This window comes from Camelus ferus, chromosome 20 (assembly GCF_009834535.1).
Source record: "Camelus ferus isolate YT-003-E chromosome 20, BCGSAC_Cfer_1.0, whole genome shotgun sequence".
Classification (NCBI taxonomy): Eukaryota; Metazoa; Chordata; class Mammalia; order Artiodactyla; family Camelidae; genus Camelus; species Camelus ferus.
The window spans coordinates 32,122,631-32,232,228 of record NC_045715.1 but is presented as its reverse complement, the minus strand read 5'-3'; the positions used below and the strand labels follow the sequence as shown (position 1 = coordinate 32,232,228).

General features: G+C 43.3%; 1 protein-coding gene across 1 annotated transcript; it reads left to right on the top strand.

Moving 5' to 3' along the window:
- The first annotated feature begins 48,784 nt into the window (after positions 1–48,784).
- On the top strand, positions 48,785–108,964 carry TNFRSF21 (TNF receptor superfamily member 21). Its single transcript, XM_032463212.1, has 6 exons — positions 48,785–49,306; positions 69,322–69,970; positions 71,515–72,012; positions 86,868–87,133; positions 105,540–105,768; positions 107,512–108,964. Exons 1-6 carry the CDS (start codon positions 49,220–49,222, stop codon positions 107,739–107,741), a joined length of 1,959 nt encoding a protein of 652 aa, XP_032319103.1. The 5' UTR covers positions 48,785–49,219; the 3' UTR covers positions 107,742–108,964.
- The last annotated feature ends 634 nt before the right edge of the window (positions 108,965–109,598 follow it).

The following is a 109,598-nucleotide window of genomic DNA, read 5'->3' as shown; positions in this document are numbered from 1 at the left end:
ATTTATGTATAGTACCTTCATTGTTTCTTTGATTTGTTTGGGTTTTTTTTTTTTTTTCTTTTTGGTGGGGGGAGGTAAGTAGGTTTATTTATTAGATGGAGGTATTGGGGATTGAACCCAGGACCTTGTCCATGCTAAGCATGGGCTCTACCACTGAACTATACCCTCCTGGCCATTGTTGCTTATAACAACCCAGTATGATAAGTGTCCTTATTCCCATTTTACATATGGATAAACTGAGTCTTAGAGTGGTTAAATTACCTGCCAATTTGCAAACAGTAGTCTGGACTCTGAACCCTCGACCAGAGCACACAACTGGAGCATTACATTGCTCTGCACATTCAGCTATCCTGTCTTCGTTATTTTGCTGGAACTCGTCGGTGTGGATAGCATTATGCAAATATATAAGCTTTGTTCCACAACCATCGAAAGTGAAATTTATCTCTGATAGTCTCACACCCATACTAAGGAACAATGGCTCATTCAGAGTTGCACAGAAATAAATCACCAAGTAGACTAGTTTCCCCGAATGGCTGACTTTTGGCGTAGAGCTTGCTGAAGGGAGGCTGAATAACTTAACAGGAGTTTGTTTGAAAAGCAAGAAGAGGGGGAAGGGTGTAGCTCAGTGGTAGCACACATGAGGTCCTGGATTCAATCCCCAGTACCTCCATTAAAATAAGTAAATAAAACTAGTCACCTCCCTCCCACCCAGAAACAAAACAGGAAGAGGAAATTATTTGTACATTGTGGATTACATTTAGTCTTTCTTTTCCTTTTAAGTTTCGGGGGGGAGACTCATGTAACTGGGCTGCAGGGAAGATGAGACCAGGAAGCTACGGGCATCCTTACCCACCGCTTGCCTTTAGGACAATAGACGCACAGGGATAATGAAACAGTCCTGTGTTCCCAGTCCAACCGAGGTAGAGAAGAAAGAAAGCTAAGCAGAGGCTTCAGATTGCTTCCTTTCTCTCTCTCCCGTGCAAGCAACTGGATTTCTCTATCCAGAGTAACGTACCCCACTTTTTAGTCCCTTTAATTGTCTTCATTTTATTCATCTCAAGCCGTCTTTCTTATTTATTTGCCGATTGTCTGTCTTTTCCCTACAGCATGCATTTTTCTCAGGGATAATAACACAGGGTAAACATTGGCTCTTGGGGGGCCAAAAAAATCTTAATCTTCCTGTGGATAAGGCTCAGGCATTCACTGTACATAAACAGATACACAGTATATCTGTAGTATTAAAATTTCATAATGGAGCCAGTTAGGAAAAAATGTCAAATAATTTCCTCAGGTGGGGGTCCATGGTGAAAAAGAGTAGAGAAAGACTGTTTTAGGGGGTGAGCTTCAGAAGGGCAGGAACGGCAGAATCCCTGTGGATTGCAGCCGCAGTGTCTAGAAATGTCTTGCACAGAGAAAGGGCGTAATAAATATTCTGAAGCATCAACCCTTCATTTGCCTTGTTAACAACAGGTCACACCCCACATGGTGCCATTCTTTTAAAGGAGGGGGAAGGGGAGTGGGGGATAAGGAATTAAGTAGAGGATTTTTTTTTTTTCTGAAGGAAGCGAGGCAGGTGGGGCAAGAGTACATATATCAATTATCAAGGTGTCAATGCAGAGGTGAAGTTACTGCCCCATGTTTTCAGAAAGCTACTCTGTCACAATTAGCTAATGTTGACTTTTCAATATTTAATTTAAAAACAAGCACACAGCGTTTGAATCAGAACTTGACTGTTTTCTCACGCTTTGCCCGATGTCCTTGCTAGGTATTATTTCTTCCACATGAGCTCAGACTTGAATCTGATGAGCTCAAAGCTGGAACTGCCAAGCAGAGCTGGCGAGTGGGTGTGCATGTGGGGATGGGAGGTCCAGAGGCTCCCAGCCGTCATCTCCCAGTATCCATCCTTGGCCAGGCAGACGCCACGCCCTGCCTCCTAACAGACTAATATTGGGCTCCTTTTAGGTCAGAGTCGGGACAGCTGAAGATAACTGAGACAGTGAGCATTTCTTGTGATCTCTTTCTATTTCCCCAATCCAAGTTCTTCTTCCCACAGCTTCCTCTCATGCAGTAAAAGTCACAACCCCAAAGAGCTCTGCAGAAACAGAAGAAACGCCACCATCATGATCTGGTGTGGATTTCTTCTTAGTCCTGTGCTTTAAATGCCCGAGGTCATATGGAGAAACTTTTGAGACCAGGCTTCAAGAACATTCCGTTCTTTAGTGTTGGTCCTGTACACCTCGGTCTCCTGTTCTATACACCCCCAATGGCATGAGATTCCATGTGTTGACTTAGCAGATAGAAACACTCTTTACAACGTAACCTACCTAGATGGAGTTTCTACATATTGATTAGAAAAGCTTTTAAGAAAAGCAATACCAGTAACGAATAGGAAATATATCTCTTTAGGAAAGGTACAATTATTTTATTCTGAAAAGAGGTAACTGAAGAATGCTTTGACAAACACAGACAAGGCATGAAAATATGTCCCCATAGCTCTTCATTCATTTGAGAATAATCTAAATGTTCACAGAAATGATTACCCAAGGATAAATGGTCTGGGAGCATAGAAAAATGGGTTGCATTGGACAAGAACAGATTTCGACTTTGTAAAGTCGGTAGAATTCAGAACACAGGAGGATGTTAGCCTTTGGGACAGGTCCACCCTCCTCTGAGACGTTTGGAGAAGGAGAAGATGATGGGAAAAGGGAAATAGAAGGATGGAAAGTTAGCCAGTTTCCATGGTGGGTGTCTCTTGATCTCTCCCAAAAGGAACCTCAGTAGTGCTCATATTTGAAATGATTTCCCCAGGATAGGTGAATGATACCTATTCCATTCTGGGCTCCTATTCCATTCTGTCATCCATCATGCGTTTTGTGAAATCAGTTGAGCCCTTGAAAGAGTGATGGTCAGAGTTGACAGGTTACTTCCGGGCAATGGAGATCTTAGCCATACTTGCCCTGTATCAGCTGTCCTCCCACATGAGGGTGACAGAGGTCATCACCTTTAAGTGAGAACAGAGAGGAGGAACTGAGAGCTCCGAGTTGGGTAAGAATCTGAAACAGCCCAGTGCAGGAAGTCTATCTGGGAGTTCACATGCCCTGAAAAAGTGTTACTGGCTTTCAGTAATCAATGATGGAGGACAGTTATATAGAAATTTTTTTTTTAAATCTAGAGAATTCAAACAATCAGAGTGTATATTTTGAAGAAAGAGCGAAATTTTGAAAGTACAGGAGAGGCTCTCTTGACAAACCTCCATTTCACCAAGTTTCCAGATGAGCCAGCCCTCTCCACTCTCCCTGGCAGATGTCCATGGCATGCTGTCATGAAAATTACTCATGGCTTGTTCACGACTTTCTAGCTCTCTTCTGTTCCCATCAGTTGATTCTTTTCTTTCTTTCTTTCTTTTTTTTAATGACAACCCAATTTTTATTTCATTTTATTTTTTGTGGGCGGAGGCAATTAGGTTTACTTATTTATTTAATGGAGGTACTGGGGATTGAACCCAGGACTTCACACATGCTAGGCAAGCACTCTACCACTGAGCCACACCCTCCCCGCTACTCCCATCAGTTGAATGGTCTGTCCTAAGTGCACTTGCTATTGTAATTATACCTTTGTTTTCCTTTTAAAAATGATCATATATTAAAATTCACTCTTTTGATGTACAGTTGTACAGATTTTGACTTATTTTATGGGATGTAAGACATTGTATAGATTTGTTTTCCTCAACCAGGCAATTCTACTCACCCTTCTAAACTGAATTACCTATTAATTCTTTGCTTACTGTCTCCTATCTCAGAGCCATCACACATAATGCTCCTCTGCCCCAGAACTCTCATCCTCCCCTCACCTAACCGTGTCCCTCCCTCCCCTTAAAACTCACTCTGTTCTTTCTAGCCCAAATCAGTCTCAATTACTACAATAACCCCACACAGCCAACAGTTTAGATGCAACAAAAGTATTTATTTCTCTTTTTTTCTATGAGGTTAAAAGTTGCCCAGGAAGGATATATATAAATTAAATAGATATATATAAATATATATATATATCTTAAATAGATATATATATTATATTTCCCCATTCTCCTCCTTTTGGAAACTGTAGCTAATTTTTCCCTCGGTAAACATTAATAGGCTGACTCATGCTGGGACACAATTCTTGCCTTTTCATTTAACAAGAAATAGAAACAGCCAGCCAGATCTAAATAAAGAAAGGAGAATGATCATCTGAGCATCGTATTTCCGAATAAAAACATAATATTTAACATTGGACTTGGAACCTTACTGTAAATTTGGACTGCAACCCTGATTTTTAGAAACCCCCCAAAAGGCATTTAACTTCTGGGTCTGGGTGCTGGTTTTATTTTATAAGATACGAGCTATTCCATGATTGTTTAATGTATGTACAAGGCATCTTTGGCCTATGTAAGAAGATTTGGGCATGGGAAACGAGAAGCTTTTCTGAAAGGGAGAAATCTCATTAGGGGCAAATGTGTAAGACAATTTTCTAAAGATAGATCCCATCTCTGTGGCTATAAGGTCTTACAACACTACAGAAAGTAAAAATCAACGTTCATGAGCTCAAAATGATCTTAGGTCATGGAGCCCAGCTTCCTAATGTAACAGATGGGGAAATTCAACAGAAGAGTGTTGCTTCCCCTTGCATGAGGAGATTGGGGGAGATTTTGGGTAGTTCATAAGCAGTTCTCAAAAAGAGTTTATAGGTAGTGCAGGAAATCTCTCTTTGACATTGTCTTTGGCACGTGCTGGAGAAAGCGTCACTGCTGAAACTGAGCTACACGTTGTGAGGACTTCCAGCGGTGAGAACTTTGCACAGAACACAAGATGGACAGGCTTACATCAGATTCAGATCCTCCTTGCAGTCAGCTCCAGTGTGGTTTAATAGCAATAACAGGACAAAGGGTTTCCATCAGGCTGCCCCTGTGTAGACATGCAAAGAAAACCAACCTTGTGTGCAGAGCTCATTAGTCCCAGCTGTCAAATGCAAAGACATGCTGTGTTATTGACAGAGAATGCTGTTGAAATTCTGGAGGGAAAAAGTCATCAGTGAAGAACAGTAATGACCCTTGAATGGAGAGTTTGGTTTTATTTTGGGTGATGGTTACTTTGATTAGAAGGAAGAAAATACACCCCAGTCCTGGTTCTGTTATTGATTGTCTGTATAATTTCATTGATCTCTTCCACCTCTCCCCACCCCTACTCCACACACACTTTTTTTTTCCTTCAGATACCTCTTAGGACTCAGATAGCAATGCTGAATGAAGAGTAATAACCAATAAAAATAGTTGCTAGGTGTATATATATATATATATATTTACACTGACAGGCAATAAACTTAATGGAGGAAGCAATTTAAAAATATGATAGGTATGCAAATATTTTGCTTTCAATATACTTTTTACTCGATATGTTATTTGGATCCCTCATATTAACATTGTGATGCATTTTATTCCTTGAGTGCAAGTTAAGTTACGCTATGGGGAGGTAGTCCAGAAATGGAATGGTAGAGCCATGACCTCAACAAGAGCCAAATGGCTCTGGAAAGTTCAGGGTAGGTTTGTACACATAAATAATGGAGTGGCATCAGCTATCAGTGCCAGCTATCGGAATTTCAGTTCCTTTTTAAGAAACATATCTTACATTTTGCAATACAGCTGGACAGGTTGCAGAAGACTCTAAGTTAGAGCTTAGCAAAACCTTTCTCATGATAGAAAGGACAGACTACAGAAGCAGGAACCTTTCTGTAAAGCTTCCTGGTGGTTCACAATTCTTAGCAAATATGTCTGATTCTTCCCGCAGAGAAAGGTTTATTTCCAGGAGGGCAAGCCCAAGGGCCAATGCAGTGAAACCCCTGTGTGGTTCAAGATAATTTCCCGAGGTTGAGATAAACGGGGTGGGTGTGAACATACTTACACTGTATTCCATTCCAGGGAAATGACTCAGAATTCAGAAGGTTAGCGCTTCACTTACCCACAGCTATTTTCTGGGCCATTCCAAATACTTGAATCCTGAGGCTATGATTAATTGAGCATCCGATACAATACTGGGAAGCCATACTGCTTCCTAACTGCCCACCAGCTATAGGGCTGGTGGAGGTGAGGAAGGAGAGGGTCACAAATCGGGCCTGTTTGCTTTTTAAGAGGCTGGAGGATAACACACAAAACACAGAGGAGAAAGAGGAGGGCTGGAGGCAAGAGGATGCTCTTTGTTTTCTCAGCATGTCGATAAAATATTTGCCAAGATCAAAAGCAGGAGATACTGGAGTTGAACTCTGCTGTAGGAAGCTTAGAGCCAAAATCAGCTAACAAAATACAAAGTTTTGACATCATTACTAAACGCACGTAGTAAGTACTGTATCTAATAAGTATGTGTTGGCTTATTGTTGCCTTTTTTGTTTGGTTTTCTTGCCTTTCATCCATTTGTTATTGATTTGGGACATAAGATCGCCAAGGGAAGCTTATTATGGTTTAAAAATATGATAACTAGTTGAACAATCGTTTGGGTTATTTCTTGGGAAAAGCGAGGAAAGAAAGCCAAAGTTATCCAGTTATGGAAAAATCAGAAACAAATTAAATTTGCTTTTTAATTGCTCCTCCTTTTTTTCCTCTTGCCTGTAGTTCTGGGAAAGCAGAGTCAACGTGATCTAATTGTAAATGATGGGGATTTGATATGCGGGTTAATGATTATCCACAGGGAAGGAGTGTTTGCCAGGCTTATTCAGACCCAAGGCATTTCTGGACAAGAAGCCATAAAAGCCAAAGCCAAGGAGCCTGATAACTGGGGGAAATTCCTCTTCCTTAATTGGATGCAAAGCATAATAGTACTTAATGTAGGAAAGACATTTAAAAAGTGAATTGTCTCTAGGTACCTTCCCTTGTGTATTTCCTTTGCAGGAAACATGACTGTTTTTAGATCTTAGGAGAGAAAAGCCAGTGTGGTGATAGTTCTGATTAAACTAGAGATTTGTGGTTCTGGAATGTTAACTCCTACTTATTATTATTATTCTTTAATATTATCTCCCTCCTAGTGACTCAGTGTAATACTGATTTTTCATAAGTTACCTTCAGGCTTAAGAAAACACATTTCAGCATTTCCTATTAAAGCTGAAAGACAGAGTTAGCTAAGCTCTTTTTGTTTCCTTCTTCTTCTTTAGGATTTAAAAAATCAAACTGATTTTCTAAAGCTCCTTCCTCAAAGTTCTGAAAATTTCAATATGTTTTATAGGTTTTTCACAAAACCTAGGAATGATTTGAGGCTTAAAAGTAAAATGCCTTGAGGTTTATTGCTAATGAGACCTCAGAGCAAGACGTTGGTCTGCATTATTTAAAAAATCTTTTCTTCCCCCTGTTTTGATTACATTTTTTGAATACTATTTTGCTGTTTGACATAGTAAAGACATTTAGGTAGTTGAAAATAATTTTGTCGGTAGCCAGCAGTAGTTTGTGTTTGGGATGGAGTTGGATGAGTTTTTGTGTGTAAAGGAATGAAACAGGTTCTGTCTACAGGTGCTTATGTTTTAATTGATCTCAAGCTATTGTTAAGTCTGTTTTAACCAGAAATGAATGTCATCTAATCTGTGGCTTCTTCATATCCTTTACGAAGGATATCCTTATCTCTTAAATATTATAGTCAGTTTGCCCCTCCAAAGTCAGGAAAGAGATACTCAAGTTAAAACCCTTCATCTGTGTACCAGTCAGACCTCATTTTTCAGATCCCACAGATTTCAAAATTATTGTTCTTTACCTGCCATTGAATTAGCTCTTTTATAATGGAATGGCAGGGAGGGCATAGCTCAGTGGTAGAGTGTGTGCTTAGCATGCACAAAGTCCTGGGTTCAATCCCCAGTACCTCTATTAAATAAATAAGTAAACATAATTACCCCCCACCACCAAAAGAAACAAACAAGCAAAACAAAATTAACCTGGTTTCTAAAATAAAATATAAATTAAAAAAAAATAATGGCATGAATAATTGACCACAAATTCAAAATGTAAATAAGAATTTAGGAGGACTATTAAAGATAATAAACTATTCCCCCTTGTCTTTAGCAAAACAATTCATATTAATTCATAATAATGAAGGCTTTATTTTAAAAATTAATTTATTTACCACATTATTTACCAAAGGAGTGAAGTTGGACCCTTACCTTACACCATAAACAAAAATTAAGTCAAGATGAATCAAAGACCTAAACATAAGACCTAAAACTATAAAATTTTTGGAAGAAAACATAGAAAAACTTCCTGGCATTAGATTTGATGATGATTTATTGGATGCACCATTAGAGGCAGAGGCAATGAAAGAAAAATAGATTTAAATTAGACCTCATAAAAATTAAAAGTTTCTGTGGCTCAAAGGGGATTATCAAGAGGGTGAAAAGGCAACCCAGAGATTGCGAGCGAGTATTTACAAATCACATGTCTGCTAAGAGGTTAATATCCAAAATACATGAAGAACTCACTCCTGGACACTCGGTTACAAATATACAGAATACCTGATTTAAAAATGAGCAAAGGGATGGAATTGACATTTCTTTAAAGACGATATACAAATGGACAAGAAGCATGTGAAAAAAATGCTCAAAATCACTAATCATTAGAGAAGTGCAAGTCAAACCCACAATGAGATACCACCTCATGTCCATTAGGATAGCCATTACTTAAAAAAAAAAAAACCCAAAAAACAGAAAATAACACATTTTGACAAGGAAGTGGGAACACTGGAGCCCTGTGCCCAGCTGGTAGGAATGTGAAATGATGCAATCATTGCGGAAAACAGTAAGTTGGTTCCTCAAAAAGGTGGAAATGAAAGTCCATCGATGGATGAATGAGTAAACAAAATGTGGTCTTATACCTACACTGAAAACTCATTCAGCTTTAAAAAAAGGGATGAAATTCTGATACTTGCTACAACATGGATGAGCCCTGAAGACGTTCTGCTAAGTGAAATAAGCGAAATACAGAAGAACACAAACTGTGTGATTTCACTTCGATGAGGTACATAGGATAATCAAATTTATAGAGAAGAGAGTAGAATAGTGGTAACCAGGGACGGCGGCGGAGCTGGGAGGCAGCAGGGAGCTGTCAATGGGAAGAGAGTTTCCATTTGGGATGCTGAAAAAGTTCTGGAGATGGATAGTGGTGATGGTTTCACACTAGGGTAACGCCACTGATCTGGACGCTTTAAAATGCTTGAAGTTGTACATTTTGTGTTATGTATATTTTACCACAATAAAACAAATCCATTTATGGATTTGGTCTTAATTTGGATTTCCCTAAAAAACGGACCCCATGGGACAAGGACTTAAGAGGAAGTGGTTTATGTGGGACCCCAAGAAGTATTGGTGAGTAGGGAAGAGAGGGAGGCGAGGAAGAGAAGGTGACCAAGACGGTCTGAGTCATCAAGCCAGTTACTGCGGGGAACGACTGAGACTTAATCCAGCTGGGAACTCTGGGAGCCAGTAGAGCATAGACCTCAGAGCTGACTCCCTGGGGATGAGGGGCAGGGGTATTGTTCCATCCGTCCTCATTGGTCAGTGGCTTCAGGGCTGCCACCCAGATGTCCAAGTCCTCCGAGCCAGGTGCAGCAGAGTGGACTCCAGAGTCCAGAGGAAGTCCGTGGGCACAGGGACCCGATGTCGGCAGCTGGACACGGTAAAGGCTGAGGCTGCTGACACCATCTGCCCCAATATATGTAAATAAGACTTTTTTTTTTTTACTAATTCAAACTGGATGGCATTAATTAAAATTGAAAGAGCTTTCTTGATTAGGCAAATCCTACAGAGCTCCTGTATGGGAAGCATATATATTAGGTGCCACATCACCCCCTCCCTGTGACTGTCTGCCTTTAAACCATCTCCTCTGCCGTGTCCCCAGCTTCTGTTCAAGTCTTCACTTCCCAGTCTGCTCCTCATCCTCTGCTCTGGTAAGAAAAAGCACACAACAGCCTTCTTTTCTGAAGATGGGAAACTTGGACAAAAAAAGAAATGTTTTCTTTAATTATACCCAATATCTTGTAATAATCTATAAAGAGAGATAATCTGCAAAAAAAAAAAAAAAAAAAAAAAAAACAAAAAACACCAAAAAACCCAAACCTGGATCACTATACTGTACACCCAAAACTGACATAGTGTTGTAAATCAACTCCACTTCAATTAAAAAAAGAAAACAGAAAAGAGAAATTTGCTTTCTTCTGAATGTAATTAAATCTTGTTTTATTTTTGTCTTTTCCAAATACATATATGAACAGTTTTCCTGTATTAAGTAAATGAGGAGGGTGGGAGGAGTAGGGGGCAAAGATGGCGGAGAAAGCTCTCGAAGGACAAGAACTGCGCAGGGCGCTCCAGAACCAAACTACCCTGTGCCTATGGAGTAGTGAGAACCATCAAGGCTTAACTTCATTTACAATTCAATGAACACCAGGGACAACTCTCACTGTGAGCCTATTTATTGTGGAATTGTTTGAAACTTTGCAACTTTCTCTTTGTTTGGTGTGTTGATCCCTTTCCTGTTTCCTGTTATAATTAAACAGTGAAACCAAACCTAACCAAACAAAAAGTCCCTGGAAAATCTTTAAAAGATTATGCGGTTTCAAGGCGGCCAAGGGGTCACACTTTTTTGATGCATGAGACCCTAGGAGGGCTGACATCCTCATGGAAACACCATTGAAAAAGAAGCTGATGGTTCCACCCTGATGGGAAGAAAAAAAGCCCACCGAATTTTAACCTTTGACCTCCACTACAAGTTGCCACTCTGGCTGGGAGCTGAAGAAATCCCCACAACCTGGGGTAGTGGGAAGCCTGGAAGGCTGTCTCTTGGCTTACTAAGCTGAATCAAAACATTCCCCATAGAAACATTTTAAAATGTGATGGTTAGGTTCTGAAGTGCTGACAGCAAAATTACAGTTTAAATAGGCTTTGTGGTCTTAAGACGTAATGACTTACCATTTCTCACTCTTGGGACCAAACCCATTTTCACGTCAGGAGATTCCTCCACTGGATGATTTACTGAGAAGAAAAGTTCATGTTAACCACTGTGGAGAATTTCCTTTCACTTACCTGCCCGGCTTGTGCTTTTAGATTTATACGTGTGTAAGTTTAAACATGCCCTTTCTGAGGTAGGAATACTTGACTTAAAAGTGAGCTTTTATATGAGCTATCAAGCCATGAAGAGACATGGAGGAAATGTGAATGCATGCTATTAAGGGAAAGCAGCCAGTCTGAAAAGGCTGCCTGCATGATTCCAACTATTTGACATTCTGGAAAAGGCAAAATTATGGCGACAGTAAAAATATCATTGGTTGCCAGGAGTTAGAGGGGAGGGAGGGATGAACAGACAGAGCATAGAGAATTTTTAGGGCTGCAAAACTGCCCTGGTTGATACTTTAATGGTGGATACATGTCATTATACATTTGCCCAGACCCATAGAATGTACAAGCCTAAGTGTGGACCGGTTGCTGGTGGATGTAACCAGTTTCCAGGTTCTTGTTCCGTCCCGGAAGGAATTCAGAGACAAGACGCAGAGGTTAAGAAAGTAAAGTGAGGGTTTATTAAGCGATAGGCTGTACACTCTCAAGGGGAGAGCCGGCAGGCTCAGGTGAGCGGCTGCCCTGAGGTTTTTTCGCAAGCTGGTTACATAGGGTGTAAAAATGAATGGGCGAAATATTCACTGGAGAGGGAAGGGTTTGGGGTCGTAGTCCCTGGTATTCATCCCAACTCCACCTTCCCAAGGGAGGGAGGGATTTTTGTCCTAATTTAGTCTGGATTGGAAACGTCATGGCATCAGTGCATGATGGATACTTCTAATCTGCAAGGCTAATGTTACTGAAGTGAGGGCATAATGAGCAAAAGGTTACATTCGGACACTGGAGATTCCTCTCTTTTCCCACCTTTTTTTGTTGGCCTCCAGGCTGCTCATCACCCCAAAAAGTGTGACCACTTATCAGTCCAGAGGATCCTGCTTTTCCTTCTCTGCCCACGGACCCCTGGTGCTTATGTGATGTATGGTTTCCTGTGTTTGGCCTGTGTCTCTCCTTTCTGCCCAGTTCCTGCCATTTGGCCTGAGTCCCCCTTTCTCTGCTCTTATCCAGCTATCACCTGCTGTAACAAACCCTCATGTGAAATGAGGACTTTGGGTGATAACGATACAGCAGGGCAAATTCATCAATGACAACCAACACACCACTCCAGAGGGGGATGCTGATCATGGAGGAGGTGTGCAGTGTGTGGGGCCACAAGGCATATGGGACATCTCTCTACCTTCAGCTTAATAACGCTGTGCACTAAAACTGCTCTAAAAAATAAAGTCTATTGGGGGTGGGGGTGTAATTAGGTTTATTTATTTATTTTTAGAGGAGGTACTGGGGATTGAACCCAGGACCTTGTGCATGCTGAGCAGGCGCTGTACCACTTGAACTATATCCTCCCCTCTGAAGTCTGTTTTTAAAAAAAGATGGACTGTAAGTTCAGCTAGTGTGTGCTTAACCCATATGCGACTGCTTTCCTTGCTAGAGTCTTGGGTGGATTTTGCCACCTTGTGGCCAATCGGGGAACTGTCAACTGCAAGATGGCCCTTCCCTCAGAGGGAGGCTTGGTGAACTTAAAACAAACCAAACCTGCTTTCAGATACTCACTGCTCACAGCTCAGCAAATTCCACCAAAGATAAACTAACTCTCTCTATCTCTCCCTTTCTCAATCCCCCCCTCCCACACACACACACAGCTGAATTCTCCTCTTATAACCTTCCCTCCCAACTATTGCCCATCATTTCCATTCCCTCTCTCACAAGGCAATTTTGCTAGTTTTCTTCTCTCTCCTCCCTCTTATTTTTCTTACTTTGTGAACGCCCTCACTCAGGTTAGTGAAAGCCATGTGTTCCAGAACTACTTTAGGCACGCTGAAACCAATGTTATAAACTTTAAAACTTCTGTGGGTCCCAGAACAGCCCTTCCTTCAAGCATCTCCTCAAGCTTGAGAAGGGGTGACTGCTTACTCCTCAGTTACATCCGCTTTCCCCCCAATCACCAGTATTTAAGGTAACATTTCAAAATCACTTAAAACATTACTAAATACATCCGCGGGTTTGCTGATATTTGCCCAAGGAAAACTGGTAGGGTAAATCAAGAACTAATAAAAATGATGTCCTGTAGGGGGCGGCAGAGAACAGGGTTGAGATCAGGAATAGAAGAGACTTCCCTGAATGTGGATTTTAATTTATTTGTTTGTTTGTTTAGGTTTTGTTTTTGTGCTCCTTTAGAAAGTGGCTTTATGGAAGTATCATTTACAAAATAAAAAATTCACTCACATCAAGTGTGCAATTCAATGATTTTTAGTAAATGTACAAAGTTATGCAACCATCATGACAATCTCATTTTAGAACATGTCCATCAGCCCCTCTCCCTCCCAAATTCTGCCCTCCTGTGAAGTGACCCCGTTCCCACCACCAGCTCCAATGTCTCACAAAGTCCATCGTAAGCCCAGCTGCTTCCCCTCTGACCTTAACCCGGATGACCTTACGGCACAGCTCCAGGGCATAGCATTCACATGTAATCCACGTAAGTGGTACCTCGTGGAGCTGTGCTGCACCCCAGGGCTGCACCCTGATCTCCAGTGCATGAAAGAGAGGTTATAATAATAAGCAATGGCAGACTATCATGGTGTGTTTAGAGCCAAGACTTACTGCAACAAAAGTTTTCCACCGCTCAATGCTGTATTCATGTTAGAAAGCAACACTATTTGTAACAGTAGCTGAAGATTTTTAATCTCTACCATCCAGTTAAAAAAATTAAGAATGTGATTATTTGCGGTTTTAAAAATAGATTTTAGTTTCAGAGCGGTTTCAGACTCACCGCAAAATTAAGTGGAAAGTACAGAGATTTCCCATATACATTTCTCCTCCACATCTGATTATGGAAGGAATTAGTTATGGGCTTATTTATTCATTCATCTAATAAATACCTGCAAAGTATTTATATATGCCAGGCACTGTTTTTGATGATTAAGAATAAACAGTGAACAAAAACAGACACGGCCCCTACCCACAGAACCTGTTTGGAGAAGTCAAACATTAATCAAATAACTACACACACATATAATTGTGGCAGTTGCTGGGAGACAGGGCTTACGTCTGTAAAAAGTATAACCAAGAATTGTGCGTGAGGACAGATGGTGTGTCATCTACTTCTTTTTCAGTTTTTTCCGCATCATTCCCTAAGCTTTTTGCGCACAAAACTCTCCTTTTTTCTTTCATTCAATTCCAACCCTCCCCTTTACAGAAATCCAGACAAAACAGATCAGACGAGGAGTCACCAGCTCTCTAACCCCATCAACAGCTACAATCTGAATACAATTCTGTGAAATGGGAACATCTAGAATGCTAACTTCAGGCAGCCTTCTTCTGAAAAATCTTGATAAAAGGAGCCATGATTTTAGACCAGGCGGAAAAATCTTCTCATCAATGAATGGAAGAGTAAACTTAATTCAGTAAATGTTAATTTGTACATCATAATTGAGAGGCCACAGTTATTAAGCATATGGGCTTTGGAGGCTGATTCTAAACACTACTTACTGTATATTATTTGTGCAACCTTTGGCAAGTTGGTTTGAGACAGGAGGGAAGGAGGCAGGGCACAGCCACTCAAGGAATGACGGCAATTTAACACCAAAATGGTGGAAGATTCAACTCCTAGTTGGCCTTGAGGATTCAGAGGTTTGACTTCTAGTAGACCTTGAGCTTCATTGTATGCTCATTGTAACAGCGTGATCAGTAACATGCCTACAGGTGCCATGACAGCCCCAAGGCTAACTGCAAAAGGCCAAAGAATGGGCTATGGCCCAATTCCTGGTAATCCCAGCCCCTTCCCCAGGGCAGTTGGAATGATCCCACCGGCAGGGCGTGTGAAGCTACAGAGACCATAAAAAGCGACACAAGCGAAAAGAGGCATTTTTTCGCTCTCTCCCCTTTGGAGACAGCCTGCATTCTGTCTATGGAGTGTGTACCTTTTACTTTTGCCTGAGCACCCCATTCCTACACCTTTTTCCTTGCCTTTCTCTTGCCTGACACTCTATGCAGTATGTATCTCTCTAAATAAATCTACTTTTACTCAACGGTGCCTCACACTTGAATTCTTTCCTGCACGAAGCCAAGGACCCACACTTGGTGGGGCACGTTCCAGGGGCTCAACTGAGACCTGGGACTCAGCCCTCCTCATGTCCCACGTCCATTTTCCTGCATGATCTCAGTCACTCTGTGTCTCAGTTTCCTCATCTGGAAAATGGGGCTAATAAGATATAGTGCCCATTTTGTGGAGGAGCTGTGAGGATTGGATGAGTTGATAGGTGCAAAGTGTTTCAAATATAATTTATCAAGTTTTACACTAATGATTTGTGCACATAACAATATGCATGTTATTTTAAAAACTAAAAAAAATATATATAATAAACACCTAGTACTTATAGATAAAATAGATTGGTGGTTGCCAGAGGTGGGGGGTGGAGGTGGGCAAAATGGGTGAAGGAGGTCAAAAGGTACAAAATTTCACTTACAAATAAATAAGTCATGGGAATGTAATGTAAAGCATGGTGACTAGAGTTAATAATAATCTATTGCCTGTTTGAAAATTGCTAAGAGAGTAGATCTCAAAAGTTCTCACCCCAAGAAAAACAATTTTGTAACTATATGTGGTGGTGGATATCATCTAGACTTACTGGGGTGGCCATTTAGCAATAAGTACAAATAATGAAACTTCATGTTGCAGCCTGGAAGCTAATACAATGTTATATGTCAATTATACCTCAATTGAGAAATGAAATAGAGCTTCATGTTAGACTACCCCACTACAAAGGGAATTAAAAGTGATGAAGTTTGCATTTTGCTGTACACTTGAAACTAACACAATATTGTAAATTAACTACACTTCAATTAAAAAAAAAGAGAGAGAGAGAGAAATAGGATGGGGCAAAAAAGTGACGGATTTTTCTTTGCAGAATCATCTTAGGCCAATGTATATCCAGATTCCTGTCAAAGTTCAAAGAGTTCAAAACCTTGAGAGGATTTTAAGCGGGATACATGATTCCACTTTGGGTAGCCTGTTATCTGCCACTAATCCACATGTCTATTTTTACCAAGAGATCTAAGCGTAAGGATTCACGATATTCTCAGAACTGGAGCGCCCTCAGAAAGTTAGCTTTTTGAAACATGCAGTTTGTAGCAGATGCGTGATTAAGAAAATAACTAAATCTCTTAAGACAACAATTTTTAGATGGTTCTACATCCTCCAGAATCTCTTATCTGATTTAATCTCCTTAGTAAATCAAAGCATTTGTTCTAAGGTTGACGACCAGCTTGGAAGGTATCAATGGATGGGATCTTAAAATAGCCCTGGGGATACTTCGGATTATGTGCAACAAACCAAAAAAACCCCAAAACACAGAACAACTACAGTCTTCCCAGGGCTTTATAAAATGATAAAAGAAACTACTATTTGCTTAGTTATGGGTTTCTGCCTAACCCTGTTTGCAGAAATACTTCTGAGACCAGCCTTGGTGATGGCCGAGATATCACACATCTACGACTCAAGTATGGTGCTAAACGCTCTTGATTTCAGTTTATTATTGGGGTAAAGTGTTCTTCTTGGTTGGAGCTCTTGGCAGATTTCCCTCTTGCCTATCCCGTCACCACTGCGATCTTCTCCACCTGCACCTCCTCCTTGATTCAGCTGCGTCTGGGGTTTGGGAAGATGGTGAAAACAGAGCACTGTGCTGCCTCTGCCCTCCCCCTACCCCCGCAGTATCAGCTCAGCGACAGACATAAGGGATCTCCATCCCAGATGGGTTTTTATCCTGTGGTAACTTATGTCCGTAGGGCTCAGTGCCATCTTTGAAAACCTGTTTGCCTTAAGCTCAGGAACATGCCTTCACACCCACATATTTCATAATTTTTCCTCTTCACACCCCTATGACCAAGGAATATTTGCAAATTCTTTTGGCTGAGTAACTGGTAATTTATGTGAGACATTCTTAAGTACCTACAGCCTGACTTTGTCTTCCACCGAGCTCCTGGTTGGGACCACAATCCCCCGTCGGATTCTTTATGAATGACTGGAGTGAATCTGGTCCTCAGCGATGGGGACTGAGCGGGTGACATCAGTTAGGGAGCCAGGTGTTTTGAATGACCTTAAAAGACTGGAATTTCCTAGGTTTCCTCTTGTCCTCCCCGGGGTATTCATTCTGATAGCTGCAATTTCTGGCTCTGTGTTGATGACCATCGATTCTATCCTTTAAACCCCAAGCTCTCTTCTGAAATCCAGATCCACGTAATCAGCTGGCTGGTGGGCATCTCATCTTGAATATGTCTCTGGGCCACCCTGTGGAATCCATCATCGCTTTCCTCCCCTCCCCACAAGCTGCTGCTCCAGAAGGTATTTTTTTTATCTCAGTGAACGACATGCCGTCCACTCAATTTCTCCAAGCAGATGTCAGACTTAATTCTTTCCTTCAACATCCTCCGACCTGCACACGTAGGCACCCCTTTTCTGTCTTACTCAACATAGCCCAGATCCATCCAATTCCCTTCATGTCACCAACTCCACCCTCATTGCCACTCTAAGAGCCCACCTGCGCTTCTGGCCTCTGATCTTGTCCTTTTCCAATTTTCTGAAGGCAGCGAGAAAGATCTTTCTAAAACACAATTTAGATGCTGTCACTCCTCGACTTAAACTCTTTCTAGAGCCCTGTCCTGCCGTCTCAGTGAACACCAGCTCAGCAGACTACTTCTCACTGCTTTCAATGCTGTCTTCCTCCCCCCCTCCCCCCACTTCTATCTTGCTAACTCCTAATGAATTTTAAGCCTCAAATTTATTTATTATTTCCTTTGGGAAATCTTCCCTGAATTCTTCAGATGAGGTTGGCTCCTGTATTCTCACAGCATCTTGTGCTTACCCTTCGTAACAGTTATGTTATTTTATATTAACTTGTCCGTCTCCTTCATATACTATAAGTTCCTTGCTAGGGGGAACTGTGTCTGGTTCAGCATTGTACCAGGGTCTAGTAAGCATCCTGCAAATATTTACTGAATGAATGAATGAATGAATGAACCAATCCATCTCAGGCAAGACCATGAGCGCTCATAAGTTGTTAGTACATGTGTATGTGCCCTACGGCAGCAGCATAAAATATAAAGTGGCAAAATTTAAGATTCTGTGATTCCAAAGAACAGAGTGGTGAGCCATTAATGGCAGTGTTTGATTCTTGCTATTCCTGAAGGTACTGGAGTACACCAGAAACTGACACATTGTAACTGACTATACTTCAAGTTAAAAAAAAAAAGGAAGATATTGGAACTGTGAGTGAAACATGTCACCTGCCATAACAGTAAACCAAGGATGTTGTGGCCATCAAGCCAGCAGTCACTACATCTGCCCCCATGCCCCTCGAGGGCTCTCAGGATGGAGAAAGCAGGGTAGGGGCCCTAGGTGGGTAAGGTGTATATCCAAAGAATGGCTCCAGTAAGCCCAGACTTTTGCACCTTCCCCTGCAGAGAAAAGAGCTAAATTCATTCACTTGAGCTGTCCAGTTTCCTTTGATTAACAGTAATCTTTTGATGTTCCAACTACCTGGTTTTTGTTGCAAGAACTCCTATGTATCCTGGCTCCTCCCTTCCCTCCATCTGAGAGGCTGCCTCCCAGGCTTAAGACCTCAGCAAGTCCATGGAATAAAAAATAATTTTCAACTTTTAGCTTGTGCATTTTTTTTTCAGTCAACAGAATGAAGCATATAAAAAAAAGGCAAGATAATAAACTCATTTATTAATAAACAACGACATTATCAGGGCCTGTTGGGTGCCAGGCCTTGTGAGGGGCTTCGGACACCCCGAGGTCATAAAACCTAGTGACTGTTCTCCAGGAGTTCACAGTCGAACGGGTGACAGGCTCACAGAACATTAGAGCAGGAGGAGGCACAAAGGAAGTTCAATTCAGCCCCCTCGTCTTACAGATGAGATCTAGATGATTCTACAGTGTCTTCCCAATTATTCAGTAATTGTTTAAAAAGAGGATGCTTTTCCCTTTGCACAGCCACACTTCCCCCCACCTTCAATTAGCTACCTCCTAAAAAAGGGAACTCTGTACCACACAGCCAATATAAGCTCACCTTGGAAGCGAAAAAAATGTGTGGTCTGCCAAAACTGCCTGGAAAGATACATTTCTATTTAAAATCTTGGCATCGTAAATGCTTTAGGAGGAAAAAAAAAAAAACTGTGTGATAGTTAAAATGATCATTAATTAAAATCATAAAGCTATGTTAGTAAGATGTGGGAAGACACCACATAATCGTTTGACTCAAGCATTTTATTGACAGGAAACTGGTTTTAAAGGAAAGATTGTTATTATTAAGCTAAGAGAGAATTCGTTTTTAATGGATGTTTTAGAAGTTTCGGTAAAGTGACCATTTGGGCACATTTCAACGTGTTGATGTCACGCAAAGATAGGCCAACTGGTTTGCATCAGGTGAGAGATGAGGAAGTGGCCTGTCAAAGGTTGTTTTTCTTGGATGAAACAGGCCTTATTCATAGGGTGTGTGCCCCACCGTAGGAGACAGAATAAGGCAGCCTAGAATTAAAAGGTTGAAAATACCTACATCTTCAAGACAGAAAACCAAAAATGCTCACTTCTGGAGGGCAGTCGATGCCCTAAATATCTTCGTTTCACTCACATGTCATCTGTTCCTGCAGCTCTGAATGCCCAAAGGTGGGGTTTCGCACATTCTGTGTTTATATTTAGAGGGTCACTGACTTTAAAAGATCTCACATGTGCAAAAAGTTATGCTGAAGAGGTTCAAATAGACTGGCCATTGATGATAGTTGCTGTATTGTTACACGATTACGTCTACATACATGAGTTATATGTTACAGATGCTATTACACGTCATATACATGCTGCACTGTTATCCATTACATACACATGCATGAATATGCACATTATTACATGTACACATCACTATTACATATACCTGCACCGCATTATTACACATGTGTTTTGCTATTACATATACATATATGCATTGTTACAACGACTGGGAGCAATTTTGTTAATAAATCAGACTGTACTTCAATCAAACTTTGGGCATGATTTTCCCTGTCTTTTTGATTTTTATCATCCATGAGAGAGGGGGGAGAGAAAAGCTTTCCCTTCTTCCATCATTTAGTGGAGTGGCAATGATACTGTTCCTTCAAGTAGAAAAGTCAAAAGTCACATCTCATCTCAGAGATTCAAACAGATTTAATTTACATGCTGAACGCATGTGATCTGGACTGGAACGCAGTGGAATTTAAAGCAGGCACGCTCACCACAAAGAGGAAAACACCCTGCATTTTCTAATTACATAAGCAGTGAGGCTTGGATGCTAGACGATGGGGGAAAAGAATCTCTAGGCAAGAATTGTGATATGCTTTTTCAGTGCTCACAGCACTGACTCCCTTGAACGTACATTTTGAAACGTGTGCCTGCTGCTCTGCCTCCGCTGCTCCCCGGCTCTGCTGGATGAAGCTGGCCGTTTGCCCTCTGCTATTTTCTATCCTTGTTTTGAGCGTGTGAGGCTTACTTCCCTTCTCAAAGGGTCTGCTTCTAGAGATTAACAATACATTGAAAAGAATTTTTGAAAAAGAAAAGAATATAATTTATTTGCTTATTATGTGTTGCATTTGAGCCTATTTACTATGTTTTTTTTTTTCTGGTTTTATCCTTATCTTTTTGAAAATTTTTTAAATTCTTTTTTTTTTGGTGGGGGGTAGTAATTGCCTTTATTTACTTTTTTTTAATGCAGGTGCTGCGGATTGAACCCAGGACCTCACGCATGCTTACGCATGTACTCTACCACTGAGCTACACCCTCCCCCACCATTTATGATGTTTTATGCTATTTTAGAAGGATATATGTTTTGAATTGGTTTACCAATATAATTTCCTCAAATTTGGGATTATGACCTCATTTTGCACTTGAGGGGACACGGTGTGTAGATGACTTGCCCATGTTCTCCCTGCTGGTCTGTAGGGGAGGAGCCAGGATTAGAAACCAGAGGCAGGATTCTCTGCTCCATCACTCTCTCTGTAAACCGAATACTCCTCCTCCAGGCAGTCACCCCAGCATCGAGTCCCCAGCGTCCCCAGCCTCTGGTAATGACTCAGCAAATACTCTTGCAATCAAGGGGAACCCTAACTGCAGACTTACTCACCGTATCAAGGGAACAGCCTTTGCAGGATACGGAGAGCAAGGCAGACACACAGACAAAGAGGCTAACGTGGGACCAAAGCACCACATGCTGCTTCCCTCACCGCTTTCCAGCCCAAAGGAGAGAGACTTCAAAATGACCCCAAATTAATCCTGCATAAGTAGGACAAAGAAATCAAAGCAAGTATTGCCAGCTCCCTCGAGAGATGGCTAGGAATGAATTTGGTTCCAACTGAGCAGAAATTCAATTTTGGCATCCGCTCCGCTCAGAAATAAGGTCAGTCGTTTAAAACCGTGTCCCAAGGAAAGCCTGGGTGTCGCAGGTGATTATCTTCAGACTTTCGCAGCATCCTGGGGTCCCAGCATCAGGCTTGGCGTGCTTTCCCCGAGGGCACTTGCATCAGCCTTGATGAGAGCTCTGCTCCCAGCCTGGTTTTTGCATTCACGGAGTTTACTCCAGTGTCCCACACCGCCGGGTTTTCTCAGGTCATTAAGAAAATCTCACTTCCCTGCAGCAACAATTCTTTTTGTTTGTGTTGCTCTGGCATATCCTTCTTGGAGGAGACAAGCCATCATTCTCTTTGTTTTAAAGAGGCAGCCGATTATGGATTTTTTATACTTAAGATTCTGCAACATGACATCTAGGGCAGGCTTCCTTTCATTCACAGGTCCCGAGGGTGTAATCTAATTACTGACAAGGTACACAAAGCCCACAGTCTTGTAGGGAACTCTGGAGTAAATGCTCTATATTGACCAGAGATATAAATAATAGATCATTAATTTATGAGCCAGCATTTGTTGAGCACATTAAACATTACTGAGTGTTGGATATGCCACATAATGGTAACTAAGTGGTGGAAATTCTCAAAGGACTCCCCCCAGTGGCTTGGTGGGGCCAAGATCCCATCTGGTGGTGGGGAAGCCATAAGGGTTAGCAGGCTCTGCCCGGCTCACATTTCAATGAAGACTCACATTTCAGTGAAGACAAATAGGTCCAATGCACCCTTCCCCTGGAGGGGCAGCAACACATTCCCTGAGTTGAGAGGATGCAGGCTGTAAGGTGTGGAGAAGAAGGGAAGAGTGGTTACGGGAGTTCATGGATGGGAGGCTTACAGACCAGCTCTGCTGGGAGCCAACCCGGTAACAGCGTGCGGTCCATCCTCCAGCAAATCTCCGCTGAGGAGCTGGAGGCCACTCCTCCCTACTGAGAGCTGCACGGCTTAAAGTCCTGCAGTGAGTTTCCAACCTACACGTGTTCTGAACAACTAGCTGCAGATTGGAGGTTCCCACAACCTGCTTCTCAGGTTTGACTAATTTGCTAGAATGGCTGAACTCAGAACATTTTACTTACTAGATTTTGGGTTTATTACAAAAATGATAACAACTCAGGAACTACCAGGTGGAAGAGATGCACAGGGCAAGATCCGGGGAAGGGGTGCAGAGCTCCTGTGCCCTCTCCAGGTCAGCCATTCTCCCCGAATCTCCACGTGTTCGCCAACCTGGAAGCTCTCCAAACCCCGTCCTTTTGGGTTTTTATGGAGGCTTCATTACCTAGGCACGATTGGTCAAATCATTGGCCGCTGGACATTGATTCAACTTCCAGCCCCTCTCTTCTTTCCAGAGGCTGAAGAGGGTGGTACTGACAGTTCCAACTCTCTAGTTAACACAACTGGTTCTCCTGGCAACTTAGGCCCCTTAGGGTCCTTCCAAATGTCACCTGTCAACATAACAAGACCCCTTTTCTGCTCTCTTCACTTGGGAAATCCCAGGGGTTATAGGAACTCTAAAGGAAAGCAGGTGCCAGAAAGTGCCAGAGAAAAGGTTGAATATATATTTTTACTATACATACTCCTTTAAAAAAAAAAAAACCAAACTTCTTTGGGGGAGCTGGGTAATTAGGTTTATTTATTTAATGGAGGTACTGGGAATTAAACCCAGAACCTCGTGCATGCTAAGCATGCGCTCTATCACTGAGCCATACCCTCCTCCCTATTTCTTACTGTAAGTCACAACATCACAACAGCCCTTCATCTAAACCCCACGCAGTGCAAGGGCTTTGTCCATTCTTACCTTGGCTCCCCGGGGAGTATTTGGCTTGTTTCATATCTCAATCCTGGATTCTGACTCTCCCTGACACAGGAAGTGCACAGTGGGTTTGACCCGTCCTAGATTAAGCCCAGGTTTAACTCTTATGTCAGCTGGGATGCTTCCTGTGGAAAAAAAACTGGCTGTAAGTCTTCATGGTTCTGATGTGGCCCACTGAAATGCTAAATAGTGCAAAAAAAAAAAAAAAAAGCTGATCATTTTGTGGAGTAACTTGTCAATTATTCATTCATTCAATAAGTGTTTCTTGAATGCCTCTCAGGCTGCTTGGCACTGCCCCAGGTGCTGGTGATACAGCGGTGAGCAACCCCCCCAACCCCCTCAAATCTCCAAAATCCCTGGCCTCATGGAGACACAGGAAAATTAGATAAGACCTTAGACGATAGTGTACTAGACGATGTTAAACCCTAAGGGGAAGAATAAGTCAGGGAAGAAGGATAAGGAATTTGTGTGCAGGGTGGGGCTGCCATTTCAGAAAGTCAAGTCAAGAAAGGACTCGCGAAATGGGGAGAGTACAGCTCAGTGGTAGCGCGCGTGCTTAGCATGCACAGCGTCCTGGGTTCAATCCGCAGTGCCTCCATAAAAATAAATTAAGAAGGAAACCCGATCTCCTCTCCCTAAAACAAACAAACAAACAAACAAACAAACAAACAAACAAATGAGTTCCAGCCTGCACTAAAGGATGCTTGCAAGTACTCATGAACCTTTGGCTTGATTGGCATTTAAAGCGTTGATGTGCAAGCGGGGCGTGTGGGTTGGGGAGTGGGAACCGAGGTGATGAGTAATACTTTTACTGTCCTTTTATAGCATACTTCCACTATGCTATGACTTGTTCAAATGAGCACAAATTTGTATACTTTCCAAATGTAAGGTGTGACCGTCATTTCAAGGTGCACGCTGCCTTGCCGTCCTGTGGCCTTTCATGTCATTGGGAACACTTGGTCAAGCCTTTGGGCTGTGCTTATGCTGATCACATTGATCGCTGTAAGATGAGAGCCATTTCTCAAGACTCGATGTTACCAGATTTGCCAAACAGAAGAGACATTTTGACATTCACGCAGATTTTTTAAAGACATTGAGATTTTAAAGACACTCCTAAAAAAATGAAGTAATCTTGGAAAGAAATGAAAGCTCCTGGCTACCCTGGCCAAGAGTAAATTTGAACAGTTAAAGAGGTAATTGGATTAAAATTGAGTTTAAAAAACCCCTGACTTTCAGAGCTAAGGGAATCTCAGGGAGAGGAAAGCCGTTGGACTGCAGAGCATCCCAGGCTATGTCTGGCCCTTCTGACCCCTCAGGCTCTTGTCCTTCTGCGTGGGTTCTTCAGGGTTGCACCCTTCACAATCAGTTCAGACCTTGCAGCTCTATGGTTGTTAGAAGGACAAGAAAAAAATACACCCTTTTGACCTGCCACATTGACCAGTCCCAAAGGGGGAGGGTGCACGTGGTTTTCATATTTCCGTCATTCAAGTCAAGCAAGACTTATTTCTTATTCTGAATGGTTTCTCGAGCTCTTAGGATAATATTTGGAAAATGGATCAGCTATTTAGTAAAAGGCCGTCCGGTTACCACATCTCATTTTTCTCAGAAGGCTGTCAGCAGAGCCGTGTGAGTACATTGCTGATTTTCCGGATGGCTTCAGAATAAGTTGAGTTCTATCCTTCCCTCAAATTGATTCATTGCTCTAGGTTTTATTAATTTTTTTTAAAGTTTTTAATTAATTAACTAATTATTTAGTGGCCAAGGTATTTGGTTTATTTATTTATTTTTAGAGGAAGGACTGGGGATTGAACCCAGGACCTCGTACATGCTAAGCGTGCGCTCTACCACTGAGCTATACCCTCCCTCCGCCTCTAGGTTTTAAAGGTGGGGCTCTTCCTGATACTTCACATGACAAAAAATTAAAAGTTTGCCTGAACTTTACAAACAGGGGATTTATGAGATGGAAGGAAGGAGGGAAAGAAGGAAGGAAGGAGGGAAGGAGGGAAGGAGGGAAGGAGGGAAAGGAGAGAGCCTCATTTAACCCGCAGCCCTCTGGAGCTGGAAGTTAACGTGGTCGGCTTAGCAGCCTTGTCTACTCTTTTCTTGCGTTCAGATTCCTTCCCTCCTACTTCTCTCCCAAACTGGAAAACATTGTAATGATCTCCCTTTTAAATCACAGATTCCATACCTGTGACTTAAAAGCGAGATTGTTTCTGTGTTGTTCAGTTTCTGAGGTTGCTGTCAAAGGCAGGCAGTTCATTCAATACTGTCACCTAGGCTGCACTTCAGACTTTGTGTACAGAACGGCACTGATACCATTGCGTCCAAAGTTGAGGGCAGGACTCCAGAAATATTTCTGCACTGAAAAGTTGAGCGTTTTGCATTGTTTCCCATAAAGTAACCCAATCATTAATGTTGTTTTCCATTTAGTAAGTCTTCTCAAGAGGAGATTTTAAGAAGACATGGCTTGAAAAATTGTGTGTGTGTCTGTGTGTTAATTTTAACGGTAGGCAAACAAACAACATGGATTGAGCAAGCCCAGACTTGCTGTGGCAAATACTCAGAAATTTCCAAAAATGCACTTCAGTTGTTACTAAGGCCTCTTAAAACCATCCAATCTATTATTCATCCCTTTGTCTGCCCTCCCACTGTTTGAGAAACATTCTGGCAAAAGCCATTTCTTTAATTTTCCTGTCTCCTTTTATATTATTTTCAAGTTACCGTTTCACAGATGATTTATTTATCTTGGCTGTGGTGGTTCCCAAACATCAGAAGGCTTATGTTTATGCATTGACATCCTCTGGGACTCCACAAAGTGACTGCTTTCACTGGGTTCAATATTCCTCCTTTCCATACCCCTGAGTTTCTAGGAGACTTTTCACAAGGTTCCTGGAGTCAGTGCACTTACCTGCAATTTTATCTTGAAATGATTTAGGGCTTGAAAACAGTCGTTCGCAGGAAACAAGCAAGAGAGCTATCTGTTGACGGCATGATTGGAATAATTAAAAATCAGACTGGCTTTAAAAGATCATTTCCTTCCAGCCTTTTGTAACTTTTTAAAAACAAATTCAGAAGATAGAGTATTTGAAGTTTGGTTGCCAATTGGGTAGGTGCACGGAGGTCCCCCATCTGCCGTGTGACAGGGAATGGCTTGTCCCGGTTACGTCCTTAGGTTCACAGCCCTGGCAGAAGAGGGTGGGTGATCGGTCTTTGACAGCTACACCTGAAAATATGAAATACGACTAGGCGAGGGCTAATTTTATACAACCACCTTAACGATCCACTCCTGAGTAAATGCTGTCCAATTATGACCACTGCTGCTTCCCTGCCCAACACGTAAACGGAGACTGAGAAGAGAGAGCTTGTCTGAAATCATTGTAAGAAAAATTAGTTCAGGAAGATCAAGCTGGGCTGGATAGAAGAGTCAGGAAAGTCTACAAGGAAAGACCTGGTCTGTGTCCTAAAAGATGGACCAGGACTGGATCAGAGAGAGGAGGCATTGAAGAAGGGCATTCTGTACTAACTACTATATATAAAACAGATACACAAGTTTCTGTGTGTATAACATGGGGAACTGTATTCAATATCTTGTAGTAACCTGCAATGAAAAAGAATATGAAAAGGAATACACGTATGTGTGTATATGACTGAACCGTGATGCTGTGCACCAGAAATTGGCACCACATGGTAAACTGACTATACTTGAATAAGAAGCAAGAAAAGAAGGGCATCCCGGGAGGTAGGTGATTTGCGATCTGAGCCACTTTCCTTGTTAACTTTACTGAGAGGCGGCAATCAGACTATGTCTAAGGTCAGGAGGCTCCCTTGGGATTTCGGTTATGAAGACAGAGCAGAAAGCAGAAGGAGCAGGTCTGGGTGGTTTCCATTCCCTATTTCCCCTCCGTTTACCTGTCTTTCTGGGCACCTGGAGGGTGGCAGGTGGGCACCACTTAACTACCTACCGGATAGGAAGTGAGAAAGAGAACCTGGCTTTGGCCTGCGGTCAGGCTACGCGGCACGTGCCGCTCCCCCCGCCTCCTGACCCCAGCTGGGCTCTGCCTCTCCGAGCCGGCCCCAGCCCCGGAATCCTGACCCAACATCGCTAACTAATAGCGCAGCTCTGTCACTGACTTCGTAGGGACATTCCTGGTACGGCCTGTCATTTAAAATGAAATAAATGGAACCCGATTTTCTCACATTTGGATACAGCATTGGATGCAGGAGTCTGAAAATCTGATTCAAGTCCAGGTTAACTGGATTTTCTAGATTTGTGGCTCAGCCTTCTAGGGTCTTGGTTTTCTATCTCTAAAATGATTACGACACCCGCCTCCCTCCCATGAGATCTGCTGCGGCTGTCTTTAACAAAGCTAGTATTTCTGTAATTACTTGAACAATATCTGTCTTCTCACTTGGACTATAGGCTTCATAAGGCATGGATGGTCTGTCCTGTTCTCTGTTGAACCCTCCCATTGTAACAGGGTGCTTTGCACACAGCAGGGACTCAAGACATTTGTCAAATAAATGCATCAGTGAATATCACCTCATATTCCCAAGGAAGCTGAACTCAAAATGGCCATGTCACCACAGATGGGTAACAACACGGGCTCCTTGACACACAAGTCAGAGAACAGCCCATACTCTGATTTCACACTATTCTTTATGTCACAGGCTGGGTCACCACTGCATCTTTGAAACTGAACTGTACACCCTCACAGGTCGCTGGGTGTTTTGTGAATGTTTATCTCACCGGGGAAGTTTCCTCATCTACCTTTAGAAGTTCTCCAGGGCCACAGTCTGCTGTCAGAGTTCATGTTTCTTTGCAAAAAAAACACACATCCAAAGTGCCTTTCATGTGCACATAATCCATCCTCTGCCATGAACTGGAGCATGGAATTATATTAGCTTGGTGCAGGACCATTTGGCCAAAAGTATTCCTCTGACTCCCATAACTTGTCCCTCCTTAAAAGTTCTGAACTATACCTTTCGATGTCAAGTTTTAGAATAATAACATTGTCTGAATGGCAATCAGCGTGAACAGGTACTGACGACGAGGCAGTGAGACGAAGCGTTAGGTTTCTCTTCCCCCCTCTATTTTTTTTTTTTTTTTTTGAGTTGGTCTGGTCTTTCCCTAGTCTTCTGTTTGCCTGATCTATGAAATGGGCGTGTGAGCACCACGCCTTCCCACAGGACTATCACTTGGACGTCAGCAAGCTTCATTAGCTGTTATTTGCCCAACCAAAGAGAACACAGGAGAGGTGAAAAGTGTCTTTTAATTGCCCGTCTGCCCACATGCCAGGTGCCACCCACCCAGCTTTCAGACTGAGATTGGCATCAAGCAGACCAGCCACCCAAGGAAACGGGGAACAACAGACACAGAAGGCAGGAAAGGAGTCCCGGAGAGGCAGCTGAGTACGCGGAGCTCTGGTCCCGGTCCTGCATTTCAGGACGCAGTGGTGGAGACACCACGGGCTCGGAGGTTAGGGAGACGTGGATTCAAGTCCCAGGTCAGGGTCTTTGCAAGTTTCTTAAATGTCTGAGTCTACTTCCAAGGTTAAAACAGGGATATATTACTAAGTGTCTAGAGTTTTCATAAGAGTTAGACATATGGTAACCATACGCCGCGTGGCACCACTCAGCCACCAGTACATGTCATGTTCCTGACACTCTAGGGAGAGAGATAGAGTCAAGTTTGATAACACCTGTTGTGAGTTCAGGTGGAAGGAAGTAGCCACCTGTTCCCTCACACGCTAAAAGAAACTGCTGTCTGCCAGTTAGACTAATGGATAGAATTTGAAGATGACATTTTTGCTTCAAAAATAGTCTCTTGCCCCCCCCCCATCCGTTTCATGTGTGTGTGTGTGGTTTTTTTTCCTTGAAACATCTTTTTTATTAACTCATCCTTGGTTGTAGCTGAGATTACTGGAGATGAGTTAAAAATGAGACATAGATCCGAGTCGTCCTGATGGCTTCTCTTCCCGCCCCAGGCACTGTCCTGATGCTGTCTCACAGCAGCACTGCCTGTGGGTCCAAACCTGCGGAGGGATGCCCTAGAGCCCGGGTGACCACAGGAACACTTGTATTTGCCCTCCTAGAAAGCTCCCCTCCTGAACCTCCACGGCCCTTCTATTCTGTGGAAACCCTAAAATATTTTAGAAGAACACACAGAGATCAATGGAGCAGGAAATGCAGCAGTAGGCATTTTTGGTAAGCCAAGCTGGTGTGACCTCCATCTTGGGCAGAGCCTTGAAGGAGCTGACATAGGAAATCAGTCCAGGTAAAAATAGGACTTTTACAAAGGCTAGTGATGGAGAATCCAAATACATAGGAGGAGAGTGGAAAAGTAAAGGAGAAGGAGGGAGGGTTTGCCATTGGCTTTGCCAAGATCTCATCCCATATATTCATTAACAAGCAACCTTGGGCATGTCTTACCTAACCTAAGTCTTATTTTCCACAGCTTTAAAGTGGGGATAATGAATACTTACAGCCAACGTTTATTATTGTGATTAAGGAAGATAATGTAGGTGAAGCACCTTGCAGAGCACCCAATACTTAACAGGTGCTCAGAAATTGCAGTTGCCACCGCCTTTCCATGAATCCTGTCTCATGCAGTGGTATGTTGGAGTTGGGGTCAGTTTATTCCCATTTCCTGTTCAGGGATGTCGTGTTGGTAGCTTGAAGTTTGCTGCATGGGTGTATATACTCCATGGAAACTGGCAAATGCTATCGGTCAGGGCTTCCCCATCTATGCCCCTCCCTAGAAAACGTATTGAACTTTTACTGGCACATCACTGGGGATTGACCAGGCACTTGAACATCTTTGAGCCTCAGTTTCCTCACCTTTCAATGAAGGAGAATAAATACATTCTACCCAACTCACAGGGACTTTATGTCAAATAAGATAATGAAAACCTGAAAATGACTAAGAGTAGTGATGATTAAGATTAACATGAGCTTGAGAAAATGCTAAAGGCATTGCTTCCAGGGAAGGGCTCTCAGGTCCCAGTTTTTCTGAGTACCTGGGAAATGTAGAAACTGAAAAGGTGAGCATCTCAAGTAAAGTAAGCTTGGCCGACTTCCCTTCTAACTAAATGCACTCAACAAACGTGTGTGCACGAGCCTCTATTCTCGATGCCACGGATGTAACAGGTAAAGATGGAGGCTCTGCCTTTAGGGGGCTTATGGTGCCAGGGGAGGTAGGCTAGTAAAGCAGAATGACAATCCTGAGTGAAAAGTGTGATGAAATGGGTGAGTACAGATTGTTGAAGAACTTTGTGGTCTAATGCATAAACCACTTCTCATATGTGACTATGGAAAGCACTTGAAATGTGATCAGTCCAAATTGACATGTGATGTAAATGTGAAACACTCACTAGACTTTGAAGACTTAGTATAAAAAAAAGTTATCTCCTGTATAATTTAATTATATTAATTACATCTCAAAATATTAATATTTTAGATATAGTGGGTTAAGTAAAATATATTATTAAACTAACATCACCACTTTCTTTTTACCTTTTTTAGTGTGACTGTTATAAAATTTAAAATGACATCTGTGGCTCACATGTTTTTATTGGCCATTTGTCTATCTTTGGAGAAATATCTATTCAAATTCTTTGCCCATTTAAAAATTATGTTGCTTGTGTTGTTAAATTAGAAGTGTTCTTTATTAGCCTGGATACTAGACTCTTAACAGATGAATGATTGGAAAATATTTTCTCTGCATCTTTGTGCTTTTTCAATAGGGTCCTTTTTTTCAAGATTGCTTTGGCTATACTTCTTCCTCAGGATTGTTTTGGCTATTCTGGGTTCGTGCATTTCCATATGAATTTTAGGACCAGTTTGTCCATTTCTGCAAAAACAGCAGTTGGAATTTTTATAGGGATTGCACTGAATCTCGGGACTATTGCATCTTAACAGTATTGTCTTCCAATCCATGAAGATTTATTTAGGTCTTCTTTAATTTTTTTTCTGCAGTGTTTTGTAGTTTTAAGTGTATATGAAAATTTGGTTAAATCGTTGCCTAAGAATTTTATCTTACCGTGTTGTTTCTGTTGTAAAAGAAACTGTCACACTGGGTTGACAGTGATTTCATCAGGCCTTGCTTTGAGTGCTTCTTCCCCGGATTTCTCTGCGAAGCTACCTGCTTCTGCTGGTATCAAACCCAGCTTTTAGGCTTCTCTAATTGCTGGCTGGTTGCTGTACTATTTTAGACAGGGCTGTGGGTGTTAACTTGCTCTGAAGTCTGATCCAATTAAGTTTGGGCCATTTGGAGAAGTAGTTTTGGAGGCAAGTCTTTGAGGTTCGTTTGACCCTGGAAGACTCTCCTTATCTTTCTTCAATTCTTTTTTAGTTAACTAGCTAACTTAAGATTTAACTTGCTAACCCAATAGATCTACCAGCCTCCTTTTAATTGCTTACCACCAAAATCTCCATGGTTTTTGAAGGTGACCTTAGACTTGAACTTCGTCACACTCTATTTCAAATAAAGCCAGTTCCTTTGGGAAAATCTTTGAGCTTTCTGTTTTTATGGACTGACTTGACCTCTGGGCATTGTGGAGTCCCTGTTCTGGAGCTGGAAACAGTGGCACACTTCTCTTGGAGCGACAGCCCTGCTTAAAAGGCAGGACACTGGAGGGGGGTGGTAGCCTGGTCCCATCAGTCCTATTCTGTGCACCTTAGAGCCCATAATATTAACGATGGTGATCAAGAAAGATAACACACGTATAAGTGACCAGCAGTGCAGCTGTCCTTGCTGCTTCTCCTTTCTGTCTGCCTTACAGAGATAGCGCCAGAATTAGGGAGATAAATATTCAAGATGGACTATGAAATTTTTGCCAGAAATTATAGCTTGAAGTATCTTTGTAAAAATTAGGTATGAATTACCATTATAAATATTACTATTTATTTGTTTAAATTAGCCAGTGACTCAGTCAGGGGAGGTAGCATTTCAAAAGAAAATATTTCAGCAAGGCAAGCTGTCAAGGCTCGTATGAATTATAGCAGAAACTGAAAATAAAAAATTCCTGGACAAAATCTGTAAGTCCTGAAATATGGTCCAAACATTGCCATCTGCTCATGAAATCATGGAGAGGCTGTTGGAACTTTCTAGCGCTGGGATGGACTGTCTCCACAAAACTGTCTCTGCAAAAATCTGTGGCACCAGATCTTCAGGAGAGTTTCCAAGAGAAGAAGGCCACTGGGATGCTTTCACTCTTCTTGTATTATTTTTGCACAGCGATTCTCAAAATTAAAAAAAAAAAAAGATTTTGCCTTTAAAAAACATATGACCCAGCAATTCCACTCTTGGGTATATATCTGAAAAAACCCAAGGGACTACTTCAAAAAGATACCTGCACCCCAATGTTCCTCACAGTATTGTTTGTAATTGCCAAGATAGGGAAACAACCTAACATCTTTCCGTCTCTTCTCTCCTTATTTCCTCCCTCTCTGATCTATTTTTTCAACAAATGTTTTTCAGAGGCTTCTAGGAGTTAGCTGTCGATTGGACCTCCCCAATCCCAAATATCTAGACATGATTGTCTTGAACCCATTCCCGTCCTGTGGGAATTCAAAGCCCGGCCCGAGATAACTGCACTCCCAGGAGGCTCACAGTGTGTTCTGAGCCAAGCTCCTGTTTTTCCTGAGCTCACAGGTTGACGAAACACCTGGCAGAATTCTAGGCACTGTCCCTTCTTCTTGCTGAAGCATTCACTCCAAGCACGTGATACAGGACTCACTGGAGAATTTAGGGGACAGGGAGGATTTACAGCGCAGTAAGGCAACATCTCCAAATCTGCAAAGTCTTTGAGCTTTGTTGCTAACAGCGACCATCCACTGTCCCAGCACAGACTCGCAGTCACACCATCCTGCTCCTCACTTCCTCGTGCCTCTTGAAATTCTTCTCTTCACTTTCTGAGGAGGTATCCAGGTCTCAGAACTCCCTGGGTATGAGGGAGCTAAACAGCACAGTAGGGGATCTCTATTTAATAGAATCCAGCCTTGGTAAGTGGAAATTTGTGGTTGTAAGTAGCAAGTCTCTTCCTTCTTCCTCTTCCATTACTCTCTGCTTCTACTATTACATGATATCTTTCCTTTAGGAGATTTTAGTCTTTTAGGAATGATACTGAATAAAGATATACACAAAGTGCTGAAAGGACCTTAGGAAAGAAAAGACTTGCCCCCACAGGGATTTGTGGGGATTAAGGGAAAGATTTATCAGTAGTTCCCCCTAACCTCCCATCCATCCATCCATTCTCCCATCCATCCACTCATCCATCCTCCCATCCACTCATTCATCCTCCCATCCATCCATCCATCCATCCATCCATCCACCTAACATTCACTGAGAGGCAGTTAAGGTCACACACTGCTCTAGCCGTTGGGTATATGGTCATGAATAAAACAGCAAGGGCTCTGCCCTATCAGAGTTTATAATCTAGTTGGGGGGATATGAATTCTGATTCATATTTTGCAGGAAGCATGGGCATCTACTGTGTAGGCAAGAAAGTTAAGAGTCCTGCAGCAGAGAGAGGAGGATACAGAAAGGTGAGAAACAAAATAAGGTAACTAAACTGGTAAGAAACAATATGGTTGGCTTATAGGATGTGCAGCTGGAAGGCAAGGATGGAGGGAGGAAGAGGAGGCTGGGCCAGGCACGCACGTAACTGGGAGCTTGGATGTGATCCTGCGGCGAGGGGAAGGTTTGATAAATCGTACAATGTCTCTGCCGCTGCTTTTCCCTCTCCTCCTCTCCGTTCCAGTCAGCGAGTGCGCTTGTCATTCCCACCGAATGCGCAGTGGAGACAGGAGCATTAATTTATTTGAGCAGACATGTGCCAACATCATTTGGAGAAAAGGCACCAGACCCATTACATACGTTCAAATAATGCAATTTGGACTAGTTTGAAAGCAGCCAACCTCAGGCTTTCCTGATCCACTTCTGACTCTGCTGCTCAGCCTGTCTTCCCAGCTAATTCCTACTTCCCCATCTTCCTCACTCTTCACCCCCTTTTCCCCACTGTGCACACACACACACAGACACACACACACGCCTCACCCACCTCAGGCTCTCTCCCGTTGTCTTGACTCGGGTCATGGCAAGCCACGATACTCACGGGATTCCCAGAGCAAGGGAAGGGTGAATTCCTAGACCCTATCTCCCTGAGTGCGGGGGAAGGGACTAGAACAAAAACAAGCTTTCATCCTAATCTTGTCACGTTTTTCTTGGATTCATGAAATTCTAAAGGCAAGATCTCGATGGGAGCTTAAAGACTGTCTAATGAAATCCAACTCTTTGATTTTAGAAAAAACAGTTTCAGGGAATCTTATTCAAAGTTTACAAGGCTCTTGAGTTGAAAACAACAGAGACACATCCTGGTTCCTTAGTCGATGAGTGTGTGTGTGTGTGTGTGTGTGTGTGTGTGTGTGTGTCTGTGTGTTGGAGAAAAATGTGTGGTAGGAAGCCCTGGCCTGAGTGGGCCAGGGGAAACGGTAAGATGCAATCCCAGCAGCCATCCAGCCAGGCTTCATGGATGCTGGAACATTCTTTAGGTTCTGCAGGGGTTGATCGGGCAAAGAATCCAGGCCATCCGGCCATGCCCTCAGCATCAGGGAACTCTCGGTCCCACCCAAGGCTTATGCCTTGTGATAGCCCCGCTCCTCTCCTTCTCTGCTTCTACAACTCCTGCTACTTCTGCTGCCTCGGGTTAATAACTTGGAAAAACACTCGTCCATCTTCTTTGTGGCCCACGCTGACTCCTGGCCTCTCCTGGCTGTGGTTTGTGCCTGCCACTTCTCAGTAGATCATCAGTTTGTGCTCATGGCCACCACCCTCCCCTCTGTCTCCCTTCAGTCTCCTTAAAAGAGAGGGGATGGTTGGTTCCTTTAGTTTCATAGCTCTTCCTCGTGGACAGAAGTCTTGTGCCAGACCTTCTCGCCGACTGCCACCTGGCCTGGGGATCAGCTGTCCTCGGGCCCATCACCTGTGATCAGGGTGGCAGTAATTTGCTTTATTAGACAGGGCCTTGCTGGTGGCAGTGTTGAGCCCCCTTTCCAGGTAGACTGTCCCTTAGCGATTAGTGGCTGAGGTAGGGCTTAGACCCAGGTGTTCAGCATCCTTCCCTTTATGCCAAACTCACCCGGGGTCTGACTGGTCCTGTGTGCTTTTTCCTCCCCGGCTGCCTGCCCCTCAGTGTCTCCTGCCCCACGTGGCATCCACTCTCCCATAGAGCAGCGCCCATGCTCAGGTCCCGGAATTATTGAAAAGGACCCGATAAACTAATTATAACTGAGAACAGCTTGCTCTGCTTCCTGGGTATTTACATTTTAACAATTTCTTAAGCTGAACAAATTAGTCTCTAATGTGACATCTCAAACTGTGCTGGAAAGAAAGATTTGGGAGGAAGCAGATATCCCAGGGCTACTCTGATTCCCATAAAACAAAACAAACCAAAACAAAACTTACTCGTCATGTCAATAAATACAGCTTCCAGCCTCTTTTACTTACATTATCTCCCCCTGCCCCCATCACCACCACCTTTATATTGCTGACGAAGATTAAGAAGTTAGTACATCTTCTGGGCACTACCCAGATTACAGATACTGACATTGGCACAAATTAAACACATTTTATGTTGTAAAAAGGCTTAGAAGACACAAGGTACCTTTATAAGGGAAAAACGTGTCTAATTGAAGAATTCTCAAGCTTTCCGCTACCTATTGCCCTCTCCCGCAGGGCAGGGTAAGTTGTCAGTCACAGACCTAGAGTTAATTCTCTTATATTCCTGGAAAGTTATTTTTTAATCAACAAATATTATTGTGGTATTTTTTATAGACTGGGTGATATTTTTAAAATGCCCTATACTGAGTAAGTAGCAGCCAGGGAGATAGCCACCAAAAATATTTTATTTTTACGTTCATTTTACACATATTGTCATTAAACTCAAGTCCATGTGCCCGACACACAGTGAGGCCAAACAAATTGAAATATCGGAGTTTGGAACAGGACAGGGAAAGGTTTATCGCAGGGTCAAGCAGGGGAAAGGGCGGCTGTTGCTCCAAAGATCTGAATTCTCTCCAATGGCTTGCAGGGAAGAGATTTCAAAGGCCACATCGGGGGTGAGGGCTGCAGGGAGCATGACTTTCTTCTGATTGGCTGGTGGTGAGGTAACAGGGTGGTGTTCCCGGAATCTCATTCATCAACCTTCTGGTTCTAACCAGTCTGGGGTCTCCCTGGGTTGTCACCATCCCCCACCTGGGTGGGGGCCTTAGTTCCTGCAGAGCAACCCAAAGATCAGTACCAGATTGTGTGCATCCCTTGAGGAGGAACTAAGACGATGCTCTATCGCTGAACTATTGTTCCTTAATTGCTTTCCTCTGGTCCTGCCTTCCCTCACTTCCCTAATGAATGACTGCTTGAATCTGCTCTCTGGAACTCAGGGAAGGCTTAGGAGACTAAAGCCTTTTTCTACGAGTAAGAAACAGGGAACATGGAAAGGCTTTTGGACCCAGGAGGACCTCACAGCGTCCTGCTTGGTTTCATGCCTCAAATAAAATTGAGAATGTGTGTGTGTGTGTGCGCGCACATCTATGTATTAATGTTCTGCTTATTTTAATCTCATGTTATATTACAAAGATTTTTATGTAACTAAACATGTGGAAACATTCCCAAAAGACATTATTCTGATAATGACATAACATTCCATCGCTTCAATATATAGTATAATTTATTTTTTCTCTTTTTTTAAAAATTGAAGCATAGTTGATTTACAATGTTGGGTTAGTATTGAGTAATGTAAATATTTCCCTCTGGGTGAATATTTAGGTTGTTGTCAAATTTTCACTGTGGCCAGTGATGCTGTAAGGATCTCTCCACATAAATGTTTATTTGCATTGATTATTACTCTTTAAGACAAAGTCCTAGATTGGAAAATAGTGAGTCAAAAAACATGATGATTTTTAAGGCAAAAAAAAGTCAACTTAGAGTCTGAGCTGTAAGGAAGCTGCAGTGCCAGGACCTCTTCCCAAGTACAGGGAAAAATCTGCGAGTGACACTCAGTTTCCTCCATCAGAGACAGGCACCTGCTTTGATGTGTGGTTGGCATCTCATCCCCTGTTTTTCTATTGGAGAAATGAACCAGAGTTTGGAGGGCAAGTCAGTCCTTTACTATCGTTAACAACCTCTCACTCTCACCTTAAACCACAGTCTCCTTCCAATGGCCTTCTGACTATGCCAAGAATCATACCTGCGGCAGGCACACGACTGGCGCGACCACCCCATCAGCCATCTTCAACGTTCTCCCTTTCCTTCAGTGTCTCGAACATGCCACGTTCTCTAAAGTTCATGTCTTTTCTCTCTGTCTAGAATCTTCTTCCCCTACCTTCTTTACTTAGGACTCAGTTTTAAGCATACCTCCTCAGAGAGTTCTTGCCTGATTGTGTCACTCAAAATGTTGCTACATTGTACAACTTAGTAAAACTTGTGACTCTTTTACTGATTTCTCTGTTTACTTGTTTCCCCCCCCCCGCCCCCCACTGCTTCCCGTCCATCATGGAAGAGTAGGTTCTCTGGAATCCCCGGAGCCTAACACAGTGACTGGCATGTAGTAGACATTCTGTAACTATTTATTGTTGAATTTCTGGTGAATTTGGTCTGTCATGGTGATGCAGGAAAACGGATATGGGGCGTGAGGAGGGCTGTGTTCCAGGCTTCGGTTGAGCCCCTGGGACGTGCCTTGCCAAGCGTGCGTCCTTGGCTTTGCGCAGGAAAGAATTCTAGTTGAGCCACCGTTGAGTAAAGGTAGATTTATTTAGAGCGATCCATACTGCATAGAGTGTAAGGCAAGAGAAAGGCAAAGAAAGAGATGTGAGAATGGGGTGCTCAGGTTAAAGTAAAAGTAGGTACAAACTCCGTAGACAGAGTGCGGGCTGTCTTCAAAGAAGAGGGAGCGAAGAAGGGCCACTAGGCGTGGTGTTGCCAGTTTTTATAGTCTCAGTATTTTCACATGCCTACAGGTGGGACCATTCCAACGGCCCTGGAGAAAGGGCTGAGATTACCAGGAATTGGGCCACCGACCACTCTTTGGCCTTTTGCAGTTAGCCTTGGGCCTGTCATGGCGCCTGCAGGCATGTGACTTATCACACTGTTACAATGAGCATACAATGAAGCTCAAGGTCTACTAGAAGTCAAACCTCTGAATCCTCAAGGCCAACTAGGAGTTGAATCTTCCACCATTTTGGTGTTAAATTGCTGTCATTCCTTGAGTGGCTGTGCCCTGCCCCCTCCCCTCCTGTCTCAGTGGCAGTGGGACAAAATGTACAGTAAGATGAGAATCTAAAGCCAGACTTGGATGGGAGGACCCTGGGCCCCCTATCCAAGGTTGAATTCTTCTGTATTTCCTGGTGTGGTGGCTGAATAATTAATAAAAGATGTCCATGGCCACATCCCTGGGCCCCAGGAATATCTCAGAATGAAACCCTGAGGTTTGCTTGGCAAAGCAACAGATCCCAAGGTTGAGGTAGCTGTGATCTAGGTTCAAAGGCCAGAACTCTGTGCATTAGGTGCCCGGCTCCACAGAAGTCTGAGCTGCAGTAGTCACAGCGCCAGTGAGGCCCCCGTCAAGAAGGTGAGACCAGATACTGAAGCCGAAGGTCGGTCTAAACCTGAATGGAGCACAAGATGTGCTCTGCTTGTGGGAGCTGCGATTTAGAAAGTGGCCTAGTATAACCGAAATAACATGGACTGCGATATCACACTTTGGTTTCAATCAGACTTAGCCACTCCCTAATGAACGAGGCAGCCATGGACAGTCCTTTAACCTACCTGAGATTTGATTTTCTCATCTATAAAATGTCAGTCGTAACACCTACCACGCAGGATAGTTGTAAAGGTTAGAAATTCCGCTTATGGTGTGCCGGGGACTTAGCAGGTTTACAAAATGGTGATTATTATTATTACTGGAATGTCTTCCAGGGACCCATTGCCAGAGTCATGAATCAGGGACTGGGGCTAACTTTCCATCTCATTTTCTTCATCTCTAAAATAAGGGAAATAATAGTATTTTCTATGCAAGTTTATTATAGATATGAAATTGAATAGTGTATATAAAACACTTGTCAAGGAACCTGGTGTACAGTAAGAGCTCAGTAAATGTGAGCTGTTGCAAGGTGGTGGTGGTGATGGTGATTCAGAAGATGTTAATGGTGAGGATGGTGAGGATGGTGGGATGATGGTGGTGGTGATGATGATGATGCAATGAAAGTGGCTTCCAGATTAAATTCAGGGGACACCTTGGAGTTGACAGCCTTAGGGCAGAACTCTTTGGGAGGAGGGAGGTTTACAACAACGCAAATTTATTCTCTTACAATGGTACAGTCCGAATTTTGAAATCAGGCTCACTGAGCTGAAGTCCAGGTGTCAGCAGGGTTGGCTCCTCCCGGAGGCTCTTGGGGAGAAACTGTTTCCCTGTGTTTTTCAGTATTTAGAAGCCACCTACACTCGTGGGCTGGTGACCCTCATTCATCTTCTGAGTGCCTTGATCTAATCTCTGCTTCATCACATCTCCTCCTTCATCCTCTGACCTTCTTTCCTCCCTCTTATAAAAAATCTTGTGATCACATTTATAACCCATCAGGTAACCCAGGATAAAATCTCCCCATCTCAAGATCCCTTAACTTAATTACATCTGCAGAGTCTCTTCTGCCTTATGAAGTAAACTTCACAGGTTCTGGAAATTAGGACATAGATATTTTGGAGAGTTGGTGGTTCTTCAGTCTACCACAAGCCCCCATCGTCTGTCCCCACATCCCCACTTCCCCAGGGTAGATTCCAGGACCCTTCTCTGTCTCTGTTGCATGCACCCTCAACACCCTGCCTCTCCCTTCTATTGTAAGCCTCAGCCTTGAGTACCTAGCCCTCCACTGACTATATCCTGCTTCCAAGCAGCTCAACCAGTCTGCAGAAAACCACAGCTGTGCCTGCAGGTCCAACTTTACCTTTTTTACTCCAGATCTGAAACAGAGCCTCAGCGTTACAGCAGGGCACCTGACCCAGACCAGGGCACAGACAGGCAAGGGAGAGGTAGATAATTCATTTTGAGATAATAAAGTCAGAGAAAAAAAGATAGCAAAGGTTCAAGGTGAGTAAGACAATCTATCTCATCTGGATTCGAAAATGAATTGTGAGGCGCCAGTCAGAATGGCCATCATTAAAAAGTCCACAGATCATAAATGCTGAAGAAGATCTGCAGGAAAGGAAACCCTCCTACGCTGCTGGTAGGAATGAAGTCTGGTGCAGCCACTGTGGAAAACGGTATGGAGATTTCTTAAAAAACTAAAAATAGACTTATACTATGATCCAACAATCCCACTCCTGAGCATATATCCAGAAGGAACTCTAATTTGAAAAGATACATGGACCCCAATGTTCACAGCAGCACTATTTACAATAGCCAAGACATGGAAGCAACCTAAATGCCCATCGACAGATGGCTGGATAAAGAAGATGTGGTATATGTATGATGGAGTATAACTCGGCCATAAAAAAGAATGAAATAATGCCATTTGCAGCAACACGGATGGACCTAGAGATTAGCATGCTAAGTGAAGTAAGACAGACACAGAAAGAAAAATATATGCTATCACTTATATGTGGAATCTTAAAACAATGACACATATGGACTTACTTATAAAACAGAAACAGATTCATAGAGGTAGAAAACAAACTCATGGTTACCAAAGGGGAAGTTTCGAGTTTGGGATTTGCAAATACAAACTACCATATATGAAACAGGTAAACAACAAAGTCCTACTGTATAGCACAGGGAGCTACATTCAGTATCTTGTAATAACCTATTATGAATAAAGATACGTTTATCTATGTATAACTGAATCACTATGCTGTACACTAGAAACTAACACAACACTGTAAATCAACTCTACTTCAATTTAAAAAGGTGAGAATAAGAACTACCAGCAACCCCCCTGCTGGGTACTTAGCCAAAGAAAATGAAAACATCAATTCAGAATGATACGTGCAGCACTATTTACAATAGTCAAGGTACGGAACCAACCAAAGTGTCCATCAGGGGATGAATGGATAAAGAAATTGTAGTCTGGTCACCTTAAAAAAGGTGATAAAAAAGAAGGAAATCTTGCCATTTGCAATAACATGGGTGGACCTCAAGGGCATTATGCTCAGCGAACTAAGTCAGACAGAGAAAGACAGATAACTGTATGACTCTCTTATATGTGGGATCTGAAAAACCAAAAAACAACAAAAAACCCCCTAGCTCATAGATACAGAGAACAGAGTGGTGGTTGCCAGAGGTGGAGGGTGGGGCTGGGAGAAATGGGTGAAGTGGGTCAAAAGACAAAAACAAACAAACAAACCAAAAAACCCAAGCAAATAAAACAAACCTTTCAAAAAAAAAAAAAAACTTTCAATGTTTTGACTATTTAACAGCTGGGTACATAGTGACTTGAGAGAACCGTCTTCAGCGAGGGTCAGGGTAAGGGAAGATGGATCTCAGATTCTAATCTTGGCTGAATAAAGATGCATTTCTCAAAGTGGGTCCTAGCTTTTGCCGCCAACAGGTGTCGCCGCCACGCAGCTGGGATTCTAGCTCCATTGCTTGGCTGTGTGAGCCTGGATCAGTCGCTTGCTTCTCTGAAAATGTGTCTCTTCATTTATAAAAGTTGATTAAGGATTCTTACCTGACAGGATTAATATAGGATGATATTTGTGAAAATGCCTGGCAGATAGTAATCACTCAGACTAAGAGTTTATGACCTGTGAAATTTCAAGTTTGACAGAGATAACACTCCACCCACACCTCTGGCTTCCCCATCCTTAAATTCTGTTCTCTGCCTTGCAAATCTCTCTGTCTTCAGCCCACTCGGCAGGAAAATTTGGGGGGAAAAAAAAGCAACAGAAATTAGGGTACAGTTTTTTTTTAGTTGCTTGTAAACAGATACAATTAATTTATTAGAGTAACAGGAATTTAATGCCTTGAAATGAAACTACTTTTTGCAATCACTTCTAAGAGAAAAACTGCATAAAATGCCAATTCAGCAATCAATAAAGTCGTTCACAATCCTTATTTTTAAAAATAGTAAACATTTCTATATTAAAGATGGAGTTTAACTGATTTGAGGAGTAGACATGGGAGAAGGATGGGTTTTCAAGCAACACCATTCATAAATCTGTTCTAGAAAAGCCTGCCTTAAGCTACAAATATTCATTGCATTCATCATTATGAATTTTTAATGTAATGTTAGCTTTAGTGCTGTGAAGAGAGATGGCTGAAAATCTCACAGAGTGACAACCACATTGTTGATTAATTTAGGCTTTTAAATATTTTAGATATTTCAGTAAAATGATTATTTTTCAAGCAAAGTTCATGCTGCTTAAGAAGTGATTTCAGATACAAGTAAGTTACTTCAGTTGAGCCTAAGACAGAATGAGCAGAGTAGCCCCAAAATCTCAATGTGGTTTTAAGCTTTAAAGACTTCAACAGTGTTTATGTTACAAACAACAAAAAAATCATTTGAAAGTGGTATTTTAATTTCTTTACTTTTATGCATTTTGAGGAATTCTAAATGATTAATGTTTTAATTTTCTTTGTTTTGGTCAATGTTCACCAACATCAATTAGAGGGACAAAAAATAAAATTAAATTAATATTATTTCAAAAAATTAAAAAATGTAGTGACTGTACAAAAAAGTTAAAAAACTAAACTTTCAAATGGTTTTCTAAAATTTTTTCAAACTTTAAAATTTTTATATTTCAAAAATTGAAGGATAGTTGATTTACAATGTTGTGTCAGGTGGCTTTTATAGTTTGTAGCATATATACTTCTGAAAGTATTAAAGTTTAAAATTGCACTAAGACCTTTGGGACATCTTTTTTCAAACACTATATATAGTAAGTGCTGTGGAGAATAAAAGTGAAAAGGTTTAATCAGAAAGGAAAATTCCCTCTTGAGAAAAAAAATTCCTTTTTCCTTGGGTCAGTTGAAGGATGCAGGGCACCAAAGACCAACATCCAAAAAACCCTACAGATTCTTGGAAGGGTGAGGCAGGGTGTGCGTGTGGGATGGAGTGTTGGGGGGTATGCAATCGTATTGCTTAATCTGAATCCAGTTTTCTCTTGCTAATGAAGCTATTTCTCTGCCCATTTGTCAGAGGCTTTTAATGCTGCTCTTATCACTTACAAAAGCGTAAAGAAGGGCTCATGAGAGGCGCTGGGGTATGTATTTATCCAAAGGATCTTCTTCAACCAAAGACTAACTATTGTGAGGCTGTCTCCTATGTATTGGCTGAGCAGGTACACTATGAAGCCGTAAGCCTTGGGTTCAAATCCTGCCTCCATCGTGGCTAGGGATGTGACCTTGGCAAGTTACAAAAACCTCTATATGCCTCAGTTTGCTCATCTGTAAAGTGGGAATGATCCCAATAATACATACTCCCAAAGCTTGCTGTGTGGATCAAATGAGATAACACACGTAAAGGACTTACGTGGTACCTGGTACTTAGCAAACGTTCAACACATGTTGCTGACTATTAGTAAGGGTAGGGCCCATCCAGCCTGCCCCACGTCCTCAAACCCTCAACAATCCTACTGTCTTCTATCCTGTACAGCTCAGGCCACACATCTCGGCACTAAACTATAGTCTAGCCCTATGTGTTTTCATGCATTTCATCTCATCTACCTGATTTTATTGGAAGCTTCTGGAAGGCAGACAACTTGCTTGATATTCTATCTGCAATCCTGCCTCTTAGCAAGTGCTGGGCCAAAGCCTGCCCTCTATAACCGCTCAGTGATTCAGTGGCTTGAAGGAGACCAGACAGAGAGCTAGTGAGAAAAGTGGAGAAGCCAGTGACTTGATAAATCCCAAACTGGACGGGCAACTCTGGAACAGGAGCTAATTGTGTTTCATGCTCTTTGCACACCTGCCAGCCTCTGCTTGGACCTCCTCCTCCCAGAACTCTTCCTTCAATTTATCTGTCTTCCTACTTTAAGCAGCTTGAACTCATCTTGGCCAGGAGAAAGTACGCTACAGGAGCCAATTAGAATCCTTGAACGTCAGGAGTTAAAAGGCTCATGAAAGATCACATGGTCCACATTTATCATTTTACACATCAGGGGGCTTAAACAAACCCAAACAGATACAGAGGAGTGCAGTGACTTGTCCCAGTGCAAAGCTGGCTCAGGCCCGAGCTGAGACCAGAAATCAGATGTCTTGACACTACACTGTGTCATGTCAGAGTGAGCAGTTTCCTTTCCATCTTAGCCCCCAATTCTATATGTCTCTGAGTAAATTTCAAACTTCCCAACCTACTGTTTCTTCTCTAATTAGAGTCATTTATAAAAGACAATCTTCTCAAGAAAGGGAATTGGAGAAGGAACGTTGAGTCCTGTGCTGGAAATTTTACATATTCTATCTCATTTACTCCTCAGATCACCACTATGAGATAGTTTTTACTGTCTTAAAAATGAAGAAGCTCAAAAAGATTAAGGTCTATGACTACTCAATTAATAAATTGTCTAAAGGAAATTTGATCCTATATTTGGTGGCCCTTCAAACTCATTGTCTTTTTTTTTTTTCATTGAAGTTGTTGATTTACAATGTTATGTTAGTTTCTGGTGTACAGCATAGTTTTCATAATTTTTTTTATTATTTTTTGTTACAAGCTATTGAATATAGTTCCCTGTGCTATACAGTAGGTCCTTGTTGTTTATCTGTTTTATATATAGTAGTTTATATCTGTTAATCCCAAACTCCTAATTTATCCATCCCCCAGCCTTTGCACTTTGGTAACCATGAGTTTGTTTTCTATGTCTGTGAGTCTGCCAAACCCATTGCCTTTCAATTAAACTATTAAATGAGGTCTATTTTCTCACCAACTCTCCCAAGAAGTGAGAAATGATTTGGGGCCCTGGGTGGAAATGTTTATGGCAAAATGGGAACACTCCAGGTGTAAACTCTTAAAGCAGATGGATGATGGACAATTCAAGGTGAGTACCACTTCTCACAGCACTGCAGAATCTTCCTTCAGAGAAAGGAACTAATTTAATCACCTTACTGTTCTTGGGAGTGAAACAAAGGTGTCATAGCTTAAAAGAACTGGCTATTTTATTTTTCCAATCACCCCTCTCTTATCATCCAAGAGAGCCTCCAGAATCATGCCTGCTTTGCAATTCTGTTCCCATTTGATCTGATCCAAGAATGCCTTCTTTGTAAAACGTAACTGTGGAGACTTGATCAAACCATGCTCATGCACTTTATCTTGCAATCTGTTGCCAAAGGGCTGATATTCCTTCTTGGGCCAAAGAATGGCAAGTTCTGAAATGAGCTAGTTTAAGGAAACAAAACTATGGACAAAACACTTAACCCAAATCAGGGATGTGGCACCTTAGCAAAACAAGAGATTAAGCCTGTTATTGTGTGTATAACACAACCCAGGATGTTTGATTTAAGGCTTGGAGAAGGAAAAGGTTCATCAGGCATGTGAACTGTTCCATGGTTTGTCAAATGTTTCCAAGTTTGTTTCACTACACAAGTATTTATTGAGGCAGGTGAATATCTTGAATCTTGACTATGGAGATCCAAAGATGATTAAGACGTAGACTTTGGTCCCAAAGGGTTCAAGATCTGGCCAGTGGCACAGAGAGGTAATCTAAGGACAGCATGATGTCATACACACTATAACAGAGCTGTGTAGGAAAGAATGAGAGGAAGGAAGAACTGGTTTCTCAAATGAGGGTAGAAGAGGTGGAGAGAGGACATTAGGAAAGACTTCTGAGGTAAGGTACCCCTTGAGGCTGGTCTTAAAGGGTAGATTTCTAGCAATTCACTAAGCAGAGGAGGAGAGTTGAAAAGAAAACAACACCCAACAAAGGCTTAGAAGTATGACAGGGACAAGGTAGTTACGGAACACAATGATTTAATGGGATTAGTATGCAGAAGCTGGGGTTTGTAGGGATTGGCAGGCAGTGGGGGTCGAAAACTAAGCTGGGTATAGGAAGCAAGGCTCCGTGTGCCAAATCTGTGCGTGTCTACTCAACCTTGCAGCAGTGGGAGGGTTGCATCATAAACAGAGATCAGAATGAGGTGTTTTATTAAGACTTTGAACTACAATTTGAGAAAAATGATAATGGAGATGCATTATGTCTCCATATATAACAGATTCAATTTATATTTCTTCAAAAATTCAAAGGACTGTTCAATACCATCATCAGTTTTTTTCTTTTTTAAAGAAGTTGCATAGACATTAAAAAGGGGGGGGGGGGGGGAGGAAGAGGCGGGGGAAAGAGACTCAAAGCAGTTGTCCACTTAACTCCTTCCCTCCAAACTTACATTTCTCAAAGTAGAACCTGACTGATTTTCCCTGTGAAGTCAGGCAAATTGAGCATTTAGAGTTTGGGTTACTTTGCAGGTGGAAGTCCTTTCTCAACTGTCTTCCTTGAACCTAAAAGAAATCTGAATTGTGCTTCCACTACGTTCAAGTCTCCTCATTTCCCAGTGTGGCACTCATCACACAAATTTGATATTGTTCATTTTGAGAGAGGAAAAATTCCCTCCATCCCGTTTCCTGCTAACATTTAAATAAACGTCCCTCTACATGAGTGATAAACAGATTGTGAGTAGTTTGAATCTGAGTGGAGTATAAAACTTTATTACTCTGAGTTAAAATATAGAAATGCTTTTCATTTCACCTTGGGAAAATTCTTCAATTTTTTCAACTGTTGATTTGCTCATGGCCACCTTTTCAGAATGCTCACGTAGACATATTCCTTTTCTGGGAAAGAATAGAAACTCAGTAATGTGTACGGATTAGTTTCACTGTATCTTTGCCATAAAATTGTCCGTCTCCTCCCATACATCCCAGCTTTGGGTTTTTTTATTTCTGCCCTTGCTGCACAATCCTCCCAGTTTTCCAGCCGCAAAATCATTGTTAATTCCTTCCTCTCCTTTAGTCTATTTCCAGCCAATCTGCTTTTTCCTTTGAATCTGTTCTATATGGAGATGTAATGTATTTCTTTCCGCTTTTGAACTTGCGGAACTAGCTAGAAAAATTCAAGTCCAAACTTAACCCTCTCCCCCAAACTCCATATTTAGCAGTAATAATTTCTAGCACTTCTGTGAATTTCCCCTGCTCCAATAGTCATGGACAATCCTTTTCTTTACTGACAGATATTTGAAAGAATAGATTGACGTTAACCATCATGTTAATTTTTAGCATCTCCCAAGTGTGCACAGGACAAAGACCAAAGCACATTATTTTAATAAGAAAACAACTAGTTGGCACCTCTGCCTTAGTAGGTGACCTTCAAGAGAACTGGGTATTGAGTCTGAAAGCAGGTAATTGAGAAAGGGTGTTATCCTGACGTAGAAGGGGTCAAGGAAAGCTAGAATAAGTGCAGCATCAAAGGGCTCACACATGAGTGGAGTGAACCAGATGGCCAAAGAGGTAATGTCAATAGTGTGTGGCGGACAGCAGTACCTAGAGGGTGGACGCTGCTGTACCACAGCCAGGAGACTCTGCCTCCCCTCATTGAGACAGAAAGGGATGCCAGGTCCTCACTCACATTCAGAAATGCAGGAGATGCCAGCCCATCCAAGGGAATGCTCTGGCTGTTCCTACTTCTGAAGCTGCACACTGCCTCCCTTTCTCCCCACCCACATCCCACAAAGGCATTTGGAACTCAACTCAATTTTTTTTTTAACACTTTTTTGGAAGAAGGGTGTTTCTTCTCTCTGTGATAATTTGATTCAAAACTCTGGGGATCCTTTATTTAGAAAAATGCACCTGCCCACATATTTCAAGGATTTCCAAGGCCTCTGGAAGGTCCTCCAAAGACCTAACTCCGCGGACTCTGGGTTTGGAATCTTTAGTCTGGATTTCCTTAGGTGCATTCTTTGGCCCAGAGGGTTTCAAATTTTGCCACACGATCTCCCCAAATCATCAGGAGAACTGAAAAAAAAAAAAAAATCCCAATGCCCAGGCTACACCCTGTTCCGATTAAATCAGAATTTCTGAGTGTGGGACCACGCATCAGCTTATGTTTTAGACTCTCCAAGAGATTGTACTGCGCACTCAAGTTTGAGAACCAACTCGTGGTCTCTTCACGGCACGCAGTAGATCTAAATGTTTTATGTTCTTTGGCTGTCTTTAATCATTATGCCAGAAACAATAGAAAGGCGTCTGTCGCAGAAATAATTTACTGAGAATCATCTTAGAAAAAAGAAGGAAATTTGGGTCAGAAATACGTATGCATTCAGAGCGTTTTCCCTGGGTCATTAAGCTGCTGCAATCTCTTCAGCGAACGGCAAGGGGCACCCTCTCCCTCCTCGCTCCACCTGGAACGCCTTCCCATTTCTGATCGCACAAAGAGCCCGGCCTCCTTCGAGGTGACATCACAAAGGGCCGATCCCCCGCCCCTTCGGCGCCACCACGTGTGTCCCCGCGCCCGGCAGCCACCCGACTTAGTCCCTCGCCGGCCGGTCTAGGCAGCGGAGGGTGGTTGGCAGTGGCTGGAGGCTTCGCTATGGGAAGTTGTTCCTTCGCTCTCTCGCGCCCAGGCCTCCTCCCTGGTTCTCCGCAGCCGCTGTCGGAGGAGAGCACGGGGAGGCGCGGGCTGCAGCCGCGGCTGCTTCTCCCCGCCCGGGCAGCCGCGCAGCTGGGCAGGTGCTGAGCGCCCCCGGAGCCTCCCTCACCGCCTCCCTCCTCTGCCCGGCCGTCCGGCTGCCGCAGTGCACATGGGGTGTTGGAGGTAGATGGGCTCCCGGCTCGGGAGGCGGCGGTGGATGCGGCGCTGGGCAGAAGCAGCCGCCGATTCCAGCTGCCGGGGGGCCACTCGCCCCGGGCGCCCCTCGAGCTCCGGGCTCAGCCATGGGGACCTCCGCGAGCAGCAGCACCGCCCTGGTCTCCTGCAGCCGCGTCGCCGGAGCCGCGATGATCGCGGGCTCCTTTCTCCTGGTGAGCGCTCGGGGAGGGGGAGATTCTGGGACCGCGGCCGCGCCGGAGCAGAAGGCGGCGGCGAGCCGGGAGCGGGGCGGCTCCCCCGGCCGGGGCTGCGGGGGGCTGGGGTCGGGCCAGCGGGGCGGCGGGGGTTGCAAGCAAGGGAGGGCGACACAGCCGAGGGCTCCGATCGGGTCATCTGGAGGAGCTGCGGGGCTCTACCCGGACTCGGGAATGAAGGCGAATTGTTTTCCTTGCAGTCCGGCGGCGCTGCGAGAGGCGCTAGAGGTGGCCGCCGGGCTTCCTGCGCATTTCAGGGCTTTCCCCTTCCTCGACCCCTCCAGTGCCCCCATCTCCTCCATGCACCCCCACAGCCACCAGCCGCTGCCCCCTCCGCGTGGCGTGGGGCTGGGGCGGCGGGTGGGCGCCGAGGCTCGCGGCGGCCGCCGCTTTGTTGCAGCTGCAGTGTCATGTCGGGATGCTACCGCAGTGGGGGACCGGTGCGCGCCCGCCACCGAAACCGCGGGGTGCGTCCGCGCCTCGCCCGCCCCCGGGGCGCCGAGCCCCCTCCCCCATCTCTCCGCCTTGGCTGGGTGGGTCCTGGTTTCCGCACGCCCAGGGAGGAACCCCGAGACCCACTCAGGCGCCTCCGAAGCGCCTGCCCACAGCCAGCCAGCCAGCGTGCCGGCACTTGCGTGGGGGGAGGGGGACAGAGCTCTACATAAAGGAAGCTGAATTTTCCAGTCTTTGCCATCCCTCGCTTACCTGTGGCCAGGCAGGTGAGCCTGCAGGGTGGGGCAGCTGCCTTCTTCTGCACCGTGGCCGCATTCAGCTCCAGGGCGTGCCCTATAGCTAGTCCTCTCCATCACTTACCTGGTCAAAGCCTGAACGCACCCTTGACCCAAAACTTAGGCCCAACTTCCCCAGATCTCTTCCGCTGCTTTTCAGATGTTGGTGGGGATGGGATGAATTAGGTGGAAGAAAATTTATTTGGTATCAAACCCAGGAGCTGCCCTAAGCTTCCCGTGCCTTTTTGTCTCCGCAAGGAAGGTAAGAGATTCTTAGCTAAGAACCAAACAAAAACAAAAAGCAAGAGCCTGTTTTCAGAGCAGGCCTGTGTCAGGGGAAGGCAGGCTTGCTGTCTCCTTCCCGAAAAGGGCTTAATGCCTGGCCAGCCAAGAGCTCTTAGATCCCAGAGCACTGTAGTTGCTACGGCCTGGGAATTCATCCTACAGACACTCTGGTTCCCTGTGTGAGTGTGTGTTTTAAGGGGAAGAGAGAGACTAAAGAAAAGTTTGGTGCTGTTAGCATTTCTAATGAGGCAAGTCCCAGTCTCCCTTCAAAGCTGCTTTCCTGCCCGTTTTATAGTAATGGCAAAGTCAAGATTTGTATGGGTGAAACCAGGGTGGTGGGTGGTGAGCAGTAGAAGGGGACAGTCTCCTTCAAGCAGTGAACCTGCATTGACAGTCGTGGTGGGGAGAGAAGACCAGCTAAGTCCAGGGGAACACCGATCCTAGTATCAGTGGAGTTAGGTCATCCTTGAGCTCTGTCCTTGCAGCCTCACATCTACTACTGTACCTCCCCTGTTGTGTGTTGAGTCCTTTCAGCACATCTGATTGCTACGCTTTCCATAGAGTTCACTCCTAGGTTGAATCTTCAGTCAGTGCGATATTTCATTAATTTTATGTTTCTGCATGAGATAGTTGCTTAAAGTAAGGTCTCCATGTAGTCAAAGCATGGGTCTCTTTAACCAACTGAGAAAGAGGATTCTTGTTCTTAAATCATTAAGTTCAGTTGACCTAAAAATTGTGCCCTGCATTTACAACTGAAGACTTGAGAATTTAAGTTTGGCTATCTTTTTTTTAAAAAAGGAAATTTACAGTGGAATTTAGAAGCAATCTCCAGGTGTTAACTAAAATCAGAATCCTTATTCTCCTGATAATTATAAAAGAAAGGTTGCACTTCAGTTCATGGAATGGCCTGGAGCTGACCTCTTTGCCCTGAAGGGAAACTGGAGGGGGTGGGCCAGGGGTCACCAGGGTGGGAAGACAATGCCTTTTATTTTTCCTGCTCTGCAAGTTCCAGTCCTCAGGACAGGCATTGTTGGCGTATAAAAATGATGATTTTATGACGTTGTTATAAGGATTCTTTATCCCACTGGGATTCTTGGCCATGTGAAAATGGCAGACGCCAGGTCCTGGAGCCCAGGTAGGCACCGCAGTGTGTGCAGACCGCTGCTGGGGCCAGTGGCGGGTGGCGACCTACCCCGTCATTGCAGTTAGCTTAACAAATAATAAACCCAATAAAATGTCCTGTTTATTATGGCTTTCGGTTACCCCTCTTCTCTCAAATATCTCCTTTTGGTGTGACAATATTTGTTATTATCCTCATTTTGGACACTTTTTTCTTGTGATGACAGGCTAACTTAAAGAACTTACTATAAACTTTAAAAAACTTACAGAAGATATGATATATAAACATAATATGATATTATATATGTGTGTGTGTGTGTGTGTGTATATATATATATATAAAACCATATGTCAGGTGCTTTATACAGAGTATCTCTTTTACTCCCAACATCTCTGGGAAGCAGGTGGGATTAGCTCCATTTTACAGATGAGAAAGTGGAGGCTGCAAAACTTCATTGTCCTGGGCCACCCAACTCTCAAGTGATAATGGCACTGGCACCTAGGACTGCCTGCCTCCCCTTCACTCCTCACTCCTGGGCCACTCTGTGATTTCACAACTCCGAATTGCTGGATGATGAAACGTAAGAGCAGAGAAGGCTTTCTGGGGGAGAGTTGAGGTGGGTGGTTTGGCTCGCTGTGGAACGTTAATGAGACTTACATGAGCGCCTTTGGACGAAAGTGTTCTTGCTGCTTGCACTTCTGGGTCTGAGGCGTGGAGGTGTCTGCAGGATACTGGAGAGTAAACCACAGACTGAAAAGCACAGCATCGTGCGTTCCAGGCCAAGAGTCTGGAGAGCAGATAAGTGAGTCCTTGAGGTCTGTGCCAGTGTGAAGGAACGCCCTGGAAGGGCCTGCCTGGTGTGACACACACACTCAGACATGCCTGCTGCCCTCAGGGAGCTTGCTTTGCCTGGTCAGATAGAATATTGGCAGTGGGGCAGTCAGAAGGAAAAGAAGTCACCACTGATAGGGAAATGAGGTCTGAAATTTTGGAAACCACTAACCTGCACGTCTTATGAATTCCAGATAGAAGGACAGTTGTAGTCTGAGCCTTCAGCTGTGTGCCAGCCTAGAAGGTCCCAAGTACCAATGTTTGTCACTGTCATTGAGACTTAGACGTCGAGCTTAGTGCCACCTCCTGACCTTTGCTCATCAAAGTTATCTAGTATGTTGGCATTTGACTTTGGCTATTTGGGTAGATGTGGAGGGGCTGGTCAGGGCTGAAGTCCTGCATGGACTTGGTGACAAGTTCAAGGAGAGCTCAGAATTCAAGCCGACGTTCTGTCCAAAAGATTTTCTCCTTTCTATATACCTTAACTCCGCAATCCTAGAATGTGAAAGCCGGAAGGGAAAACTGGAGGGAATAAAACAGCCTAGATTGGGGAAGTACATTATGTTTTCATGTTGACAAACCTATGTTGAGCGCTTACTCTGAGAGAGGCACTGGACTAGGTGGGGGCACACAGGGATGAATTAGTATTTGAATCTTGCCCCGCGGATACAGTTTATCTGCTGTATGAAAAGTACATGGCTATCAGTTGTGCTGGTTGGGTTTCTCGTGTTTAGAAAGAATCAGTGGATAAATGTACTACACTCAAAGTAATACACAAAATGTAATGGATGTTAAAATCTTTAAATTATTTGAAGTAGTTTTGGCTTTTAGCCTGAAAGTCTGAAGAAGAAAACTCAGTGCCAAGACTCAGAGTAACATACATTAGCCTCGGTAGGAAAAGTGACTTACAAGCAGAAGAATGGGGTGTGCAGACTTGAACTGGGGGGCAGAGTTTCTCACTTACCCCGTGAATCTCCCATCTCTGTTGTCAAAATGTTTAGAATGAGATTGAACTTTCTCATCTGAACTATTTCTAAAGGCATATGGCTGAATCGGCCTCAGGTTTGGTCCAAAACAAATAACCTACAGTATAAAGGAAATACACAAACACACCAAATCAGCAAGAAAAAAAAAATTCCTTGTGATGGAATGTATATACTACCTTAAGTTGAGAAAAAAACACCTGAGACTAAATCAGCATAGATCCACCAACTGGCTAAATTACATATTTTTGTGTGGCTAAATTTGGATGAAGTCTTTCCAGTGGGATGCGGCCAGCACAGTTAATGCTGAATTTGCCAGCACTGTTTGCAGAAGGCCCTTCGCTCCAGGTGTGCCCTTAGTGGATGGGGTGAGCGGCGTGGGCTGTGGGACTGGCTCCAGCAGGTGCTCTGTGTCCTGTCTGCTTATGGATCAGAATGCAGAGACTTTTTTTTTTACACTTGACTCCATCTGTAAGGAAGAGAGGTAAAGTCTGTTTGGAGATTCCATAGACAAGTTACAAATTGATTTTGTCCTCAGCTGACCCTCTGTGAAACACGTAAACTCTAATTGGCTTGAGTAAACTTTTCGGGGGGTGTGTGTGATGGGAAAAGGTCAGATGCATCATTAGACTATTCGGGGCCAGTGTGAATTGAGTGACTTTTCTTTTTGTAAACAGCAATGCCTGTTTTCCAGTAAGCACTAGCACTCAGCTGGCCCTCTTCCCCCAAGCAGGCCTGGCAAATTCCAGTGATGCCAGGTCACTGGCAACTTCCTGGAAAACTCAGATGCTTCTCTTGGATGACAGGTGTCTCTCCTCAGCTTTGGGCGTTTCCTGGATGACTGTTTGGAGCAGATGCGGTCTAGACCATCAGGCGCAAATCTGTCTGCCTGGCCAAAGGAGAACTGAGGTTGCAATAGGAGTCAGCTGGTCCCCCGGACTGAGTTCCCGTTTAGTGATGGCAGGACACTGGGCTTTGTTGCTGCTGGAGCGGCAGTTGCTGAGCTTTGCTTCTTTAGGAATGAAGTGACATCATGAATGAATCCTGGCCTCGCCCCCGTGTTTGTATTTGTCAAGTACCAAAAAGTTCCCAGGCATCCTAAGTGGGCTTGTGTTATGCTACCTGGCTTCTCTACCCCCTCCCATCTCCAGCCTGAGTCCCAGAGGAGAGGAGCCGGGCAGCGGTTAGAAGTAGGGAGGAACCTGGCAGACATCAGTGTGTGCTGAACACTCACGGGGCTGCAGAGATGTGGGGCTCACGGGGATTTAGACTCTTAATTCAGAGCAGTGGTGACCTCACTCTTCTTGAGGGATGCTGAAGGCCGCCGGGAATGGTCCATTCACTTGGATTCTGGCTATCTGGAGTTTTCCCACGTGTCAGCACTCTGGCCTTGGAGTGACAGATGTGTGCAGTGGTGGGAGAGTTGTGCTAAAAGAGCCCTCAGGCAGGGTGGGATTGGGCAGGGCGTGGATGGGTGGGTGGGTAGTCAGGGCCCCGAGCTATAGCCCCATCTTCTCTTGAGACTATCCAAACATTTTGTCTAAGGTGCTGTTCTAAACTAGAAACTGAAACAAAATTTAAAGAAAGGAGAGGGGGCTTAGTAAGCAAAATCACAGCAAGCCTCATATATGATCGTGATAAAATCTCCCATTTGCTCTTCTGCCACCAGGACTGCTTGGGGGCTCTGTCCCCGGGGTGGGTGCCATTTGCAAATCTGTTTTGGGAGAAGGAACATGGGTTTCATGGATTTAGGAGAGAGGAGAAGAGTGAGCCCTTGAGTCCTGGATCCAAGTGAGAGCAGCTTTGCATTCAAGAGGGCTTTGGCCCTGATAGCCCAGAGGGGAGGAATATTAATGGCTGTTAAATTAATCATAGATGGATACTAGTAAGCTCCTCTTTCCTGAGCACGTGCATTGACATTTGGTTGAACGCCTTCCACCAGTGATGGCAGGAAATCTTCACGTCCATGAGGTAGTGTCATTAGCCCCATGTTACAGGTGAGGAGATGAGGCTGGGGAGAGGTTCCAGTCAGGCAGTTGGCAAGTGCCAGAGAGAGGATTCAGATCTTGGTCAGCATGGCTTTGTACACACCACTATGCCTGCCAAGGTGGGGGGAGGAGCCGAGGAACCTGCACTTACTGGAATTCTGTTTCCCGTTCAAGGAATGATTTTCCCTGAGAGTTGAATATTCTCTTTCCATCAGGTGAGCAATTCTGCTCCACTGGAAGATTATAAATTAAGGGCAGCGTGCGTGTGTGTGTGTGCGTGTGTGTGTGTGTGTGTGTGTGTGTGTGTGCGTGCGTTGACGGGGGAGCGTGGAACTACTGGCATGCGTTTTCCTCTGGCGTGACTCTACGGGGCCATGGTGCCATGGCTAAGATGGAAAGATACTCTTGCAAATTGAAGTGTTATAAATAGGGAACAGAGGCTTTGCTTTCCTGCTACTTGGGTCATTTTGAAAAATATTTGCTTAGTGAGTAAGAGAATGACAGGGTTTCTGCTGAGCCGTGTAGTTTCAACTCATCCTCAGAACCTGAGGGCCTCTCAGGCTATCCTCTGCTGCCAGCCTGACTATTTGTGTAGGATTAGGGCAGGGGCTTGCATCATCCGTGACTAGTCTTTTCTTTGTGAACTTCTCATTGCGGGTGTCTCAGAAGCCGGCTGAACTCCATGATGTGCACAGTCTGATGTGGGATGCGCCTGTGTGTGGCTTACCATGCCGTAGCGCTCTCGGGAGCCGGCTTTTCAGCATATATCTTCACAGACTGTAGAAGCTGAGGAGACCTGAGAAAGGCAAAGGGCGAGAAGAGATTTCATCATTGGTTCTGGTTCCCTAAAGAACCCTTCTGAGACAAGACCATTATTTGATTTCATCATAGGTATGTCCAGGTCGGCTCAATCAGGCTTAAGAGAGGCAGCGGGGTTGAAGGGGGCAAAAGGTTCAAAGGCAAATGGTGATGGGTTCCCAGAATAATCTAACTGGTTATTAGTCACTTTTTGTTCTTCCTTTACTTCTGGAAGTCCACGGCCCCCTCTCTCCTCTTTGGTTGACATCCTGTATCCCTGATTCAGGAAAAGTCCCAAATCGGACAAAGTTTGGGTGTGTTTCCCTTCTCACATGGAATGCTTAGGGCCAACGGTGTTCCTCGGTTTCAGCTTCTTACAGACAACGGACAATGTGCTGTTCATCTTTGCGTAGCTGGCTCAATGCCCCGACATGTAGTAGTTAAGCAATAAACGATTGTTGAATGAATTCCAGAAGGATTTTCCTCTCAACTAACTGTTCATTCATCCCAGGCAAGTGGGGGAGTAGTGGGAGCTTGATCTCCTTTTCAGTGTTTGAGCTACAACTCGAGGGCATTGCAGTTTTTAACGAAGAGCATTTTAAACATAAGCAAGTTGACAGGCTGGAGGAACCTAGCGGGTACAGAATTCTCTTTATGTGTCTTCCCAGTTCATTCTTATGCTTTGATGGTATACAAACAGTTCTGGATGGTGAAAACTAGTATGTATATACTTGCCTGTGCCCTGTGTTTCTTTGTGTAACTATCTTCTGTGACCCTGCGGACATACAGTTCTATTTTTTATTCATTTAGTAAATATTTATGGCACATCTGTTAAATGCCAGGCATTTCTAGACTCTGGGTTTATGATAGTGAAAGGCTAGTAATGGTCCCTCCCTCTTGGAGTTCATACTTTATCAGGGAAGACAGAAGGGCTGATGTTTAAGGACTGAACTTAAAGAGCAGAAGGAAGAATATTCTAGGAAGGGGGAACAGCACGTGGGATGGCCCAGAGGTAGGAAAGAGGCTATGTGTTCAGAGACTGGAAGGAAGGCCACTGCGGTTGGTGCTTAGCAAACAGAAGGAGTGTGGATTGGGGTTGAAGAGGTAGGCAGGGGCCGGATTGTACAAGACCTTTAAAGATGTGACCACGTCAGGATATTATTCAGAGTACAGTGGGAAGCAGGGTTATAATAGTTTTAAAAAAAAAAAAAAAATTTAAAGATGACCCTGGCAGTTCTGTGGGGAGTGGGTTAGAAAGAGGAAGCATAGATGGAGGAGACTAGTTGGAGTCGTTTACCATAGTTCAGGGGAGAGATGATGGGTCTGGGCTGGTGGCAGTGAAGGTGGGGGTCATCAGATTTGGGATTTTGGAGAGAGTTTACTGATGGTGAGATACAAGAGATAAGTGAGGTGAAAGGAAAGGAGTCATCAAGGCTGACTCTTGGCTTTTTTAAAAATTAAGTTGAAAAAACTTTTTTTGGGAGGGGGAAGGTAATTAGGTTTTTGTTTATTTATAATGGAAGTACGGGGGATTGAACCCAGGACCTCATGCATGCTAAGCATGCACTCTACCGCTGAGCTATACCCCACCCCCCGACTCTCTGCTTCTTGAGCTGAGCCTTTGGTGGTCTGATTACTTTAAAGGGGAGACTGGGGAAGGGGTGGGTGGAATTGGGGAACCCCAAGTTTGGATGTGGTTTGAAGTCCTTTGATTAATGTCAGTTCAACCCTCATGCCTGCCATTTTTTAATGCCACCTCGCCTCTGGTTGGCAGCGCGTTGAGTCATCCTACTGTTTGTTGGACACTTGGGTTGTTGTCATTGTCTTCCAACTGCCAGTAAACAACACTAACAAAGTTGTCGTTGTACAAAACAATTGCTCTTTTTCCTTTTGGGTTGTTCCCAAAACTGAGGTGTATCTGATGTGTATTCCCCAAAGCGGGATTGCTGGGTCACAGGAAATGAATGAATGGCTTTCTGACTCTTGCTGTGTGTTGCCAGACTGTCTTTAGAAAGACTGAATTCATTTAGAGCATCACAAGCAGCTTGTAAATGTTCCTTCTACCCCACAAGCTTGCCAACGTTGGAGTTTATCACTTTAATTTATTTATGCTGCTTTAATATAGATACGGAAGTGTCTTTGGTTGTGCAAATTTACATTTCAGTAGTTGCTAGGGATGTCGTAAATGTATTCACGTGACAATTGCCTTTGTAGTTACTCTGCCTGAACTATTGAGTGGAATTTGTGTTAATCTTATTTGTATTAATTCTTTACATTTTCAGTTATACGCCTTTAAAAATTAAAAAAAAAATTTGATTGAAGTATATTTAGTTTACAGTGTGTCAATTTCTGGTATACAGCATAATGTTTCAGTCATATGTATACCTCCATATATTCTTTTTCGTGTTCTTTTCCATTATAGGTTACTACAAGGTATTGAAATAGCTCCTTGTGCTCTACAGTAGGAGCTTGTTGTTTATCTATTTTATATATAGTAGTTAGTATTTGCAAATCTCAAACTCCCATTAGTTATAAGCTTTTATTAGTTGTATATGGCATGTATTTTTGCAACCTACTTTTAATATTGTTATATTTCATAACGCAAAAATTCAGGTTAAGATTCTTTTTTTAATTGAAGTATAGTCAAATTACAATGTCATGTTAGTTTCTGGCGTACAACATAGTGATGCAATTATACATATGTATCTTTGCATAATCTTTTTCATTAAAGGCTATTACAAGATACTGAATATAGTTCCCTGTGTAGGTTAATATTCTTAAACCCATTTTCTTTTTTATGTCTGAGAGTATCTTCTTTTTCGTTGTTGATTTTAAGAGCCCAAAATTGATCTTCTTACAGATGGGCTAAATAAACGATTCTTATTACTTTTCTGGACTTCAGCATGGGTGGTGTGAGCACTACATCACTCTGTTCTACAAGATGGTCATATTCCTTGTGTGAGTGAAGGGTTTCATGGTCAGATAAGTCTGGGTCCAACTGAGTCACCGTTTTTTTTTTTAACGAAGAATAGTCAGTTTACAATGTTGTATCAATTTCTGGTGTACAGCACAATGTTTCAGTCATACACGTACATATATATCTGTGTTTTCATATGTCATCTCTTTCTACAGCTGTCCTGCTGGTCCTCCTGGACCCATCATCAGGCCACTGTGAATTGTGTCTCTCCAAGAGAGGGCTGCAATTAGAGCAGTTTCCTAAACTTTTAGACGAGGGGTTGATAAACTTTATCTGTCAAGAGCTTGATCATGTTTTTGGCTTTCTGGGCCCTGCCATCTCCATGGAAACCACTCAGCTGTCACTCTGTGCTTTGAAAGCAGACCTCGGCAAGGTCCAGAAGAATGGGCGTGGCTGTGTTTCCCACTAAACTTGACTTGTGGACACTGAACTCTGAATTTCAAATAATTCTCATGTGTCACAAAATTTTATTCTTTTGCTTCCCCCCCAACAACTATTTAAAATGTAGAAACCATTCTTATACTTGTGGGTTATTAAAAAAAAAAAAAAAGCAGGCAGCTGGCCGGAGTTTATTCAGCCGTGTTTTAAACCCTAGAATCATTAACATCTTGTGGGACTAGATCTGGGGAACTCACTCTGGAAAATGCTTAGTTAACTTCTGCTCCACTTGTCTACAGTGTACTTATTAACAGCACATCCTTTCTCCTCTTGTGTTTTCTCATTTGCCATCTACTAAGTTTATATTCTAAATCTACGTGGAAATGCCAGTTGGCCCTGGCTTGTCTTTTACCGCTGTGCTGTTCATGTCTGTATTTTTCGTTTTGTGATGGGCTCCAAGCCTTGTAGCGTATGTTGTTAGGATTACAGTTTTTTAGAATCTGAAGTCTTTGACTCCCGTGTCAGGAGTTGGATATTTTGCGTTTTTAATTGGGCTGTTTTAAAAGGTTGTATCATCCCAAGGGAATGAAGCTGAGATCGGGTGAAATAATAAGGAGAAGGAGCGATGATTAAAATACATTCACGGAGAACTTCCTTGTGTCATGTGTGTTCTACGGGCTTTATCTGTTGTCACAATTAATTCTGAAAACAGTCGTAGGATTGTTATGCTAAGCATTATTTTTATCATATTATTATTTTAAATTATCTATGTAATCTATTATTTAATTGTGTTATTATTATATCCATTATACAAATAAGGACCTGGAGATACAGATCAAGTCCCCTTCCCCCACGCCCCTCCCCTGTCCCCTCCTCCCCAGTGAGAACCTGGTAGAGCTTGGCTTGCTTAGCACACTTCAGACTAAAATAGGTTTTGTTTATACTTTCAAGCTGGAGTTGCTGCCCTGGCTGGTGTCGCCAGTTTTGCCTTGGTTTATTTAAGGATTCTATAAATTCTTGGCAAGCACAGAAGTGTAATCTCCTCACACCTTTACCCCTGTCTTCTTTATAACATGGCTTCTCCATGCAGGTGGAGTCTTGGCCTAAGCAGTAGCCATGGTGATGGATGGAGGGGGATGCAGTTCTGTGGTCCAGGGCCCGAAGGCTGAGTGCACACACTCTTCTGCGTGGTAGGTTCCAGGGAAGACAGCATCTGGCTTAGTTCCATCTTGCCTGTTTTTTTCCCGCTTTTCCCCCGTGTCCTCATAGCTTGCCTCCCTCCAATCATGTCATCAGCACGTTCCAGCCTTGGCATTCTCTGTCTTCACCAGCTTGAAACAGCAGTCCCTGCTCTTGCCCTAGCAACAGAGGCTTTTTTAAATCAGACAGGAGAGTAGGAAATGCCAAAGCCAACCAAATTTATATAACATAACTGGAAACAGCCCTGCCTGTGCTTTTGTAGAAGCTTTCTCTTGGGCGCCTTCCTCTTCGTGCATTCTTTTCTCTCTTCGAATCTAGAGAATTTCCAGCAGCCGATGCCTTGCGATGCCACATTTAATGCAGTGCTAGAAATAAAATGGTCAGAAATTCTGGAGGTGTCTACGCCGCCTGGCTTTTGCCTTTTGATCATCTATTAGCAGGTTTTATCATCACCATCTCAGGAATAACTTGGTTCCCTTTTCTTTGTTATAATATCCACAGTAACTGAGATTCCTTTTGACCTACTAGTTTCATGCAGCATTAAAAAACTCTCTATCTCAGACTCGCAAGCGGTCTTCCTGCTGGTCCATGAGGAATAGACAAAAGTTGATCACTGCCTTGAGTGGGCTCATTTTCTATTAGAAATGATGGGAATTTGGTAAGGGACAGGAATGACGTAAACGTGTTGTACTTAGAAACGGCACAGGATTTTTTCCCCCCATTTATTTGAAGGATGAGGTCATGGGATAAGACTTGTTAAGAGAGAAATAGACAGCAGCATCCTACATTGCGTCAGCACATCTGGGGGCTTCAGTCAAGTCCATCTCTGTGCCCTAGAGTAGAGGTGATGTAACAGGACAGGTGTGGTCACCAAGGTGAGTGTGGATACCTGGGAAGTCTTTATTGCTGGTCATTTTGGAGCTGCCCTTGGAAATTTGCTTTCTCCTGTGTTTTATCTTTGACTCACTCACTAAGCATTTGTAGTGCTCCTATATCCCGCACAGTTTGGGGTGGTACACTTGATATTTGTTCATTTATCCATTGTTGTTGGTGAAATAAGTGTCCTAAGTAAATGAAATTTTTCAAATAACTGAAGTTTAAACTAGGATGGAATGTAGATGACTTCTGGAAAATAATCTCCTTATACTGCTTATAATTCTAAGCACCAAGTTAGGGTAATCTTTTTTTTATTTTTTATTGAAGTATAGTTGATTTACAATGGTGTGTTAGTTTCAGGTGTACAGCAAAATGATTCAAGTATACATACATATTCTTTTTCATTATGGGTTTTTATAAGGTATTGAATATAGTTCTGTGTGCTCTACAGTAGTTCCTTGTTTGTCTATTTTATATATAACAGTTAGTATCCGCAAAGCCCAAACTCCTAATTTATCCTCCCCCATCTTCCCCTTTGATAACCATAAGCTGTTTTCTATGTCTGTGCATCTATGTGTTTTATAAATAAGTTCATTTATATCATTTTTTAGATTCTAAATAGAAGTGGTATCATATGATATTTGTCTTTGTCTGGCTTATTTCACTTAGTGTGATAATCTCTAGGTCCATCCATGTTGCTGCAGATGGCATGATTTCATTCTTTTTTATGGCCATGTAATATTCCATTATACATACCACATCTTCTTTATCTAGTCTTCTGTTGAACATTTAAATTGTTTCCATGTCTTGGCTATTGTAAGTAGTGCTGCTATGAATTTTGGGGTCCATGTATCTTTTTGAGTGTAATCTTTTTTATCAAATGAGAGGGGATATTTTAAATTCCCCATTACATTTGCTAGTCACCTCAAGCTCCACACTGAGCATAATTCTTGTAAGCCAGTTATGGTTCTGTTAAAACAGAGTGATATCCTCAGAGTATTTGGAGGTGAAATTCTTTGCTTTTACTCTGAAGGATCCCAGCCTGCTGAATCTCCTACATTATTGTGGCTACATGATGGTGGCCTTTTGGCTTCCTCACACTTGCTTCTATACCTGTGTCATCCCCGGCAACCTCCTCCACCATCACCCTTTAATGTGCTGCTTCTAATTAGTGATGGTCTGCAAATGCATTCATTTATTTTGTCAGCAAACCCTTGTCAGTTACACTATGCATCAGATACTGTACTCGAGGGCTTGGAGAGCATCCGTAAAGAGATTCTGTTCTTATCCTCACAGAGCTTGTGCTCCAGAGGGGAAGACACACTAAGACAGATGATTGTGTAACTACAAAATTATGGTAGTCCTATAGGAAAAAATAGGGAATGAGGGGAGAACGTGACACCTGCTTTAAGTTGGGGAGGGGAGGGCAGGGATGGCATTTCGGAAGAAGTCCTGACTCTAGTGAGATTTTGCATTTCATCCTAAGTCATGAGTGAAGCCACTGAGAGTTCTACGCAGGGGAGGAAAGGATCAGATGTGACGTGTGAGTTGGACTGGGCATCAAAAAAGGAAGCCACAAGCTCACTACTCTTTGCTAGACTCTCTGAGGAGGTCTGAATGTTCCTGTGCGTGAGCTCCTGGTCCCTGCATATTTTGACATTTTTTTTTTGACTGCTCAGCACAGGTATTAGCAGGCTTTTTTTCCCCCTATAAAGGGCTAGATAGTAAATACTCTTGTTTGCAGCCATATGGTCTCTTTTGCAGCTACCCACCTCTGCTGTTGTAGCGTGAAAGCTGTCGTAGACAATACCTAAATGAATGTCTCGGTTCCCATAAAACTTATTTACCAGAACAGGTGGCGTGCGGGATTTCGTTTGCCGACATTTGGCTCAGAGGATGCTTTGTTTATCGTTTCTGTGATCTTCATTATTGAGGTGCTTGAGCAAGGGAGGAAGTGCAGTCTATGTGGTTGTCCCTGGCCTGGAGCTGCTTATAATCATTACGGGAAGATAAATATATACAGTTATGAAGCCATCAACAGACATTACATGGCAATATGTAATTAGGCACCAAAATGATGGACAAAAACAGGAAATATGATGGAGAGTTTGCTCATTGGCTTGGAATCTGAGTGTCTAGGAAATGGTTGTAAAGGCTGCCTGGAGAAGATGGAACTTGACAAATGATCACAGATACCTGGAAGGTTTGAGTTGAATACAACCTAGTCCAACCTGCTAATTTAACACACATGTAAAGCCAGGTCCATTTGATCTTAAGGCAGAGAGTCTGGATAAGAATATAAGTCCTCTTTTCTCTAGATCTTTGCCCAGTTGTTCTTCTTATTTCAGGTCTGGTCCTCCCGCAGGCTGGAAATATGTATCTAGTAGAGTCATAATAATAATAGAGGAGGAGGGAGAGGTTCCAAGCTAAGGGTTGAATGGAGACTTCTTTTGTTCTTGAAGGAAAGGGGTCCTCAAAAGACTGAGAGCAGCCTGGGTGTAGCTGTCATTTGGGATGAGAAGGAAAGCAAAGAGAAGCTGGGATGTAGAGTGGGAGCAGAAGGAAAGCAAACTTATTTTATAGAAACATTCCTGTGCACACCAACACATGGACAAGGAAACAATCCATGGGGCCTCAGGAGGAAGAAGCTCTAAATTCTTCAACATGGGCATGTTCAAAGTCATAGCCATACTATTGAAGAGCACCTGACTGTTATAAAGAAGGAAGTAGCCTCTGTGTTCCAACATAGAAAGGTTTCAGTGATGTAGTATTAGGAAGTGAACAAAAGCAGATCACAGAACAGTGTGTATGACCTGTCCCCTGTTATATGTGTAAAACCAAACCAAACCAAGAGTGGCTGGAATGGCCAACCGGAAGTGTGTATGTGTGTTTTATGTGTAAATGCTCAGAAAATGGTCTGGAAAGATGCACAGTGAAATGAACAGTGAGTTTCTGGGGAGTGGGTACATGTGAGCAGAGATTTAAACATTTTTACTCTATTTCACAATTAAGAGAATTGCTACAAGAATGTGTATTTTTGTTATAGACATGATAATTTAAAAAGAGCAATATGAAAACAGTAAAAAGGTCCACGCTGGGTGAGAGGCAGAGGGAGGGGCTCTGACCGTGGAACTGGGCTCTGATTCCCAGAATCAGAGGTCATTAGAGACCGAGGAGGGCTGTCATATTAGTTCAGGGGGGTCCCAAAACTGAGTTGGGCATCAGAATCACTTGGAAAACTTAACAACAGAACAAACCAAAACCCTGAATTCCTGGCCCCGTTGCAGAGTCACATGATCTCAGGTGATGGGCTGGAGATGTGGATGTTTAGAAAAGCTTCTCAATTTTTTGAATCTGCATTTGAGGCCTGAGGCTTTGTTTAAAACTCTGGTTTAGTTTCCCTGCCTCTGTGCAAAGGAGGAAGCAGGGCTCTTGATCAGGCAGAACGAGCTTCAGGAATTCTGGTTCCTATTCTCTTGAACTTTTTTCAGTGGACTCTATCTCCCGATTCAGGTTTGTTTTCCCCAAGATTAGCTTTTAAGTATCATCTGAACTTGTTTTCACATTTTACAGGAAATGTTCTTCAATATTGTTTTTGACCTTGATTGCTGTCCCCCCATCTCCCCATTGTTCACCCCTAGAATCGTCTTTGAGGATGATTTTTTACATCATTTTGATTTTCTTAGAAACCAGAGGGTTGCCACCCATCTAGTGGGAAAATCTCTAATTTTTTTAACTGAAGTATAGCTGACTTACAATGTCATGTTAATTTCTGGCATACAGCATAGTGATTCATTTATACACACACACATACATATACATATATTTCTTTCATATTCTTCTAATTTTAAATTGACTAAAAGGCCTTAGGAAAATAACTTTTCTCGGGTGCCACCTGCATCTCTGTTAAGAGAAGGGGACATTGCCACCTCTTCGTCTCAGCAGGGTTTCTGTGACATTGAAGAGCCCAGGGAGCAGTTTCTCTAGCTTTGTAGCTCAGATGGGTTTAGCTGTTAACATTGAAGCTGGGAGAGCTCTTAGAAGTCTCTCCAGGGCAATGGTTTTCAAACTTGTTTTAGGACTGAACCTTCCTTCCAATGAATTCTTACTTGGACCCCCCCCCCCACCCCCGGCAGATTGGTAAATCAGAGCTGCTGTGTCTGAGGCAGAAATGGGGGCGCTTAGAGCCCTCCTTCCCGTCCCCGCCCGAGGGAAAGCCCTGAGAGCTGTGCTCTGCGACGTGCTGTCTTGGGTCCAGCTTGAAAACCGGTGACTTCTTCCCCTTTCTTCTTCCATTGGCCATTGTTCCCCATATCCAGCTGATCTGACTTCTCAAGCCTGCTGCCTTCGCCTCTTTTCACGGCCACCACCTGAGTCCAAGTCACCCCCAACTTTCACCTTGGTCTCCACCTTTTAAGTGGATTTTCTTATCTACTCCGCTCACCCTAGAACCCCTTTCACCCTCCTCTTTGCAGCCAGATAGCATTTTTATTCACAGATGTGATTATCTGCCACTTCCCCCCATCCTCCAATATACACATGTCATGACCTCATTGCATTTTGGATTAAGATCAAAATGTGGAACCAGGGGGAGGATATAGCTCAGCGGTAGAGCGCATGCGTAGCATGCACGAGGTCCTGGGTTCAATCTCTAATACCTCCTTTAAAAAAAAAAAATGTGGCACTTCTCCAATTTTAACTATGGCCACTGTAGTGCATCTTGAGGTTTCCTCAAAGGCTTTCAGAAATTTCCTTCTGTTTCAGACCTTCACTCTGAGGCTCCTTCTGCCTCATCTCCTCTGCTTCCCCTGCCCAGAGTTAGGTACGGCTTCTCCACCCTGCAGCTCCGTAAGTTCAACTCCATAAGGGCTGGAATAGAGTTCTCAAGATTCTGTGGTCAGCTCGTGGGCCCGGTGCCTGGTACACACATAGTAGGTCTTCAGTAAATATCTGTCCAGTGAGTTAAGTGTCCAGTTTTTACACAAACCTCATTTCCAGTGTTCAGCCCGGGTTTGGCTGCATCTTAGCTCTACTTGTAGGCGCTGGATTTGCCTCCGGTAGCAGGAGGTGATTTAAAGGTCCGTTTTTAGAGCCACGTTGTCTAAAGTGGGTTACCTAGTGGGATGCAGTTGAAAGATCCCTGAGCTTTGCTTTAATTAGAAACTTACCCAGTTATTCTAAATGAACAAAGAACTGAAAAATCCATGGAATTGAGTGGGGAAACGTGTGGGTGTATGGGATCTGGAGGTGGGTTTTGTGTGGGGCGAGGGCAACCTCTGGGAATCAGACATCAGGAGACTGATGCAGAATCTAGTAACATCCCCGAGACTAGGTTTAGATATGTGTACCCTGGGGAGACATACAAAGCTGCAGGAAGCCTAGCCCCATCCCCACACCCAGGCACACCTGCAGTGAACTCATGACCTCTGTGTTCTGCCGAGCCACCCCCTGGGTGTGTGACTGGCTGACTATCCAGCCTTCCTGCTCAGATAGGGGGCCAGACTCCAGTCCCACTATGAATCAGATTGATGTTGGTCCCCGATCACTGCTCTCTGACCAGATTGGCCGTTCCATTCTCTGCGTTCATGTAATCTGCGCAAGTGGAATAACCTGTTATTTTTACATGTCTCAAACTTCCAGAGCACTGTGGTTATCCAAAACTGCTTTTACACTTAGAACTAGATTCTAAGCGGCTAGCAGAAGTGCGGCACAGAGCCACTCTTGTAGCCTCTGGATTGGGTCCTTAGATTTGGGGAGACTGGGACAAGATGTGTCCTCATGGACTTGCCAAGTGGCACTTGGGAGCCCAAGCTGGTAATAGGTTTTCTTCCCTCAATCTCATGCGTCTGCTGTGCCCAGAAAGGGGAGGCTGGGGCTGATTTTGCAACTAGAAGGAGCAAGATAAAGAAAAGATAAAGCCAGAGAAAGGGAAGATATTATAGAATTTATTTATTTATTTATTTTTAAACTTTTTTTTATTGAGTTCTAGTCATTTTACAATGTTGTGTCAAATTCCAGTGTAGAGCACAATTTTTCAGTTATACATGAACATACGTATATTCTTTGTCACAGTTCTTTTTCCCTGTGAGCTACCACAAGATCTTGTATATACAGGATTTATTATGATCAAGCAAGAGCAAGATCCTTTTTCTTTAGAGCCCAAGATGAAGTTAAGTTTCTTACCAAGAAAATCAGCCACTGTCCCTTTTTTTTTTGGTCTCAGTTTAAAGAAAAGATGAATCTATGTTTATCAGCCGAAAATTTGTTTTTAATATTGTCATTTGACTGGAGGCATTGCTGGGACAGGCCGAAGGACTTCACGGGAAAAATTTGGGGCTCAAATAGTTAAATTTTGAGGCGAAGGGGACTTGAATCTTGGGTTAAGTTTCAGGTTGCTGAGAGGACAGAAACTCTGTTCACTTAAAAATTTTATTTTTATTTTTTGCTTTATCCTCTCAGTGGCTGGTATAGCGGCAGATTTGGAAGGAATTTGCCTCGTAGGGTGGCAGGCAGTTTGAGACAGGCATTATTTTCTTGACATATAACCTTTCTCCATTTTGAAAAGGACAGTGCAGACTTTCTTGTTGGAACCTCTCAGTCTTCACTCATGCAGAAAATCTCATTTTTAATATTCATTCTTAAATGTCTCCCCCGCCCCTGCTCTGCAGGACCTCAGGATTTTGAACCACAGATATAATTTCCTTTCCCTCAAATTTTCTTTCGGGAAACTAGTATAAAATCCTGTCTAGCTGATGAAATTTCTGTTCTATGAACTAAATCGAAATATTTATTGAATTCTTGCCGAGCCCAGTTTTGGGCTTGGGCTCCTGGGTAGCTGCAGGTCATCCACACTGATGACACGGCCTTCAGAGGCTCGTCAAACAGGATGTGCTTCTAAAAGCATTAATTCTGCTGTTTAAAGCACATTAAGAATGCCAAGGGGCTGCCTCTGTTTCACAAAATAAAAGCAAAAACAAGCAGGATTCAGCTTTGTAAAGATGAAACCTTTTGAAAAAATCCTGCCATGTCTATTGGGTAACTCCAAATGGGCCACCTGGTCTTATGGAAGCAGCAGCTCAAGTATTTGCCATCTTGCTTCTTGGTTGATTTGTCCTGGTATCAAGAAATGGCAAGGCATGGGGGGAGGGTATAGCTCAGTGGTAGAATGTGTGCTTAGCCTGCACGAGGTCCTGGGTTCAATCCCCAGTGCCTCCATTAAAAAATGTGTGTGTGTGTATCTATCTATCTATATATATAGATATATAAACCTAGTTATTTACTTACTATATTTATATTAAATAAACCTAATTACATCCGTCCCCCACCAAAAAAAAAAAAAAAAAAGAGAGAGAGAGGAAGGCAACAGTTGGGCCACGGAAGGAAGACCCTGTTTGGCAAGTTATTTTCTCTTGCAATAGGATTTAACATTAGGATTAAAAACGTGTAGCATTTTTAATGTAAGTCACAAAGTGCTTTCACGTTCACATTCTCAGTTGAAATTCTAATTAACGTGAGAGGTACCATCCGCTTCATTTTACAGACTGGAAAAAGGGAAGCGAGGCTAAGGTCGAAAGGCAACAAAACCAAAGTTCCACAGCCAGCAGTTCAGGCCCCATATGGAACTGGGTGGAATTTCTGTTTCTCGCTTTCTGTTTTGTTGCAGCCCTAGTGTCAAGAGGGTACGGTCCTGGTCAGACCTTTAGTAGGAAGGGTGATGGTAGGGTTGGGATTGTCCCATCTGTCCTCCTCCTCTTCCTGTATAACACCTTCTTGGGTTTTATTCCTCCCCCGTCCCTTTCTTTCTTTCAGCTTGGATTTCTCAGCACCACCATGGCTCAGCCGGAACAGAAGGCCCCGAGTATCCCTGGCAAATACCACCATGTTGACCGTGTCACTGGCCAGGTGCTGATCTGTGACAAGTGTCCGGCAGGAACCTATGTGTCTGAACACTGTACCAACACAAGCCTGCGTGTCTGTAGCCGCTGCCCCGTGGGGACCTTCACCAGACACGAGAATGGCATAGAGAGATGCCACGAGTGTACTCTGCCATGCCCCTGGCCGATGGTGGAGAAATCACCTTGTGCTGCCTTGACTGACCGAGAATGCACTTGCCCACCTGGCATGTTCCAGGCGAATGCTACCTGCGCCCCCCACACGGTGTGCCCTGTGGGTTGGGGGGTGCGGAAGAAAGGGACGGAGACCGAGGACGTGCGGTGCAAGCAGTGCGCTCGGGGTACCTTCTCTGATGTGCCTTCCAGTGTGATGCGATGCAAAGCCCACACAGATTGTCTGAGTCAGAACCTGGTGGTGATCAAACCGGGGACCAAGGAAGCAGACAACGTCTGCGGCCCACTTCCGTCCTCCAGCCCAGCCCCGCCTTCCCCGGGCACAGCCATCTTTTCACGCCCCGAGCGCACGCAACCCCACCTCGTCCCTTCCTCCACTTACGTTCCCAAAGGTAACTTAACCTCGTGAGTTACGTGTTTGTGGAAGGCCTCGAGCCCAGCGGAGGTGCCCAGGATGGGCTTGGACCCGGGATGTGCTCTCCATTTTGTCTATTTGAAAGTCACTCCTTGAAGAAGGGCCTTGCATTTTGTGGCTCTTTAAATTCTGGCTCCTTTGGACCCATTAGAGACATTTAGACTCAGAAGTTATCTATTGGGGGGATCAAGTATCTGAAAACTAGGTTACCTCCAGCTAGAAAATAAGAACACAGAGAAACAAGGTCAGTGGGGGGCCTCATGTAAGTCGCTGAACTTCCTCAGGCCTTGGTCTCAAACTTGGCAATCATAAGACACAGTAAATGAGTGGTTTACATGTTTTAAGGTCCCTTCCAGTTGAAAAGTTTTCCAACACCCAGTAGGTCCTGGAGAGACACAGCCTGAAGGTCAGAAAGAAGGGGGGAGAAACACCATGACATCTGGAAGGGAAGGGATGACTGTTGGGTGTGAGGTGGGGCAGAGAAAAGCAAACTAGGGCAGACGCTTCAGGAAACAAACATAGTTGCGTCACTCTGAAGGTTACTCTCTGGAAAATAGTTTCTTTTGTTCAGACGATTTTAACTTTATGTTCTCCATCAAGTATATCCCGGTTTCCCCCAGAATGCATTTTGAACCACAGGCAAGAATAAAATGTAGTTTTTTATTTTTAAATCCTTTTTGATTGGATTGAGTTTCCATGAGATAGCAGCCCAGCGTGTGGTTGGGCTTTCCAGCGAGCCCTCACGAGTGGTTACCTTTGACGGTCGTGTAAGGAGGGCCTTCCTGCGACCGCCATTTGGAAGCGAAGAAACGGGCTCGGAGGGCTTATGTGACCTGTCCAGGTTTCCTCAGGGGCTGATGCAGGACAGGCCTTGGGACTCGAAATCCCTGGCTTTCACACCCCTTCTGAAGAACACTTGTGGAAGCTTCTCTGAAAGTCCACTAAGCTGCCGGCCCCATCTTGCTTCTCTAATAATAGCACATAGCGAGCCAGCCCTGCCTTGCCTCACCGACCTGTGTCACCACACCTTCCGCTGGTCACACTTGGATTTGAGTTTGAGCTCTTTCCTATACGCTTAGTTACATTCTCCATTTTACGATGGAGATTTATTTCATGATGGGGTCATGAAATAGCCAAAAGGTGGGAGAGGAGGAATAAAGGAATTAAAGGACAAAGGAATTCAGCTAGAACTAGTTCTCTGAATAATCGAAACAGTTAAGAGTGGACTCAGTGTGTGCAGAGCAGGACAAGCTGCTGTGACGCTCACGTGTTGGATTCCTCAAGGATGCCCTTGGCTTTAACATGAGGACATGAGTTTAGCTGTTAAGTTGAGTTTCTACCTTCCACATAAAGGTGCTGTTAGGGTCTTTATGAAAACATGCATTGTCCTTTATTCTTAAGCTCTGAAGTTCATCTCTTCTTTGATTATCTGGCCTGGTCTGGAGGTGACGAGGCAGAGGAGGGAGTGTGTAGACCCCACCTATAGAAAAGCTCTTCCCCACTCCTTACTCTTTTTTCTAGGCACGAACTCAACAGAATCCAACTCTTCTGCCTCTGTTAGACCAAAGGTGCCGTCGAGCGGCATCCAGGAGGGGACCGTCCCTGACAACACAAGCTCAGCGAAGCAGGAGGAAGGCAGGAACCAGACCCTCCCCAGCCTCCAGGTCATCAGCCACCAGCAAGGCCCCCACCACAGACACATCCTGAAGCTGCTGCCGTCCATGGAGGCCACAGGGGGCGAGAAGTCCAGCACGCCCCTCAAGGGCCTCAAGAGGGGCCACCCCAGGCAGAACCCCCACAAGCATTTCGATATCAATGAGCATCTGCCCTGGATGATCGTGCTCTTCCTGCTGCTGGTGCTTGTGGTGATAGTGGTGTGCAGTGTCCGGAAGAGCTCCAGGACGCTGAAGAAGGGGCCCCGGCAGGACCCCAGCGCCATCGTGGAAAAGGCCGGGCTGAAGAAGTCCATGACCCCAGCCCCCCAGCGGGAGAAGTGGATCTACTACTGCAACGGCCACGGTGAGCCTTCTGTCTTTTCTCCTCACTTCCCGATGCCCCAGCCTCTCCCTCCCTAGTCCCCGCTGGCAGAAGGAAAGGAACATGCAGAGTTTCTGGAATCTCTTCTGTGCACCAAGTGCTGGCTGATCTAGTTGCATTAGGAAAGATGAGGTGGTCAGCCTTCGACGCCCTGCGTTCAGGGAGAATCACCCCTCTGCCCCTGGTTCTCCTGGCACGTTTAAAAGAGAGTGTTGTGGGATCAGAGACCTGTGAATGACCTCTAGGGGCTTTGTTCGACCTTGTCATTTAACAAGTGAGGGAATCAAGTTCAGAGAGGTTTGGCTGCACTGACCCAGGGTAGTCTTTTTTTTTTTTTTTTTTTTTTAAATTGCAGTATAGTCAGTTTACAATATTGCGTTAGTTTCTGGTGTATAGCTTAGTGATTCCGTTATGCATATATATACGTTCCTTTTCAAATCCTTTTTCATTATAAGCTATTATAAGATAGTGAATATAGTTCCCTGTGCTCTACAGTAGGACCTTGTTATTTTTCTGTTTTACGTATAGTGGTTTGTGTCTGCTAATCCCAAACTCCCAATTTATCCCCCCATTTCCCCTTTGGTAACCGTAAGTTTGTTTTCTATGTCTGTGAGTCTGTTTCTGTTTTGTAAGTAAGTTCATTTGTGTCACTTCTTTAGATTCCACATATAAGTGATGTCATGTGACCCAGGGTAGTCTTTGGTTCAGGACAGATGGGACTGACTCCGTGTCTCCCGACTTTGGAGTCCTCACTTCCTCCCACGAGTCTGCTAAGAAAATAAGAGGGAGGCAAAAATAAATACAGTTTGCCTTAAGTTTGCCTTTTTGAATTTGAACCTTGCTTTTAGATTCCTAGCCCTTTTCTCACATGTACTTTTCCCCTCTTACATTTTTAGGACCCCATTTCTATCAGGAAGATAGGAAGGTCTCTTGGAGTTCAGACACCTGAACCTTAGTTTACTGATGATCATCTGATGCTGGGTTCTGTATCTTTTCCTTAGTGGTCAGTGTGTGTGGTGGGTCCAGCTGGAAAATCTCAGTTTTTCCTCTTTTGAAAGCAAAAACTAATTTCTAGAACTTGTCTTAGCAGCTAAGTTTGAGTTGAAGGCTGCAGTTTTCAGACTGTGGCAGTAACTTCCCTTTCCTTAATATTGAATGAGATTTCAGCCCAAAGTTTTGATAATTCCGTTTGGGATCTTTCTCCTTAAAGATGAAGGCTGAGGCTTACCTTCCTGAAAAGTGGTTTGGCCTTTTGTATTGAGCCTTAAAAATCTTTATACCTTTCAGCCCAGCAGTTCTATTTTTGTGAATCGATCAGAAAGATAAAAACCAGAAACACACACAAAATATTTAAGCACAAAGATCTTGAACTTTTTTTTTTTTTTTTTTTTTGAGAAACCTTGTACTTTTATTCCATTCCTCAGACTATTTACTGGTCTGCTTATACTGTCTCCTGATAGTAACCATATATTTGCTTTGGGATTTTTTATTTTTGGAAGTATAGTTGATGTACAATGTTGTGTTAGTGTCAGATGTATAACAAAGTAATTCAGTTATCCATCCATATACACACACACACACACACACACACATATACACACACACACATTTTTCAGATTCTTTTCCATTATAGGTTGTCACAAGATGTTGAATGTAGTTCACTGTGCTATACAGTAGGTCTTTGTTTATTTATTTTATATGTAGTAGTGTTTACCTGTTAATCTGAAGCTCTTAATTTATCCTTCTCTCCCCTGAAGATCTTGAACTTTTAATTCAGCATTACGTATAATAAATAGAAACTGGAAATAATCAAAGGGCCAGTTTTAGGGAAATGACTAAGAAAATTATGGCAGCATCAACATCTTGCTCAAATATGTGAGTATTTGGAACACTCTTCTCATTATTCCGTTCATTAAAGAAGCCACTCCAGTCAGTTAGTAGCTGCATTTATGGATTAGGTTACGGTCAGCTGTATTCCCTTGCAGTGTAGTTTTCAGATTTCTTGAGACCACAGGGAGTTGTAGAAGTAAATCTGGTCCAGCCTCAGAAAGCAACTTCACACAACGGTCTTAGGCATAGTCATGGCCACTGTAACCTTGTAAACTCCTATGCCTGTGTCCTTGAAACAATATTCTCTTTTGTAGAAAGAATGAAAGTGCCAAACAAAACCTGACCCTGCCTTCCTTCAGCAACACACTTTTCCAGCTAAATCACAGCTGTTTCATTCAGGTCTCTTCCGGTAGTTTAACTTTTTCCCCCCAAGATTTTTGTATTGGGATGTTTATAATTAAGGTTGTTTTTTTTTTTTTTTAAAAAGGAAGTTCTCTTCTTTCCAAATTGCTGTTCTCAAAGGTACAACCAGGTTAAAATCCCATCACAAAGAGAGGTTCTGTTTAATAAAAACCATTCCAGGTACTCAGAGAGGCCTCTGGAAACAATACCTTGTTGATCTGATTGCGCTCAGTTCTGGGCAGCAAAGAATCCTGTATAATAAGATCTTTCTCTGGTCCTTACCTGTTTCACACTGAGTTGTTCATGAGGGTGAAGGTGGGGTTAAAATCACCTAGATGTGGGTGCTCTGTATAAGAGGTCACGTAAGACCTCACTTAGCTTTGCTCACCTTAAGCAGACAGTGCTGTGTTCCTGAATGCCATCTAGACCCCTGGCACTCTGAAGCCAGGCCAGGGGTCCCCATCTTCCTTGCCAACAAGAGCCTCTTTATTTGGCTCCACTCTACCTTCTCTGCCTTCCATGAACTTAGGGGTTTTTGCCCTTTTTTTAATTGAAGTATAGTTGATTTACAATGTTATGTTAGTTTCAGGTGTACAGCAAAGTGATTCAATTATGCATATACATAAACAGATATATATTCTTTTTCAGATTCTTTTCCATTATAGGCTAGTACAAGATATCGAATGTAGTTCCCCGTTCTATATGATAGGTCCTTGTTGTTTACCTACTTTATATATAGTAGTGTGTATCTGTTAATCCTAAACTCCTGATTCATCTCTCCCCTCCCTCCCTGGATTTATGGTTTTCAAGTCGAATTCCACAAAACTGCTACCCTGCTTTCACAGAATCCTAGGTGGTGGAAACACAAGATGAGACCTTATGTGGCCAGGAGGATCGGATTTCTATCTATTTCAACCCAAGTAGAAATCCATTAAGGGTCACATGTAATGAGTTATAGGGGCTGGGAGAAATGGCTGCAGGGAAAAACCTGTGCTGGGAACTTTGACCATAAAATGCCTTGAGGTCTGATGGACCAGTACAGAACCAGCTAGAATAGAAAATGTGGCCCATGGAGTCTGGTTCTAATTGATCTAGGAAGGAAGAACCTTTGGTCACTTTACCTGCTCTTGCAAATATGAGGAGCACCTGCTGAGCTGATTTTGAAGCCTGGGAGAATGAGGGGAAGAGAAAGACCCTGGGCACAGGGGAAACCGGAAACCTCAGGAGGAAGCGCGATTGGCTGGGAGAGGGAGGCTGTGCCAAGGGGACCTTGTGGGGCCTGGTTCTGCTCACCTGTCCAGTGAAGGTCTTGGATTCAGATATCTCTAACCTTCCATTCTAAAATCCTATTCTTCACTGATGCAAAACCTGAAAGGTGAAGTTGAAAACAACCCACAACCTTCCTTTGCATATCTCAGGCTTGAAACCTGAAGACTGAATTACAGACCAGCTGGCTTGGTGGTTGAACCTCTTATTTGCATAACTTTTAAAACAGTTGTAGTTGATTTACAATGTTGTGTTAGTTCCAGTTGTACAGCATAGTGATTCAGTTATATGTAAATATATGTTCTTTTCAGATTCTTTTCCATTATAGTTTATTATAAGATATTGAACATAGTTCCCTGTGCTATACAGTAGGACCTCGTTGTTTATCTATTTTATATATAGTAGTTACTATCTGCTAATCCCAAACTCCTAATTTCTCCCTTGTCCTTCCTTTCTTCCTTGGTAACCATAAGTTTGTTTTCTATGTCTGTGAATCTGTTTCTGTTTTGTAAATAGATTCATTTGCATCATTTTTTCAGATTCCACATTATAAGTGACATCATGATGTTTGTCTTTCTCTATCTGACTTACTTCACTTAGTATGATCATCTCTGGGTCTATCCATGTTATTTGCATAACTTTGATGTTCTAATCTGTACGTGAAGACTGTTCTTAGGGAAAGCAATCCTGCTTAAGAAACAGGACATAATTTGCTTACTGCACTTACTTAAAAGGTTCTGGCACTGTGCTTGCTTGCACTGAGCTATATTTTAGACCTTGAGTTTCTGGTAAGATATTTTTTATTTCTTCCGTCCTATCCACTATGACATCATCCCACCTTACCTGGCAAACAAGCAGAAACGCACCTCCTCTGATCTCTGTTGTCTTTACATTTTACTCAGTAACAACCCTGTTCTCAGTTCTGGGTCCTTACGCATCCCAACAACAGGTTGAGAAAAAATGTTTCCTTTTTTCCCCAGTTGTGCTTCCTCATCTATGATTGATCCAGTGTGGGAGAACTGGCCTTTACTGGGGCGTAGGAAGGAAATGCATCTCCCAGATTCACAACTCTGCAGATTTCATCCTCCTTCCAGGGGAAGCAGCAAGGTGCAGTCTAATGGTAGGAGTGGAGCTGTGATTGTGTTTCTAGTACAGATATTTCCCCAAAGTTGCAAAGGTTAACTAGGGACAGGTGCTGAGTAACTGGAAACTATGTCCTTGTTGTATATGAACAATAGCAATACACTCTCCAATCAGGTTTCAGGGATGGCTTAAGAAAACACTTCATTTTTTCACCACCATATGCAGTGTTCAGGAATACAGAGCAAATGAAGTGCGTTAGGAATTCAGCAGTAAGTGCTTCTCCACTTAATTTTTTTCCTAGAGTGAGGTTATTGGGAGCCTGCTACTGCCCATAGATGATCTGGGGGGGGACAGAAGATGATGACTTACTAATATAATTTTCTAACCTCATGCGAAAGGTTTCTGCTACCATTAAGTTTTCATTGCCTACTTAATTTCAACAAAGACTTAATCTCATACTTATTAAATGCCGTAGGCTGTTCTAAGCATTTTTATAAATATTTACTTAATTTTCTGAACCCCATGAGGTTGGCCACAATCATCACCATTTTGCAGGTGGGAAAACAAGTACAGAGAGTCACTTGCTCAAGGGCACACAGCTAGAAAGAGGCAGGGCTGGGTTTTAAATTCAGACACCAGTCTGACTCTAGACACTGCCTCTTGATTCTTAGCATCTGGATTTATAAACATCTGGATTTTAATTTTTCAGTGTTAGAAATTTCTAGGTGTCCATGGTTGATTTTTCTTTTTTGTAACCATGCTCCATCAAGAAAAATTTATTTCTCTTAGCAAAACCCAACTTGTTCTGAAATAAAACAACGACAACACTGTCATCAAATGGTGAGTTTTCCTCCGTAGAATTCACTCTGATTTCCTCCTTTTTCACTTTTTTCTTGGAATGCTTGAAATGGAAAACTTCTAAAGCCAGATACGCAATGGCTGAAGGCATTTGAAAAAATTAAGGCTGTTTCAAGTAAGTCAGAGGTGATGGAGTCCTGCTAATCGGAACTCACATCTGTTGCACTGGGGGGTTTTCTCAGCCCCAGACGGCAGCAGCAGCCGCTGCAACCAAAGAAACTTTCCTTCCTTTGCCAGAAGCCTCCTGGACTAAAAATTCCAGACAGTCATCCTGTCTGTCAGCCCAAATTTCCTAGGGGAAGTAGCCTTGAAGTGTTAACACCAGGAAGCTGGGCTGAAGGGAGCAGATTATTCCTTTTAAGAGGCTCCCGGGTTCTTGCTCTGCCCGTGGGGCTTCTGTCACTTTACAGAGAATAGGCGGGGACAGGCGGGCTGTTTTCCACCCCTTGCCCCACCCCCTGGCTTTTCCACCTTTGCTTCCAGTAATGCTATTTCCAGTAGACAGCACCGTTCGGTTCCACCTCTAGGATGTTTGAGGGTTATAAAGCCCGCAGACCCATCGCAGGAGAAAAGCCTCTTATTTCGACGGCCTAAAAAGCATTATCTTGTGCACCAAGTCTCAGGAGACGTGGCCTTTGCCCGTGGGAGGCTGCTGTTGTCCCCAGGCGTACCCACTGCGGGCTGCTTCTTCTCGGCTTTAGAGGGCAGATTTTTTTTTTAATGTATATTTTATTCCCTAGTTTATCTAACTAACAGCTTTTGAATTTAAGCTATTTGGGATGTTGAAAAACACATCAGCATTTTCCCCCTGGTAGGGCTAAAATACATGTAGGGAAAAAAAAGTTCTTGCAAATTAGTGTCCTTGAATCAACCTGGTCAGGTGTTACGTAAGCAGATTTTGCAGAGGAGGAGGAATTTCTAGAATTCTGTTGGTCATTCTTCACAAGGAATTTGTTGTGACCGTTGCCGTGTACGTACAGAATCTGACATATTAGGTGGCTGGTAATATGGCAAGTGGTAAAAAGTAGGTGGCTTCAAGGGTACAAATTTGAAAAATAATAATTCTTATGATAGTTTGTCAAATCTAAGACACCACTGATTGTGAGATGGATCTTTTATTATATATACACAACAAGGGAAAAAAACACTGCAATCGAGCTATGGAAGGGCGTTGATTAAAAAGGCATTCAGATGTCTTAGAATCAGTGAAACATGTCAGTATGTTAGCCCCAGTCTTGCCTCTTTTCTACATAGTCTGACAACACAGTTCTAACTGTGTTGTTCAGTTCTGGGTTTTCCTCTACTTGACACACTGGCAGCCCGGATTCCCTTCTTCTGGAAACACTTTCCCTTGGCCTCCCGGACACCACCCTGTCTTGGTTCTCTTCCCACCTGCTCCTTCTGTCCCTTCTCCAGCTCCCTGGCTAGTTCCTCCTCTCCGACCCGACCTCTAAGTAGTGGAGAGCCCGGGGTCAGGACTCGCACCTCTCTTCTACCTGCGCGGTCTCCATCCCCGGGTTACCCATGGCTTTAAGTACCACCTGTCTGCTGCTAATTCCCTGTCCAGCCTGGATCTTGTACCTGACCTTGACACACAGATAGCCTCCCACCTGCCTGACAGACCCAGGTGTCCAACCGGTGCCTCCCACTGTAGCTGCGTAAACCTGAATCCCAAACCATCCTTCCACATCCATTACCCGATGTGGAAAATGGGTCCTCGGGGCTTGCCGCTGCTCAGAGCAAAACTTTGGCACCATCCTTAACTCCTTTCCTTTTTTCTCACCCTGTATTCCATTCATTAGCAAATCCCATCAGCTCTCCTTTTTTAAAATTTTTTTTGGGGTGAGGGAGAAGAGGTAATTAGGTTTATTTATTCTTGTATTTTTTTTAGTGGAGGTTCTAGGGCTTGAACCCAGGACCTCGTGCATGCTAAGCATACATTCTACCACTGAGCTCTATACCCTCCCGCCTCTACTTTCAACATAGGTGCAGAAGCCGACCATTGCTTCTCATTTTCACTACCACCACCCTGACCCAAGCTACTGGTACCTCCCTCCTGGATCGGTGCCATGGCCTCTTAACTGATTGTTCCACTTCTGTCTGTGCCCCTTTTAGTTTATTCTTGACACAACAACCAGAGTGATCCTGCTCAGTGTAAGTCAGATCGTGTCATTCCTGTCATTGAAAAGTCAAAATCCCCGGTGACTTGCCACTGGCACACAAAGCAGTAGCTGGAAAACCCAGTGCATCTATACTCCCCTCCCGGCCCTCGTCTCCAAGCTCGGACGCATACCATGCGTCCCCAGTGCTCACCTGCTCCAACTGAACCGGCCCCCCTGCTCCTCCTTATCTCCACCAGCATCCTGCCTCCTCCGTACCTGCTGTTCCCTCTTCTGGGCTTACTCCCTTACCCCGTTAGGGCTTGATTCCCACGTTAGCTCAGTGGAGCCTTCTCTTAGACTTGGGGAAGGGGGCCCTGTATCTAAAATTGCAGCCCTGCCCGCTCCATCCCCTTCCCCTGCTCTCCTGCTGTCATTGGCCCTCCCCACTAACAGATGAAATACTTGATTACTTCCCGCATCCCGCACCAGAACACAGCCTTCACCAGGAAAGGGTTTCATCTTGCCTTGTTCACTGCTGCGTTGCTCAGTCCATCTATGTCGAATGAATAAACAAACACCTTCAAACACAGACTAAGACAAGGAGGGAGGAGGCATTTTTGACTTTGTGGGTTTTTGTGTGTTTTCTCCCATGGGACGAAATAAAAGGTGGTTAGTTTTCCTCACTGCATCAGTGAAATTTATGTCTCCCATCTGGAAAACTGTCTCCTGCTTTGATAGAGTTTGCCATCGGTCAGCAGTCCGTCCATGAACCACGAGACCTTTGCGTGGTGGTTTTTGGTGGCTCCTGAGGTCTGAGCTTGCTCTGATTGCCCACCGAGGCTTCAACAAGACCATGATTCAGTCTGCTCTGGAAATGACTTTAGGGGTTTGAAATGAAAACTAAGCAGTTCCTTCCATTTTTCACCTCAATAAGAAAAGAGTTTTTAACTTGGGGCAAACCAAGTTCCTGGGTGCTGGGATGCAGTTTCCTGCATGATGACCTGAGGAGTGATCACTGGAGATACAGTGTGTTTTAACCATCCTGTGACATGCTGGTTCCCAAAAAACACCCAGACGTGGGGGTTGGTTGCTTTTAGGAGCATTTAGTACGTTATCAGGCCAGACAGACGGCAGTAGAAGGGTTTCGCCGCAGGGAGGGGTGGGACGTCTCTGCCTGGTGAGCTCTGGGCCCTGATGGACACAGTGGACCAATGGGAAGAGGACGCCGGCAGAGGGGAGGGCTCTTGCACAACTGCTAGGTTCCTGCACCAGAAGCCCAGGTTCCCCACATTGGCCACCCGTGGGTCTGCCTTCTCCTTATCGTAGAGACTGTGGATCTGGCAGGACCAAGCGACAAGGGTGTGATGCATATGGTCCCTCATGTTCTCAGGGCCTTCAGTTACAGAGGATGTAACTTCAGTTAACGGATGATAAATGGGGGGAGGGTTAGGCAAGAGGGGAAGGATGACAAAAAAGGCTCTCATTCATTCATTCATTCACAGATACTCTTTGTACTTTCATTGTGTGCTAGGCTCTGGGAGATAATCAGAGTAGATATGAGGCTTGGGCAGGAGGTGGTCAGCAAAGGCATCTCTGAGGACATGACTGCTATACAGGGAAGAACGTCATGGGATGCTCAAGCCAGGCTTTTCATCAGATTTCCAAACTTGACCTATGTTTTATGCATTGTGTCCATCTTTGCCCTTGTGTCTGTAGTTTGCAAGCTGGAGGTCACAGCACATGCTGATGAAGAGCATGTCTGGGATGGGGGGGTCAGGGTGGTGGCAGAAGGAAAGCGTTTTTGAGCTCATGTGTCCTGTTTTCCACATGGATGTCTGGGGAGACTGCTGTGTGTGTGTGTGTGTGTGTCTGTGTGTGTTTGTGTAGAAACCAGCGCGGGGATAACTGTGGAGTCGTCTGTCCTGGGAGGAGTTTGTGGATTAATTGCCTCCATGGGAGTTCTCTCTCATTATTTGTCCCTCCACTTCTTTTTTTCTAAAAGAATAATGAGAACTGCCATTATGTTTAACAAGTACGGGAGATGCAGTGGGAATACTTGAACCTTTTAAATGATGAGAACGCGGTACTAGCAAAAAGCTTCTATAAACACATCCATCTCTTCCCTGCACCCATTCTGTACGCAGCGTGAAGCCCAGCGGGCTGTGTTGTGGGTTCCAGGTGGCCTTCGTCCTCATCACTGTCCTTCATGCACCTTCCGGGGAAGGCTTTAATATGGGTTCTTAATGATGGTGCTCATTTCAGATATTAATCTCCAAAAGGCAAGAGCTTTAATATCTTCTCTTGTTATAAAGGTCAACTCAAGCTCTTATTAAAAGAGGAGGAATCCTTTTTTTTTTGCACACTGGCTTTGACAGTGAGTGTTAAAAGAAATGAACCTCAAAGGAGGGTTATCGCCCAGGTTAGATCTGATTCGGGTGTTTTAACGCACGGGAAAATGCCCTGCCTTCTGTGATAGCCCAGCTGCTCACCTCATGCCTTTTTTCTTGAGCTCCCTCGTGGTGGATCAGGGCAGTGTCTGCTCACCCAGAGGGGTGCTGTCATGATGCCCTGCGTGTGACAGAGGGGCAACATTGTCCTTTCAATGTGCCTTTCTTTGGGTGATGCCTCTTGTGCAGTAATGACCCTTCAGACACATGCTAGTGAGGCTAGGATGCTGGTGCCTGGCTCCACTGTTCAGCACCTGTAATCGTGCAAAAACCAATGTGTATGCAGAACTCCTCCCACCTTTCAGATTCCTTGCCCCAGTGACTCTTGTCCACACAAAAATGGAGGGGACCAAGGAAAGAGAACCATGATGCTTTTTGGCTTGACCCCATACATCTCTGTACCCAGCCTATGAGATAAGAGGTGGTACTTTCGCTTTACCCATGTGGACACTGAAATCTTAGAGGTCACTTGCGCAACGAACAAGTCATGGAGTTTGAAACCATATCTTGTGATTGCCAAGTTCATGATCTTCCTACTACCTGCACCTTGGAAGTGACAAGTCATTTCCCTTGACACAGGGCCACCTTCTCAGACACAGCTCCCGGCAAGTACAGCCCCTGGTTTAGAGGGCTTGGCTCCTTCAGTGACTTCTTTAGAAATCCCAGCCATTCCCCAGAGCTTCAGAACCTGCCATTAAAAGGAGAGCAAAGTTAGGCTCATCGCCCCGTCAGTCAGCATTTCCCTGAGTTGAGGGTTGTGTTGCTTTTCAACCTAAGAAAACAGACACTTGGCATCCTGTTAGGCTAAACAAGTCAGATTAATTCCGCACAGTGTCTGTCTCCGTTCTAGATGAAAATTCTCAGAACTCTGATGGGCGGATGATCAGGGCATCCTGGCAAGCAGAGATTTGTTCCCTATTTCACTTACTGTCATTTCACACTGAGGTTTATAATTGGGTGGGAACTTTCATTTTTGAGGGTATCTGTGTTTGTTTGGTTTTTTTTTAAACATGATGCTTTTCTAAATCTTTTAGCCACTTGATCGTCTAGTTATGGCCTCTCTAAGTTGCTAGTTACAGGGGCTGTAGCACCTGGGCCTCTTGTGTTGTCTGTGGTTGCTTTCACGTTCCAACAGAAACTGAAAATATATAGTCTTAACCTGTACAGAAAAAGCTTGCTGAAACTTCCTTTTTTCTTTCTTCTTTTTTTTTTTTTTTTAAAGGGACCGTAGTTTTAAAGGAAAGAACAACACTTGCTAGCCCCAGAGAGAAACTTACCCAGCATCTTCTTGGTCAGTAATAACAGGCCAGGAAGAAGCACAGACATCATGGCCAACCCAGAGTGCATTCACACGTGGACTAGATGGCTGTGTCCTAGGACCATAATCATGCTCCTCTACGATACCACATCCCCCATTAACCACAACAGAGGTACCACTAACTCGCTGGGCCACCTTGAACTGGTCACTAACCTTTCTACAGGAAGTTCCTCCTCAATAAAATTAAACACTTAAAAAAAATTATATATCCCACATAATAGTATGTATATATAAAGGATATATACATACATGTCACATATCAGTGAGTCATATATATATTATATGCATAGTTTTAAAAGGAATAATAAATATCAAATACAGTAATAAAATAAAAAGAAGACCCATTTCCCCACCATCCAGCTTAGGAAATGGAACCTTGTGAAGACCTTTGACGTCCCCTCTGCTCACCTGTCCGGTAACGTCTCCCTCCCTCCCGCGAGGCAGGCATCTCAGTGTAGTTTAATCATTCTGTTGCTTTTCCCTGTAGCTGGACTGGTTAGTTTTGCCCCAAACCTTTTTCTCAACAGAGAACACTTTCCAGTCCTGTGCTTCATTGGTGTTCCTTCATTCTCTTGGTGATAAACTCTTTTGTCTTAAAATCTCATCAGTTTTCAGTCCAGCAAACACAGGGACACACAGTGCCTGCCCAAGAAATACTCCTGAACTATTCCACAAGGGTTTTCTTTTCCCTTTGGTGGCAGTGGTGTGGTGGGGACCAGGTCTGGGCAAACTCATAGGCTAGTTCAGACTGGTCCTCCCTTCTCCTGCCTAGGTTTGTGATCATGTGCTAGGCTGAGAGGCTGGGGTCTCTGCCATCTCTAGATTGATCAGCTCTGCAGTGGGAGGGGGCAGTGGCCAGGAACCTTGCGGACCCCTGGCTGGTTCCCGGGAGTTGACTCCATGTTTACATAGTAAAAGAACAAGATGAAACCTGATGTGTGGGCCTTAAATTTAGCTTCCAGTCAATTTTAGTTGAAGGAAAATCTCGTTGTATCCATTCTTTGTGTTTTTCCCTTTTTTGGGGAGAAAAATTTGTGGCTGAAAAAGAGTATAAAATACTGGGTTATGGAAGAAGGAGTTATTGTTAAGCGTAAGCCTTTTAAACGCTGTAATTACTCTATAAAGGCTGTGCATTTGCATCAGAAATGCATGTAGTTTTCAATTTTGGTGCCCAGTATATGGAGCATTTGTAATGATGGGGTACTTCCAAAAATAAATCGACTCTATAGAAAATGTTAATCAGCCCCATTCCCCAGGGCCCGGAGTGAGTATCTCCATTGTACCAATGAGGAAACTGAACATGACAGTTAGTGGTTTGCCCAAAGCCGCACTGTCACTGGCACTACGAAGATGTAAGCAAAGGTCCCATGTACAAGAAAAAAAGCGCAGTCATGCAGGACGCTGTGAGCCTCCGTTAAATTGACCTAAATTAAGATCCAGGGACTAACAAGCCTTTTGGTGTTTGGAAGAATCTACCACATCAACCACAGAGAGCTGGCTTACTCCTGAAAAGTTACCTGTGGGGTTTTAAAGAGTGCTTTTTTTTTTTTTTTTAGGAATCTGTTTGCTTGAAATTAAAAGCTCTGTATCTGGCTAAACATTGCTATGAAAACCAAAAAGCAGCGGGTTCAAGTATGTTTCGCACTGCCAGGGAAAACAGTGTGGGAAGTACAGTAATGTCTCAATTTGTAGCGTTCTGCTTTTACAGCTGACAAGAAAGCAGGAACTTCCTTTCTGAAACCATTTGCAGGGGTTTGGTTCAGGAGGTCCACGCCGTCCTCCAGACACCATGTGTCTCAGTAAAATTGCACAGCAGAGAAGGGGCTTCCACGGAGGAACCACAAAATCCTCCATTTACAAGGAAACTTCTGGAATTCCTAGTGCTCCTTTCTTAGGCAAAAATTGATAGCTCATTTAATAAATATTTTCCCCCAACAAAGGATTGGAGCAAAAAGTTTTTTTTTTTTCCTCCTGACTAACCTCTAGTTAAATCAAAAAAATTCAGTTAACCATCACAACAAACTCCTTTATCCTTCTCTTTTATTCTCTTAAGCTTCACTTGGGAACTTGACTCCATTTTGTTGTTGTTGTTGTTGTTGGAGTAATAAATGTTTTCAAGACATTGTTAACTATACTAACTCTGGTATCTGGGTATGTAAGTATGGCCTCATCCAAAGCCATAGTATTGACTCATGAAGACTTATCCACCTATTGATAAAAAAACACCAGAGCTCTTACTGTGAGGTGATATATGCACTCATGGATTAATTTGGGCAAAGCCAATGCGTCATTGCACGGAGAAGGCATCTTAAAGAGGAAGACACACTAAAGGGTGACACTCAGGGAAACCCTCACCTCACGGAGGGTGAGTCCCAGGTGCTTACGATTTTGGCATTTCCCCCTCTGTTCATCAGGTCTGGGGACGGCAGAGCCATGCTGAGTTTACAAGGAGCAGATGAGCCACAATAACAATATAGAACATTGGATTCAAAACCCAACCCACATGCCTTGGTGGTATTGGGCAAATAGCCTACATTTTCTGTGGTTTTTTTTTTTTTTTTTTTTTTTTTTGTCCCCTTACCTGAGCAATTGGAATGTGAATGCTTTGGAAAGATGTTCCATGAGCTAGTGCCTTCATGAAATACCTGGGAGATAACAGCTATTGTTTATGTACTGTAATGTTGGTTGTCTTCGTTATAACTGTGCACGTCAACTTAGGAGACTGAATACTAGATCAGAAAAGTGCTTGTTGAGCAGAGAATTTCATTTCCTTGAATTTTATTATCAGTGAAGGTACTGGGGATTGAACCCAGGACCTTGTGAGTGCTAGGCATGCGGTCTACCACTGAGCTATCTACCCCTCCCTCCTTCCCCCACACGCACTGTATCTTAGAGACTGAGAAGTTAGATGTTCTTCAGGAATGCCTCCACTGGGCAGGGTCAGCTGGGTACTTCGTCAGTTGGTATAATGGACACTATAGCTAAACTCTGGACACCCTTTACCCCGACAGTGCTGGATAAACTCCCCGCAGTTTTAACCTGTGGCTTACTTTTTTCTAGGTTTTGTGAAGTCACCACTTTCTAAATCTGGGGAGCCTCTAAATTATTTGCTTCCGTTTGTTTTTAGCAGCAACAAAGGAATCACTCTGAGTGGTTTGGGTTTGGCTTTCAAAACATCCTCTGGCGGGGTGGAGGGTATAGCTCAGTGGTAGAGCGAGCACTTAGCATGCAGGAGGTCCTGGGTTCAATCCCCAGTATCTCTATTAAAAAAAAAATCATTTTATGTACATTTATTACTATATACTTCCAGGTTTCTCCTTCTTCTGGTTCTGCATTTGCTGGAAAGTACCAAACTAGTCCCCAGGATGAGCTGCGTGTGCCAAATGTTTTTAAAAGCACTGCATCCTTTCGACAGATGGTAGCCGTGAGAAAGCCGGATGCTTTTACTTCGTGCAGACAGAGCGGCCTGATAGAGAGACCTCCCCTCACACGCCTGTGTTTGTTTTCGGCTTGATTTTGTCTCCGGTACAGGTATTGACATCCTGAAGCTTGTAGCAGCCCAAGTGGGCAGCCAGTGGAAGGATATCTATCAGTTTCTGTGCAATGCCAGCGAGAGGGAGGTGGCCGCGTTCTCCAACGGCTACACGGCGGACCACGAGCGGGCGTACGCGGCGCTGCAGCACTGGACCATCCGCGGCCCCGAGGCCAGCCTGGCCCAGCTCATCAGCGCTCTGCGCCAGCACCGGCGCAACGACGTCGTGGACAAGATCCGAGGCCTGATGGAAGATACGGCCCAGGTAACGCGGCCCGGCCCGGCTGCCTCTCCCACTGACCCGTAGGGCCCATGTGCTTCGGTGTGTCCAGGCATAGGGAAGAAGGAAAAAGAGCTGGTGGAAGGCGTTTAGATTCACACACCCAACTACACCCGCATCTCTCTTACGGAGCAGTGCTTCTCTGTGGTTTTCCATTAGAATCATCTCGAAAACTTTTTAAAAATCCTGATATTTGTACCCCACGTAGGCCAGTCAAATTAGAATTTCTAGGGAGAGGACTAGGAATCAGAATTTTTAGAAATCAGTATTTTTTTAATTAACTGATTAATTAGGCTACTCGTCTATTTTTTTAATTGAAGTACAGTTGATTTACAATGTTGTGTTAGATTCTGTAGGAATTCCAGTGTGCAAAGTTAAGAATCATTGTCTTTGGGGTAGATTCTGGCGTCAGACTGTACAGCTTCTTCTGTTCTTTGCTACCCAATTTACAGTCTCATTTTGCATGACGCACTTTGAACCGAAGCAAGAAGGAGACTTTTTCTTTTGCGTTCCCTTCCCCCTCCGGAGGATGGTTTCTGTGATGTGGTTTTAGGAAGGCTCCATCTTGCCTCCTGAGGACGCAGGTGGTGCTGGCAATAGTAACAGGACTGATGTTTCTCCTTGGGCTCGTTCAATCAGAACCTCTGATGAAACCAGGGGGACCAGGGGTGTGGTTTATACATAGTTGTTGGTCAGTGAGCCCTGGCTTTGGAGTCGGACAGCCACTTAACTAGCTGGATGGCTAGGGTAAGTTCCTTCAACTTTCTGTGCCTCTGTTATCTCACTTGTAAGCCACATTTAGAGGATTAATTAAGACTAGGAATAAAGTATACGCAGTGCGTGATGCACTGAAGGTGTTCTCCAGTCGTAGTCATGGTTATGATGTAACTCATTTTACGTAGCCTTTCCTTAATCATAACGTGCTTCCCTGAAAGGCCATGAATTAGGTACAAATTTGGCTATGGAATCATTTCCCACAAACTTCTATTAAAGTTTTGCAGCGAATTTCCAAAGTAAAAGCGCTACCGCTGAGACTTGATAAAACCCACTTAAAATTTAAAAGGCCGTTCTGCCTGTGTTATTTTTCAGTGGTTCAAACTCCTTGCCTAAAAAGAGCAAGGGAGAGCGAGGGAGAAATTTTTTCCCCCATCAACTCTAACCCACTATCTTTCTGCACCAAATTTTGTATATCAAGGGACTCAATTTTATAGATTTAGGAAGTCCAAGTGCTTTTATCTTTGTATACTCACAGTCTTGTGTTTCTTCATTATTGAAGTAAACATTCATCAGGTAAGTCTTTTATCTAAGTGACTGGATAAAAATTTATAGGTGCTAATTGACTCTGAAGGTAGTCTTTCAAGCTCCTGGTGTATTTTTAACTTCTTTGAAATGTGGAATTTCAGAAAAAAAATTTACTAATAGATGCAGGGATAAACATTCAAAGGCACGGTGTCTTGTGACTTTTTGAGAAACGACTCAATGAAGTATGGTTCACAACAAAAACAAGGCTTCAAGTAGCTGGATTTGGGGAATGGAAAGGGAGCTGTCTGACCTCCAGTTAAATAAAATGGCTGCAGTTCAAACAAAGGGACTCCAGAGGCAAAACATTATTGTGCTTCCTTGGAGTGTTGGCTTTAAAGGAAAAAGCTGGTAGGGCAAGCAGCAGATTTGAAGAAGGATTTAGACACTTGAGAATAAGCCCCTGGCTTTCCTTGATAAAGCCTACAAGAAAGATAAAATGCAACTGATGCAATGTTAGGGTTTGGTTCAATGGAATATTTAATAAAGTGGAAGGATGATTGTGATGTTATTGTTAAGGGTTCAAAAGAAGCTTTCTCATTAGAAAAAAACAAATACAAGCATAGGAAAATGAAAATGCATAAATATTAATGTCATGTTATTGAATATGTATCCTTTTCAAATAGAGTTTTCTCTGGATATATCCAAGTGCCAAACTCTTGTTCCCTTTAGTTCTTTCCTCCCTTTATCTCTTCTATATACAAAAAGATTCTAGTATATATTTTGTAAGAAACAGTGGTATCAAGACATCCTATAGCTTTCTCCTTGGGTCTAGTATCTATTTTGTAAGAAACAGTGGTATCAAGACATCCTATAGCTTTCTTCTTGGGTAGCCTGTGTGTCTTGATGGAGACCTTGTTATGATGAAGGACATATTAAGCTTCTTGTTCCGTGTTTCAGTACTGTCCACCATTGTGCAGCAACGCTGTGGACCCAGCTCTGACTCTGATTTTAATAGCCAGCGAACATGGATTTCTGGCTGCCAGCTCTTGTTAATCACAGTTTGTTCATAGTTCATCTCTGAGATTTGTCGAGTCAAACAAGAGAATCAGAACGCGGGGGGCATAATCTTACGGTGGATTTGTATTCTGTGTGTATTGTGGTACTGCTGGTGACTTGAGACTTTGCCCCAGGAGTTAATGGACTCTTAATGTGTAAAAATGACTCTGTGTGTGTGTGTGCGTGTGTGTGTGTGTGTGTTTAAAGCAGTTAATGTTTTTTCCTATTCATGAGCCTGAGAACACCTATGTTGTGTTCCACTCAAAGGACGGACGCCAATGTTCCTTCCAGTTACCTCTGGCAGGAGCATCTCATCCATTATTAACCATAGTGGCTCATCTGCCATTAATTAAACACATCCAGAGTCTGACTTTTTAATTTTAATTTTATGCATTAACAAATTAGATAGTAAAATTCACTTTTTAGTGTACTATTCTACTGTTCTTGGAATTTTTTTCAAGACAGATTATTTAGAGCAGTTTTGGGTTTAAGACAAAATTGAGGGGAGAGTTCCAGAGATTTCTCATATACTCCCTGCTCCCACATGTGTGTCGCCTCCCACGTTATCAACGTCACTCACCAGAATGGTACATTCTTTACCAAGTGTAGACCTGCACTGACGCATAACATAATCACCCTAAGTCCATGGTTTACCTCAGGGTTCACTGTTGGTGTTGGACATTCTATGGGTTTTACAAATGTGTAATGACATATGTCCATCATTATAATATCATACAGGCTATTTTCACTGCCCCCCAAATCCTCTGCGCTTCACTTATTTTTCTCTTCCTCCCTACCCACCCCTTCACTGTCAACCACAAACCATTTAATTGGCTCATGTAGTCTTGCCTTTTTCAGAATGTCATATGGTTGGAATCATAGGGTGGGCAGCCTTTTCAAGTTGGCTTTTTTGACTTAGTGCTGGTCATTTAAGCTTCCTCCATGTCTGTCTAAGAACTTGTCAGTGGACTCGTTTTCAGCACTAAATAGTATTCTGTTGTCTGGATGCACCACTGTTTATTCATCCATTCACCTGCCTGACTCTTTCCTTATCTGAGGTATGAGCTGGACTTTTCAGTGTGCTCTTCTTTGAAGTTCAACATCCAAACTGAGCCCAGCCTTCCAGAGTCTTACCTATTCTTCCCCTCCAGGGCATGAGCTTTTGGGGGCCAGTAGCAAAGCAGTGGGACAATCATCGGAAGTTACTGGGACTTTGCCAAAACTATTTAAAAAACAAAGCAAAACCCTAATACAGCTTTCCAAATCATATGTTAGCTCTTTTCTTCCCCGTCTTTTTAAAACAAATTTTTATTTTTATGTTTTTTTAATTTTGGGGGGAAGTAATTAGGTTTACTTATTTATTTATATGTTTTTTAGAGGAGGTACAGAGGATTGAATCCAGGACCTTGTGCATGCTAAGTGTACGCTCTATCACTTGAGCTATATACCCTCCTCCCTTTTTTTCCCCATCCTTTCACTTTGACTTTTTTTCCTGTGGCTTTATTTAAAGAAAGTCTCTTGTAAGTAACATATATTTAAGGTTTTTTTTTTTTAATCTATTCTGATAGTTTTTGTCATTTAATTGGAGAATTTCAGTGAGGTTACATTTTAATGTAATTGCTTATATATTTGGTTTAAATGGTTTAAATCTACCATGTTATTATTTGTTTTGTATTCATCCAATCTGTTCTCTCCCTTCCTTTCCTTTTGGTTAATAAAATATTCTTATTATTCTACTTTTCCTGTCCTATTAACTTGTTATACATTTTTTACTTTACTTTTGATGGATACCCCAGAGATGAGGACATGCATACTTCAGTTATGAGCCGTTTTATAAATGTGTCCTTTTTACTATTTTCCAGACAATATAACCGTCTTAAAAGACTTTAATTCTGCTTAATCCTTCTCTTGCATTCTGTTTTTGTTGTCATACGTTTTGACGCTATACATTTCTTAACCCCCAAAAGGCATAATTACCATGGTTTTACACAGTCAGGATGCACATAGATTTACCTGTTTATTGATCTTTTCTGTTGTTCTTCACTCCTGCCTGCAGCCTCCACCTCGACCCGAGATCCTTTGTCTTTGGCCTAAAGAATACTTCATGTTGTTTTCCAGCAATAAGCTCTGTTTTCCTTTGTCTGGAAAATGCCCAGTGAATACATTGCCTGATTTGCCTTTTTGTTTTTGAAGGCTAGATGGGAACCGAGCTTGAGCTGGACGGTTATTGTTCTTTCAGCACTTTCTCGCCTGGGTTTAAGTTCCCCCTGCTAAACAGCCAAGGAGAGGATGCGGTTTTATTTTTAAATTTCTGTTGCATAACACATTACACGCACATTCCTATACCGGGCACTTTGGGCAATGCAAAGACAGGTAAGGCAAAGTCATTGCTGTCAGGGAGGCTCACCACGGAGGGGAAGAAACGTGTGTATCTTTCATCTAAGGGAGTAAATCCACAAGGGGAGGGGAGGGCAGTGTTGCACGTACCACTCATCAGCGCTGAGGCTCCAAATAGGGACGTCGGGGTGGAGACGTGTGCCCGGTTCAGTTCCTGTCCAGGCAGCGTATCACACTGGCGACGTGATGGTCAATTACTCGGCCTCCTTGCCTCAGTTTTTCCCTGAGAGAATGGGAACACCATTGGCACCTGTCCAATGTGAACGTGACCCACAGGAAGCACTTGGTGAATGTTTACCATGAATAGCTGCAGTTATTCCCAGGCTCTAGAGGCAGGCGGGCTGGAATAGTGTTCCTGAGCAGCTCCAGCTCACGTAAAACAGCCTTCAAATCCTGAGCGCCAAGGGTTACTTGGTGTCAGGTGGGGACGGACCGCCAGTTCCAAGACTGCTTCACGCAGACGGGTGAGCACAGGGTTGCCATCCGAGTTCAGTGCCCAAGAACTGGAAATTCCAGCAAATTGTAAATATTTATTCCTTACTGCCTGAGTGAGTGTTCCTGGGCCTCCAGGGATGTTTTTTCAAGCAAAGAAACAGAGGTGATGGTACGTGTGAGGACAACGGTCCGCTCTCCCAGTAGCTGTCAGAAAAAGGACACTAAATTGAGCAACCGGATTTCTAGGTTTCCCTTTTATAGTTTCTATTTTCTCTTTTCAGGATTGTGTGTATTCAGATAGCCTTGCCCAGTGCAATTGTTTTCTTGATACCCTCACCTTGGACTTGATTTTTTTCTCCATAGGAAACCTTGGGCAAATGATTTCTCTGACTCAGATTTTTCTATTTAAAATGGGCATTCAAGTGTTTCAGAACGAAATCCGGGAATCACTTGTTAAACTGTAGGAGATGAAAAAGCGAGGCATTAAAGTGATGCTTCCTGGCTAGGTTCAGAAGTAGTGGTGATACGAATTTTCCAGCATTCCTTTCTAGTTTCATTTTGGAAAAAAGGAGGAAAAAGGAATTTTATGTACATTTAAAAATGATAATATTCAAAAACAGCCACAATCATTTAAAAGAATATGAAGTGTTACTTTACCTATCTGCCTTTGACCGGAGATTCACAAATGCAAAGAATTGGTGTTGATCATGCAGGGGATTTGGGTATCTCAGCCCTCATCCTTCCCTCCCTCTTTCCATGAGATTAGCTAGATTCAGACTATGCTGTAATATAATAACTAGTGGACCCGAAGCCAGTGTTGTTGTTTTCCTTAATGTCTGTGTGATAGAATGATTCTTTGTTAGAGACGCTTCATCCTTTGCTTTCCCAGCTGCATTTGTCTTTATCAACGGTCCAACTGAGATCAGATATTTTCAGAAATGGAATATAGTGGGGGGCGAATTGCAGCAAATACCAGCTGTGCCTTTAACTGTTGGCTTTTGGGCTATTCAAATTTGCCTTTGTCTTTAATTGGCCAGTTGATTGGCTCTTGGGAAATAGGGATTATTGTCATAAGGCCTTAAGATGTTAGCTAAACTCGCATGTATCAAGGCCCTGCCTTCTGCTGTGTTCCCACAGCACAGAGGGTCATTTAAGGTGACTTAACTTGCAGGGTGTGACTGCAGGCTCTGGGGGACTTGGGTGGTGGTGAGAAGGGGACGTAAAGAGATTACTGACACACGAGAGGCCCGGGTACATTTAGTGATGCTCGTGTTGAAGGTGGTGGTTGTGTACAAAGAAGCCATTTGTATGAATAAGCCTTTAGACTTTTAATGACATTTCCGGCCATTCAACTTATCATTTTCCAAAGTTTCATTCAGTAAGTCAACATCTTTTGTCAAGCACCAGCTGTGTGCCTGGTACTATGTAAAGAAGGAAGGTGTGCGCCTTTCAATAGCTCACTCACCGAGATGGAAACATGAGTGCAAATAATGACAGTTCAGTGGAATAAGCAAATGTTATAATAGAGGTGTGCACGAGGAATTATGGCACCAGAAGGCAGGGACACTCATCCCACCAAAATAGACCTAGAAAATAACACACACAACACATGTATGTATTTCCATTGGAAAGTCATTTCTTAAAAAAACAGACTATAGCTTCTTTCAAGACTGTACTGTGGTCTTCTGCAAGATTTTCTCATCTGATTTCTGCCCAGGGAGCCACCTGCTTTTTCACGCTAAGGGCATCTCAGAATTTTGACTTGGCAAAGAACGTCTGTTTTACTTAGCACCTTGTTTTGTTTGCTTCAGGAGGAAGCTTATCAGAACTGCTCACTGTTCTACAATATTAAAGGTACAGGAACGAGGTTCCAATGTCCCACTTCATGTCAAGTGCTGGAGTTAGAACTTTGAATCCCCAGGAACTAATCGAAGGAACTGACATAGCCAACAATTTGACTTTTGGCTTCTGGAACTGCTCACTGTCTTAGAAGCATCTGGTAAGATTAGAGACAGGGTGTGTCTGCTAGAAATGATGGTTGTAAATGCCCAGTCCTGCCTCTGACATGTACTAGGGGGCTCAGGGAATCTTAGCTACTGTTTTCTATGTTGGCATTTGAATTCCACGCTCTCCTGTTTTTGACCCAGGAGCAACATCACTCTACTGTCTGTACATGCACGTTAAGGAGAAAGGGAGCCAGTGTTGGCTGAGTATCTGTTGTGTCCCAAGCACTGTCTGGGTGCTTTGCGTTTGCTTTTATTTAGAAAGCTTCATGGTCCTGTGAGACAGCAGTAGGTTTTAGAATCAAGATATATCGCTGTATTTTGTTGAATGCCATGTACATTGTGTATGTACCGTTTTTATGGGTACCATTAAGAAAGCAATAAAAACAGTTGTAAGATACATCCCTATTTCAGAGGTGCTAAAATGTGAAAAAAAAATATGCACCATGGAATTAATGAAATACGGTAGTTGCGCTTGAAGTGAACGGGTTATAAGGAGAAAAGTCTGGGACACAGATGACTGAGATCCTGGTATTGACACACTCCCCCTCCCCAACACACACACACTCACACGTGCTTTTTTTTTTTTTTTCCCAAGTATTCTTTAAAGATAAGATGGTTTAGGGGTGGGGGTGGGTAATAGCTCAAGTGGTGGAGTGCATGCTTAGCACACACGAGGTCCTGGGTTCAATCTCCAGTATCTCCATTAAAAAAGAAAAAAAAGAAAAAGATGAGATGGTTTGACACAAGCAATTTCTGTAGCAGACATTAATGGGACACCTATTTCATTTTGAGCCCTGCACCAGGCACTGGAGATCCTAAATGAAAGCACACAGTATATACTGCTCAGCCATAAAAAAGAAGGACACGTTGCCATTTGCAGCAGCGTGGATGGACTTTGGAGGGATTACGCATAGCGGAACAAGTCAGAGAAAGACAAATATTGTATGATGTCGCTCATAGGTGGAATCTAAAAAAATACAACAAACTAGTGAATGTAAGAAAAAAGATGCAGACTCACAGAGTCAGGACAAATGAGTGCTTACCAGTGGGGGTTGGCGGGGGCAATACAGGAGTGGGGGAGTGGGAGGTACAAACTACAAGGTGTAAGACAGGGCTAGAGGGATATATTATATAATGGGGAATATGGCCAATATTGTGTAACAACTGTACTTAGAGTGTAACCTTTAAAAACTGCATATAAACACACACACAAACACAAAAACGGGATCATCCCTGAAGACACCGGCAGTGTTACAGGAAGGCTGCGCACATGCGCCGAACTTTAGAATATATTTCTGTGAAACCGCCATGTAGAGGAGTTGCCGTGAGTTTTTCTTTTTTTCCTGAGGCACCATGTCTCAACATTCAGAAAAGCTTGAGTCTATTAGTTGGTGACATATCCAGCCCTTTAATCCACCCCTTCTTGGCTTTCTCAAAAACTGCATGGGAGGGAAATCAGAATCCATATTGTGAAAAGAAGCTTGTTTTCTCCATCAGTCACCAGTGCTGGAGATCATATTTTCTTTTTCTTTTTTGTTTTAAAGCCAGAATTCTTCTTCAGATAAAGCTTCGTAGCTGTAAGTTTTGTCCTAGCCTCTTGGTCCTATGATTTTGAGACTGTGTCTTGATCTGTTATAATCCAAGTGCCAAAAGCATGTATGCTTACTGATGAGGAATTACACTGTGGTCAGCAGTAGGGTTTTTTTTTTTTAATTTTTTAAAATTATTTTTTATTTTTTGGAGGGTAGATATTAGGTTTATTTACTTATTTTTAATGGAGGTACTGGGGATCAAACCCAGGACCTTGCATGCTAAGCACACACTCTACCGCTGAGCTATACCCTCCCCCTTGCAGTAGGTTTTATCGTACACCATTTAATTTCAACACTTTAAACACTTATTCGTCACCGTTTCCTTGGGAGAGACAGCTGTCACTCCTGACTCCCCCCCCTCCTTTTTTTTTTTTTCAGAAGGAATTTTGGTTTATCCACAGTTGGGCTGAGTCAGGGGACAGGTTGGAATGACCAACCATTAAGATGACTTACCACCAGAAAAGTGCTGGGGAAAAACAGGGAGGTTGTTTTCGTTTTTAATAATCACAGCAGGAGGTAAGGCTCTTCTGAGAAAGATTCATGCAAGATATTCAACTCCTTAACAATAAGTATACAAGCCACAAAACACCATATGCAAATCAAAAGACAAAATAATAACTGGGGAAGCTATTGGCCTCATAGAGTTAATTTCCTTTAACGATGAAGAGCTTTTGCAAATTAATTAAGAGACCAACCATCCAAAAAATAGCTAGTCTGTGAACAAGACAGTGCACTGAAAAGAAATACTGAGGGCTCTTAAAGGTATATAGATTTTTTTTAACCTTGCTTAGAATAAGGAAAATTCAAATTGAAATCTACACTGAGATACAATCTTTTAAAACATGTAAATATTTATTTGAGTTACAATTTTAACCTCTTTTACTGGCAAGGAGGAAAAGGTACGACACCATTGTTGTGTCGTGAGGGACTAAGAACCCATCGCTGGTCCATGTGTACGTGAGCCACGGAGGGCCATCTGGCTTCATCTCCCACAGTACGTGTCCGCTGACCACTGACATTCCACTCCTAGGACTATGTCCTGCATCTGTTCTTATGTGCATCCCACATGTGTGCAGAATGATGCAAGTCCAAGTGTCCACTGTAGCATCACTTGGGATCACAACAGAGTGGAAGCAACACAAATGCCCTTCAGTAGAGGACGGGTTATGTAAGTGAGGGAACATCCACACAGTGGAACAGCATGCACGAGTCAAAACCAGTGAGACAGCTCTTCACATGCTAACCTCAAGAAGGGTTTTTAAGTGGGAAAGGGCAGGGTGCAGAACAGTGTGTACCTAGACTGTGCCACCCTGTTGTTAAAAAAAAAAAATTGTTAAGGGTGAAAAAGAAGAGCTGGGGTGGGGTGGAGAATTATTTGTACCTACTAATTGGCGTAAGTATGGATGGACTATTACTGGATGAATACACGGGGAGTTGGTAAAATTTAACACTCTGAGGGGAGCTGAGTAGCCGAAGTCAGGTTAGTAAGGGAGACCTGTTTTCAAAGTCCCCACTGGTACCTGTGGAATTGTGTGCCACGTATGTTCTCATTCGAATGGCAGAATTCCAACTAAGGCTTTTAGGAATAACACTAATTTAATCCAATGTGGGAAGTTCAGAAAACTTGAGTCACAAAGATAAGCCTGAGCTTTCTCACCTCAAGAAAGTTTCCTATGAAATTATTTTCCATCCTCCACAACTGTTTTTTGGAACGTTCTAAAGCCTTTAGTCTGGAGTTGGCTGGATAAATACCGTAAGATTCATGTGCCCCAATGAACGGGGCGGAGCTACTGTACAGTCGGTCTCTGTAGGTCTTATCTTCAGTACACAGGTGCCAGCCTGGAGCACACAAGACCTCCTTTTATACAGTTTGATCTCCCTTCTTGTCTTCAGGCAAGCATGTAAGATACGTGCAACCTCTTTTCATGGTTAGAATTGTCCAAGGTTGTGTGGGGGTGGGGGTGGGGAAGGCTTCCTAATAGGTCTCTTTGAGTGACATTTAGGGAAACTCCTCATGCATGGATGAGGCTGAGCTCTTAGCAGGGCTGGCAGTGTATCTGACTGAGTGGGCTCCAGCCCTGAACCCAGGGAGCCCCTGACCCACTATCCTCACTTCCCTTTTTGAGGAAGCTAGTCGGTGAGTCAGCCCAGAGCCGCAGCCTTAGGGCTGATGTCAGCAGCGGGGACAGCCTGCAGACACACGCAGGCAGCTGGGCAGGGCACGGGCAGGGCACGCCCTCCTCTGCCCTCCGGAGCCAGCTGGTTCTTACCAGCTTCGGCCACTTCGCACAGCCCGACTTGTCCTGACTTCCTGTGGCTTGTCCCCTGTGCACCCTCCTGCCTTAAGTTTTCTTGCTGATGGCGGGGACTGGCCACCAACAACACCCTGGTTTACACCAGGTGGATGGATTGGTAGCCTTTGGGATTCAGTTTTGAAACTTAACTCTTAGACGTGATCAGAATTAGCCGATGACACATACACACAAGACTATCTAGCAGCTGCCTTAATGGGGGCTCGAGGTACTTCAAGGAGAAACACACCCTGGCCAGCTAGCCCGGGTTAATATTTAAATACAGTCTTCGGTAAAGTTGCAGCTGAAACAAAGCCCTCCAATTATCCTATGCTTGGGCAGACCTAGGGTGGGTGTGGGGTGTCTTTTAAAATAATTCCCCAGTGGTTTTGGCATTTTTTGGTCAGGTTAATCCTGTGAGCCTCCTGCGGGGAGTTTGTTTAGCCCCCAGCTCCCCTGAGCAGTGCAGAGTCAGCATTCACTCAGCTCTGTTACCTCTGTGGTCTTGAGTGGGTTCCCAGGGAAGCTGAATGGGACGTCTTGGCCTTGTTAGATCTGAAGATCTGAAGTCCTGTTCCTGCTCTGTCCCATGACCTCCCATGACCCCAGGGAGATCTAGACAGCCGAGACCCACCTGCCAATGACAACGTAGATTTACGTGTTAGCGCTGTCCCCTAAGCATGCAATGGAAGCACCTCTTTGTCTCCGTTTCCTGTAGTCTGGGCAGGAGAACGAGGAAGAAAGAAGGACAACAAAAAACTAAACAGTCAGACGCTTAGGAAAAGTTTGGGGAATTTTTGTCTTAAGGTTGTTTGGCTCTAAGCCCTTCTTTTTTATTTCTTTTCCTGGATTTTGAAAAGAAGACTTAGGAAACAAAAATTAAAACACAGTACAGCAGACACCCACAACCTACTACCTAGATTCAGTAATTACTCCTCTTTTGACATCCTTGCTTTTATCTATATACGCGTGTTAATATTTTCAGTCCTTGTTCCTGTTTCCAAGACTTCCCTCCAAGTTTCTTAACCACTGATAATCCTTCTTTTAAAGGTTTAGGAATCAGCGTCTTCTCATTTTTCTCTTAATTTTTTTTTACTTTTTGTTTGCAAAATTTTTTATTGAGTCAATTTAGATTTATTCTTTTCAAGTCCCGTTACTTCAGGTTGGCTTGAACAAGAACTCACTCTCAGAAGAATAAATGAAGTCATTGTTTCGTATCATCTGGAGCTTTAAGGAAACCTGCTTCTTTTTCTCCTTTTTGTTGGGGGTGGTGTTTTTGTTCTAATTTTTTTTTTAAAGAAGAAATCACCGTATACAGGTATTCTTTAGTATCTGAACTTAGGAATTGAATAGGTTCAGATACATTTTTGGAGATAGGCCTGGTAACTTTCATTATATGAATCCTCATTTAGATCTGAAGTCCTGGAACAATACAGCATTTCTTATTATCTGAATTCCTTTTCTCTAAACGTAGGGACCGTATCATGTGGAGATTCTGATATGAAGAGAGATTTATCTGGCAAGGAGGCTAGTGCTTGCTTTTATCAGCCCAGTGTTACATACCTACATGGACCTGCTGGAGGTCATGAAATCCAGTTTTGTCTCGATTACACAGGCAGTTGGGAGGATGTGGGAAACAAGCTTGAGGTAATAACATCATCCTTAAATAGTTGTAGTTGCGTCTTTATTTGTGACTGTAATTCTTTTGAGATAAACCTTTAGTGGGAATTGAATTTGTTTGTTTTTAAATAGCAAAGTTGGGTTTGTTTGGGATCTGAAATATTTTCAAATAGAAAACAAAGTTATTGGCTCCAGTTGAAGTTTTTACATAATCTCTCATCTTTATCTCTGGGCAATCACCCAGCCAGCATGCAAGATCTGCCTTTGGGTTATAGGTCCTTGCAGACCCTGCCTCTGGCCCCTTCACTCTGGCTGCAGGGCCAGGGCAGCCCCTGGTGGCCAGATGACGTCTTATATTGAGTTTACAGTGTTTGCCAATTTCTCTAACCTTAGTAGGTCCAGATAAGGAAGTGACTTGGCTCAGCAAAGAAGATTACTTGGAAACTAGACCAGACCAGATCTCGAATCCTGGCTTCTGTGACCATAGGGAGGTTACTTAAACCTCTGAGAGTCTCGGTTTTCTCTTCTGTAAAATGGAGCTAATAAAAGCTACCTTAACGTCATCTGGATTCCATATATTTCATGCTGACTCGTTTAGCACAGTATTGATGATGGCTTATTTCTTAAAGTCCCTTTTTGTTTATTGGATCTGAGTAACAAACTGGTCAACTCGGATGGAATAGCAATTAGTTTCCACTGAATTTAGCAAATGAGTTTTTGAAAACCATCATTAAAGTGATAGAAATTTTCACAAATGTCACAAAAGAACTCTTCCTTCTTTCTAAGTGTTGGATGAGGTCTGGAGGGAAAGTTCAGTTGAAATGGTGTCTTGATTGTAAGGAGCTTTCTTCTTGAGTCTATCAGGCATATCTGGCGATAGAGCAGAGAGAAAAGGAATCTTGTGGAATCTGAATGGGTGATGCCAGGAGCCAAGGGGTTAAGTTGAACCATTTTAGCAGATTGGCAAAGGGGCATCTGGGCTGGGTAATTAAGGCTTCATTTCAGGGGATCACTGATGCATCAAAGTTGTTAATTAGTTTTATGAAAACAGATTGTGCAACCACCGGGAGATTGTAATTGGGTAGTAATTGAAAATAATTCGGTGGTATCTTAGTTGAGTGAACCAATTGGGGGTAACTTGGAGGGAGAAAGGGAATTGGGGTCCACAGGTGGGGAGGTGGCATCATGAAACAGGTATGATAAGCCAAACAATATGTAAGACATAATTTGAGGAAGGATGACCTAGAGTAATCTTTTTCTTTAGAAATGAGGAAACAGGGCTGAAAAGGGGTGTGGTTTTCTGCCAGTGGTGAGTGTATCCACTGTCCCCGACCACACAGCTAGTTGGTGGTAGATTTCTTTTTTTCCCTTGCAACGATGTTCCAGGACTTTCATGACTTTGATTCTTAGGAGCTGACTGTGAAGAACATGAAACTCATGCTGAAAAGAGGCTTCTGAGGCCGGAGTCCCCTGCCCCTTGCAGTTTGCAGAGTATGCTCAGGACTGCTGCTCCCTCATAGGAGAGGAGCAAAGTTGTCTCAAACCCTGTTTCCTTCATACACCACCTTTGCCATGACTATCAGTCCACCATCCATGGCTCCACCATCCCTGGGGCTGGAGAAATACTCCAGCCTTCCACAGTGAGTCATCCTAGGAAGGGCCAGTCAACAGGGAAGTGCTTTGGGGGGGTTGGTATTTTTGAGCTTCAGTTTCAGGTTGTGACTGAATTGAGCACCCAGAGTGGGCACTTCAATTTGGGGAGGAATGGAGGGTTTCCAGAACACACCTGAAGTTGGCTCATTCCAGTACAACGCAAATACAAGTGAAATCATTGTTCTCACCAACGCTACTCAAATCTCGGTAGCCCAGAGACGTTCAAGCCCACAAATCGCAATCCATACCTTGTTTGCCTCATCCGTTCCAGCTGGTTCCTAACTCAGTGGTTCTGCTCATCAGAAAGGAAAGCAGTCAGGTCAGCCATGGAGCGATAGGTGTGATTCAGCTGCTATCGAGTAAGGTGAGCCATTTATCTCTCTTCCCTTATCAGTTCAGGCTAATAAAGGATCCGGAAGGACGAAGTGTATGGGCATGGAAACTGATCAGGAGGACGTTGTTGGCCAAAGTAAGCTGCCTGCTCTTGAAGTTCACACGAGGGGTCCGGGCTGTTTGAGGCTGCTCAGAGAGCTCTCCCCTCCTTATCCCTGCCACCCTCCACTCTTTTTAGTCTGTCTTACCATCTCTCTGCCTTATTTCTCAAGTGAGTCTCCCAAGTTAACATGGTTAGCTCACCTCTGCAGAACAAAGAGAACTTGATTTTTCAAGTTTCTCCAAAGGAGCTTCAGATATCTTGCCTTCCCTGGCCAAGTTTTTCCCTGAGACCTCTCTTTCAAGTCTTAATATTTGCCTCGCTGAAGTAGGTTGGGGAGGAGTGTTGTCCTTTTGTGCCCGTGAACACTTGGGAAAAGTATAGAGGGGAGTTCAGCCAAGTGGATGGTCTTCCAACTGCCCTGTGCCTTGGCTCCCGCTGTAAATAAGAGCTGCTGCGGCCACAACATTTGCAAGCGAGGAGAGGGAAAGCATACTTCTCGGTGGTGACAGCTTTTAAAAATAATTTATTGTTTTTCTAATTACAAAAGTTAATATGTCCCTGTAGAGAACTTGGGAAGCTTAAAGAAGAATCAGGAATAAACTAAGTTACTCATGATCTATGTTGTGAATGTTTTGATAAGTTTATGCTCAAGAGGATAAAACCCTCTTTTAACGGACTTTCTTGTTTAGCACATGTCTTTTTTTTAGTATCTAAGTCTTATTGTATGTGTTCTTTACGTGCTGTGAACTCAGTACTGAACCATGAACTTTTCTGAACTAATAAAATAAAGAATTGCGAGGAAGGGTGTAACTCAGTGGTAGAGTGCCCGCCTGGCATGCATGAGGTCCTGGGTTTAATTCTCACTACCTCCATTAAAAAGTAAGTAAGCCTACTTAACCGCTCCCCACAACCACAAAATAAAAATAAATTAAATAAAAATAAATTTAAAAACAACGATTAATTTCATCCACATATCTTGAGGCTTCAGTTACTCATTAGAGAAATCACAACTAACACGATGCTTGAGTTGCGGGGCTGCAAACCAATTTTGATGGATGGTGTCAATATTAAGTTAAAGGGAGGAAAGAACTAAGTTTCTAGGAGCATTTTTTTTTTCTTCTAGAAAATAAATGCAAGTAACTTTAGAGAAACCTGGAATGCAACCCACTCCTGAGTGTCCTCTACATAGTGATGGAGAGCTATACTTAGCAGCTGAATGGATTTTCTAGAGAGATGGTTGTCAGATGGTCTCTGGCTCTCATGGTGGTGGAGATGCTAAAACCATTCCTACGGGCATTTTCACATTCATTTGACTCACTGTTAATTATAAGACAGCATCACTTTAGCATTCTGTCTCTCCAAATTATGTCGGCCATCATGGCCTTCCTTTCCACCGATAAGATCCTTTGGCAAAGGTAGGGGGGGAAATGAAATATTTAAAGGTTTGAACCGAGTTCAGGAAATAGGTGGGTGGACTTCTTAGCCTGCCAGCATGTGATTTGTGGGCGGGAATTAATTCCTTTTGTAAGCAAGAACAGGGCACTATATTGACTGACCGTGTCGCCCAGTGTACTGTCCCTGAGAACCAGAGTGTAGACAAGTGCTCTTTGTCTCGTGGAGTGAATGAAAAATGTGTATTGGCTTGAATGGCTTGTGCATTTTCAGGGAGGAGGGGCACATGCCTGGGTCTAATGAATTAAAATCTTAAAAGCCATAAAACTTGTCTGTGGATCAGAAGGGGCTGGTGGGAATGCTTGATATCCAAGTCTTAAACTTGCACAGGAAGCAGAGGCAGGATGTGGGTATGGGGGAAGGCGCTGTTGGAACATTAGACATGGTGTCATCAGAGGTCTTCAGAATCTGCAGTCAGTGGCAAGAATTTCTCAGGCCTTACAGGTTGTAAAAGGCAATTGCACTTTGCTTTGTGTGTTTTACAACTGGGCAACGTCATGCTTTGAAATGAGGGTCAATGTCTGTCTGATTGAGGAACTTGAAAATGTTTCGCTTGACTTCTCATGAGGGGAGTCATGTGGTTTCTAATGAGCGGTGATTAACAGCTCCGAGAGGAGTGTATGTCTCTTCCTGAACCCTGCCCCGTGTCATCTGGCCACCTGGCTTCCAGCTATTCCTCCATCCCAGAAGAGCCAATAAAAAGATAAAGTCAACTCAGTAGGAGATGCCATGAGTGTCTGCCAGAGCCCTGACATGTAGTGTCAAAGGACAGGGACAAGCAGACATGTCCAGCAGACCTGAGTAGAGCACTGGCTTTCTCCAGGGTCTGTGTGTCCTCCCTGGGCCTTAGTCACTTCACCTGTACAATGGGGTGATACCACCGATCACCTCTGCCCGTCTCCACTGGGCATCCTGGTACGAACTGTGATTATACCTCACCTGGCCACTGTAGCAGCGTCCTAACTGCTCTCTCTATGTTGATTCTTGCCTCCCTCAAATCCAGTCTCCACACACCAGCCAGAGTGGCCATGAAGCTGGCTCTCTCCACCTGTAACCATCTTATTTGTTTGCGTTCTTGTTATTGTTTCTCTGACCCTCACCCCACAATGCAAGCTTCATGGTCTCCACTACATCCTTACGAGCCGGTCCCCTGGCTAGGTGGTCCTCCCTCTCCTTCCAGCCGCTTTTGCCTCCGGTGTTCTCCTGTCCTCCTTTTTTCCAGCAGTTTGATTTACTTCCTGAGCTAGTTTGAGATGGGAGTCAGGAGATGTAGGGTTTAGTCTGCGTTCTGCCTCTTCCTGGTTGGGTGCACTGAAGACAGTCACTTAGCCTCTCTAGGTCTGTTTCCTTACGTGTAAAGGGAGGGCGTATTGGTTTGCGAAGGCTGCTGTAAAAGAGTGGGATGCTTAAAAGTCAGAAGTTTATTTTCTCACAACTCTGGAGACTAGACGCTGGAGATAAAGGTGTCCGCAGGGTTGATTCTCCTGGGCTTCTCCTTGTGTCTTCACATGGCTCCCCTCTGTGTCTGCATCCTAACATTTTCTTCCTATGAGGACACCAGTCATATTGTATTAGGGCCCAGCTGTACCTTCATTGCCTTGTTAAAGGCCCTGTCTCCAAATACAGTCATCTTCTGAGGCACAGGGAGTTACAAGTTCAACACATGAATTTTTGAGGGGCACATATTTCCACCCGTCACAGAGGATAAATGCTGGGTGTTATCTGAGACCATTTCCAGTGATACAAAATTATATTTTAAGTTAGAGATCTGCCTCTTCACTTCCTTGTCCAGTTTCACTCCTGTCAGGTAACAGCTTGGTGCATATGCCTCCTGATTTTTAATGTTCATACGTATCCTCACGTATGTTTTGTAGAGCTTAACAGTGTGTGTGTATCTAGCGATAATATGTTATAGACTGTCAAATGGGAGAATTTATAAAATATTAAATGAAACCAAAAATAGCATCTGCGGAGGGCTTTTTCTTTCTTTTTTTTTTCATTTTTTTCCTTCATCATTTAAACAATTTATTTTACTTTTTTATTTTATTTTTATTGAAGTATAGTTGATTTACAGTGTTGTGTTAGTTCCTGGGGTACAGCAAAGTGATTCAGTTATACAAATGTACATATAATCTTGTTCAGATTCTTTTCCATTATAGTTTCTGTAATTTTCAAAGTCTGTAATTGAACGTTGTTTGTTGCCGTCCACAGCTGGAAACGGACAAGCTGGCCCTCCCGATGAGCCCCAGCCCCCTCGGCCCAAGCCCCATGCCCAGCCCCAACACGAAACTTGAGAACTCCACGCTCCTGACTGTGGAGCCCTCCCCGCTCGACAAGAACAAGGGCTTCTTCGTGGACGAGTCCGAGCCTCTCCTGCGCTGCGACTCCACGTCCAGCGGCTCCTCGGCCCTGAGCAGGACCGGCTCCTTTATAACCAAAGGTACAGGTGGCTCCTGTCTCACATTCATTCTTTTTAAAACAATTTACTGAAGTATTGTTGATTCACAGTGTTTAAAGTGTACAAAAGAGTGACTCAGATAGAGGTATGTGTATGTATTCTTTTTCAGATTCTTTTCCACTGTAGGTTATCACAAGTTACTGAATATGGCTCCCTGTGCAACACAGTAGGACCTTGTTGTTTATCTACTTTATATACAGTAGTGTCTGAAATCCCAGACTCCTGACTTATCCCTCCCCCCACATTCATTCTTAAGCCTCCCCCATTAGAGCCCATGGGATTTCTCCCTCCATCAGTTCCCCATTCCAGTAGGAGTTGGGTCATTTGATTAACTTGCCCTGGACTCTGAGGTGAGGCTGGCCTGTGAGGAACCGCGTCATTAGCCAGTCGGGACCCGCCTAGAAAATCTTTACAGCCCCGGCTGTCTGGCCGGGAGCCTGGGACCGGGAGTATCGGTCACCCTTTATCCTCACGATGCTATCAAACGTGTGTTTCGGGGAAGGTCCGATAACATGTAGTCTGGCAGGTTTTTTTTTTTTTTTTGCAAATTATTTACCAGACTTACAGAATCCAGGGCTGTAGAGTATAAGCTATCTTCAGAGTCTGGAGTATAGGTTTTAGTGACGCAGATTAAAGTTCACTCTGTTAAGCTTGGTTGCAAGTAACAATATTTTAAACATCGTGGATTGGGACTTCTGGTAAATAATTTGCCACTTGCAGTTTTTAATAGCAGGGTAGGAAATTAGCATGTACACCATATTGATGACAGATTTTTATTCGAAATTTCCTAGTTTGCATAATACCAGTTATATTTTACTGAAAAGGTTCTGTTTTATGTTGTTATATTTTATATATGGATAAAATATGTTCTATTTTACATGTTTATATTTTATACTTCATATATTATATATTTTATATTTTTTGGTTTTGTTTGTTTTCTTTATATTTTCTAGGTGACTTAATTTTTTAGTTGTTTTTTTTTTAGTGGGGTGAGGTAATTAGGTTTTTTATTTATTTATAGAGGAGGCACTGTGGATTGAACCCAGGACCTTGTGCATGCTAAGCATGTGCTCTACCACTAAGCTATACCTTCCCCTCTATATGTTCATAAAAGATTTACATTTTAGTTTATAATTTATGTTACATATTTTATTTTAGAGAAAGCATTTTATAATGGTAGTAAAAGTTATAGTTCCTCACCCCACTGCAAGGTGTGACCCAAGAAGCAATGTTTTCTTGTTTATGAGCTTTTACTCTTCACAATTTAGTTTTGAAATACGGCAACGTAATTAGAAAGTCAGATAAGCTGATTATTGGCTTGGAAAGTTTGAAGGGAAGGGCTGAGCTGATGTGTTTGCTTACACAGTACAGATGGGGAAAGTAGTGAATTTTTTTTTTTAAGTTTAAGTATTTCAGCATTCTCCTGAGTTGCAGAAGAATGTAAGAGAAGTCATGTAAGTCTCAGCAAATGTCAAGTTACATCAACAGCCCATTCCAGCAGATCCTTGTCTGATCTCTATTAGGCGAATCTTGTTTGTTATCTTATGCACGTTGTGGGTAAAAACAACTGGGTGGTTTAGCATTTCCGGGATGTTCACTCACTCACCTTGGTGGGGTGGGGCAGTGACAGCCTGGGGAGAGGGTCGCTGTCACTCTGAGCTCTCCTCCTTCCCCTGATACAGTCCCTTTACAGCTGCCCCCTTCCCGCCCCTCTCTTCCCTGCAGAAAAGAAGGACACAGTGTTGCGACAGGTCCGCCTGGACCCCTGCGACTTGCAGCCTATTTTTGACGACATGCTCCACATTCTGAATCCCGAGGAGCTGCGGGTGATTGAAGAGATTCCTCAGGCTGAGGACAAGCTGGACCGGCTATTTGAGATTATTGGAGTCAAGAGCCAGGAAGCCAGCCAGACCCTCCTGGACTCTGTTTATAGCCATCTCCCCGACCTGTTGTAGAACTCAAGGGACACCGCACTCTGGAAATTTACTCAGTTTAGTGGCAGGGTGGTGTTTTTTCTCTTTTGTTTTGTTCTTAATTTTTGTTTTTGGGGTGTGTGTGTGTGTGTGTGTGTGTGTGTGTGTTTAATGTGTGTGTGTGTTTAACAGAATATATGGCCAGTGTTTTGAGTTCGTTCATTCTTTCTTTTCTAAAACCCTTCTGGGAATTTAGCTTATAAGCCTTTTCAAGATGTAACTTTTGCAGAATATCCACCACTACAGGTTTTTTTTTTAAGGTTCCGTATTTTCTTTGCTTTGCCTTCTTACGTATTCTCAAAATCATTCTGTGCACTTTAAAGTCACTTAATATACCACAAATGCAGTGCGGGCGAGGCTCTTAATGTCTTAAAAGTGTCATGGCATCTTGTGAATTCTATAAGTGGTCTTCACATCTCAACATCCACGTCTGCTTTTTTTTTTAATTATTATTACTATTTTATTATTTGTCATTTACGAATTTTCTTAAGGGTTCAAGCAATGTATAAGACCCTTTGAGTTACTGTAATACAATTAGATTTTGAGTTATCTTTTTAATATGCCTTGTTGTATAGTTCATATTCATGGCCGAAACTTGACCACACTGTCGCTGATTGTACGTTTTCACCTGGACACCGTGCAGAATGCTTGATTACTTGTGCTCCTCTTATGCTAATCTGCTCTGGGCTGGAGACATGAAATCCTCACAAGCCATCACGACTTGCTATTTGAGTGGCTTGACAACTGGGCCACCAGCGAACTTGAACTTCATCTTTTAGGGATCGAGCTGTCCTGGAACATATTGCTGCACTTTGGAAAGTCGCAACTGAGTGGCGGTCACAACCGGCACCTTTTTTCCAAAGGGGATTTGCCCAGCTTTGCTTTAAAAGATGTCTTGTTTTTTTATACACACATAGTCGATAGTTCCAGTCTGCCCTCTAGGCTTTGGTCTTAGTGGGTTTCCTTCATTCAATCACTTTAATTAAAAATGGCTGCAGCTCTAAGAACTCTTGTCTGATGTATTTGCAACTACACTCCTGTTTAGCGACGTGCTCCCTAATGCTCGGTTGCCAGATTCTAATGCAAAGGTGGTGTGGACTCCCTTTGTGTGGGCGGGGTTTGTGGGTAGTGGAGAGGGACTGATATCAGAAAAATGCCTTGAAGTGTACTAATTTATTAATAAATATTAGGTGTTTGTTACTTGAGTAGTTTGAGTGTATTTAATTCTTACCTTAGCCATGTGCTCAAAGTCTAACTCTCTGATTAGTCTCTTGGAAAAGTGTGTATCCTAAAAACCTCAGCCATGCTAATCTGTAAATGAAGCCCATGGGCAAAGGTTTGTGTTTGGAAAAGTACCTGGAGATTGGTGGTGAAGGACTGATAAGCACTGAAGATGACTAAGCATTTTCTAGTCTTTGGGGGGTAAATCTGAGGCTTCTGCTTTTGAGAAGGTCCTTATTTTGGAGCTGGAGAGGTACACATGCTGATTAGAAGTTGGAGTCTGTTCTTACTCGTTTCCATCTGTGTATTCAGGACGAGTAACCAGCACTCATTTGTCAGGTTGAAACAGCGGACGCAGAGATCACAGTAATGAAATGGATCTGGGTTCCAAGGAAAGCCCGATACTTACACGTTCAATAAATAACTGTGAACGTATAAGAGTGGGGGAGAATCTATACAAGTTCACCGGCTTCCATATGAAACCTCATTGCCCCCAAATAACTTCATGGGGGCTTTCTTCTCAGTACGGCAGGGTAACGTCTTACGTTGGTGCGATATGCTACATCGTATTTTATTAAATCTCTATTATATTATGTGACATTTTGTATTTCATTGCAT

Coding starts and splice junctions, on each gene's coding strand:
- TNFRSF21 (XM_032463212.1), top strand. CDS start 49,220: ATGGGGACCTCCGCGAGCAGCAGCACCGCCCTGGTCTCCTGCAGCCGC. Junction 49,307..69,321: donor TCGCGGGCTCCTTTCTCCTG/GTGAGCGCTCGG, acceptor TCTTTCTTTCAG/CTTGGATTTCTCAGCACCAC. Junction 105,769..107,511: donor CGGCTCCTTTATAACCAAAG/GTACAGGTGGCT, acceptor TCTTCCCTGCAG/AAAAGAAGGACACAGTGTTG.